This window comes from Ruditapes philippinarum, unplaced genomic scaffold, assembly GCF_026571515.1.
Source record: "Ruditapes philippinarum isolate M1 unplaced genomic scaffold, ASM2657151v2 ctg4914_1_1_1_1, whole genome shotgun sequence".
In the NCBI taxonomy this organism is placed as follows: Eukaryota; Metazoa; Mollusca; class Bivalvia; order Venerida; family Veneridae; genus Ruditapes; species Ruditapes philippinarum.
Genome location: NW_026859763.1, coordinates 29,747 through 156,132, shown reverse-complemented (window position 1 = coordinate 156,132; position 126,386 = coordinate 29,747). Strand labels below are relative to the sequence as shown.

Below are 126,386 nucleotides of genomic sequence, written 5' to 3'. Positions count from 1 at the left end.
TTTGAGCTGTCTAATGTCAGATTTATCTGTCTTATGTCAGACTTAGATCTATCAAAATGTTAAGCACAAAGTGATGCTGTCGTGTTGCTATGACAGTGTATAGAATAGTCGTGTAAAATTGTCATCTTTGTCCAAAGATGGGGGTACAATATAAAAGAGTCGAGTTAAGTAGTTTTTGTTTAATGAGGGTCATTCCATCAGTAGGACACAAAAAAGCTTTCGCAGTCGTGTACATACCCCGGGCATGTCATTAGTCATGCCATGAAAGAATTAATTTTGAAGCACAAATTTATGAAAATTTACCTCCTTGCCTATAATATTCACAAGGTATTAGCAAAATATTAGTCTGGATTACCTGCCCTTTTTTTCTCTCCCTTCAATAGAACGGAGAGAAAAGGGCAGGTAATCCAGACTACTTAATATATAGTTACTCGAAACAATATGAAAAGGTGAGGCAGTCCTGAGCAAGGACTTGCCTTTCGAACCTTTATTGCGTACTAGGGACGCACCCTAGTATTCTTCCTCATCGTCCCCGCTTGCTTTACACGGACACTCCCTCGATCGGCTTCAGATTTTATAACTTTGGCAGCTAAGCCACAGCAATTTACAAGTTTAAATCTTTGCTTATTTTCGCCGTTCATCAAATCTTCCGCCGATGATGCTCTGTGCTTCTGCGCGACAAGCACATGCCAATGGGCAAGAGAGAAGAAAGAAAACACCAGGAATCTTTATATACGAGTACAGATAGGGTGGATCAAAATTTACATAGGCACACTACATGTATCAAAGTGCTGTGACACCCCATTTGATTCGGACTATTTCCATAGCTTAATAATTTTGCAAGTTGTAAAAACAACTCAACTGGGGTGACCTAATTAATATGCAAAAATTCATTTTACAGTCTTGTCACCGGTAAGTATACGCAATGCACGTATTACTGGGATCAAGTCAGGACAATTTAAATACAGTCAGTATTAATTTTATTCAATGCCGGAAAAATTGTATAACTGATAACATGTAAGCTACATTGTATGTTCATAATTATTTTTAACAGCACAAAAGGCATCGATGGCAGACCGCAAAACTGCAGTATCTTGTGCATGAATTAAAAAAGGACTTACATCAGTTTTGCGGTCAACTCTCGATAATAATTGAATATTATTAACATACATATTCTTATATAAGATATTTAAGAACGATATATATTTTTAATTGAAAGATATGGTTAAAGACATGATTTATGACAATTTCAAATTCGGATTGGTGCTAACCCTAAAACTTTAAGAATAATCATTCGAAGGAGGTTTATATGACAGATATTATTTTTCTTGCATATCAGACTGGCGTTTCCGTTAGTTTTACCCATCCCGGAAAATTCATCTGGCATAGGGGTGCCAGAGAAGTCGCGTGCTATACAATGGCGTTTTTTAGAGCATTTTATCAATAAACCGCTAAACCGCGTTAAAATGACCTTATTTTGGCGTAATTATATGAGTGAAGTTTTAATTTCATACGCTGTTGTAAGATTTTAGTTACGGGTGTAATGGAATAAATTTCAATGAAAAATTGTCTTATTAAGATAAAGAATTTAAAATATGATGGAATATGGTAGAATATTCAAGAAATAATATCTAACATATGATTGCAGATGAATGTGTTTTACTTGTGGGTGTGTTTGTGTTTGTGCACCGATCATTGTTACCCATGTGACTTTGCGTCGGGGGGGGGGGGGGGGTATCGTTCACACCCGGGTTGTTACAGTTAACAAATGCATTGTTGCGTGTTAAATCAGCTCATTAAAAAAGTTCAACAGATCAACAGGTTTACCGTATAGTTGGAGGCCTTGTGTCAATTAGTACTTTACTTTATTGTACTGTGAACATTCAGGTTTTGAACAGGTTTTGAGAGGAACAAACAAGGAGTGCTTCCCTACTAGGCTACTAAGATGTTAAAATGGTAGCAGAGGAGATAACTGATTACTGTAAATTCACGTAATTTAGTGGTCATGAAGTATCGTGGTTTTATTAAAAAGGACATTTTCGTAAATTCTTCAATTTGTTGATCAATTTTGCAAAAAGTTTAAATGCAAATAATGTAATGGAAACAAAATAAATTTTCGTTGGATATTATTTGGCTTGACATATCCCCGTAAATCACAAAAAGTATTGCCCCACGAATGTTTATGATTTTGTAGTACATTCATACAGACTATTTACCTAAAGAGTGATAACTCAATTCTTAAAACAATGTATAACATGCTTAAAAAAGATGCAGATAATGAACTATCATACAGAGAAAGAAACTGAGCGTATCAAATAAAAGATAAACTGAATCAAATAGGTATGTCTAACGTCTGGCTACAACAAAATATTTTAAATATAAATGTATGTGTCATAAAACAAAGAATTTTAGATATCTACAAACAAATTTGGTATTTATGCAAACATTAATAATTCCAACAGATTCCTCTTACAGTCATTTTTAACACGAATTTCAGTGTAAAAAGTATTTAAACGTTATACATAAAGATAGCCATAGGATTATTTTCACCAAATTTAGACTGTCAGCTCAAAATCTGGAAATAGAAAAAGGAAGGCACGATAATATTCCAAGAGAAAACAGAAAATGTCGAAATTGTCCGAAACAGAATATCATTTCATATTAATATGCCCAAAATATTACAACTTACGTAGATGGCCTACAATGCAGAAATTCGAAACACTAATGATAAGCACAAATATCAAAACAATAATCTGGCAAGTTATCTGTATTATGCATTTAAAGAAAGGATTAACCTTTTAATATCCAATAATACTCTTTTTTTTTCCTTATGATTACTGGTAAAAGGGAGATGACTACGACAACCATGCTTTGTACACATATAACGGTTATGTCATCTTAGAAATATTATAATTGCCGTTTGATTTGTGGATAGTGATATAATGTAACTTTAACAAATAACTTTCTACTTTGTTTCTTTGTCTCTTAAATATATATATTTTATAAGTATTTTTATGCGAACTCTTGACCTTTGTTTATACTTGACAACAACTTGTTTAAGTATTGTTTCTTATATGTATTTTATGCAAACTTTGTTAGATACGTCATAGCAATTGTTAATACTCGCCAACAATACTTCTCGACTAACTGTAACTTATAACACTTTACACCTCACAGTATCTGAATGACTATTAATTGTATGTCTACAATTTTATGTTGAATAAAATATATGTTATGTTATGGTCGTGTTGCCAGGGGCGTAACTGAGCTATTTTGATATGTACTCCTTAACTAGGGGGGTTCGGGGGCATGCACCCCCGAGAAAATTTTTGAAAAAGGAAGCGATATCTTGGCATTTCGTGACTATCTAGAGGCTATATTGACAACATATTGGTGATGATTTCAAGCTCTTTTTATTAATTTTAAAATATGTAAAATGAACAAGTACGTTATATATCTACCATAAAACTTTTTTTATATTTATATTTGATTTTTTTGCAGCACATATTTGTTATTTTGCGTCCTTCAAACTGATGTTTAGCAACAAATCTCCCGTATTCAGTAAATTATTTTAAATTAAAAAAAAATCAGAAAGAAAAAAAAACAAATGCCAGACGTCTGTTTCGTTGGTATGCAAAGTTGTCTACTTGGCTTTTCTACCCTATCTTTAAAAATATTTATGAGACTTAGACCAGACATACGCTCTGTCTCCAACGTACGTACGTGTACGTTTTAGTTCAGTTGTTGCCGAGAACTGGCATGATCACTAAAAGGGTCAAACAGTGCTTCACGTTGGGGTACAGAGCCTTGCATCCTTTAGAAAAGCCGGGGCCGTTGGACGGCAATTGTCAAGTTTACGTTAGTCCACCACATACGCCACAGCTAACACTGATATTCTCGGACAAAGATGGGTTTATTCACATTTAAGCTTGCGTTTAAAATGCGAGATACAATGCACCAATGCTCTCTCAGGAAATACCGCCATTTTGCACCTTCATAAATAGCAACTGTTGTAACAATATATTAATTACGACTGATAATAGTGCGAAAATTGTGACTAAGTTCAGTGAATGTTTTGGCCTGATAAATATTTCATTACATTATAATATATAAAAAAATACCGCGTTAAATAACATGCAAAGATATTTTAAAATTTCCTTTCAGAAACGTTAGTAAATTAATTAAAAATCTTTGCATATAACATAGATTATGTGGAGTTACATTTAGAACTCACGTGAATACTTTAGGAATTATTTAAGATATTTTGTGAAAATATAAATTCATTAACAGATATACGACTAAAATAATTACGTATGGAGTGTGTTTGATGACTCATCGCAATGTTTTGCTGATCACAAGGAATACTTATCTCAACAACTTATACAAGACTCTGGCGATTCTTTTAAATAAATGCATACAATTGAGATGGAATTGTACACTCTGTCTTTTTCTGCCTTTTCGGCACGGCCAAGTACTTCTCTGCAACAATCAATTGATTAATGAGAACTTTGCATGTCTTTCAACGATCTTTAAGAAATTTCACCAATTTGTTACTTCTTTTCTGGTTAAAAGATGAGAACAAAAATCAAACATCAAAAAGGCGACGTTGGACAGAACGTAGCCCCACACACAATCCACGCACACCAGCAGGGTACCCAGATGGCACCCAACCAAAACCAAAAGAGGACGCAAAAGGGCCAATATGGGAAATAAAGGGCAAAATGTTTTGGAAATAAATTACTGCTGGCGACCTGTTCGCCGAATAAGAAGCATGGTGCGCAAAACATATGCCTCCAATGCTCGACAAGAATCGGTGCTGAACCAGGCATGCACCTGAGGCTTTTTGTAACTTTCCTCCGCTGAATATGTACAAGATATCGCAATATAGACCATTTTAAAAGATATTAATTAGATCTAATACATGTGTACTGTATATGTTTTGAATTTTTATATAATGATAAAAAATATAGTAAGCCTATATAAATATTTGTTGCCCCGACCACACTACCACCCCTCTGTTTTTATTACTTTTTCAGAACTTTTAGTGCATGTGATTTTTCAGAATACAGAATTGATTTGTACGCACGGACGTACAGGAGTACGCCTAGTTACGCCCCTGGTTGCACTGCGAAATGGAAACAGATTAATGGTACTTAATACACTTGTTACTATATATAGTAACAAAATTGCCTATGATTTCAACAGATTATGAGTGTCACGTGACCTATTATGTGTTTGCGGCCCGGGGCCGAGAACTAGTTATCAGCCCGCAGAACATGTGCACGTGCACAAACTGAAACAATGACGTCACTTTTAACGTCATCAAACAGTTAACCGTAAAAGTGAAAGTAGGTTGTCAGCACGAATCGCTTTATTTTTATTATGAGACCTTAAGCGTATTTAGTACAAACACATTTTTGTTACTATTGAAATTTGAAGAAATAATACGACATATTCATTCCGAAAAAAAAAGAAAATAAAACTTGCTTCTTGGTTCTACTGCTTTGAACACACAAACAGAAAACATCTCTGTACTGTACAGAACAGTAGAAGAGTAGACAAGAATTTCAACGAAAGAACTTCAAAGTCTATTTGTTTTGATTATGTTTTTGGTTTTTTTTTAAAATGCTACTATTAGATCTACCAAGTGTATTAAAGACATTAATACACGTCAGCGTAGGGCCGGAAGGTGATAATCGGCCCGCAAAATGAATAATGGACCCGAGGGCTTTCACTGGTATAGTGATGTTTTATAATACTGCACGTTTGTAACGTCGTTTTTCATTAGATAATTGTTTATATTGTTTTTCTATAATACTGCACGCTTGTAGCGTCGCTTTTCATTGGATAATCGTGACATTTAACACGGCTGCAAGATATCTAACTTTTTCTAAATAAAATGATGCTTGCTGTATTATAAATTCGTTATAAAATAGATAAATACAGAATCCCTAAAGAAAGCCCAACACGGCAAAATTGAAAATGTTGCAGGCTCGGTTTGATTGAGCCTGTTCATGGACGGTACTGGAAAGTGCAAGTTACCGTCCACGCCCCCTAGCACCGGCTTAAGCAGAATTCAACATTTAAACATGAAATAGTAAAATTTTGAATTTAGAAACATCCGCAGATGTGTTCATACGGCGGTTACCATGGAACCTTCAATGTGACACTTCCGTGCCATTCCATGAAAAGCGGCGTATGGTCCCCAAGTAATAAAAAGCGTGTGCCCTAAACGAGAAAACAATGGGCGGGACTAAATAAAATGGAATTTTGAAAGGGATCAGAGGTTATGAAGCCTGCGTATCACAGATAAGACGTCAAAAGACAAATTTAAAAAGCAGGCAACATATCCTAAGGGTGATTCAACATTATTCAAGTAGGAATATTGGAACCACCTAACTAGAAAATGCCGAAAAGTTGAAACTTAAAATACCACAAGCACAACAATCATGTCGTGCTGAACGATCTTCAAGGATCGAAAATATAACATCATTGATTAAATGTACGGGGAGACTTTTTACAGCCGCCACACGGCACAAATAACCTAGCCGGGTTATATTTACGAACAGCCGTTTATATAGGGCCATATAACCTGTCAACAATCTTTATAAATAATAATATAACCTGTCAAAAATCGTTATAACTAAAAATGTAAATACCATCCATGCCCCCCCCTCCTTCCCTCTATCCCATAGCACAGTCTTAAACAAAATCAAATGTATGTATCTAGAAGGCAAATTCTTACACTATGATAGAAAACTTACTGTGATAGTGATTATACAGTCATACAACTTACCGTCACACTATCATTTGTAGGTTTCCCCATGGCCGTAAAATCCTAATGACATGAAACCGTATACTAAGGTACTTTATAATCTTGTAAACAATTGTAAAAAATTGATATATTTGAATATAAAAGATAATAAAAAACTAAAAGTGAAATAGATATTTTTTTTATTGAAAATAAGTCATGGGCTAGTAATAAAGTTGTCGAAGTGTTATACCCATTTAAAGAAAGGAACTAATATATAAACATTTTTATTAGCTCAATAGGTAGAGCGTTAGACTGTGTGTTTGTTTCACGGACGGTGCTGGTCACTTTTGTTATGATTGATCATGATCACTCGCACCATAACTCTGCTCTGACATGTATGGAAGTTATAGTGAATGCATCTAGTACTGGTGAACTGCTTGACAGCTTCCCAGGAACAATGCGGTGGCTGATATATGCTTTGGTAAATTCAATGCAGCTTACTGCCGTGATCCGGAGGCAAATCTACCAGCACCAAGACCATGACACTGAGACGACAGCTACATAGCCACATGTCATCGCACACAGTATTCCTATTAATGAGGAACTCTCAGTGTGTACAAATCACTACTTTGAATATAACTTTCACCATTCACTTGTTACTTTAACCATTTACTATACTCACCTTGAGCATAACTCAGTCAGTCCTACTGACCTTGAACGTACCTGTCTCAGTCTTACTCAGCTTGAAAATACCTTACTCATTCTTACTCACCTTGAACATACCTCTCTCGGTCCTTCTAACCTTGAACATACCACACTTACAACTTTCTCGTACTTCTCGTTGTAAAATCGCTCTCAGAGTAATATTCACCATTAACATATCTCACTCCATTCTACAGAACATCGCTCAATCATTAACTTTATAATTTGGACAATTATGACATTTTATTATCTGTAAACTGGCAATGTACGAGCATTTCCAAAAATGCCATGAATCACCGATCAACAAGGTATTCGATTTGTTTTTTCGTGAAAAAGACTCCTTTGAGAAATATTCCGAATATTGTTTACCCGGCAGAAGCCCACACACTGGTTTCGAGCTTCGTAAATGAAAATAGTTTTTTAATTCTATATAACGGTAACAAAAACATGGCAGGTGGCGTACCCCGTTAGCGCAAATTGTTTTTTTTTTCCATGTGGTATTATTATTATTATTTCACCATTCTGACTGGCTTCGGTCAGGCGGTGTTCGGGAGGAAATGGTCAAATCTTGTTAATTGTATATGTCGCCGTCCAGGAACTGCAACAAGTGCAATGCTTCCATTAATCATAACTGCTACCCATTCATTAACAGGAAAGTAGCCCCACATGTGCAACGGTATACTGAAGCAGTTATTTTTGCGACATTCAAAGTAATTCAAGGCTCTACCATGTTTTATTGTCTTCTTTTCTGGTAGTACAAAGCAACATTTAACTAGATTTCTTTTATTCATGCATTGAGATGATTTGGTTGTTAAACTTTTAACTTAGATTTTAATGACAATACATAAATATATGTAGTGTATTGAACAATGTTAAATTTTGTTGAGTTTTAAGTCAAGACGGCCAAAACTAAGTCACGACGATTTTTCATCTTTGACTGCGGATGGAGACAATATAGGTGTCCCTTCTTACACGAACAGGGCACCTAAGTACAACCACAATCATTTTGTAAGGAAATAGGTTCCTCACATGTAACAATCCACATCCATGAAGGCAATCGAACACACAGCGGTGAGGGGCAAGTAATTGAATGTCAGTGAATTTAACTACCCGACCACTTGGGTCCCTATGAACAAAGTAAGTTCTTTCAATATATTTTTTTTCTTTCGGTTTATATACTGTTGCAAGTGCCGCCTTACGAATCCTTTTATTTTCGTAGGTTGCAGTGAAGAACTCCGTTACATAGGACCACGGGTTATAATGTTTTATACGAGAGACCATATAAGTGATATAATTGGTGAAGCGGTCCTGCGACTTCTGGATTACTAGTCCAGCACGTAATCACTGGAATTAGGATATGTTTCAATTACATGTAGTTATATTACTGTGTTTGGCCAGGTCCTTAAATACAGCGCTGAAAGGAGTTTAGTTATATTACTCTCCATGTCATCTCTTGTATATTGTCTTTACTCATACAGGTCTAATATTTGTTTAGAAATCTTAGACAGTTATGCATCAAGACAAAAACGATGGTTAAAATTGATACCAATGACAATACAACATTCAAACACTAATTTATATATCATGTATATATCTTTATTTTTTGTTCTAAAAAATACGGCAATTTTATAAATATCTCATTAATTTATAATATGTTTCGTTAACAATTCTCCTGTAGATTTTTATACGTAGTCTTCATGCACTATGCATTGTTAGTATTTAACAGAAACAGATATAAAAATGATGCATTTTTATTTATCGAACATTTATCCTTTAGGGAAATTTCCATTCTAAGTACAGACCCGTTGCTTGTATCTACGTTCTTTTGTATGATTCTTATAAAAATACCATTTAAAATAGAATGTTGTAGATTAAAACCCTTTGATCTTACTATTTTTATCTACACGCATATAAGCAATGTTACGGCATACTTAACACATTTAGTGAAAACGTTGCTGAAAAGATAATATAGAAAAAATAGAAACCTTAAAAAAACTCAACAACTATAAATCTGAAAATGTTGCAGTCAGGCTCTGTTTGATTTGCCTGTTCGTAGATAGCAATAGTAAAATGCAATATACCGTCCACGCACCCTAGCACCGACAGAACGCAACATTTTAAACGGTGTGGTGTGTAAGGGCAAGTCTGGAATAATTCCTGACGTCGTACGTTGTACCACAATCCACGAAGCAAAATAATGATAAATGAAATTATCATTACGGAAATGATAATGTTCATGGCAGTACAAATTATGACATTGAAAGTGATGAAAAATAACATATGTATAATGAATGTAAACAAAATGGTAACTGGGTACCAGTCGTTGTGAGTAAATAACCGGGTACCAACAGCTATCATAATCTTAAAGAAACCCATCTTAAACTATGTGTTTCTATCGACAAGGATATGAAACTTAGCCATAGATAAGATATGTTGTAACACAAAATGGATGTATTTTTCCATTAAAACTAAACAAATGGCGTCTCAAAATGTTCTATAGAAGCCCCATCTTCGGATAGGCAGCCTTCGTCTCCTGAACATGCCTCCACTATTTGCACGTCCGTTCCTGAACCCTGAGCCTCCAGATCCCAGTCCATTGAAAAACCGATCGAGTTCACGTCCATGCCCGCCCATGTCTGTCTGTCCGTCTGGACCAACGCGATAACTGATTCTGTGAAAGCTAGGGTTTCGAGACATAGGTACTTGACCTAAATTTGATAAAAAGGAATTTATTTAATTCAAATAAACTTAAACTTGACTAACAATATCTTTTTAGCGTTATTGCAACCTTTTTTCTTTCTTTTTTCAGATTTACTAGATAATCCTAGGTAATGCATGATTGGGAAACTAAACAAAATATTTCATAAAGTATAAATTGCAGATATTAAGATAAGTCTATAAATAAATTATGATTTAAAGATAATACTAGTGTGGTACTTACTCTGTATACGAGTAAGAAATTGAACATGCGGAAATCACATTAGAAATTCTATTATAATGTAGACAGCACATAAACAATCTAAATGTTGAAAGCATAATTACATACAATGTTTATTTATTTCTTTTCGTTAAGTTTACAAATAAGAATATTTCTAAATGTTAAAATCTTAGAATCTAAATAATCAAAGCCTATTAAAAATTATCTACATGTTTAAACAACATTAAATCACTTTTCAGTTTAAAACACGAATAAAGTATGCATTTAAGTATATAAAATAATGCTAAAAATGTACAATGAACTTTCGAAAAAGCAAAAACTTTAATTTAAAAAAATGCCATAGAAAAACACTTACCATTTGAACATCTCAGAAGCACCATCAAAACTTGAGCAATCAGTACAAGCAATTTCACCGGGTTCATTTTTACGCAAGTCCTTGTGCGAGCTAGCTTCTTTAACAAAGAGTCAAATGCAGGTTTGATTGACAATTCCGCACGAAGCCATTTTTATAGCATTTTGAGGGAGAAGTTACGTAAGTGAGGGAATGCATGAGTAACGCGCCTGTATCAAAGCGAGGCCCGTCATGATATCTTAGCGAAAAAGAAACAAATACAGGAGAAAAGAGGACAATAATGCAAAATGAATTTAAATGGCGAGATTTTTATGACAAATCTTTAGTTAATAACAAAAATATTAGCCAAACAGTAGTCTTGATATTTGTTGAAAGACTATCTAAAATGACCTAAAGGTATATATTGCCAATTTTCTTCTCAAACTTCAACGTTCAATTGTACAGAAACACTTATTTCCTGCTTTACAACTCCCTACCCTTAACGTCATTCATCGGTTAAAACAGTAAGCGAGAATGTATTTGGCTGTAAATATGAAAATTATAATTATATCAGAAGTCATAGTACAATGTGTAAACAATTTTAATACGAACATCGAACATTCTAAAACGTTTCTTAACATTTTAGATGTAACTCTCTAAGTAGATCTATAATAGAAATATATTTGTGTATCAAACAAATATGTTATGCATATATAAGAACCTATATAATTCGAGAAACTTTATCACCAAAATACTTTGATATAGAGAAACTTGTTCTGAATTACTATTTTTAGAGAATTAGCGCAAAATCATTTACACACATGACGGCCTTCTATGCTAACATTCTGAACACCTTACCGATTATCCGAAAGTTGACTGTAAAGATCGGAACTATTTTTACTCTGGGAGCCATATTTTATATTTTGCATATTTTCACTTCGAAATTTAAACACTGCATGTTTGGCCTCATTTCTTTAACCCTTTGTTTCATTTCCTTTTCTCTTTTGTTTCATTTCATTTACCTTTAATTTGTTTAATTTCATTCATTCATCTTTATCTCACTTCATTTAAACAAAGAAGAAAAAAAGAGGAACACCACAAGTAATGACGGGCCTTACCATAGATATCTAAGTAAGCATTTTGGACCAGTGTGTCAGTTGGTTTGGGCTTGGCCTAATTACTAGTATGGCAGGATGTTGTAGAGCAAGAAAGCTGTCATGAAGTGATTGTAACATCGATTAACCTACAAAACAATAGAAAAATGACACAGAATGACCCCGTGTTAGAGTATCCAAAAACACACAATTTAATGAACGAACGAACATTTATCCTGGTTCATTTATTACAAGCGCAGTAAGGTCGTTGTGTTCATTTCCTTATTGAATTTGCGCATTTCTTTTCGCTCTATAACTTTTAAAGCACACACAACTTGAGGACGCAATGCAAATAAATTTCGAATGTATTTGATTGAAATTATCAATGCTTTTGAGAATTGTTCTGTTTTCCATTATTCCAATCTGTTACATGCAGCAGTGGTCGGAGAAATCCGATTAGTTTCGGACGGTTTAGCTGAGAGCAATCGTCAACAAGACTTATTGTCCGTTGCATTTAAGGGCATGAATTTATTACGTCACAGCGTGTGCGTTCATGTCCCTTATTTATTTATTTATTTATTTATTTATTTACTTATTTATTTATTTATTTATTTATTATAAGAATACAATTTACTCATATTATTCTATCTAATGCTGGAATATAAAGGGACATGTAAGTATATAAAATGGCTGCAATAATGAGCATACACAGATATCGTCTGTTTTATAAAACGTAATCATTCAATCAATCAATCAATCAATCAATTAATTAATCAATAAAGCAATTATATGAGCATAGGCCTATGTAACTTAACTATAGATTGATGATTAGGTTATTCGGTATAGAAGTTACCTATTTTCAATGACCTAATAACATAGATTTAAGATGAACTACTTTTTAATATTCATACATTTTACATTAAATTTACATGTTCACATGCGACAGCGTGATTAAACCGCAACACCACTTCGATTTGTGTGTGTTTTTTTACCAATATATTTTTTTTCTAAATGAAATGTTAAGTTGAATCTGATGTATTTTAAGTCAAACTTGATGTTAAATTAGATGGCAACGATTTTTACATTATTATATGACATGTTATTCGTGTTTTTCAATAAAAGCAAGACGGAAAATTAGTGACGTTTAATATTCTTTTCCTTGTATAAAAACACACGTAGCCCACCTGCATGGTTTGAAGAAGATGACATAGTTTTCCGTGTTGTACCTTGTACCTAATCCTGGAATTCAACAAATGGCATTGACAAAGATTGTTTGCTATTTACACCATTATTTTGTAGCATTAAATTTGACTACTTTTATTGAAATTACACCCCCCACACACACACACAAGATTAATATTATAGACAAGAGCATTTAAAATAAAAAAAAGTTTGGTTGGTTTCATCTTATCTTCCTTTATCATATAAGTATATAAATAAAACACTAATACATAAATAAATGAATGAATGAATGAATGAATGAATGAATGAATAAATGAATGAATGAATGAATGAATGAATGAATAAATGAATGAATTAATTAATTCGAGTCATCGATTGCTTGACTTTTTGATTGTTTCAGTAAGTGATTCTCAAGTTAGTGTATTTCCTGAAACTGATTCTCTCTGTACGAAGGTTCTTAACATTAGCCGGTGCTAGGGGGCGTGGAAAAGGACAATTAAGCGTGTTGGACGACCTTTTATTTTCCTTTTTAATACATTCTGTTGTTATTTTAATATATATTTCTATCGTATATTTTTCTTTTCATTTTTAACTTTGCTATATAGCGTCTATCTTCTAATGAAATGCACCACAAATAATAATAACAATGCCTGGTAAAAATGAGAACGTAATGCAAGTTTTAACTTATAGTAACGTTGATGTTTTTGGGTTGTTTTCTTCCGTTCAGGCTTAATACGGATAATATATTTTCATTACTTTCCCAAATAAGATTATATGTTTTATCTATATTGATATTAAACCTTAAAACTTATCCTGTGTTGATTGTTTGTTACACTTTTATTGTTTTTGTGAATAAAACAGCAAGTTATTGTTTGTGATATAAAGCATATACACACACACTTTTCTATTTTGCTTGCATGGCAAACTAAAACCCAGTCATGATAATATTTTCATTCACAATTTGTGTCGTGTGGTCTACCGCAATAATTGTTCTACACACCTATTGGTCAGTAGGTACATCAAGTGACCTGCCAATTACCTGTAACGAACAATGTTAGACATATGTAGTAATCATGTTTATGAATGAATGTTCGTGTATCAAATAAGAAGACATTTCTTTATTTATATTTTACATGAAGCTGACCTTCCCAACTTGACATATCTTGTACAGGTTGACTATAAACTAGTGCATTCGCACTTAAATAGTATAACAAATGCAAAAATGGTTAGCGCGTCGGACTGTTAATCTAGGATTGCTGGCCACATGAGTTCAAATCCCATTGGGGGCAAGACTTTGTTTCCTTGACGAGAAACTTTACATTTATTGTAAAGTATTGGTTGTTTCCAGTAACGGATTCGAGAGTGTTTCAATAAGCTTTAAGCTTCCAACGCAATCGAACTAAACAAAATTCGTATCATAAACTAAGAATTGCAACGTTTAATGCTCTAAATTCAATACATCAAATCATTACGTAACACTTTTTACCTTAAATAAGGAAGAAACATTGTACTCATTTCTGAAGATTAAAGTGCTTTTGAAAACACACACAAAAAATAGAACAAAGAGATCAACACCGAAACTATAAATATATTGTTTAATTAACTGGAGAAACTATACAACTCCTATATTTTGACATTTTATGTTATATTAATAAAATATGATATTTTAAAAATCAAATGCTAAGGAAACTATTAAAAAGATAATGTTTGACAACAAGACTTTTCTATCATAAACATATTAAAAACGACTTGAGTAAACGTGAATTTCTGTTTGACCGAATAAGACATTCGGAACACTTCGCCATCGGATATTAAAATCATCTCGGAGTGAATACGGATTTAAAATGTTTCTACCACGTGACCTGTGATGTAAACGGAAGCTGATGTTATGTTCGTTTAAATTAATAAGTAATGAATGTATTTATTTGACGTCTGCTGAAAAAGTCTATTTTGATAATATTAATAACAGAAAAAATAATTCTGACAACTAAAATCAGTTTTACAATACTGACAGACAAATTTTATTCTTGTCATACATTTCACATGTATACACACACATGTATTTGTCAAGTGATCAAATTCCACATATATAAATAAAGAGATTTCGTGGAGGATGAATCAGCAACTAATATTTTCTTGTTAAGAAGACAAATTTGATGTTTCACATGCATTTACATATAAATGCGTTTTATATGAATTTCGCCAGATTTACAACATAATATTGCTGAAATGTTTTAATAAAAGATGAATTTACGTAATAGTTGTATCTATGGGGATTTTGTTTTTGTTTTAATATATAAAGTATATATAAAATCAATTTCATAGTAACGCGCTTGACAGAATTGATTCATAATTTTACTCAATAAATAAAAGCGCGTTATAGACTTCAAGTGTTATCATAAACTTCAGTTACTCTGGTACATTATGCCGGAATTTATATACATGTATATTGAGGCAAGAAACAAGTAATTCTGTTTTATAAATCAATTTCTATAGTAAGATCAGTATGTTTTAGCATTTTTTTTTGCTAAATCCGATATGAGATCTTTAGGAATTTTTTAATTCAATACAATGTAAAATAAGGTAACACTGTAACATGTCAAAAATTTATAGTATGGATTATTCCCCTTTCTTTAGTTTCTTAATATATTGATATACAAGATGTTGTATTATATTGAGAAATGCTTTATTTGTAAAATGAAAACGTTTCTTTAAATGTACATTGTGAAATGTTATTATGTAACTAGAACTGTATTGATATACATGCATGTTGTTTTCACATTGTATATTCTCTTAACTAGAAGTATTTCGGTACATACAGTGTCAATTGTTTTTTTACGGAGAAGTAACACAGTGTACTTTGAATTCTCTTAATGAATTATTTTGGCACGCAATATCTATTTTTTTCTTACCTGAGAAAGATCGCGAAGTTCATTCTGTGAGCGTATTGTATTTTTGTTCTTTTTTCTCAATAAGTGAATAATTATTTTCATCTCAAATTAAAACTGAACATTTTTGTAAGCCTAGTTCATACCATATATCTACTTACGCATATCTGTTTCATGTCAGTATGCACTATGTACATATCTTTTTTTGTTTTCTTTTTCTGTAAACTTATAAATCAACATCATCTATACTCATCATATTTTTAATAGCTTCTTTTTGTAACATTCGGATTGGTTTACATGGCATTTATGTTACTTTTTTCACCTTTGTATATGTATGCATGATCGTGTTTTACATGTTCTTGCTATCATTGTCAACAGTTTCATAGATATTTTCAAACTCCCCTATACGATCGTGCATACTCTTCTTTCGTGTTCATGGATCAAACTTTCACAAACATATTTCACCCTACCACATATCAAAATATCCTTTTATAAGGTAGTTAATATATTTTTTCTACTTATACTATTGTTAATTGCCGGTGATGTTCATCCAAATCCTGGCCCAGCAACAAATTCAGACAGCTCATTTGCATCTATTTCTTCTACTAGTACAACTACACTATCAGAATTAATGAAAACTTCAAGTTGTCTCTCTTTTTTACACTACAATGTACAAAGCCTCATAAGTAAAATTGATATCTTGGAAGCAGAATTTGGTATGTTTGATATTCTGGCGTTCACTGAAACATGGTTAAACTCTAACATTTCACAAACTGAAACAAACATTCAATCCTTTCATACTCCAGAAAGAAAAGATAGGTTTGAAAACAACTACGGAGGTGTAATTTTGTATGTGAAGGAAAACCTTCACTATAAACGGAGGTTAGACCTCGAACCCAGAGGACTAGAATGTATTTGGATTGAAATCATGCCGTCTCATTCAAAACGTATCCTATTTGCTGTCTTTTACCGTCCCCCCAACTCAGATACTTCTTATACTAATCTAATTGAAGAATCTATCGGCCTAGCCCTTGATACTGGTATATCAGACATTATTGTAACTGGCGACTTTAATTTTAATGAAACGAATCCACAAATGACCCGAACATTAAACTCTATCTGTCAGCAATTTAATCTTGAGCAAATTATTTCTGAGCCTACGCACTATACAGAGTCATCTTCTTCTATACTTGACCTCATCTTAGTATCTTGTAGTCAAATGTATTAAAATCTGGGGTAGGTGAACCAGTTCTAGACCAGAATTTAAGGTTTCATTGTCCTATTTATGCCTTTCTTAAGTTTTCAAAACCTTGTGTTATGTCTTTCAAGCGTCTTGTATGGCTATATGACAAAGGTGACTATAATTTACTTAGAGATAAAATTTCTGCTACAGATTGGGATTAATTTAAGGACAACGATATCAACAACTACGCTTCCTTATTTACAAACAATATACTTAAACTTGCAAAGCAATGTATTCCAACACGAAACATAAATGTAAAACCAAATGATAAACCATGGATATCGTCACACATTAAAAAGAAAATTACTAAACGCAAAAAAATATTACCATAGAGCCAAATTAACACAAAATCCCATTCACTGGCATAAATTTAAAACATTAAGAAATGAGGTCGTATCTCTGATTCGCACTGCAAAACAAAACTATTTTCAATCATCGGCCGATTCACTAAAATCAGAAACTCTAACATCAAAAGACTGGTGGAAACTCCTTAAAAATTTCATCTCTCCGGCTGATAAACAAACTATCCCACCTCTATTCAATCCTGTTACATGTGAACTTGTTTTTGATTCATTTTCAAAAGCAAATATTCTGAATGAATTCTTTTCTGCACAAGCTTCAATAATCAACCAAAACACTGAATTTCCTAGACACCTTTGCCAATCTCCAAGAAATAAACTAGAAATGTGTTGCATATCCCCTCAAGATGTAGAAGACGCTCTAAGATCTTTAAAAACAAACAAAGCTTCTGGACCAGATGGAATAAATAACAGAATACTACGAGAAACTGCATCTGTTCTTAAACACCCTCTTTGTTCTCTATTCAAACAATCACTTCTATGCAGTACGGTGCCCCTTATGTGGAAAGATGCAAATGTATGTGCAGTTTTTAAGAAAGGTGGCCCCTCATTACCGAACAATTATCGACCAATATCTTTACTTTGTTGTATAGAAAAGGTACTTGAGCGTATTATATTCAAATAATTTTTTAACTTTTTTCGTGATAACAAATTTCTTTCTTCTGTACAGTCTGGCTTTACACCAGGAGACTCAACAGTTAATCAGCTTACTTATTTATACAACACCTTTTGTAAGGCTCTCGACGATGGATTAGAAGTAAGAACAGTATTCTTTGATATAAGTAAAGCTTTCGACAAGGTATGGCATGATGGTCTTCTCTATAAATTAAAAAATGCTGGATTAAATGGAAAATTGCTGAACTGGTTCTCTGATTATCTTTCTAACAGACGTCAATGTGTCGTTCTTCCAGGAGCTCATTCTAATTGGTCAACTGTAAATGCAGGAGTTCCTCAAGGATCTATTCTTGGGCCTCTGTTGTTCCTGGTATACATTAATGATATTGTTGACGATTTAAACTCAAGTATACACCTCTTTGCCGATGATACTAGTTTGCACATAATAGTTGACTATCCAATAGCTGCCGCGACAACTCTTCAATCTGATATTGATAAAATTTCAAGTTGGGCTGATAAATGGCTTGTAACATTCAACCCTTCTAAAATCGGAAACTATGATCATGTCACGCAAAACAAATAAGCCTTATCATCCGCCACTTCTAATGCATGATCAGCCTATCTCCTCAGTAAATAGTCATAAACATCTTGGTCTTTACTTTTCTGATGATTGCTCTTGGCATGTACATATTAATTCTATCAAAGAGAAGGCTTGGAAAAGAATTCATATCATGAGAAAACTTAAATTTACACTAGACAGAAGATCACTAGAAGTTATATATCTATCATTCATAAGACCTCTCATTGAATATGCAGATGTAGTCTGGATCAACTGTACACAATATGAAAACTTGAACTTGATAAAATTCAACATGAAGCCGCCCCGTATAGTCTCAGGGGCCACTAAACTTGTATCTCTTCAGGAACTTCAAAGAGAAGTTCTTTGGGAATCGCTCGAAAGCCGTAGACAGAATCACAAACTTATTTTGTTTTTACAAAATGAAAAAACGGTCTCACACCAGATTATTTATCGTCCTTAGTTCCACCATCAGTTGGAGAAACGTCTATGTACAATTTACGAAATGCTTCTGACATGCAAACAATACGTACAAGAACTTCTCTTTACCATAATGCATTTCTGCCATCTACTTTGAGAGATTGGAAACTTACTATCAACAGAGGTACAAAACTCAATATCTTTGTCCTCTTTTAAAACGCAACTTAAAGGTAATATAAAAAAATGCCCCAAATACTATTATATAGGTGAAAGAAAATGGCAAGTCATGCATACACGGCTCCGAACAGAATGTAGCTCTTTAAACCATCACTTATTCAGAAAAAAATGTGTCCCCCTCACCAAATTGTCAATGTGGTCTCCTGGAAAGTAACCACCACTTCTTCTTTGAGTGTCACTTCTATAATGATATCAGACTCAGACTATTTGATGCTGTTTCTAATATTTGTACTATAACACTTCATACCTTACTAAACGGAGACCAGAATCTTAGCCATGACATTAATTCTAAAATTGTTCAAGCAGTTCATGTATATATACGTGAAAGCAACCGATTTTCATGAACAAATAATATGCCAACTTGACCTATCCGAATGAATCTTCTTTACCTTCTTTCTTATTCTTTTCAATTATTTATATTCTTTAAAAAAAGATCTTTTGAACAATAGCTAAAATCTTCGATTTTTTTCGTTTCAAATATGTTAAAAATTAACTTCATTGTTTCAAACAATATTGCAAACACTGTCATAATTTAACTGCATTGTGCAAATATGTAGGAGAAGACCTTTATAAGCTTTATAGCTTTCGGCTCTAATCCTTTTTCATTCGTGTATCTAATTATTGTAAACGTATTAACAACATGTACTTGTATCATTGTTTGAAATAAACTATGTTTAAACCAATACATCAAATCATTACGTAACACTTTTTACCTTAAATAAGGAAGAAACATTGTACTCATTTCTGAAGATTAAAGTGCTTTTGAAAACACACACAAAAAATAGAACAAAGAGATCAACACCGAAACTATAAATATATTGTTTAATTAACTGGAGAAACTATACAACTCCTATATTTTGACATTTTATGTTATATAATAAAATATGATATTTTTAAAAAAATCAAATGCTAAGGAAACTATTAAAAAGATAATGTTTGACAACAAGACTTTTCTATCATAAACATATTAAAAACGACTTGAGTAAACGTGAATTTCTGTTTGACCGAATAAGACATTCGGAACACTTCGCCATCGGATATTAAAATCATCTCGGAGTGAATACGGATTTAAAATGGTTCTACCACGTGACCTGTGATGTAAACGGAAGCTGATGTTATGTTCGTTTAAATTAATAAGTAATGAATGTATTTATTTGACGTCTGCTGAAAAAGTCTATTTTGATAATATTAATAACAGAAAAAATAATTCTGACAACTAAAATCAGTTTTACAATACTGACAGACAAATTTTATTCTTGTCATACATTTCACATGTATACACACACATGTATTTGTCAAGTGATCAAATTCCACATATATAAATAAAGAGATTTCGTGGAGGATGAATCAGCAACTTACATTTTCTTGTTAAGAAGACAAATTTGATGTTTCACATGCATTTACACATAAATGCGTTTTATATGAATTTCGCCAGATTTACAACAGTAACACAAGAGCTGTATAAACTGCATTAGATTTGGTCTTCTGTAAAAATATGCTTTAATGAAATGTTTCCTTATATTTGCGTTGTTTCCAGTAACGGAAATGAGCTTTAGGCTTCCAACGCAATCGAACTAAACAAAGTTCGTATCATAAACTAAGAATTGCAACGTTAAATGCTCTAAAATCAATACATGTATCAAATCATTACGTAACACTTTTTTTACCTTTATTGAAGAAGAAACATTGTACGTTCTCGTTTCTGAAGATTAAAGTGCTTTTGAAAACACACACAAAAAATAGAACAAAGAGAATAACACCGAAACTATAAATTATTGTTTAATTAACTGGAGAAACTATACAACTCCTATATTTTTACATTTTATATTATATAATAAAATATGATCTTTTAAAAAAAATCAAATGCTAAGGAAACTATTGAAAAGATAATGTTTGACAACAACACTTTTCTATCATAAACATATTAAAAAGGACTTGAGTAAACGTGAATTTCCGTGTGACCGAATTAAACGCCACCGGTTACGGAGTGAAATGTTCAACCACGTGACCTGTGATGTAAACGGAAGCTGTTATGTTCGTTTAAATTAATAAGTAATGAATGTATTTATTTGACGTCTGCTGAAAAAGTCTATTTTGATAATATTTATAACAGAAAAAATAAGTCTGGCAACTAAAATCAGTTTTACAATACTGACAGACAGAACATTTTATTCTTGTCATACATTTCACTTGTATACATACACATATATTTGTCAAGTGATCAAATTCCACATATATAAATAAAAAGATTTCGTGGAGGTGAATCAGCAACTTACATTTTCGTGTTAAGAAGACAAATTTTATGTTTCACATGCAATTACAGTGAAGATTTTCTTAACATAAATGCGTTATACATGCATTTCGCCAGATTTACAACAGTAACACAATTATCACATTTCAAGAGCTGTATAAAATTCATTAGATTTGGTCTTCTGTAAAAATATGCTTTAATGAAATGTTTCCTTATATTTGCGTACCTCTGACATACCACTTTACTAATTTAGATATAGAGAGCGGAGAGGTACATAAGAGGTATCGTGGGGTTTCCTTATCGTTTATGTATTTCATCGTTGGCAAATTTCATTTTCCGCCTTAATTCTTTTATTTACCCTTTAGAAAAACTGAAGGTCGCTTTAACTCAGTTTTAACTTTTTTCTATCCCTTTTAATGTCAGCTATTATTCACACAAACTTCCTTTCATTTCTTTGCTTTAGCCACAATAACATCAACATTTACTTTTTCAATTTGCACTGATTTCATATCGACTTCATAGAAACTGTTTCTCGCAAGAGAAGTCATATATTGTTCAGGGTCAATATTCCATCCCTGGATAAGGTCGTATCTTTTCGATCAACTTCTATCTTTGCAGAGGGAACAAACCAGTAAAAATACCACATTTACCAGTCGGTTTATAGGATTTTCTTCTTTTTTTAACTAAAATTATGGACGGAATGAAGCTCATAGACCATTGGATGTTCGCCCGGACAGATGGACGGAAGGACGGACGGACGGATGGACGCACAAGGGTAAATCTAAATGCCCCCTATAGTGGGGGCATAAAAATTACTTGTTGTCATTACCGTGTACTTTAAGGACTAGCCTCTTCCTCTTCAGAACAGGGAACCATATGCTTCAAGTTAAGGTAGGGCGCTGGAGACAGTCTTATGTTGCCCACGAGCAGCGGATTTGCAATCTGTGTTCACTCCAGGAAACTGGTAGTGAACTGCATTAACTTTTAAAATGTCCATATTTTAATGAGGATAGACATAAGTACATTCCAAGCCATCTATTCCATCACCCAACTATACTGAAATATAAAGAGTTAATGACCTGTAACGATTTAACACGTCTCTATAATCTATGTCATTTTATTCAGCATATCATGAAAAAGTTTAGCTAAAAAATTTATATCTTTAAATATACGTGTGTAACTGCATAATGAAAAATGTTTAAATTCGCGTTTAAACAAAGGGTTTCCACTACATATTAAACTACGTTACTACCCAAATGAAAAATATTTATGTTTTTACATCATAAAGTAGGTTACCTTTCATCGTGTTTCAAGTTCGCTTGTCTCGCTCGTTTTACAAGTGCTGCTCGGCTTCAAATCCCGTTAACACGGGGGTAGTACCCCATATGTATCTCAAAAATGAGCATCGGTAAAAATTATATGTGAAGCAGATGTTAAGCATAACACCAGATGTGACTGTAAAAATAGGTCAATCGCAGGGTAAGTGTTCATCTTTTTAAACATTTATATAAAATTCAATCCCTTTTTTAAGAAAATCGAAAGGTGATTCTACCCTCCTGACTCTCCTCTATATAACCCATTTTTGTTTTGGATTTCTATGCAGTCTTCATCGAGATATTCTTTCCGTCGTGGGTTCTGGTGTGTCCAAAACATGCAATGTGGATGAAGAAAATGTCACTCAACGGACTCAAAAAACAGAGATTTTACGAAATCTCACTACAGACCGATGCTTAACATTCAGACAAACCCTGATTTATACATTTGTTGAGATTTGGCTACAAAGGAAGGGATAAGCTGCTCAAAATTGCATTTGAGCTCCATATGTGCTGAAGAGATCCATATGTGCATAATATAATAAATTAGCAACATAATTACGCAACACTTTCATAAAGCAATCTATAATTTATTCTTTTGTGTATCATTCTATAATAAAAACTATTGTCCGAAACAGACACATTTTCACGAGATGAGCTTGAATAACATAGTATCCACATAGAGAGTGATAAAGGACGTTCTGCATAAAATACGTAGATATAGTGGAGTGGCCTTGCTTATTTTGATTTATTGACGTCGAGTATTCGGCAATCATTCCCTTTTTTATGCCGTCATTATTTAAAATCACAAACGCATCTTATAAATCTTATAAAGTGTGCCCTCGTTCTTTACTGTTTTTTTAACATATGTAAACAAGTATAAACTTATATTCATTATATGTGTTAGCTTAAGAAATCCGTTTTAACATTGTTTCTTTCTCTGTTGTTAGTATTTGTGTTCGTGTTACAACCTGTTAATCTGCTTTACTTTTTAAAAATTAAAAAATGTAGTTCAATCACTTCCCCTCCATACTTAAATCATTAGTTTTGTAAAATGTTTTTGACAAGATTATATTTTTTGTTACGTGTACTACTGCTTCTAACTTGATGATTGTATATGTTCACATGTTTTTACATATTGTAAACTGTGACTCTGACAATAAAGTGTTGAATTTGAATTCTAAATAAAATGAAATAAAATGGCCGCCATTTTTTCTCTCGATTCATTCTTATTTTCGAAGTTCACCCTGCAATAGCGCATCACCGGAGTAACAATGACACCCATAAAATTAAGTTGTTTGCACCCTGGAGTGCTTTTCGCGTATAAAATAACTTTTCGTTGAATAATCAAAATGTAAACATCCGTTTTCAACGAAAGTAATTGCAATGTCAAACTGGAACATGCAGACGATTAAAGCCAAACTCCTCACAGCGGTTACGTCACGCTTTGCTACTTTACTGTACAGATCAGGGGAAGTAACCGCTGCGAGGAGTTTGGATTAAAGCATGCAACAAAGGATTATTTAACAAATCTAATCAGTGACATGTTACAGAACAGAACAACACTTTAATATGAAAAAGGCAAAGCCTCAAAGCGAGCTCGATGTACTTTTTACGTGAAATAGTATGAAATAATCGCTCATTTTTATTTCAAATGCAGTAACGAGTGCGTGTGACGTCACACGTACTGTGTTAAATATGGCCCCGCCCCTGTCGTGAAATGAATAACGAGTTTTGAAAACTTTGATAAAACTTTGTTTATTTTATTTCACTCTATAATTTTTCAAGCGAAATAAAGATTATTTAAAGTGAAATAAATGTAAAACTTAAAACGTTTGCGACATTCAAATAGCGTACTTGATTTGTTTGTTTTGCACGTACTGTTTGGCGCTACATTGTGACGTCACGTAAACAATACTTTAAACGTCTGTACAGCGTTAACGACTGAATAAAAGATATTGGTGTTCGGATTCATTTTCTTAGTTAGACCATTTTCTTTCATTCTAGATAGTTTTCACAACAAAATTCGACAAAAAATTGTTTTTTTTTATCAGATTTCAAACAAAATGGCGCCTTCGATTTTCATTTTTTATACACAGCTTCCGTTATTCTGGTTCCCTGTCCAATAATGGTTCCCATAGACGTGCGCGGGTGACCAGTCTACACATCCGTTTTCAGTCAGAATTCCTCGATCAGTTTTTATCGTTATCATTAAATTCGAAAAGTTGCGATGTGTCCAATTCGGTACTTTGGACGAAAGTTTTCAAAACCATCACTTAGCAGGTACTCGCGTTGCCGTAAAGCTCGCTTTGCGAGCAGGCCCTTCGGGCCAGCTCGTCGAGCTCGCTATTAACTCTAGTTACATATAGCAACACAAGAGTGTACAATACATGGTATATCAATATATAATATAATAAGTGACATGGCAACTGAGCATCTGAAAAAGGTACCATCGATATTTTTATTATTTGAATCTAGGGTAGATGTCAATATATGTTGGAGAATGTTTAACATTATTGGTCAATTTTGAAACAGATTATATATGTATAGAGGCGTGGGCGGATCGGTGATGTTTGTAAATAAACTCCCGGTATCGTCACGCTATGTTGGTCACAGTAAAGCGAATGCGGTAACATTTGTAAATAAAATAGTAAGGTAATAGCTGATAAAAAATGCTGAAAAAGAAATGGACGGAATGTGAATATATTGATTAATTCAGGTATCATCAGTATTTCAATACTTATATATTCATTATAACAATATTGATAGTACCTTACACAAATAATTAATTATACATGTACAATATATATAACCATTTTCACTGTATAGAATTTATCAATGTAGTTATAAATTTACATGTTTTCTTAAGTTGTATGACTGAATTACATGTGAGTAACTGCCTGAACTTTAAGATATTAGATACAGATACGGTTACAGATATGGTGGACATATGATATCTTCGTGATTTTGTAAATGCACTTTGTCAAAAACCATGCAAAGAGAGTAATTCTGGATATAGAAGGATTAGGTTTCACAGATCATAACTGTATAAATGGGTTAGTGTTTTGTTTTTATAAATAAAACACAGCTTACTGTATGTTTATGACTGGTAGATATCATCACTTGCTTGAATAAAAGAAAAAAAAACCTTAGCAAGTAGGCGCTACAGTGCACTTAAAAGCAGTTTCGTTATTGTTACTCTTGGTTTATTCGTGTTACAGTTAGATTTAGTTGACAATTTCAGTTCATGACAGTATTTGTTCGGGGTAATAAAATAAATAACACATGGGTTTGTGAGTAACAGTAATCTTCAGCTACGCCTCGGGTAACAGTATTTTACTCGGGATGATATTTTTACTGTTACCCACAAACCCATGTGTTATGTAATAGAAAGAGCACCGAAACACGTGTACGAGGGGGCGTAGCCCCCGAGTATAAATCAGATTGCCGAGTGTTTTGGTGTTCTTTCTCTTTTGTATCATAGTCAAACATAAAAACACGTTCCCTGTTGTCACAGTATGAAACCCCAGAAAAAAGTTACCAATGAACGGGCATCTGAATATGATATTTCTGCCGCTTTCCCTTTCTCTGTCGTCACAATAAGTATACCCCAACAAAAATGAGCCAATCAACGGGCATGCTCTGGAGTGCGGGTAACTGATACCTGCACTCCAGTTACCGCACTGTGCATGTATATGTATACGATTTAACTGAAACACTTTTTCAACAGAAAGGTCCCCAAACTATGATACAATTATATAATATTAGTATAATGTGTTGAATAATTTGTGTGTTTACGTTTGTTTACCCTCGCCACCGAAAAGATACCATATGGGCGATCATATATACTTCATTTAAATTATAACCTAAAAATAGGGGATCTGTTGCTTGTTTACTAATTGTTATATCGGTACATGTGTTATGTGCATACCATATCCCCCATGACAGGGTTGTCTCTACGTACGACCTCTGCCATGGGAGGAAGATAGGATAATCCCATTCTAAGTTTATAGATTCTAAAATTAATTATTAAAAGGTACTTATTTTAAAATGGCAAAGACGTTTATAGATAGTACCGTCTTTTTTACAGGTCACATATTAAGAAAATAGTTTCAATAGTTACATATAAAAGTTACACAATTGGCATACTTACATGCGATAAAGGCATGTCAGGGACGTTTCTTTACCAATTCAAAGCGGGCTCTCCGTGTTTTTTTTTATGCGTTTATTTAAGGTCGCCGCCGGAAAGCCCATATGGGCGACCGTACACTCAAGTCGGGTCATCCTAGAGCGTCCCGCCGAGATTTTTCGTCGATTTTTTCCAGCTTTATTGGTGGAGGAAGACCCCAGGTGCCCCACCGGGCATTATTTCAGGCACGAGCGTGTTGAATAAAATAATATTTTGAATTTATATTAGTATTGCAAGCCCCGCTGTACTTGAGTGAGTAATTTTAATAACCAATCAGAATAGAGATAAAACCAAGGTTGAAGATAACTAAATCACAATAATGAATAGGGCTTAGACCACTAAAAAAGATGCAATTAGTAAATTACTTTCTTTGTTAACTTAACAACACCTTACTGTTAAATACAATTCCAAAATTTTCATGAAAATAAGCATTCATTAGTCTGGAAGCATGCCGCTTTAAAGTGACAAGCAAAAAGGAAAACCACTACACTTTTAAAAGTTGTTTTTTTTTCCAGTAGAAAGTATATTTCCATGTTTGGTACTAGCCACTAATCTTGACAACACATTTTAACTCACATGAAATAACCTACTCTGATTTAGTCCACATTATCCTCATCATCATCATCATGTGTCCATCATCATCCCGCTGCGGAAATGACCTCTCGTGTTTCCTAGATTCCTATTGTCCTTTTGAGAATCCTTGACAAAGGTGTGACCCCTTTTAGCTTTCTGAAGTTTCACTCTTAGTGAATAAAGTATCAATAAAGATACAAGACACACGAAGATTTATTTTATGTGGTATACAAACTAGCTTATGTGCTATTTTCAGACAAACATATGTAAATGGATTAACAACGGTAAGGCAGCTAAAAAGTTAAAAGCATAAGCACATCTACGTGACAGTACATGTATTTAAGATATTATAGCATGTTTAAAAGTAAAAAGAATTACAAGCAAGATAATACAAAGAGTAAGATATACATATATATGTACATTCTTGTAAAAAAATTACAGAATAGCTAAAAAAACAGACATGTATATAAAAACCAAAGAAACTGCGTGGGGCAATTACATAATGCAAATAAAAAGTAAACACTAATCATTTTATAGGCATAAAATTGCAACATTGAAAAGACTATAATGTAACCACATACAAGCGCATACGACAACCCATTATCGTATCATAGTTTGGGGACCTTTCTGTTGAAAAAGTGTTTCAGTTAAATCGTATACATATACATGCACAGTGCGGTAACTGGAGTGCAGGTATCAGTTACCCGCACTCCAGAGCATGCCCGTTGATTAGCTCATTTTTGTTGGGGTATACTTATTGTGACGGCAGAGAAAGGGAAAGCGGCAGAAATATCATATTCAGATGCTCGTTCATTGGTAACTTTTTTCTGGGGTTTAATATTGTGACAACAGGGAACGTGTTTTTATGTTTGACTATGATACAAAAGAGAAAGAACACCAAAACACTCGGCAATCTGATTTATACTCGGGGGCTACGCCCCCTCGTACCAATCAGAGAGCCTCGTGTTTCGGTACATAATATTGGAATACAACAAAAAAATCAAACAATAAAAAACCCAAAAACATACATATACTGCAAACAAAAATGCAGGACATGTTATAATTATAAACAAACATGCACAGCCTGACTCACAGGAAGTTAAAAAAATATGTTTAACAAATTAAAGGATACACCCGGGCAGCCTCAAAACGAAAGGAGTTCTGTCCATACGTGGTGCATGGGTTGTACTGTAGGCACTTCTAGAATATGATCATACCTGCAATTGCAAACAGAGGTCTTAAACTTGGCCAAGTTTTTAATGTATTTAGGTAATATATTGTTTAAGCATTTGAAAGTCTCGATGTCATTTGCTTTTAACCTACTTAAATGGAGTGTGGGTAGTTTAATCTTTTATCAAGAAGACAGCCACGAGTGAAATATGATAATTTTCATATCACAAGAAGAAAATAAATCCTGTATTTGTAAAAAGAACTTGGATTTTCAGTTTATTATATACATTTTTATCATTAAAATTTTAAATACTTCCCCATATACAAATTTTGTGTATAGGCTTAATTTAGAAGAAAGTAGCCCGCTAGACACTAGTGAAAATAAGGAAAATATGTTTTACTGCCGTGAAATATATATGTTTATAGTGAAAATACAGAAAATGTAAATACCTATTTTATTTCATCAATATTTCCCAATATTTCATTCACAAGTATAAAATAAATACATTTATCTATTTAAAGTTTCTTTTATATATTAATGTTAAGATCTTCGTAATTTGTTTCAACATTCGGAATTCTTAATCGTTTATTATTACGGAAACGACCGAAACGTTCCGATTGTACTTCCTATTTGGTTTTCATATACGCCTATGTAACAAGGTGTATTTTACGGGTAATTGGTGTTTTGAGATGTTCCCCAGCTTTTTTTTTTGTTTTTATCCATATTGTTTCTGTTAGAGTTGTTTCCCCTTGACTTTGGCGGGATTTGTACATGTCACGTGAATCTCGTTTTCATTCCGTTCAGGGCGTTGGTTGGTAGTAAAGTGGCTACTACTTTTAACTTTTTATTCTAATTATTCTATCTTTTACTTATCTGACTAATTTGCATGTATATAATAATTGATGCATTGTTCTTCACAGCAGCACTCGGTGAGATTCATTTGTGTGGATGATGGCGTATATCTTAATTGTGTAAAAGGGCTAAAGATCCTACAGATCTGTAAGTTGATGTTTAATTATCTATGAAAGTAATGTTTTACATATAAGGTACTTTGATGAATTATTGAATTTTAATAACTTTTGCATTGTTATAAATAAATGTAAGCACAGGGACCACTGTATCATTGAGTAATGGACTGCTATGATTAAGAACTACGAACTTAGCTATGAACTATGTTATTGATATAATTGGAGATGTATAAATAGCTGTGGATATGAACCATGAGTTCGTTTGGGTATTTTACCTCCTCCAGGTAAAATGTATATTTTTTATGAATGATATAAAAGAGAGATCACTCTTTATATGACTTATAAGAATCTCCATCATTTGGTAAGGATTGTTACTATTTATTATTTAAGTGCCTACCATGCTCACATGCTTACATGATTACGTGAATGTACAATGTAGTACTGTAGACTGATGGTTTACAAGATGTACCGGTATACTTTGTGAATATGATGAACCGTAAATAATGTAAACATTTGTCAATAAACTACATATTATCGGACCTGAAGAGAAAATTTTGTATAATTATATTGATACCCCTGAAGAGATACCCAAAATTACACCTATATCAAACAATTAAGATTTCATATGATTAGAACGTTAACAATTGCACAAGTGACTACTAAAGTACAATAACCAAAAGTTTGAGGCTGCAGTGTAAGTTTGGGGATACCATCTATTGTGATGAACATATTATTGTGAATAGTTTTATACTACTGGAGAAAGATTTTTTCGTTTGTTTAGATTACGTCGAACGTTATACTGTCAACTATGATGGGTTTGGTAGCCAAAGATCACGTGACAGCCGAACCGTGTGACGACACAGCGGTCGCAGCACATAAGCATTATGCAATGTACGTTTGGACTACCGGGTTCGATCATAACGTTCCCGGCTGTGACAAAGACAAGTTCTTAGAATGGAATACGAAAGGTCCCTGCTTTACCCATGTTTGGAACACGAAAGCAAAACGTGACTGGTTGTGGGCCACATGTAACCTGCACGGAAGGGAGGTAGATACCATATTTGTAAGTGATGTGCATCATAATCTGAAAAAAGCATACGACACAGGGGATTGTACTTCAGCGGCGATAGCTACCGTTAAGGACATGCTGGTAGAGGGTCATACAAATGTAATTGTATTTGAACTACGAAAATGTTACATTTCGTTTATTCAATGAAGTAAATTTCAATTACGGAAACCTAAGTATAAAATTAAAAATTGATTGAGACTAGTTTAGTGATTAAGAGGGGTGTTAAGAAAAACTGTATTTTGTGTTATTAGAATGGTCTACAATTTCAAGAAATCATATTTCTTTTAAATGAATGTAAAATATGAAGAACGTGCATGGCATATAACGGTAACAAAACATCTAAGTAAACTTATGGTCTTGAATTTATAAATAATTACTTTTAATTTTACTCTACCATCTTGTCATCGTACCATCGCATTTACATCACTGTACCATCGTGGATCGCGGGCTAAGGTAAAAAGGGAGCGGAACATCGTATACAAAAAAAAAACATTAAGAAAAAGAATTTAATTAAATGTCTTAGTAAATTGACCTTCCTGTACTAGTTAGCATTGCTCTTTTTAATTGTGATAGGTGTCAAATCTCAAGATATACGGACTGTATGCTGTTAGTGACATCGATGTCTCGGAAAAGGATTTAGTCAAATATATTGTATATTACAACGATATATGTGCAAGTAAGAGAAGTTCTTTCGATTCTAGCCTAAACACATGGTAAAATGATATCAGTTATCGAAAAAATGCCATGCTAATTTTGTATAATAGATGAGCCATGTTTGTGATATATTAGTAATACGTGTGTAGAGTGAGATTCACAAGATGCATATCTAACATACGCAATAGATCTAAGTACAGTCTTGTGTTCCTTACCGCTTTCACAAAATCCACGCCACAACGGTACGTAATCTTTAACATTTTTTTAAAATGTGTCCCTTATTAATATATGTGAGAAATTTTGAAATCAAAATTTATGCAGCCTCTACAGTAAAGTTAAGATTTGTACCATATACTAGCTAAATCCCAGGGTCGGGGTCATGAAAACCTCGCCCATCTGAATCCCCGTATAAGATTTTATATTCTACAACAGCGTCAGATATTGAAAGATTTGACGGCATTGCAACAAATAACGAAGCGTACGCAACAATAAAATGTGGAAATATGAACGAGCGACTCAAGTACTTGGACAATCTTCAAGCTATTGTGACGGAAGCGAGGAAACAGAAGCATGGGGTACTACTGACACATTATTCAGTCAGCTGGCACTGGGGAATCTGTCATGGCGTCGTCAGTAATATGACGTGGAATGGTAAAACCTCTGACGTCACGCATCACATGATTGATATTTTCGACAGCATTGACGTTCAGGTATATATTACTTGACTACCGGTGAGATCGCTTCAAATTTGAATAGCTGTAACACGTTATTCAAAAAGGGCTATACAAAGTATCTTAATCGTTAGATAAAGCTGTAGTTCAACTGAATTATTTAGTATCAGGCCAACAATGCGCATTCGTGAATGACTTTGAAACAGACCCATTCCTCCTTTCTGACGGGGATATGGTTGAATTTCTTGAGACAAAAAGGCTAAGATTTGTGTCACATAAATAAGAGCTGAAATTCATTATGAAACTGCCGCTGAATTAATGGTTTGTTTCTTGAAACTGAGAAGCACGCAACATTCTTAGAAACAGTCATAGTTATATTGTTTTCGGCACGTGACTCAGTCATGTCAGCATCATAGGAAGCACCGCTCAGAAAACAAACTTCGCACGCGCCAAATACTTGACGCCAAACGCTAGGCGAAGTTTTAAAAAAAGTGAACGTTCAATCAGTTTCTTCACTCCTACCGTTCACATTCTTAAATATTGTTTAAATTTGATTTTAAAATGTTTTACATTGTACATAATTCTCACGTATAGTTGTAAAATATAATGTGCATTTCCTACGTTCCATTTACACTTTCTATAGTTCTACTTCTCAGTTAAATATTAAAAAAAATCTTGTTCTTTAAATTATTTCCAGATCAGATTTTTACCCTGACACATTTGTATAATATTCCTGTAATAAATTGAATTGATGTTTTCCAGGTAGGGTGTATAAACTACCCAGCAATTTCGGACAGAATGAAAATTGCAGGTTATGACTATGCCATGTCCATAAACAAACCAATTTTTACAACTTTGTACACGAATAAAGTAAGTATAATCATTACTTTTCTTAACAAAGAAAATGTCATTATTTATGAAGAAACATTGATTAAAAAGGTACATGAAATGTTAAGTACACAATAAGTGTCATGTTAGTAACGAGTAACGTTGAAGGGGCTGCGTTAATAAGGCCAATGCCTACGAATCACTTGTCACATAACGGACATATGTTCGAATTATATCCGACACTATAACTTCTTTCAATTGCTATGAAGAATACCTAAGGAAAGTTGGCGGATCTATTTGTGTCTAAATGTAGACCAGAAAGCCTCATTAAATCTCCATACTTACCCCACCCTCCCCATACACACACAACAGAAAGGAAAGAGTAATGATAATAATATTGATGATGATGATGATAATGACGACGATAACAATGATGACGACGACGAGGATGATGATGATAATGATGTTGTTGTTGTTAATGATCATGGTGTTGATGATCATGATGATGATTATAATGATGATGACGATGATAATGTTATACTTTTCCAGAGTATGGCGAAAAGGCTAGAAAAATTGTGATTACATTTTTTTCTATCAGTAGATCAATAGTAGTCGTTTTACCATAAGTATAAAAAGTAAGAAACAACTGAATTATTCAGCATCATTTTTTACAGGATTCACCATGCCAAATAACTTTCTTCCCAGATGATTCTTGTCGTATTAAGGACCACAACGAGACAGCGATGTTTTCAATATTTGACGGGTTTCCTGCCAACGATATAAGCTATGCCCGTCCATGTATACATTATTTCAGGGGCATTTACTCTACAGGTGGATATCCAGGCTGGCCAGTACATGATGGCTCTGGTAAGACTTGTAATTGATACATCATTATGTTCGTAAAATATCCGATGGTGAATTACAGTGATGTGCACATAAAACTTGATTAAATGTTAGCAAATCTTTGAATCATTAGGTATGCAAGATGAAGAAAAACTCCCTGTCTAGCAAATTCACATTAATTATTTTTTAAGCCGAAGCCGGTAGAAATTAAATTTAAACATACCGTTGATGGTGTGTTGTCTATCTCTCTAAGATTTTGAATTTTGAAAAAACTGTAGTTCTTTTATTTTTGGACTTTAACTTGGCTTCGTTTGTAATTTGCACTAAAATTGCTATTGTCTGGTTTGCATATTTGTTGTTTACATTACAGATCCTTCACCAATTGTTGGAAAATAAACACTTGTGTAAGTTTATTACAGAAGAGACAACGATAATATTTACTGCTAAAGAGACATTTGTATGTTTGTTTGCTTATTTGTTTAATACAAGGGTTTCAATGGTTTATTTCAAAATACATCCGGGAAATATGCGCATGCGTACACAGTACGTATAACAAATGAGCATATACTACAGTCAAATGGTCAATGTCAATACTTTATAAAACATACAATGTATATCATTACGTTACACAGTATTTTAGCAATAAGAAAATGTTAACTAAGAAAATAATTTACTATCACCAAATGACACAGGTATCAACCCGGGATGTCTCGAATTATATTGATATTACTGATAAACAAATACTTAGTACAAATACCATCCTATATCAATAAGGGTGTTTTTAAAACACAAAACATGTACTTACAATCGCAAATCAAAATTTAATGCATGCCTTGTGTTTTGTTTTAATAAACATCTAAATAATTATAAAAATGTTTTTTTTTAGTTATATACACTATCCTTTAAGCCCCATTTACACAGTCCCGGTTTGGCGTCCCGGTTTGCCACGGTTAAGTCCACCGGCACCAACCGTGTTTAACCGGCGTAGGGCCGTAGCGATTCCGTGAAGTACCGAAAAACCGTGGTGCACCAGGACAAACAGGGAGATCGCCACGATTGTATTAAAATGTTTAACACAATCGGAGCTCACCGGGAAGGAAGACCGGGAATCGCCGGGAAACCACCGTCTATATACCGTGTCAAACCGTAGTAAACCGGGATGCGTGTTAATCAAGCCCCATTTACACAGTCCCGGTGTGTTACATGTAAGTGAAGGAACCCGAGCATGGATTATTAGTTAAATGAGAGTAGGAAAAGTCTTCAGCTGATGCATTGTAAGCTTCTTGTACCTCAATCTCTGTAGGCGTTGTAAGCACAGTTTTTCCAACTTTCTTTCCTTTGACTGGCATCTCTGCTGTGTTTTTACCCGATGACTGATGTCAACCTGGTCAGACAGTTTTTTTTCATAAACTTGAACCGGGAAGCAAAGAGCTAGAGCTAAGATATTAAGCATGAAACATCTTCTAGTGAGTGTCTACCAAGTTTGTTCAAATAAAAGCCCTGGGGTCAAAATTGGCCCCGCCCCAGGGGGTCATTGGTTTTCCCTATATGCATATAGTAAAAACTTAAAAAAAATTCTTTTAAAGAACCCAAAGAGCTAGAGCTAAGATATTTAGCATGAAACATCTTCTAATGGGTGTCTACCAAGTTTGTTCAAATAAAAGCCCTTGGGTTCAAAATTGGCCCGCCCCAGGGGGTCATTGATTTTCCCTATATGCATATAGTAAAAACTTAAAAAAATCTTCTTTTAAAGAACCCAAAGAGCTAGAGCTAAGATATTAACCATGAAACATCTTCTAATGAGTGTCTACCAAGTTTGTTCAAATAAAAGCCCTGGGGTCAAAATTGGCCCCGCCCCAGGGGGTCATTGATTTTCCCTATATGCATATAGTAAAAACTTAAAAAATCTTCTTCTAAAAAACCCAAAGAGCTAGATCTTAGATATTTGGCATGAAACATGTTCTAATAGATGTCTACCAAGTTTGTTCTAATAATAGCCCTGGGGTCAAAATTGGCCCGCCCCAGGGGGTCATTGATTTTCCCTATATGCATATAGTAAAAACTTAAAAAAATCTTCTGTTAAAGAACCCAAAGAGCTAGAGCTAAGATATTTAGCATGAAACATCTTCTAATGAGTGTCTACCAAGATTGTTCAAATAAAAGCCCTGGGGTCAAAATTGGCCCCGCCCCAGGGGGTCATTGATTTTCCCTATATGCATATAGTAAAAACTTAAAAAAAATTCTTTTAAAGAACCCAAAGAGCTAGACCTAAGATATTTAGCATGAAACATCTTCTAATAGGTGTCTCCCAAGTTTGTTCTAATAAAAGCCCTGGGGTCAAAATTGGCCCGCCCCAGGGGGTCATTGATTTTCCCTATATGCATATAGTAAAAACTTAAAAAAATCTTCTGTTAAAGAACCCAAAGAGCTAGAGCTAAGATATTTAGCGTGAAACATCTTCTAATGAGTGTCTACCAAGATTGTTCAAATAAAAGCCCTGGGGTCAAAATTGGCCCCGCCCCAGGGGGGTCATTGATTTTCCCTATATGCATATAGTAAAAACTTAAAAAATCTTCTTCTAAAAAACCCAAAGAGCTAGAGCTTAGATATTTGGCATGAAACATGTTATAATGGATGTCTACCAAGTTTGTTCAAATAAAAGCCCTGGGGTCAAAATTGGCCCCGCCCGGGCTGACATTGATTTTCCTTATATGTGTATAACAAAAACTTAAAAGTCTTCTTTGAAAAAACCCGAATAGCTAGAGTTTAGATATTCAGCATGAAACATTTTCTACTAAGTGTCTACAAAGATTGTTCAAATAAAAGCCCTTGGATCAAAACTGGCCCTGCCCCAGGTGTGTCATTGTTTTTAACTATATGTGTAAAGAAAAAAACTTGACCAGCTAGACCTTAGATGTTAAGCATGAAATATCTTCTAATGGGTGTCTACCAAGTTTATTCAAATAAAAGCCCTGGGGTTTAAACTGGCCCCGCTCCAAGTGAGCGACTTCAGGGCCATCATGGCCCTCTTGTTTGTGTATTCTATCTGTGATTTTTTTTTATTTGTTTTATAAACGCGCTGTACTTTTAATTAATTAACAAATAAAACATGGCCTTGAGGGCAATATGCAAGTTTACGGACTGGTTGGTCAGACTGTGAGTATATGACCCGAAGCGCGGAGCTCTGAGGGCCATACACCTTCCGAGGTCTGACCAACCAGTCCGTAAACTTGCATTTGGCCGAAAGGCCATATGTTTTATTTGTTATATTATACCGAATCTAAATACTTTCATACCTTTTGTTGCTGTCATTTTTAGCTCGACTTTTCTATGAAAAGGGGAGCTATCCTACTCGCCCCGGCGTCGGCGTCGGCGTCGGCGTCACACCTTGGTTAAGTTTTTCGTACCACCCCACTTTATTTCAGAAGTATTACAAGTATGGCTTTGAAACTTACCATACTTGTTCACCATCATAACCTCCATCTACAGACAAGAGTACATAACTCTGTCAAGGTTTTTGACAGAATTATGGCCCTTTTTTGACTTAGAAAGTGTATTGAGCTTGGTTAAGTTTTTTGTACCACCTCACTTTATTTCAAAACCATTGGAGGTATTGCTTTGAAACTGACCATACTTGTTTACCATCACGACCTTCATCAACAGACAAGAGGACATAACTCTGTCAAGGTTTTTGACAGAATTATGCCCCTTTTTGACTTAGAAAATACATTGAATATGGGTAAAATCCACTTATTGCCTTAACCCTTTGAGATATTGCTTTGAAACTTTTAATGCTATTTCACATCATTACCCCCATCTGTACGCAAGAGAAGGTAACTCTGTCAAGGATTTGTTTTAAAAATTAAGGCCTTTTATCGACTTAGAATCTTGGTTAAGTTTTTAGTACCAGTCCACTTTTTGACTGAACTGTTTGAGATATTAATTTGAAAGTTGGAATACTTGTTTACAATCATGATTCCCAAACATGTCCAGGAGAAGGTAATTCTGTCAAAGATTTTATTTGAATTATGGCCCTTAACTGTCAATGTTTTGTATTATAGGCAAGCACTAAAAAACTTAAAAAATCTAAAAAAATTCATTCCTATCCACTTGTTCACTTTACCATAAATTATGTCATATAAACATTGCTGTAATATTCAAGGGTATCAAACAACTAGTTTTTTTTTCTTTCTTACCAGCCCTCTTTTGACTTAAACATTTCAAACTTTGCTGCAGTGTTCAAGGGTATCACACAATTCAGTAAAATAATTCTTCACTAAATATCTTAATGCTCATGGCCATTGTTCACTTTAAAAATACAGAGATTCTTGTATTGCCTTTTACTGCAAAAACTTTTTTTATTGGCAAGCAATAAAAAAGTCGAGCGCGCTGTCTTACGGACAGCTCTTGTTACTATAATTTGCTATTAAATAATATTTTTATTTGTTCAGTGTGTCAAATATCTCAAACCCTAGTCGGATTTTTTTTATCATTTTCGAGCGATGCAGCAAAAAATCATGCTTTTCTTTTAATATTCCATTTTTGTTAATCAAATTAAATATTTACTTTAAGAATTTCACAAACTTTATAAATAAAATTTATAATTAAATAAAAGACAAATCATGACTTTTGATCAACATGTAATAAATTTATGTGAAACATAACAATAAATTCAGTAGAAAGAATCATTTATCACACACCCGTGCCGATTTTGCGACTCCGGTAAATAAGGTATTGCACGGCCGTGCATATATTTTGACGTGACGTCATTAGCGTTATACAAACATAGTGTAAAGACGCGCTAAATGTTAGCGTTATTCTATAGCCGCGTCAATGAAAAATGACTCTTATTTCACTTTAAACGGTCTTTATTTTGTGTATGTGATAAATAGAATATTAAATTCGTGTAAGTTCATTACTGAATTTATTGCACTCGTTGAATAAAATAATATTATGCTCGCCAGAGACTCGCATAATGTAATTTTATTCAACTTGTGCAATAAATTCAGTATTGAACTTACACTCATTCAATATCCTCTATTTATTATAAAAGTTACACGAATTACAAGCAAGATAATAGAAAGAGTTAGACATACATATACACTGAATGTACATTCCTGTAAAAAAAATATAGAGTATCAACAAACAGACATGTATATAAAAAAACAAAAGAACTGTATGGGACTATCATATAATACAAATAAAAGTTAACAGGCATAACGTTGCAACATTGAAAAGACTATACATGGAACCACGTATACACGCACATAATTAAGACACCCATGTAAACACCCTATCAATTTTTGGAATTCAAAATAACAAAACAAACATACATACGCTGAAAACAAATATACAAGACATATTATAAAAATTATAAACATAGACATGCACCGCCTGACTCACATGAAGTTCAAAACAAATTGTGTTTTTAACAAAAGGATACACCCAGGCAGTCTCAAAACGAAAGGATTTCCCAAAATCCATCCCCTTGGGGGTTTTGTATTTGTGGGCACTTCCCCTAGAAAAATGACCTTTTACCTCCCCAATTTTTAAACAAGGTTTTACACTTGGCCAAGTTTTGAATGTATTTTGGTAATATATTATGTAAGCATTTAAAAGCCTCGATGACAATTGTTTTTTTTTCACCTACTTAAATGGAGTGTGGGGAGTTTAACCATATCAAGAGGACTTTTTTTGTTGACGTGAAGTCACTGAAAACAATGCGTAAGACCCTGTATTGGACTTTTTCAAGTCTGTCAGTGTAGTTTTCTGTCAGTTAATCATAAAATCAACTCATTTAACAGACCGATAAGAAAACAACATAAACAACAACAAAAAACACACAAACACCGCGAACAAATACCCACATGATCGATCTTTTTTTGTATAATTTTAATGTTAGTCAACATAGTAAATATTCATTCAATCTTGTTTAAGTAGAGGATATTTAAGTTTTTTTCTATAAATACATGATTTATTTTCATCATTTATGAAAATAAATAGTTCATAAATAGTTCACAAGAAGAAAATAAATCCTGTATTTATAAAAAGAACTTGGATTTTCTGTTTACTATATACATTTTTATCATTAACATTTTAAATACTTCTCCATATACAAATTTTGTGTATAGGCTGAATTTAGAAGAAAGTAGTCCGCTAGACACTAGTGAAAATATGGAAAATATGTTTCACTGCCGTGAAAAATATATTTTTATAGTGAAAATACAGAAAATGTAAATACCTATTTTATTTCATCAATATTTCTCAATATTTTATCTACACGTATATAATAAATACATTTATCTATTTAAAGTTTCTTTTATATATTAATGTAAACGGACATTGATGTAAAACTATCTGAATAATTTTCTTTATTCTTTCGTTTCAACATTCGGAATTCTTAATCGTTAAATATTACGGAAACGACCGAAACGTTCCGATTGGACTTCCTTATCAAATTGACATTTGGTTTTCATATATATCCATTGTCTCAGATTAAATCAATACGGATGTCACGTTCGCTTATATAAAACAATTAAGATTTCATATGATTAGAACGTTAACAATTGCACAAGTGACTACTAAAGTAAAATAAACAAAAGTTTTAGGCTACAAAGTAAATTTGGTGACACCATCGTGATAAACATGTTTTTGTGAATAGTTTTAAACTATATCGTTTGTTAAGATTACGTCAAGATGAAAATGCTTAACGTTATACTGTTAACTATTGCATCGGTGCAGATGGGTTTGGTAGCCAATGATCACGTGACAGCCGAACCATGTGACGTCAGAGCGGTCGCAGCACGTAAACATTACGCAATGTACGTTTGGACTACAGGTTTCGATCATAACGTTCCCGGCTGTGACAAAGCCAAGTTCTTAGAATGGAATACGAAAGGTCCATGCTTCACCCATGTTTGGAACACGAAAGCAAAACGTGACTGGTTGTGGGCCACATGTAACCTGCACGGAAGGGAGGTGGATACCATATTTGTAAGTGACGTACATCATAATCTGAAAAAAGCATACGACACTGGGGATTGCACTTCAGCGGCGATAGCTACCGTTAAGGACATGCTAGTAGAGGGTCATACAAAGGTAATTGTATTTGAACTACGAAAATGTTACATTGCGTTTATTCAATGAAGTAAATTTCAATAACGGAAGTATAAAATTAAAAATTGAGTGAGACTTGTTTAGTGACTAAGAAGAAACTTCTAGTGTGGGGTGTTAAGAAAAACTGTATTTTGTGTTATTCGAATGGCCTACAATTTCAAGAAAAATTAATGTAAAATATGGAGTACGTGCATGGCATATAACCGTAAAAAAACATCTAAGTAAACTTAAGGTCTTGAATTTATAAATAATTATTTTCATTTTACTCTACCATCTTGTCATCGTGCATTTACATCATTGTAACATCGTGCATCGCGGGGGTTAAAAAGGGAGCGGAACATCGTATACAGAAAGAAGCATTAAGAAAAAGAATTTAATTAAATGTCTCAGTAAATTGACCCTCCTGTACTAGTAATCATTGCACTTTTTAATCGTGATAGGTGTCAGCTCTCAAGATATACGGACTGTATGCTGTAAGTGACATCGATGTCTCGGAAAAGGATTTAGTCAAATATATTGTATATTACAACGATGTATGCGCAAGTAAGAGAAGTTTCTCGACTCTATTCTATAAATTGATATCAGTTATCAACAAATACCATGCTAATTTCGTACAATAAAAATTTTTCCCTGGGGGGGAACTTTTTAAATGATATAAAAGATTTTTAATTTAACTTTTTTTAAACTTTGTTTTGGGGGAAATAAATAACTTTTTATCGGGAATAAGTAACAAAAAATGATCAATAAAAGAAAAAGGTTTGGAAACGGGGGCCCCGGTTGAAGACCGGTAAAAAGGCCCGGGGAAAGATAAAAAAATTTTTTTCTTTTTTTAAAAAAAGGGTTAAATAGCCTACCTTTTTAAATGAAAAATTTCCCGAGCAAAAAAAAAAAAGTAAACACACAAGTTTACGCAGAAAATATCTCTATTTATTATGGCAGATGCCACTACGAAATATTTTAATTTTGTAGATTTTCAGTATTTGTAAAATTTGAGATAGATTTTAAAAGAAACATTGATAACATATCATTCAAGTTTTTCCAAACTAAACGGTAAAATAATTATAGAAAATTAGAAATATCACGTAATAGTTTTTTGTTCTTAATAAGTTGTAATTCGGACTAATACCCTAGAGGTGAATCCGTAACGTATCGGCAAACGGTATTTAGCTAGGTTTTCGAAAAGGTCAATTAACCAATCATGTACGGTTTACAGATCACATGCTCCTCCATGTACCGAAAAACAGGTCACGTGCTCCTCCATGCCTCAAAAGTTAAACGCGTACCAATACCCTGCGGTCTCCAGACCGCAGGGAATAATGGATACACTTGTTTTTTGAGATGTTAGTTATACGTGTGTAGCGTGAGATTCACCAGATGCTTGAAATGCATCTTGTAGATCTACAATTAGTTTTATGTTCCTTGCGGCTCTTACAAAATTCACGCCACACCGGATGTGTGTAATTTTTTAACCCTTTAAAAAATGGTGAAATCCTGCGTGTCCCTTAAAAATACATGTAAGAGATTTTGAAATCAAAATTTTATTCAGCCTCTACAGTATAGTTCAGATTTGTACCATATACTAGCTAAATCCCAGGGTCGGGTCATGAAAACCCTGCCCTCTGAATCCACTTATAAGATATTATATTTTCTATAAACAGGGTCAGATATTGAAAGATTTGACGGCATTGCAACAAATAACGAAGCGTACGCAACAATAAAATGTGGAAATATGAACGAGCGACTCAAGTACTTGGACAATCTCAAGCTTATTGTGACGGAAGCGAGGAAACAGAAGCATGGGGTACTACTGACAACATTATTCAGTCAGCTGGCACTGGGGGAATCTGTCATGGCGTCGTCAGTAATATGAACGTGGAATGGTAAACTTCTGACGTCACGCATCCCATGATTGATATATTCGAACAGCATTGACGTTCAGGTAGGATTTAGCTCAATACAGGATTGGACAGCAGTACCTCTTAGACGCTTGCAGAAATAATGATCACAAAATAGACAAATATCGTTTTTTTCGCCGAATTTTACATTTTTTCCTTGATTTTCGTATTTGATTTTGGTGTGAAAAGATGAATTTAGACCTGTTAAAGTTCATTCCGTTGGGTAAAAAAACAAGATTTTAGCATTTTATCATTCAAGCGCCTTGTCCGGTATATACCGGAATACGGTATTTAGTGTGGTGCTCCAATCCTTTTTTTAGTCACAGCCGTTCAGGTAGGCCTACATATTACAAGAGCTAGCTGATTTGACAATTGCTTTAAATTTGAATAGCTGTAACACGTTATTCAAAAAGGGCTATAGGTCTACAAAGTATCTTACTTGTTAAATAAAGCTGTAGTTAAACTGAATTATTCAGTATCCAGGCAATACTAGTAATGCGCGTTCTTGAACAGACATATTCCTCCATTCTGACGGGCATAGTTTTGAAGTTCTTGGGGAAAAAATCTAAGATTTGTGTCACATAAATAAGAAAAGCTTTTGGTAGCTAAAATTCATAATGAAACTGTCGCTGAAATAATTTGAGTGGATTGTTTCTTAAACTGAGAGGCACGCAACAATTTTAAAAATAGTCATAGTTATGTTGATTTCGGCACGCACCTCAGTTAGCCCAGAATACAAACTTCTCACGACCAAATACTTGACTCAAAAAGGTAGGGAAATAAATCATCAGTCGAAATTTAAACAGTCAGTCGCTTAGCCCCTACCCTTCAATTTTTTGTAATATTGTATAAATTTGATTTAAAGATGTTTCATCACATATTATTATCACGTATAATATAAAATATAATGTACATCACCTTCGTTCAATTTACACTTACTATAGTCCTACTTCGAAGTTAATGATTTTAAAAAAATGGTAGTTATTCTATAAACTATTTCCAGATCAGATTTTTACCCTGACACATATGAACAATATTCCTGATATAAAATACATTTATGTTTTCCAGGTAGGGTATATTATCTACCCAGCAATTTCGGACAGAATGAAAATCGCAGGTTATGACTATGCCATGTCCATAAACAAACCAATTTTTACAACTTCGTACACGAATAAAGTAAGTATAATCATTACTTTTCTGAAAAAAGAAAATGTTACTGTAACTTCTTTCAATGGCTATGAAGAATACCTAAGGAAAGTTAGCGGATCTATTCATGCCTGAATGTAGACCAGAAAGCCTCATAAACTTCCATCCCTTTAAAAAACCCCCCCCCCCCCATCACACAAAAACCCAAAAATAAAGAGAAATTTAAATAATAAATTTGATGATGATATAATAAACGCCCCAAATAACCCGACGCGGGGAGGCTGCCCCTTTTGTGTGTGTGTTGTTTAAAACAAAGATATGAAAGGAAAATTAAAATAAAAAAATTTTGGATGATAATGATAAATGATGGCGACGATAACAATGATGACGACGATGATGATGATAATGATGTTGTTGTTGTTGATGATGATGATGATGATGAAGAGTAATTATAATAATATTGAGGATAATGATGATGATGGCGACGATAACGTTATACTTCTTCAGAGTATGGCGAAAAGGCTAGACAAATTGTTATTACATGTTTTTTTTTCAGTAGATCAATATATAGTTGTCGTTTTACCATAACAAGTATAAAAAGTAAGAAAGAACTAAATTATTCAGCATCACTTTTTTACAGGATTCACCATGCCAAATAACTTTCTTCCCAGATGATTCTTGTCGTATTAAGGGTCACAACGAAACAGCGATGTTTTCAATATTTTGACGGGTTTCCTGCCAATGGTATAAGCTATGCCCGTCCATGTATACATTATTTCAGGGGCATTTACTCTACAGGTGGATATCCAGGCTGGCCAGTACATGATGGCTCTGGTAAGACTTGTAATTGATACATCATTATGTTCGTAAAATATCCGATTGTGAATTACATTGCACATAAAACTTTATTAAATGCTAGCAAATCTTTGAATCATAAGGTATGCAAGATGAAGAAGATAAACTCGATGTCAGTATGTCTAGCAAATACACATTAATTATTTTAGAAGCCGAAGCAGGTAGAAATTTACATTAAACAGACCAGTGATAGTGTGTTGTTTATCTCCCTTACATTTTGAATTTATTTGAAGAACTGTAGTTCTTTTATTTTGGCTGCATTTGTAATTTGCACTAAAATTGCTATTGTCTGGTTTGCATATTTGTTGTTTACATTACAGATCCTTCACCAATTGTTGGAAAATAGACACTTGTGTTTGGTTATTACAGAAGAGACAAAAATAATATTTACTGCTAAAGAGACATTTATATGTTTGTTTGCTTATTTGTTTTAATGCAAGGGTTTCAAGAGTTTATTTCAAAATACATACAGACAATATGCCTATGCGCACACAGTACCATACAATACAGTCAGATGGTCAATGTCAATACATTATAAAACAAATATCATTATGTTGCACAGTTTTTTAACCCAATAAAAATTTAGTAAACCAAATACAAAGGGCCTTAAATTTATAGTAAATTTTAACTGGTAAATAATACGTGTACGGGATATACCCCTTCAATAAGGATGAAAAAAAAAAAATTATGTAAATTTTACAATTGCCCAATCAAAAATTTAATCGGCAATTTGTTTTTGTTTTATTAACTCAAAATCATTTTTAAAAAATTTGGAAAGTTTTTTTACATTTTTCTTTTAAGGAAAAATCGGGTTTTGTAAGAAAATTCATTACGAAAAAAAATTTTTAGCGCTTTAAAAATTAGTGTTTGAATTTAAACAAAAGACATCGGGGTTTTACTGTAAAACCCTTTAAAAAAATTCCCGTTGTAAATTTTCCCCGTTTTTTAAACACCATATTAAAAAGTCGAAATTGAAAGCTTGAAAAAAGAATAAAATAATATATAACGGTTCGCAATTTCGGGCAACGAAATAGGATGAGTATTATCTAAACATACGGTTATCACATATGCACGAGGGCGCTTAGCCACCCCTCCCCCTTCCCGGCAGCGATTTTAATTCAGATTGGTTCTCTTTTGTATCATAGGCAAAAATAAAAATACATTCCCTATCTTAAATTAAGATCGTCACAATAATTAAACCTCATAAAAATGTAGCCAATCAACGAACATGATCTATTTTCATCCCCGAATAACAGTGCGGCTTGAGTGCGGGTTACTGTAACCTGCCCGTTGGGTATACGATTTAACTCTGGCACATTTTAAATAGAAATTCTCCAAACTATGATAAAACATATAGATTCATGACAACTGTAGGTACAGCAAAATTAATCTTACGTGAATAATACCGATTTTACAGTATTTAACCTTATTGGTCAATGCGTGTGAACAAATTTGATTGCCGTATAAAGCAAGTTCTCAAAATTTATTTCAATCATCACCGAGTTCACATTATAAGAAACATGGTCGTGAACTGGAGAATCACTCGAACTAATGAACCCTGGATTAAGAGGAACGAAGACATCTTTATATAGGCCAGTCGGTTTACCAAAAATATCCTTAACATAGAACTAATTGCCACACTTCTTAATTTTGTGTTCACAACAAGGCACAATTAGTGTACTTACTCTAATAAAATGTCCCAGTATGTTGCACTTGCCGTTTGGATAAAAAAATTAGTTTGATCAAGTTTGGTATTAGAATATAACTAGCGAAGACGCTGACACTGCATGTACCATCTAAATACATTTTATACTTGAGAAATTTAACTTATAAATGTTTATTTGATTTGCTATATATTAAAATGATAATCCTTGGTATTTCCATTCTCTAAATAGGTTAATGAAGAATCTTATTTATAAACCTTTATACAAAAAGAGCATTTAAAACATTACCCCACCTACTTTGTTATAACAACGATATACATTTAATAAGGGTTTTAAGATAAAGATTTTTTTTTAACCTAAAAAATGTCTCAGGCTCATGTTTACTGCCTTGATAAATGAAAAGATAAGATTCATAAGTAACACACCACTTAAGAGTCTAAAATAAATCACTGAAAGTGAGTACATGTCACTTCTGTGATATTCATGCAAATCTGCCAACATTTAAGAGTTGAAACAGGAAAGACCTTTGCAATTTAAAATCCACCAGAACATTCTAGTCTATGTTTCCGACAAGTACATTTTCTTCGTCAGGAATCAAAACTGCGTCGTGTCCTAAGAACATACCAACATTGAGTTAAATAGAAGCTGTTGACAAAGAATGGCACGTATATTTCGAAATATTCTTAAAACTTTGGACCCCATTACCTTTTTTTGCTGCAATTTGGTTCAAATAATAGTTTGATATTCATTTCCTACATAGTATTTTGGTTGCAATGCAAAATAAAAAAAAAATAAAAAAGGTAAATAAATAAAAAATAAATATATATATATATATTTTTTTTTGTAATTTCTTGATTTCTGTTTTATATAAATTCCTGCTGGAATCGTATGTTAAAATAAACCTCCGTTATTACTTATATTAGTTACTGCTACGATTTTATTGTACTTGAGCTGCGTCACGACAAAACCAACATAATGGGTTTGCGACCAGCATGGATCCAGACCAGAGCTGCATCAGTACTAACGGTGTAGTACTTAAGTACCAGTACCAGTACTTGGCAAATTTTGCAGTACCATTACCAGTACCAGTACTAGATTTTAGCTCGGTACTGCAGTACCAGTACTTTTTTTGGTGAAGTAATTAAGTATCAGTACCATTACTTTTATATATTCATCAAAGTTTGAATAAATACAGTGTCAAACAAATAATTGCATATATTATTCAGCAAAGAAATAAAATCATAATTTACTTTAAAGTTAACATAACATATTTACAACTTTATTGTTTTAACATACTTTTTACAAACAATATTTACAACATATATTCATGTCATAATTATCTAATTGTCTATTAACCAGTCAACTGTATAAATACAATGCAAACATCTTTCATTTAAAACACAACAGTCTTTTGTTGCCTTTCACACCTTCACACCTCTGTTCAATTTATACCAAAGTATATAACAACTTTTTATGTTGCTAACAATACCACTTTTTTTCACTTGAAATGAGATTAATTAGAATAGAAGAAATTAATTAGTGTTTATTTTGCTCTTTTACTAGTAATTACAAAGTAATAAAAGATTTTAATAAGGATATTTTAGGGTAAAGAGTTATTGAGTCTGTTTATCTTAATTTAATTTTTACTTAAAGTCTTTGGTGCTTTTTATGATGAATACTTTGAAGGAATATTGCAGCAAATTATCTTTAGATTTGATAACTTACTTTTTCACAAAAATAAAATATAGTTAATGTAATTTACAGCTTTATTTTATGAGAAAAATTGATACTATTTTTAATTTTTATCAAAACCAAAAGTACTGGGTAATGCAGTAGCAGTACCACTTTTTAAGACAGTAATGCAGTACCAGTACCAGTAGTAGCAAAATTTTGTAAGAGTAATTCAGTAACAGTACCAGTACTTGCAAAATCGCTGCAGTACGTACTGCAGTACCAGTACCAGTACCAGTAATGCAGCTCTGATCCAGACCAGCCTGCGTATCCGCGCAGTCTGATCAGGATCCATGCTGTTCGCTTACAAACCCTATAGCAAGTAGAGAAATTGATAGCGAACAGCATGGATCCTGATTAGACTGCGCGGACGCGCAGGCTGGTCTGGATCCATGCTGGTCGCAATCGCATTATGTTGGTTTTGTCGTGACGCGGCTCATTTATTTTTTAATAATCATTGAGAACAGATGAAACTAAAGTCGGAATTAGTGGCATATTCCTCCGCGAAAAATGTGCAGTCGGACCGGAAATGAAGTATTAGTATCATTCCTCTCTAAAATTAACTTTCATTTTTTAAGGAAAACACAAAATAAAGTATGGCATAAAGTCTTGCACACCTTATATCAGAAGAGTAAAGATACATATATCTCCACGTCAGCTCCTTTTCGAAGCGTTAATAAAACAATCGGTGCAAACTGCAACAAGTACATGTAAAATATGACAATAAGCTGGATTAGTTTGATATCATCTCAGTACTCTATAGCTCTAAATAAAACCTCATTAGATATTATGATTGTCACAGGGTGTGACAAATGTTCAGCCTGACTGGGACTGGATCTAGGGACACTCGGAATACCATTCCGCGGCTTTACCGACTGAGCTTTCCGGCAACTTACACATCTTCTCCCCTAAATAGTTAATAGTTCTGAACCTTAAACATATTACTCAAACATAAAAGTCAAGCCGACCGTTTAAAGACGAATTTGAGTAAGAATTATATTTAAACATATTGATCACAGTACAAAACTTTGACATAATTCTGGCTAATACAAATACATGTACTAAAACAACTAATAATCTGGCATGTTAGTTGTACATGTATTAAGAAATGACTTGATTTATGGTACTAGTACATTACCCCTGTAGCCAGTGACGTCTGATCATGGTCTACACTTTTCGCTATTCCGTCAGTACATATTTCCCCCAAAAAATGATGAGTATTGACTGATGGACAAGTCAGCTACATTTGACATGCGTATCGGTAAATGGGAGATAACCCCTATAACAAATATGCATAGTGCATACACTGGTTATGTTATCATAGTAATGCTTTATAAATGTTAGATTATCATGTAAGTATACATGTGCTAAGGTGAGATAACAACGGTAGCTGTTTTATGAATTTTATACAAGAACTTCTATTGCTTTATATTTATCGGCTAAAAGTTGTATATCTTTATATTTTGGTTATACTTGTAAATATTATGTAAATTTGGTTACGAACAAGTACGCTCATACAATCATGTTAAAATTATGAAAACAAATAAAATCTCCGAACATCTTATTTGTATTACTACTGCACCTAGTTCCCCCGTTCTTCACTTCAGTGCTGTTATATTTTTCTGGTCCTTCGGGGATCATTGGTTCCAACACTTTATAGTGTTAAAAATTGAGTACCACCCAAGCCGGTGCTAGAGGCATGAGGGATGTTGCACTTTTTCATTAGCCCTCATGTGCAGACCAAATCAAACCGAGTCTGTCATTTTCATGTAATTGTGTTGTGATTAATGCTTTTGAAGGATCACACTTCCCCAGATGTTTACACCATTTACCATAAATTGTATGCAATTAATAAGTAATGTTATTTTTTTATTCATTTTACGTTACGTTGTGTTATATCGTATCATGTTCCGTTATTTTATTTACACAGAATTATGCTATAAATGTTCATCAAATGACTGTCTATATTCAGGAATATACTGCTAACTAAATCTGTGATTAAATAAAATGAAAGTTGAAAATCATTTAATTGAACATACATAGATTAATCAATTATTATATGGTAATATATTATATATTTTTCAAGCTATTTTGATTCAACATAATATCAATTTGTCAAATAAAAGACAATAAATTGTTGATGTTCCCATTGTCTTCTTTTATCGGACTAATTGTTGGGTGACGCAACAAAGCACCATGACCTCGAGTCCACGCACAGATACTTTTATTCTATTGTTTTCCCCCCAAATTTACCATTCTATACGCAAAGCCGAAACTACATCGAAATGTTGTTGGACAATGCAATGTTTGTGTTCTGGAAAAAAAACACAAAAAAACAAGAGGGCCATGATGGCCCTGGATTACTGACGTACAGTGCTAGGAAAGGTGTTTTTTTTCAATATTAGAGTCAGTAATGAGGTCACAATGGGTTTGTCATTTTTTTTTATTTAAGCTTCGTAAATTTTAAAATATTTGTAGATGTCTGCTACAAAATGCTTCTTGACAAATATTTAAGCTCCGGGCATTGCACTTGCTGATTCCAGAAACAAACCCAAACAACTTACTGCCTTTAGGAGGCATCAGATATAGGCTATCAAAACTTGATAGTGAATTATCCTGGGCAAGAAAAACAGATTTGTTACAACAAAAAAAACAAAGTAAGCTTTTAAGTCAAATTTATTTACAAATAAATATTAATTACTGCCTTAAACAACTAGCTTAAATAGGGTAATAAGCACATCATAATAAGTCATATATACCTGCGAGAGATAAAATAAATCAAATATAGCACATTAAATGAAAACATATAATAAAACACATATAGCATAATGTAATGCAGTAGTTACATAATATACGCCATAGATATCATATATCCAGTACTATTTATCACATATCATCTTAAGAAAAGTAAAAAAAAAACAGTATTGTATTGTACATTTTCAATATTGTACTCCTACAATATTGTACATCTACAATAATGTACACATACCATTTTGAACAATAACAATACTGTAAAACATGATATTGTAAATGTACAATTTTGTACGTCTACAATATTGTACATGACCGTTTGTACACTAGGATTTTTCACATTAACAATATTGTACACATGCAATATTGTACAAGTGCAGTATTATAATATTATAGTACCATATTCTACACATACTTTTTTAAATTACAAAGAAATACAATGCTTCATCCCAAGTAACCTCAGGACATAGACAACTTCTAAAAATTTGACTATAAAGGTCAAGGTCATTCAGAGGTCAAAAGTCATAAAGATTAAAAGTTATAATTTCATGTGTCAACAAGTGTTTTTCTCTCTAATGTTCTTCTATTAAAATGCTACACAATCTTTTTGCTCTAAAATAATCTTATCAAATAATGTTATCAATTTATTTATTATATAAATTACAATGAATGAACATTGAATATATAAAGTTATAAATCATTACTAAGTAATTCAATTTCTAAAAACATAATTATAATGAAACAACTGTCAATATCTTAAGATATATACTAGTACATGTATATTATAATGAAGAAACCTTCACTATATAAAGATATACATTATATCTAAGCAATTTTCAAAGAACTTACATTAATGAAGAAGAAACATTCATTTTATGGAGATATACATAAATATAAATGAACATTCAGTAAGAAATGATACAAATTAATTATGAAGGAACCTTCAATATCTATGATCACAAAATTATTGAAGGAACCTTCAATATACATGTATGATGGTAAGCATGAAAGTAGGCATTATGATGAAAGTATCCTTGAATATGTAAAAATATGACCAAGCAAAAATGAAGGCTGAATGCAACAAAGTCACAACTTGAAGAACAATTATATATTTTACACTAGTTCTAAGACAAACTCAGAATGTTTTGTGATACACATGTAAGTAATATATGATGAAAATGAATTTTATCACATTTGAGGGTGAGATATGAGATTATATTAAACATTTGGCCTTTAAAAACTTCTTTTTCTTTATATTCTGATACAGGAAAAGAATTTCATACTTAAAAAGAACCTTGTTTGACTTTCAGATTCCCATCTTACTAAACTAGTACAATTCTATCTAAATATTTTCAACAATTAAAAAAAAAGAAAAAGAAAAGTTGATGTAGGCTTAGTCTGCAATTTTTATGTAATTTGTTGTGATTAATGCTTCCAAGGGATCACTCTTTCTCCAGATTTTAATATATATAACACAGAAGCAAAAATATGCCACTCTATAATAATAATATTATACTTTCATGAAAACTTCCATTGGCTTAAGCAGCATTTGTTTATTATATCTTTCCACTCAAACTGAAACAATACAAAACACTACAGATCAAATCATGAAGTCTAGTTATAAAAACAAATTTATTGGAAGCAATGCATTGATAATGTGTGTATGAGGGATGATCCAATATTATTTAGACTTTTTTCCTGTTGCTTACACACAAGGGGTTAAAATTTAGCGCAATATATATTGAAATAAATTGAAATATCTAATTAATGACAAAGGCTTATCATCTCCCCTACCTTATATTTTGTAGGGATATAACGGACATAATTCTTGTTCATGTTATTTTGTTACCATAACCGCCCATTAATGTAACAAGAGGGCCATGATGGCCTGAGGTCGCTCACCTGTATATAGCCTCCCCCCCGGGCCAATTTTAACCCAAGGGCATTTATTTGTTTATTTGAACAAACTTGGTAGACACCCTTAAGAAAATGTTTCATGCTTAATATCTAAGTTCTAGCTCATTGGGTTTTTTTAAAGAAGATTTTTTAAAGTTTTTACTATACACATATAGTTAAAAACAATGACACCCCTGGGGCAGGGCCAGTTTCGACCCCCGGGCATTTATTTGAACAAACTTTGTATATATTTACTAAAAGATGTTTCATGCTTTATATCTTAACTCTAGCTATTTGGGTTTTTTCAAAGAAGATTTTTAAGTTTTTGCTATACACAAAAAATCAATGACCCCCGGGGCAGGGCCAATTTTGACCCCGGGGCTATTATTTGAACATACTTTGTAGACACTGATTAGAAGATGTTTCATGCTTAATATCTAAACTCTAGCTATATGGGTTTTTTCAAAGAAGATTTTTTAAGTTTTTGCCATACACATATAAGGAAAATCAATGACCCCCTGGGGCGGGGCCAATTTTGACCCCAGGGCTTTTATTTGAACAAATTTGGTAGTCACCCATTAGAACATGTTTCATGCTAAATATCTTAGCTCTAGCTCTTTGAGTTCTTTAAAAGAAGGTTTTTTAAGTTTTTACTATATGCATATAGGGAAGATCAATGACCCCCTGGGGCAGGGCCAATTTTGACCCTAGGGCTTTTATTTGAACAAACTTGGTAGACACTCACTAGAAGATGTTTCATGCCAAATATCTTAGCTCTAGCTCTTTGGGTTCTTTAAAAGAAGATTTTTTAAGTTTTTACTAAATGCATATAGGGAAAATCAATGACCCCCTTGACCACAGGGCCTTTATTTGAACAAACTTTGTAGACACTCACTAGAAGATGTTTCATGCCAAATATCTTAGCTCTAGCTCTTTGGGTTCTATAAAAGAAGATTTTTTAAGTTTTTACTATATGCATATAGGGAAAATCAATGACCCCCTGGGGCGGGGCCAATTTTGACCCCAGGGCTTTTATTTGAACAAACTTGGTAGACACTCACTAGAAGATGTTTCATGCCAAATATCTAAGCTCTAGCTCTTAGGGTTGTTTAAAAGAAGATATTTACAGATTTTTCTTTCGGTTGCCATGGCAACCAGAGTTCTGCATGGAATTAAATTCTTTGAAAAATTTTGAAGGTGACCACCAAAGGAACATTCCTGTGAAGTTTGGATGAAATTGGCTCTGTGGTTTATGAGGAGATGTCATTTAAAGCAAAAGTTTACGGACGGACGGACGACGGACGAAAAGCGATCACAAAAGCTCACCCTGTCACTTTGTGACAGGTGAGCTAAAAAGGAGAGCCCCTGATTCATAGTCCAGGGGTGGCTGGTATAATCCTCGAGCAAGATAAAGTTTCTCCATGACAATTTATCTCAGGGAGTGAGTTATGCTTATTTGTATATCACTGTGGATTGAGATATCATGTGGGGAGATACTTGCCAGTCAAAATCAGTGTTTAAAAATCAACTCTAAAAACAAATGACAGCAAAAACATATGTTAATGTGGATCAACCCTCATCAATACACTATAATCTGAACAGCTGATCTTTATCTATGTGCATTGTCAAGTCTTTGGTGGCAAGCTAGCACTACAAAGAGTAAAAACAGTTGAGATTTCTAGAAAACGTAAAAATGCAAACTGTATCATTGTATGAAATATGACTGTAAAATGTACAAATATTATCACATAAATGACAACTAAAGATGCTTTCAGAAAAAGCAACAATGTACTGAATAAGTTGTTGCAAAAAACACAAACAAAATAAACAGAATTTAAACCAAACAAAAAAAGTAACAAAAATTGTAAAAAAATATGTAACAAAAATATACAAAATGGACAAAAAAGGTAACAATGCAAAAACAGAACATCAATAAGCACAAGGTAAGGCCATTTACACATAACATAGAGATATTCTGATACCTGTTACACAGTTCCTGGAACCATCATACAGACGTTTTTCAAGAAACTCTGTCATAAATATGAGTGAAAATATAACAAGTTACCAGAAAAATCCCAGCCTTTTGTGTTCCGACCCCAGTGATCAGTACAACATAAGTTTGAACAATCTTTATAAAATCTGCAGCAGTAAAGTTATCTCATACAACCAGAAGCTTATTAAATAATATCACAGCAAACTAAATAAATATCAAACATCTCAGTGATACAGATGAACCATTCCCCTGCTGTGTAATAGACTTGCCCAGATTTGATTCTGGAACAGTTCATTACCAGTTTTAGGGATTGTGTAATAAAATTACCTAATTACAGCCTGGTCAGATATCGCAATGTGTAGGTTGACAGAACAGTCCGGGCTTTTTTTTTTACATAGTATTATTTTTAAAGGGGAAGAAGAAAAACCAACCTGTTGTAAATTAAATTTCAACCTGTTGTAAATTAAATTTCTGGAGTGCGTGCATGGCATATGACGTTAACAAAACATCTAAGTAAACTTAAGGTCTTGAATTGTAAATAATTACTTTTCATTTTACTCTACCATCTTGTCATCGTGCCATCGCATTTACATCATTGTAACATCGTGCATCGCGGGTTAGGGTAAAAAGGGAGCGGAACATCGTATACAGAAAGAAGCATTAAGAAAAAGAATTTAATTAAATGTCTCGGTAAACTGACCCTCCTGTACTAGTAATCATTGCACTTTTTAATTGTGATAGGTGTCAAATCTCAAGATATACGGACTGTATGCTGTAAGTGACATCGCTGTCTCGGAAAAGGATTTAGTCAAATATATTGTACATTACAACGATGTATGCGCAAGTAAGAGAAGTTTCTCGATTATATTCTATAAATTGATATCAGTTATCAAAACATACCATGCTAATTTCGTATAATGGATTACACTTGTTTTTGAGATGTTAGTTATACGTGTGTAGCGTGAGATTCACCAGATGCTTGAAATGCATCTTGTAGATCTACACTTGGTGGCTCTTACTTTATTCACGCCACACCGGATGTGTGTAATTTTTAACCCTTTTAAATGGAGAAATCCTGCGTGTCCCTTATTAATACATGTGAGAGATTTTGAAATCAAAATTTATGCAGCCTCTATAGTATAGTTCAGATTTGTACCATATATTTAGGTCATGAAAACCTCGCCCTCTGAATCCACGTATAAGATATTATATTTTCTTTAACAGCATCAGATATTGAACGATTTGACGGCATTGCAACAAATAACGAAGCTTACGCAACAATAAAATGTGGAAATATGAACGAGAGACTCAAGTACTTGAACAATCTTCAAGCTATTGTGACGGAAGCGAGGAAACAGAAGCATGGGGTACTACTGACACATTATTCAGTCAGCTGGCACTGGGGAATCTGTCATGGCGTCGTCAGTAATATGACGTGGAATGGTAAAACTTCTGACGTCACGCATCACATGATTGATATATTCGACAGCATTGACGTTCAGGTATATATTACAAGAGCTAGCTGATTTGACAATTGCTTCAAATTTGAATAGCTGTAACACGTTATTCAAAAAGGGCTATAGGTCTACAAAGTATCTTACTTGTTAAATAAAGCTGTAGTTAAACTGAATTATTCAGTATCCAGGCAATACTAGTAATGCGCGTTCTTGAACAGACCTATTCCTCCATTCTGACGGGCATAGTTTTGAAGTTCTTGGGGAAAAATCTAAGATTTGTGTCACATAAATAAGAAAAGCTTTTGGTAGCTAAAATTCATAATGAAACTGTCGCTGAAATAATTTGAGTGGATTGTTTCTTAAACTGAGAGGCACGCAACAATTTTAAAAATAGTCATAGTTATGTTGATTTCGGCACGCACCTCAGTTAGCCCAGAATACAAACTTCTCACGACCAAATACTTGACTCAAAAAGGTAGGGAAATAAATCATCAGTCGAAATTTAAACAGTCAGTCGCTTAGCCCCTATACCCTTCATTTTTTTTAAAGATGTTTCATCACATATTATTATCACGTATAATATAAAATATAATGTACATCACCTTCGTTCAATTTACACTTACTATAGTCCTACTTCGAAGTTAATGATTTAAAAAAAATGGTACTTATTCTATAAACTATTTCCAGATCAGATTTTTACCCTGACACTATTAACAAGTATTTTCCCCGATCATTGAGAATACATTTATGGTTTTCGCAGGTAGGGTATATTATTCTACCAGCAATTTACGTGAGGCGGTACAGAGATGGAAGTATACGAACTATAATCCAATGAGTCCATTGTGGAAGACAAAACGGCGAAGTTTGTGCTGAGCTTTTTATACACTTCGGTACACGAAATAAAAGTAAGTATATATCATTATCTTTTCTGAAAAATAAAAGAAAAATGTTAGCTGTAACTTCTTTCAATGGCTATGAAGAATACCTAAGGAAAGTTAGCGGATCTATTCATGCCTGAATGTAGACCAGAAAGCCTCATGAAATCTTCCATACTTACCCCACCCTCCCCATACACACACAACAGAAAATAAAGAGTAATTATAATAATATTGATGATAATGATGATGATGGCGACGATAACAATGATGACGATGATGATGATAATGATGTTGTTGTTGTTGATGAAGATGATGATGATGAAGAGTAATTATAATAATATTGATGATAATGATGATGATGGCGACGATAACAATGATGATGATGATAATAATGTTGTTGTTGTTGATGAAGATGATGATGATGAAGAAGAGTAATTATAATAATATTGATGATAATGATGATGATGGGTGACGATAACAATGATGACGACGATGATGATGATAATGATGTTGTTGTTGTTGATGAAGATGATGATGATGAAGAGTAATTATAATAATATTGATGATAATGATGATGATGACGACGATAACGTTATACTTCTTCAGAGTATGGCGAAAAGGCTAGACAAATTGTTATTACATGTTTTTCTTTCAGTAGATCAATAGTTGTCGTTTTACCATAACAAGTATAAAAAGTAAGAAAGAACTAAATTATTCAGCATCACTTTTTACAGGATTCACCATGCCAAATAACTTTCTTCCCAGATGATTCTTGTCGTATTAAGGGCCACAACGAAACAGCTATGTTTTCAATATTTGACGGGTTTCCTGCCAATGGTATAAGCTATGCCCGTCCATGTATACATTATTTCAGGGGCATTTACTCTACAGGTGGATATCCAGGCTGGCCAGTACATGATGGCTCTGGTAAGACTTGTAATTGATACATCATTATGTTCGTAAAATATCCGATTGTGAATTACATTGCACATAAAACTTTATTAAATGTTAGCAAATCTTTGAATCATTAGGTATGCAAGATGAAGAAGATAAACTCGATGTCAGTATGTCTAGCAAATACACATTAATTATTTTAGAAGCCGAAGCAGGTAGAAATTAACATTAAACAGACCAGTGATAGTATGTTGTTTATATTCCTTACATTTTGAATTTATTTGGAGAACTGTAGTTCTTTTATTTTGGCCTTTAACTTGGCTTCATTTGTAATTTGAACAAAATTTGCTATTGTCTGGTTTGCATATTTGTTGTTTATATTACAGATCATTCACCAATTGTTGGAAAATAGACACTTGTGTAGTTATTACAGTTTAATTGATGGACATTTTTTTTTTTTTGTTTTTTTTTTTTTTTTTTTTTTTTTTAATTAAAAACCAAAATATATTTTGTGGTTGTTGGATGTTTATGGTTTTGGGCTCTGTTTTAAACATTATTCAATTTTAACTGGGGCAAAGGGTAGTTAATGTATGTACAGGAAAAGATGATCAAAGAGTTTGTTCAGCATTTGGGATAAAACTTTTTATACAGTCTAATAAGTATAAAAACGTTTAAATAGAAATAATAAAATCTTCTGGTTTCCTGGAATTTAAGAAAGAAATTACATTATAAACAAATCTCCGGAACATTATTTGCCCGGGTTATGACCCATCTTAAAACTAAATAACTCCACATTTATATATTAATACATAGCATGTTTGTGGTATTGAGGCACATCGTTGTGGTAACAAAAAACGTTCTTTTATCACATGTTGAAAATTGTAAAAAGGTGATAATTATTAATTTTTAGAAACATCGCTATCAATCAGCTATATCTTATAAAGCCTAATCAAATAAAATGAAAATGATCCTATCTCTTATCTTATTCAAAGTTATGGTATTATGCCTTAAAATCAAATCTAATGGTTTATGAAAAAATAAAAAACTCAAATATGAATACACTATGTAATAATGTAGTAGATAACTGTTAACAATCAAAAACATGCGTGAATAAAGGGAGTAAATTACATACCTTATATCATTGACAATAAAGCTGTCGAGATTTTTGGGACGGGTGTAATGCTAAGATTGGTTTAATGATTGAAAATAACAGTAGCATGTTCGAAAAAATACTTGCTTTAATCACATTTTGAAAATCGTTAAAAAGGGAGATCAATATGAATTATGAATAATGTAATTATATGAATGTAAACATCACAAAAATAAATGACATAACAATTGAATTCTGAGTATTTTTTTCAATCTTTTGTTGTATTTTTCAGTTTAAAGTGTTAAAGTTTTATCGTTGTTTAGATAAAAAATCAAAATAAATGATAAAAGGCTTTTGGACCTCAGAAGAACGATTTTATTATTTCATATTGATCATTGTTTTTTATTAATTCCCTCTTGTGTATCATCACATTATGGTGTGATATTGACAATTTTGATTATATATAATATAAATTGAACATTTGTTTTGATCGGTTAGTTTATTTTGCGGGGTATCATTCCGTTTATGACGACCAACTTTGATGGCACGATGGCAGTGATTTTGACGATATTAACGCTTCAATTTGCAAGTAAGAAATATTTCTTTTAAATTATACCATACCAATCATATAATCCTTTAAGATTTAATACGAAATAAATAATTTTTTATACATAATTAATTGCATATTGATTGTAAATTTTGTGTTTGTGTGTGTGTGTGGGGGGTAAGAATTAAAAAAAGACGGTTTATCTTGAAAATGAAACAATGTTACTTACCTATTGGGTTCATAGTTTTTTTTGTTTCTCTTTTTTGTAAGCGGGGGTGGGGGCGGGTAGGGGGATTTTTTAAAATTTTCACAGAAAAAAAATAATTCAGATAAATGTTTCAGTCTGAACTGTAACTTACATTCTTGTATGCAAAAGTAGATTCAAATGAAATTTAATTTTATGCTTTGGCATCTTTTGCCATTCTTAAACTTTCGTAACAACTTAAAGGTCAAATCAATTATTTAATCAAGTGCTATGTAGGGATAGATGTCGGTGTTTTTCTATAGATTTTACAATAAATTTTTATAACACTTTACTTTTGAACAAACAAAGACTATGTGATATTTTTATTTGATAGCTGCATAATATAAAGATTTAGATTATATCTTGTAAATGATATATTGAGAAATAATTGATGAAGATAAAATGCGTATTTTTTTTCCGTATTTTTCACTTCACGTGATATTGTCCGATATCACTGGTCACGGTCTGACTTTCTTGCTAAATAAGCTAATAAACAAAATTAAAAGGGGATTCTTTCTTATTTATAAAGTTAAAAAGGAAAAAATAAAATAAAGCAGAACATTCAAGTTTTTTCTAATAAATACAAGATTATTTTCATGGTGTGTGGTAACGAAAAATTATCATACTTCACTCATAGGGCTACTGCCGACCTTTTAATATTTAATTTTCAATTCCTCTCGATGAAAATAAATCAGTATTTATAGAAGAAACTTTAATATCATCTATTTTATTTAATTTTACCCCCAAGAAATGTGGTGCTATATAGTCAAATATATTTCATATTTTTTTTTAAATAAATATGAAGTATAAATATGAAAAGTGAACGGAGTCAAAACTCACATTTATTTTTAAAGGACTTATTTCGCTTTTTGTTGAAAAAATCTGATAAATACAAAACAACTTTTGTTGAATTATTTTTTGAAAACTATCTAGAATGATAGAAAATGGTCTAACTAAGAAATAAATCAAACATCAATATGGTAAAGCCTAGGTCACAAATAAGAAATGCCGCCCGGCGGCGTCTGTTTCTCCAAAAAAACGCAATATCGGCCGGCGTCCGTCCGCGGCAGTGACTATCGGACGGCAGCAGCTGAAATTTTGCTCATCGGCGGGCGCCCTTCGAGTTTTAAGTAATGCTCTAAAAGCTTACGGCGGCCGGACGATAATTTTTGGGGTCACTGAGTAATAACTATCATCGAGCGGACATCGGGTGATTTTTGTTCTACATAAAACAGCGTCCGATTTTTAAAGGCGTCCGGGCGGACATCGGCGCCGGGCCCCGCCCGGTGCCTGAATAGAGCTAAGTAGTCAAACGATTATCGCCCGGTACCCGGACGATTCATGTACAGGGCACCGGGCGGGTCATCGTTTGTCATCCGGCGACCGGGCTGCTTGTGTTTTTTGTAATTTCAGCTTGAAGAAGTTGTAAATTGCCCCTCAAAAATATCTTTGTGAATTTCTTTTGAATACTAGTAAACATAAATTTTTTCTTCAATGTCCATGCGAATGTCTGATTGATTTTCGCCTTCTACGGCCTCGATAACTGGTCGTTGGTGACTCGTTGTCAAACAACACGGACCAACTCCTTGGCCCTTCCCCTTGGGTTTGGCAGCTGACTTCTTTGCTGGCATAATTTACAACAGGCTGATTTATCTAGGATGTCATTAAATGTAAAGTCATTGTCGCCCGACACCCGCGCGGCAACCGTCCGATTCACTTTTTAAATCGCACAGGCGACGTATGGACATCGGCGGCGACCGCCTGATCCGTTCAATTCTTTCTGTAAAATCCACTCAGCGACTGTTTCATTCGTGACCACGCAAGGTATCAAATTTAAAATCGCCCGGCGTCCACGACAATCAAAAAATCTGCCGATTTTATAAAAAAATCGTTTAATCGGACTGCGCCCGTTTTATTGTGACCTAGGCATGAACAAGATCAACAAGGAAAGGCGGCGTTCAATGAACGCAATATCTTTTATACAGTTATTAACGCTGTAATGACGTTTAAAGAGTTGTTTTACGTGACGTCACAATGTAGCGCCAAATATCGCGTGCAAACCAAGACGCAATAAATATATTACTGCTCGCTGTACAAATGCAGTTGCGTGGCAAGCAATGGGTTTCGTAACCATTTTTCTTTGATAATTAAATAAAATAAAAAGGTTTTTTTTCGTTTTTCGTGAAATTTCGGCTCGTGAAAATATGTGGGCATTTTATCATGTTTTCGTGAAAATTTATTCCATATTTCACTCTAACTAAAAAATATCCTCTTAATATTTTCTATTCCTCCCAAGTATTATCTGCAAAAATTTGTTGCATTATGAATAAGTTTACAACCTATTCCGGATTTCTTTTATAACCCTTTAACTTTTTGAAGTTTTGAACTTTTTAAAGGCCAATTTAACCCTAAAAATGCTCATATTTGTATTATTCAAAGCCTTTTATTTTTGGATTAAAAAAAGTCACTTATTTTGGCCATATACCTGAACGTTTTTTTAGTCGTTTTTTTTTGCGTGTTATGAAGTAATTACATTAACAGTGATTTAGTATGTTGTACGAAAGTCAAAATACTACTTTGTTTTAACCATCTTGCTCCCTTAATCGCAAATTATATCACATTCAGTAATATGTAATTAAAGTTATCATCATCGCACATGTTTTGAATAAATTGTTGCAATAAGTAAGCATATAAGATTCATATTTGTCCTTTCTACAGAAAGAAATTTTTTTGAAGCTTAATTTACCTTTAAAAGGACATGCCAAGTGTTCTTTTTTTGAATCAGTTAATTATCAATCATAGGGATATCAAGATGAATTGATTTTAATTAAGTTAACGTGAAAGTATATAGCCAGGTCAGACAGCATGAATGTGTATGCTCGCCTGAATCATATAGATTACATACGCTGGCGTCAAAGGCCCGACATTTGCTCTCCTCGCAGTTGGAAGGCCCATTATGCCCAGAAAAAAGACTTTATTTCTATTTATAACAAGTTTTATTTCTGGTGTGCTTTAATTTATAGTTTCCAAAAAGATACACATTGACCATTACCAGACCTTTTTAACGTTTTCTTCTGTAGGCTTTTGGCAATTAGTCCTGCCTAGTTACAGTGAGTTGGTACATTGTATGGAAGTCAAAATAATACAGTGTTTACATATTGCTTCTTTTGTGGCAATAAATTCACAATAAAAAGAAAAGCGTATCAAACGTGAACACCGCCGGAATGGTTTACTGATGAGATAAAATATCTTATACATGAACGCGATTACTATCATAAAGTAGGGAAACATGAACAATACAAATTGCTCAAGAAATAAAATAACATCAATGATTAAAAAAGTAAAAGAGATTTCTTTAACAATGCTATTAAAAATAACAAAGACCCGGCATTTTATGGAAAAATTTAAAGGACGTTTCAAATCTAAATAAAAAAGGTTGTATTACAATGCCAGACAGACTAGTGACAGGTAAATAAAGAAATTTACGGAACTGTCAATATCTCGAATGTCATACATAAAACAAAGTTTTCAAATACAAATTTTTTCAAAATTAAAAGAAACTTTAGACCAAAAGCTAATATATCATGAATTTAATATTGAATTAATTACATCGTTTGAAGTAAAACTTATAATTGAAAAAACTGAATATCAAAAATTCTACAGGACTAGATGGAATTGGACCAAACATCAAATATTGTGGAGATTATATTACACCAATAATTGCATCAATTATCAATAATAGTATTAAATCTAATATTTTCCCAGATGATTTAAAAAAAGCTCGAGTTATAACTATTTTTAAACCGGGGGATAAGAATGAAGCAAACAACCATCGACCGATATCAATTTTGTCAACTATATCCAAAATATTTGAGCGCCATATTGCCAAACAAATACACTCATTCTTTGAAAAAACGGACATAATTCATAATAAACAATCAGGATTTCGTAAAATTCATTTATGTAATACTACACTCATTAGTTTAATAGATACTTGGTTAAAAGATGTTGACAGTGGTAAAATTATCGGGACTGTATTCTTAGACTTAAAGAAAGCCTTTGATTTGGTTGACCATGAAATACTTTTGCATAAACTTAAACTTTATCATTTTTCTGAAAATGCCATTAAGTTTTTTTAAGTCATATCTTTCTAACAGAATACAACTGGTTAAGATAGGTAATATTCAATCTCAGCCAATGAAAATAATTTCCGGTGTTCCACAAGGCTCAATATTAGGACCTTATTTCTAATATACATAAATGACATAGCTTTCATAGGTAATGATATAAAAAATTGATTTATACGCAGATGATTCTACTCTTTATGAGTCCGGAGAAAATATATCAAAAGTAGAAATAAAACTTCAAGATCATTTAAATAACATTGACAAATGGTGCAAAATAAATAATATGGCCTTAAATCCAGATAAATCAAAATGTATGGTAATAGGAACAAGACAAAAAGTAAATATTATGAGAAAATTAATTCTTAAGATAAATGAAATAGCTCTTGAAAATGTAACTGATCAAAAAGTCTTGGGTATTTGCATAGATAACAACTTAAAATGGCACTTTGCAATTTGACAATGTTTGTAAAAAAACTTAACGGGGAAAATTGCCTTATTGAAAAAAATATCGTATTTTTTGCACTTCGATATGAAATTATTGTTTTACAATGCATATATATTGCCCATTATGGACTATTGTTGTATTATATGGGGTAAAGGAAACACAAACTACATAAATAATGTTTGTAAGTTACAAAAACGAATTGCTAAAATCATTTTACAGCAACCTCAAAGATCTCCGTCAATAAATCTATTCGAAACTCTTAATTGGTTACCGTTCCTTGACAGATGTAAATACCACACGGCGGTGCTTGTTTTTAAAACTTTAAATAACATGGCACCGACTTATATGACAGAACTGATGACTTTATCCGACAACAAAATATATAACTTAAGATCTAGGTCACGAAAAGATATTGTATTATGGACAAGACCTAAAACAAATTATATTAAAGACACATTTTCTTATTATGGCATGAACATTTGGAACAATATACCTTTAAATATTCGTAATGTTAATAACCTTAAATGTTTTAAAGAAAAATACAAAGCATATCTTGATATTCATATGAGTGAATGAATGAGTGATTGAATGAATGAATAAATATATGAACGAACGAATGATGCAATATACGTATATGTTTAAACAAATTGTTGAGTGTCTGTCGAAAGTATATGAGTTGTATTATTCGAAAAATTACATATTATACATTCATTTTTCTACCTATGCATATCCTGTTGTTGTTGTTGTTGTTGTTTTCTATTTCAGAAGGCCACATTGGAAATAAGATATATATGATTGTTATTGTATGTTCTTAATGTGTAACCTTCTTTAAATAAAGATATTATTATTATTATTATTATTATTATTATTATTATTAGTATTATTATCTAACATCCTTTAATAAAATTATCTAAATATTGTAATACGAGGGCTGTCCGGAAAGTTCGTAGATTATTATAAGCAGTCATATCAATATGATGGTTGAACATTTTGCTAAAGTTTTTATCTGCTACATATTTCTTAATTAAAAAACATGATAAAAGATCTATTCGCAAAGCGCCAATCACCATGGCAACATGATCATCGAATCACGGAGCACTTTGATTTCATGACGTTAGCTACTCGAATAATAAATTGCTAAAAGTTGTAATTTTAGCGCAAACTCTCGTTATAATTTGGTGACTTCATGAGATACTATTACATGCTGTTTAGTGAATATTATGACGTCATACGCAAATAACTACGATTATAGGCAATGAAGGTGCATACATTTTGTGTTGCAAAAATGACATCAAATTCAAGGACGGAGCAACTTAATGATATTTAACTTAATCGCAACGCTAATTTATAATATGGTACCAACTGAAATTTTAATCTTTACTTTAAAAACAAAACCAACCAAAAAATGTTAAAGGCAACTTGTGTTTAAATGTCAAACAAAATTAAGAAGCGGCAATGACAGTATATCGTATCAGAAGCGCTCCAGACGACCAAAGGTAGCATTGCCGAAATATCGTATATTGCGTTACAACAACTTTGAAAAAGACAGACATCTCTTGTACTGTATAGGAACCAGTGACATTTTTGTTTTTAAATAACAATTTTAAATATGAATATCATAAAGTAAAAGCAACATAACATGTATTAAGTATACGCCTGACAGGTACCATGGCTTTTGAAATCGGCAGAAATTAAATAGCAGGTAAACATGAAGTTATTAATTTGACGCCGTTGACGTTGTCAAAGTGCTCCATGATGATGTATTTATGTTGTATGTAATTACCGTTAAAATACAAATGTAAATAATTCTGGAAATAAAGTGATCACTCGGAAGCATTAATCACAACAAAATAACATAAGAATTGCAGACTCGGTTTGATTGAGTCTGTACATGAGAGATAATGAATAAGTGCAACATCTCTCACGCCCCCTAGCACCGGCTTGAGCGGTACTCAATTCTCAACACTTAATAGTGCTTAATAGTATGTGTAAGTCACAGTTCAGTAATTTTAATTGATGTGTTCGTTAGATATGTATATTTTTGCTAACAAAATTTGTACAACGTATGTATTGTTATAAAATAAAAAATGAAGAAGTATATGAACTTTCCGGACATCCCTCGTACTCGTGTTTGACTTTCTAAAGATATAAATTTTCTTCGTTTCTGAGGAATAATGTGCCATAAAAGGTTAAATTATGCATTTCAATTCGAATGTTAGGTACAGTATACCATGCACAATGAGTAGTCGCTTTGAAACATTGTTCTGCTGTCCATTACTGAACAGATGTATAATTTAGATTCAAGAAAAAAAATCCGTACTTCACTTTAGTATCGTTATATTTTCCTGTCCTCTGGGACCATTGAACCCAACACTTTAGTGTTGATGAGTTAATTCCAGGGTTAGGTAGTAAGAAATGGTGTATTTTCACATTGCCTTAAGATCAAGAATATACTCAATTAAACCGATTCTGCAATTTTCAATTCAATAGTCACCGCGGCGGCTGGTATATATTCAGCAATGAGGAAAACTTTATTTTGCTTTTGTGAATTTTTGTTATGTTTAATCAAAATAACACTCATTTTCTAATAAAAAATAGCTTTTCTGATGAACATGTCACTGAGCTTTAAGGAATCAAAATAAAAGTTTAACTGAAGTAATAGTGCAATAATTGAATATCAAATCTGTCATCATTATCATTATCTTATTTCATATACCTAATTAATAACGTGTCATTGAGCCAGTCTATATTCTAATGACGGGAACCAAATTCGGACGTACAGGGAAAAAGGGGTATGATACCCCTTTTTCACTGTCCGAATTTGGTTCCCGTCATTGCTATGACTAAGATACGCAGCGGTGATTTTCTTGCACTACTGGTACAATTCAAAACAGGCAAACGTATGGTTATTCATGAAAATAATTAACACTTAAGTTATAAAACAGATTAACTGAGTGAAAAAGCAAGTTTGTTTTAAAATGTATCACAATTATTTGCAATAAACTCCAGGCAATCTTTTGTTTAATTATTTTAATGTTTTATAAATAAGTAAACAATACGTTACTAAGAATTTGTGATATTTAACATTTTTTTCATTACTATTATTTGATGTTACACACATATTTTTTTACAAAACAATTGGTCCTCAAAATCATTCGAACTTTAAGCAATTCGGACCGATATCTAAATGGACATATTATTGGTGCATCTGACATATTTTGGTTACCCCTGTCTTTGTCTTGAATTTATTTTAAGAATACAAATCATTTCATTTTTACTTATTATCCGATTTATTTTTCTTCGACCAGACCTTTCAATCTTTGTCGCAACATACAAACATTTCAGAATTTCAGACATGGCATTTCTTTGTGAATTTATGCATAATGTTATACGTAAAAAATATGCAACTTAATTATTAAACAACGAGCACATACAAAGAACATGAAGAAAAAATGATTACTGCTTCGGATATTCAACTACAATAGAGAACAATTGTCACGGCTCATTATGTACATTACCTGTGAGTGTTCTAATCATTTTGCTCCTTCTTTGATGTGCTGCATTGTCGGACCGTATATGTCACGGAACGTAAATGTCACACATGTGAGACAAATTCGGCCGAATTAATCACAGCTGTGTTTATGTGCCATATACGTTTCTGCAATTTGGAAGTAAATGCCTGACCGTATATGTCACATTTACACAGTTCTGTTCTGTAAACTAACATTTTTGTCCCTGTGTTAATCTACGTTCATCAACGTTAATAATACTTCATCATCAACAAAAAAACAAAAAAAACAAAAAACAAACACACACACACACACACAAAAACAAAAAAACACAACAAAATATCAACATCATTACCATTATCATCAATGATACATCACCTTCGTCATCGTAAATCAGTATCATAGTTGTCAAAATCCACGCCGCCTTGCAGTAAGATGACACTGTGTCAATACAAAGTGACTGGCTTTGCCGAAAATATCTGCTTAATATTTTGGACATTAATATGTATTGATTGAAGATAACATATCGACTTTTCATGCCCAAACTCTGACGGGGGGAGGGGGTGGGTGGAGATTAAACATTTTACTTGTCCCTGCGCCTGTGCCCGTGTTCGTGCACCTGTGCGTCCCGGAATCGTTAGTGATGCTCCATAAATACTTTAGTTTGGGGTTATGAAATTTTACATGTACTTTACAAATGACGATATACCACTATTTAAAATTAATTATTTAATTTTACCAATGAAATATGGTGCTTTATCAGTCAAATATATTTCATATTTTTTAAAATAAATGAAATATAAATATGAAAGTTGGCGGAGTCAAAACTCATAATTATTTTAAGGGACTTCTTTGGCCATTTTCTGATAAATACAAAACAACTTTTTGAAAACTATCTAGAATGATAGAAAATGGATGAACTAAGAAAATTAATCCGGACACCAATATCTTAAATTCAGTCATGAACGCTGTAAAGACGTTAAAAAGATTTGTTTACGTGACGTCACAATGTAGCGCCAAATGCCGCGTGCAAGGCAAGACGCATTAATTAATAGTATATTACTGCGCGCTGTACAATTGCAGTTGCGTAGAAAGCAGCGGGGTTCGTAACCATTTTTCTTTGATATTGAAATTTAATAAAAAGGTTATTTTTTTCGTTTTTCGTGAAATATGGTATATTTTTTCACTCAACATGATAAAATGTCATATATTTTCACTCGCCGTGCCGGCTCGTGGAAAATATGTGACATTTTATCATGTTTCGTGAAAATATATTACATAGTTCACTCTAACGAAAAAAATATCCTCTTATTACTGTAAAACACTTATTATTCGCGAGAAATTTATTTTCGCTAGTATTCGCGAGTTTTCTAAGACGCGAATTCATATTTCTCGCGAATATTTCACTTTGTCTATACACTTGTCCGAAAATGAACACTATCCGAAAATGCGTACACATGAATTTATATCTGCGGGAAAGTATCGAAGCCAGTTCTAGTTACATCACGTAGCTATTCAAGTGTTTCAGAATAACTGTTTTGGTATTTGGTACAAATGCTTTAGCACCTGCGAGTTGTTTGTATTATTTCTATGTATTGTACATAGTTTAAGCCGGAGGGTAAACATAATTGTTTACTACAGGTTAGGCAAATTATAGTACCGTTTAATTGATTTTCGTCTGCTTGCCTTTGAATGGCTAATCAGTGAAACTTTAACACTTTGCATTATTAGTAACAATGCTAGAGGCACGGAGTATAATCAGGGACAATACATGACAAACACAGTGAACACATATCTAATAATTATCAAACTTTGTTGACATATTTTTAGACAGAAGGTTTCACTTAACAAGAAGATTAGCAAGCTATCAGAAAAATCGATATGGATATAAATGCATCGTCGCACAATAAACGACGCAAAGTTATTGAACGGACAGGACAGAAATTATCCGAATCACATCGGGTTTCCGGTTTCACATTTTTCGGGAAGACGCGAATTCATGTTGACGCGAAATAATTATTTTGGGCATTTTTCCTCAAATTCGCGAAATAAGGTTCTCGCGAAAAATAAATGTTTTACAGTATTTTACGCGGTGACTTAGATGAAAGTAAAGTCAAAACTTTTTTAATCACGAAAAAAAAACGAGTTTTGAACATTTTCATAAATCATTGTCTTCACGCTGCAAACCAGATGTATAATTTTACAGTGGTGCACACGACAGGAGGTACTATGAATTGCGTTCTGTTCACTTCTCATTTATAACTTGCTTCTTTAACGATATGCTATGCTTAAAACATCATTGTTATTTTCGAAATGACGAGTGAATGCGTTGAAGTTGTTCCAAGCAAATTGTTTGACAGACTTTAACATGCACCCTATGTTTGCTTTTTGCATGGTATGTAAGATATAAAGATCGAGCAAGATGTGATTTTTTTGTCCTGATGAATCACAAAGTATGGATGATACATGTAAAATAATAAGAGGTAGTTGTAACTCAATGACTAAGATGTTTGCCTCTCAATCTCAGAACTGTGGGTTCGAGCCCCAACTCTGGTCACGACTTTGTTTCCTCATTTGATACCAGTACTGGTTAGTTCCAGACTCCAAAATGAAAGAACATGTATCGCAATCCTGCATAAACATGTTTAAACTAATAGCTTGTAGATTTATTTAATTAGGGCATTGGAATCATTTTTAGGTCAATCAGCTAGAAGTGAAATAAAAAAAACATAATTTAGTGCAAGACGAATATATTATGTTCTTGTTAACAGGGATATTGAAGTACGATACTTACAAAATACCTGCTTATTTGGTGAAATATTTGTTTATTATATACTTTTAAAACACGCGATAAAATATTTGTTTATCATACATTTTTCGAAAATTCGGTGAATATTTGTTAATTATACACATGTGATGATAATGATAATGATGTTGATGATATGATGATGATGACGGTTGTGGTATTTACGATTTCATCATGAGGTTATTTCTTTTTCTTTTTTTTCTTTCTTTTTTTTTTTGATAATCGATATTGCGTAAAAGGAACTTATTTAAGTACAAAATCGACATGTGACGTACACGTTCGTATTTTCATTTTTATGCGCAATTTTGGTAAGAGACAAATACGTTTTGGTGGGCATAGAAAAAGTCGAGCCAACCGAATATGGCACATTTTATATTCCATTTTTACGAAACATGATAAAATTCCAAATATTTTCTGAAATATTATCATGTTGAGTAAAATATATATCATATGTCATGAAAAACGAAAAAATAACCTTTTTATTTAATTTCATTATCAAAGAAAAATGGTTACGAATCCCCTTGATTGATTTGCAACTGCAATTGTACAGCGCGCAGTAATATATCGACCTTGTTTTAACGCGATGTTTGACGCTACACTGTGACGTCATGTAAACATATTCTTTAAACGTCATTACAGCGTTAATAACTGAATTAAAGATATTGGTGTTCGGATTTATTTTCTTAGTTAGACCATTTTCTATCATTCTAGATAGTTTTCAAAACCAAATTCAAACAAAATTGTTTTTTATTTAACAGATTTTTAAAACAAAATGGTGAAAGAAGTCCCTTATAATAAATATGAGTTTTGACTCCGTTTACTTTCATATTTAGTTTTTACAAATATGAAATATATTTGACTGATATAGCACCATATTGTATGGGTAAAGGACTATTCTACTTGCAAATTACTTATCTTATTTATAAAAGAGAATTCGTGATATTTCATAGATTTAGAAAATTAATAGAAAGAAATCCCAGTTTTTGCATTCCATGATACATATTTCAAACAGATCAAAAGAGACGATTAAATGAATATTTAAGTAATTTCCCCATATCAGTAGAATAATATAAAAACCTCTGGCTATATCCACCAAAAACCTAATGACACCGTATATTTTCAGAATTCAGTTGGGTTTTTTATCATAACTTCAGTACGTTTTTTAATTCACTTCAATCGTGACAATTACGATGTAAAGCGTAGATTACAAAAGTCATTATACCAAGCAATTAAGACCAACTAAGATAGGAATTGAATTCTAGTTTTAATATGATTAAACAATAAACTAATTTATCGCATGATATATGTATCTGATTATAAATTCCCTCATGGTTATATGTCACAAAATGAAAATAAATCTTGTATTTATAGATTTTTTTTTCTGTTTTCTGTTTTTTATACATTTTTTGTCGCACTATATTTTAAAAGACTTCCCCTTAAATTTTGTGTTTTGCCTAAATTTAGAAGAAATTAAATTTAGTCCGGTAAGACACCTCTGAAAATAAGGAAAGAATTTTTACCGTAGTGCAATTTTTTTTATAGCCAGAAAAGAATATATATGTCTCAATATAACATTTATAAGAATATAATAATAAAAGTATTTATGGCCATACAGTTACAATGACAGGTATGAATATCGCGAAAATAATATACTAGTAATCTAAAATCGCATATTTTACCAGAACCTATTTCTTTGCAAATGTTCTGTGTAACTTTTCACGCTTATAAGTAAAATATATTAAGAAAAAAATGTTTACATATTTTTTCGTTTGATTTATTAAATGGAATATATTTTCACAGAACATTATTATCCTAGAAGTTAAGCAGGAGAACTCTACAAAAAGCTATGTATAGATTTATTTATTCATCAGACTAACTTTTTTCACTTAACACCATCAAAATACACAAAAATCAAGATCCCCATTTTCTATCAGAATATCCTTAGATATCATTATAAGCTTTATGAAGGGATACAAATTGTAACTTGATTGGTAGATTATGATTTGATTGGATCCCATATCATCATGTGGTGCGAGATGAAGTTCTTATGTTCTGTTTTGAATTTCCTTGCTGTTTATTTTTTTCAGTAAGCGTCTCAGGGATAACAACTATAAACGATTTTAAATATACACAATTTATATGGGACAATGTTTATGGCGGCGGTATGACTTCAAACAAGTTCGACATGCTTCCAGGTAATGATTTACTTGTATCTATTGTATTCTGATCACATTAGCGTTTGGAGGCTATAAAAATTGACCCTTCACCAGAGATGATGCATTTTCGATCCTAAAATATTCTGGTATTTTTTTTCTTGTTGATCTTTTTTATAGGGCGATTTAATGTTTTTACTAATTTGATATATTGTGAACCTTAAAATGTTGCTTGCATTATATATATATATATGTCCGGCTTCATATCATCTTATTCCTTTTCAACATTTTTTCTTTATTTTGTTCCCTCCACCGTGATCTTGTTTAGGACACACTCATTCTTTTACTTTATGCAACCACAAATATTTTCGTGGAATGATGCGAAAGTGTAACATTGGAGGTTTCATATTCACCGTTATATGAACAAATCCCCAGATGTTTGTTATATTTTCACCATTGATACGAGTAATGTTGAATACTGCTTACCGTAACGCCTTTGCGTACGTGGACACATACAATCTCATATGCAGTGAACTCCCCTCATCAGTACAGAAATATCTGCTACCACACATGGATTTTATTTTTAACAATAGTTTGTTAAAACTATTTATTAGCTTTTGTATTTATTTTTCATTATTTTGTATATTTTTTTGTCAAAAATAAAAAAGATGGCGAAAATGACGTTAGATTGACTATGTTTATTTGTTTGTTTGTTAAATTGGGTTTTACGTCAAACCGACACAATATTGGTCATATGGCGACGTTCCAGCTTTACTGATGGAGGAAGACCTCAGATGCCGTTCCGTGCATTATTTCAGTAGAACCACCGACGTTCCGTAAGCTAGGTGGACATCTTCCTCACATGAAAGAATCCAATGTTTATGTTGGGATTCGAACCCACAGCAGTGAGGGGCAAATGGTTTCAAGTCAACAACCTTAACCACTCGGCCACAGGCGCCCCAATTTTCTATGTAACGGTTGATATTTACATTTGAATTTCGACGTTACGTCATGCGTATTTCATTATCATGTGACATCTGTAAAGGCAGCGATTACAATCCGCCAAGGGAGGTCATCACTGTGTTTAGTTTAGTTAAGTTTATTTATTTAATCATGGCATATTGCATGCATGTGATTTTAACTACAAAGAATATATAAAAGATAAACAAAAGCATGATGAAAGGTGCACAAGTACATACAAACACTTATCGAACAATGTGAAACATATGTACAGATTCCCTGAGTAAAAACATCTATATTGTAATATGTTGTCTAACTTTGGAGACTGAGTTTTTATTTAATACTTTGTAATAAAAGCTTACAAAGTGAAGCAAGTTTAATAAGTTTATTTTAATTTTTATGATTTCTAAGTATCTTTGAATATATTTCTTTTTATCAGTAGATCACTGCATTCAAAAAGATAATGAAATTCGTCTCCAAGACAATGTTTTTTACATAAGTTACAGATTCTATAAGCACGTTCAATATTAAAATATCGATCTTTCTCTACAGGAAAATTATGATTCATAGTTCTAAACTTTCACATATAAATAGCAAGATTTATAGGAAGTAATCAAGATATTCCTCAAAACTATGTTCTGTCTTATAAATTTTATTCATTTAACATTTTATCTCCCCTTTTAAGAGTACTGAAATAAACAACAAATACTGCCAACTGAATTAAAACTGAGGGTCATGGGTTCCAACCCAAGTAAGGTCAACGTTACTCTTTCTTTATTTCTTTTAACATTATTTAGGTATCATTCAGATCGCTTTTTATTATGCAATTAGTAATTAACATATGTATATATTGGCTAAATAATGCTAGATTCAATTATGAATTTGGTACCTTATATTTTCAAAGCCTAATGAAATTAAAACTACACGCTCAAATTATTCAAAATTTGACAAAATCAACCAGTATACATCTAAACAATTTAGATTAAGGCTGAAAACAGCCCCTTTGATTCGGAAAAGTGTCCATTACTCGTGAACCGTATGGTAAATTTTGTTTAAACTTGTTTTGGTGTCCTTTGAGACATGTAACTAACCTATGTTGTTAATTGTTCAGTTTTTATATTACCTTTTAGGGTGGTCATATTGGTACACAATTTATATTTTGCTGCTTTTAGCGTTCTTTAGGGATTCCGTTTTTGTTTATTTTGATATTTTTGTCATAGGAACTCGGGAACGGGACCGTAGATTGCGGCGCATATTTTCAATCGTGTATTTTAAAAAAAAATTCTCCTACATCTCGATATTGTTTTAGTATTAACTAAGTGTATGGCCTCTATTATTAAATGAAAACAATCTGTTAGTTTTAAAATTGATTGGTCAAATTTAAGGGTATCATAAACAAAATGTAAAGCCAGTACGGATTCGAATTTATGCGCCGCAATATGCGGTTCTGTGATAAGTGTAAAGAATAAATTTGAATGTGTATTGCTGAAGAAATACAACTAGCTACTGATAGCTTAGCATTATTTTTTTATTATTTTTACAATCACGAAGGACATTTAGCTATCAAAAGCATGTATATGGCCATGCCACGTGACTTTTCGAGTACGGTATATGCAGATTTTTCACCTATTCAAGTATGTTTTTTATTCATAAACAGATTACTTTTTTGTGAACATTTGAGTACAGTGTTGTTTATAGCCGGTACAGAGCGGAACGGTACGCACTCATTTTTCACAACAAGGAAGTCGTCCGTTCTTTTTCACTGTTTTAAAGAAACATGAATGTTAAATCTTACATTTTTACTATGTTTGATGTATCTAGTGAATACAGTGGTGTTTATAAAGTTATGTTGGAACAGTACAGAACACACCGCTATTGTAAAAGGTACAGTACATACACATTTTAAGTCTAACTGAAATAAATCTGAAAAATATATGAAAATTTGCCTGTACTTATAATGCGTGTCTTTTTTCAAATTTACATATTTTATTTAATCTTACGTGGACCCGTTTTGCAAGGAATCATCATGCTTACAGGTTGATATCAACAGGATTATTTAAAAAAAAAGAAGAAAATTTTCTTTCGTTCGGATGCACAACCATCATATTACTCAGGCTATCCCCTCGTGATATAATTCCGTGCATCTGAACTCAAAACAGTGATTTTGTTTAGCGATAAAATCACCCTTTGGGATATTATATTATTTCTTAAGTAAAACATCAAAAAAAATAATTATATAGGCATCACTTCTTTCAGTACTAACTATATACTTAAAAGACAAGTAACCACTTGCCCCTCACCGCTGTGGGTTCGAATCCCGAAAGAAACTTTGGATTCGTTTATGTGAGGAAGCTACCCAGCTAGCTTACGGAACGTCGGTCGTTCTACTAAGGTGCCCGTCAGTGCCTGAAATAATGCAAGGAGAGACACCTGAGGTCTCCCTCCACCAGTAAAGCTGGAATGTCGCGATATGACATATACTGTGTCGATGTGACGTAAAACCCAAACAAACAAACAAACAAAAGTGAATTAATTTTGACATTTTTTATTATTTTGTGTATTTTCTTTTTTTGATGTTTTGGCGAGTCATACTTGTAATCATGTTGTTTTAGTATTTCATATGGAAGTAAAAAAAGTGACATTTTTTGTGACATTTTGTGTATATTTTGCTTTTTGTGTGACAAATGATATCACATTCAGCGCTATTATTTTCATTACATGTTCTTACTTCAATATAAAAAAATTATCATGCTTGTAGTTTCCTTTTTATCAGAAAGAAAAGTTGATTCATTTCTGAGGCATAACTTGTATTTAAGATATAAAAACTATTCGTGTTTGATACTTCTTATTTTAATGTCAGACGAAACGCATGCTGAAAGCAATTTGCCTCCTGGGCCATATGCTATGTTGATGCCAACAACCGGCTGTCCTGAGTCAATAAATCAAGGCTGGAAAACCGGTTACATATATCTTGTTTGGCAGAATACAGTCAAAATCGTAACCTCGGTACCGATGGCCAAACCTGGTTGCAAACAAGTTTCAGAAAATAACAACGTAGGTGATATTGAAAATAAAACGGCAAAATGGTTTTACGATATAACAGAGGACAGCTGGCCAGAAACGTGTAGCAACTTGCTAGGGCCTTTTAATAGATTTTCATTCAAGCTGAACTTATGTGTTAAGGATGGAGATGAAAGTAGCCCGAATACTGAAACAGATAACTGGCCGGATGGTAACTACGCTATTGTGGCATCAGGGAGATGCCCACAAGGTACTGATCTTTCAAAATTATCATTTTGTTTTTCTATTAACCCGTTTCTAAATTGTTTGACAGTCAGCAAACAATATAAACATTTTGTTTTAAGTATTTTGTTCTTATGTTTAAGTCCATTGTGAATTGTTAATAAACTAACACTGGTTTTGCCTCTTTTTCACAGTTGGCAGTTGATATAATTTAAGTGAATTTATATTTTGTATGGAAGTCAAATTATAATGTATTTACATTTTGCTGCCTTTATGGCCTATCACTGCACAACTAGTGCTATTTCTGCAGTTTTTAGACATCTTATATGCTCTAAATCCATTTTAAACAGTATTCAAAACACATGTTTGACATTTCAATAGAACTAATATGGATTCCTGGGGCAAAATGTGCCCTTTAGTAAAACGTCGTTAATTTCACTTCTTCCATGCTTTCATTAAACGATTGTTTTACATACCAATAAATTTGTGTTACTATTTCAGGTATTTATATTGTCCTATCTATTCACAGGTTTTTACAGCAAGAAACAGTCAATCACAGTCCCAAAAATCATGTCTTGGACCAAGAGTGGGATTCTTCCAAATGTCACTGTCCTTAAAACTCCAAACGCAAGTAAGTACGTAAGCGAATCTTTATATATACGGTTATCATAAGTTTTATGTAGTTATTTATCGAATGGCAATTGATCCGAGTAAAGCTTGGCAGTCTGCCAATGTGTGCGTGTTCGAATATTGTACTTAGTTTTATCGTGGTTCATCCACAGGTGCTAGTTGCATTGATTTGACCTAAAATGTGTTTGACCTTGTTATTTATACAATAAAATATCAATATATTAAAAAAAAAAAATTAAAATTTTTTTTCACTGTTATATTATTATTGACAAGGTATGCAACATTCAGGTACGAAAATTATGGGTACGCCGGTTATCTGTGTTAAAATTTTTTCACCGGGCGGTAATATCGTCGGATTTTTGCATGGAATCAATGTACAATATATTTTTCTATTACAATTTTCTATTTACAGATCCCCAATTAACCGCTAGTTAATGTTATAAAGCCCGAAAGTAAGAAATCACCCAGGTCCGAAAGATGAGACCGTCATGACATGTACATTGTAAGCTGGTATTTACGCTTGAAATACATCAACAAAGAGATCAAACGGGTCGAACTCACATGCAAACAACTGGATTTTACATACTGGTCTTTTCCTCCACGAGTCGAACTTAGTCCTATGAGCCTGTATTTAAAGAAATATCCTACATGTAGACGATATTTTTAGAAGGTAATTCCCACCGGAAGTATTCTCTGGCTTCCGTTTCACATACATTGAAAAAGAGCGGAACAGGGAACCAAGCACGTGTTGCGGAGAACACTTCCGATTTAGGAATTACCTTATACATGTAGAATATTTCTTAAAATACGGGCACATAGGACTTAGTGCCACTCGTGGAGGATAAAACCATTTAAAAGTATGTAAAATCCAGTTGTTTGCATGTGTGTTCGACCCGTTTGATCTCTTTGTTGATGTATTTCAAGCGTAAATACCAGCTTACAATGTACATGTCATGACGGTCTCATCTTTCGGACATGGGTGATTTCTTACTTTCGGGCTTTATAACATTACCTAGCGGTTAATTGGGGATCTGGAAATAGTAAATTGTAATAGAAAAATATATTGTGCATTGATTCCATGCAAAAATCCGACGATATTACCGCCCGGTGAAAAATTTTAACACAGATAACCGGCGTACCCATAATTTTCGTACCTGAATGTTGCATACCTTGTCAATAATAATATATTAACTTACAGTGAAAAAAAAAAATTTTTTTTTTTAATATATTGATATTTTATTGTATAAATAACAAGGTCAAACACATTTTAGGTCAAATCAATGCAACTAGCACCTGTGGGTTCATCAGAAAAAATCTAAATAAATGAATATTACGCAAGACTCTTTTTTTCATAATAAACATTCATGAAGTATGCTTGCATTATGTGTTCAACTTCCAAATTTTGTAATACTTTACTTTTTTTAAAAATTTCATTCATGTTGTTTTGTTTACATTAAATTACGTTTCGTACAATTGGACTTTATTGAGTTACTTTTTTACATGAAAATTGGAACATTGGAAATTAATTCTTTCGATTGGTTACTCTTGTGCAAGTTTTCAGATAATTCGCTTATCCGTTTATTCAAAGTAGCCATGACCTAAAATGACAAAAAAGGGTGAAAGGTGTTTCATCGTTATAACTGATGTCGGACTAAACAATCACAACAAAAATCGATATTCAATTTAATTCTGAGTATATCTCTTATTCTAACACGACCCGCATTTTTCCCTATTGAACATAGAAGAACCGAAAGTGTGTGTTATTATGCAATAGAGTCACTGTTTGGCGCTCTATATTTAGACATGTGACGTAATCATTATACATGTGACGTAACCACTATAAAATCCGACGCGCTGACAATAGGGCCCGTAAGTCTCGTTTACTTTCACTTTCGATTTACCACTTCCGGGTACATCGGCAGACTTATTTACCGTTACGCATATAGGTAACCCGAAGAACTCGAGGGATATAGAAGTTAAATTTGTTTCGGTCCTCTTCAGATTTGAAGGAATGGATAGCACGGGTCAAAAAATGCAGGTAGGTCAATTATCTGACGGAAAAACGAGGGATTTATAGAGTTTAATAAAACTAGTTTATTTTCGGATAGTGACAATTGTTTCGGATGTTTTGTTAAGGTAGTGAATTCTAGTTGTTTAGCTTTTAGTATTGTTTTAAAACTACTGATGTGAGAAATTAATTCAAACCATTTTAACTTATTGAAATAAACAATGGAGAAACACTTTAATTCTAGTTTATATTAAAGTTATACAAAATTCGGACATTGCACAGTAATTCGGATATTTTTTCCATTCCATTTTATTCTTGTTCCTTTTTCAATTATATATACATGTTAATATGGTACCTATCAAATTATGATTGAATTAAAAAATAATTATAATATTTGGTTAAACCATTTCAGATGTATAGACAAGGAGGTATATGACAAGTATAGAATATGCAGTTGTTCAATATGGACCATTAATCAACTGTTTGCACTGCCTATGATCCTGAAATATCTATACATCAAAGGTAAATACATGTAAAATAATTGATTAATTTTTAGTTGAGATCGGAAAGATAAACAATAATCAAAATATATTAATAACTTTTGGATTTCACTGCATGATAATTGATAAGTAAATAAAACATTAAAAATAGTCATGTTTCACATTCAAGAAGATCAATATTTTTTACTGTTATATATTATGTGTTGTTGTTTATCTTTAATGTTTATTTACTTCAAATATGAAATTTTTCTGTCAATCATGACCAGTTTATTAAATGTAATGTAAATATCATTTCTAGTGTCTTACACTTTTAACAACATATTTATTGATTTTTCATTCTGCAGATAAAAAGGGAAAAGATGAAGGAGGATTTGTCCATGAAGACCTTTATTGCAACTACCATCTTCCAGTTCCATAATTTGAGAATGATATCAGAGAACACAAAGTTACAGTGAAATATTAGTTAATATAAGCCACTGAGAATAGTCAAATGTACTTTCCTGAAGAAGATCAATGACATCCAGAACAAAAATATTAATGTATAAAGAGTATGATTTTATGGTGTTTGACACTATGATCTTGTTAACATGTTAATGTCACAATGATAGAAACAGAGTAAAATATCCACATTTCATTGCAGTTTTAAGTATTATAACTAGATACTCTATATATACCAAAGCTGATAACACACCAGAGATAAGGTTTTTCATGGAATCACAGTATAGTCATATGACATTATGGACATTAAATGACTATGAAGTAAAGATTAGCAAAAATATTATATATCATCTACTACTAATATTGTGAGGTAATCATTGATAAGCTCACAAATTTGCATTCAAAGCTTTGATATCAAGCTGAACATTTTTCAATTAGAATATGATTTATAACTCTATGATAATTTGTTCATGTTAATTTTCAAAGTCTTTACATTTGTAAAAGGAAATATTCTTATTCTTGTATCAGTAGACATTCACAGTGTAAAGTTACATTGTCCAAATAACTAATAATAATTCCAAGTGCTTTCCTGAAGTTTTTCTTCCACTGGAAAATCAGTGTGATATATATGCTAAGCAGTGCACTATAAATTGTGTAAAAATAAAAGTTTATTAAACTTATGAACTGTTTTTTGTTTCTACTATTTGGCATATATTTATAGCAGTGCTTAATCATAAAAGTTCATCTGCAAAATAAGTGTCACTGTGCACTTTAATTCTCTAACAACAATGGCTAGATTGCTTGAATATGCAAGCATTGACTATATTAAATACTATGCATGTCATTTGAATTTTGTCTGTCCTGAAATCGAAACAGACACTATCTAAATAATATTGATGAAAAGTTCTTGACAGCTCTTCAATGACTACATTTACACATATGTACATGGACAGAAGTTAAAAGCATTGTGTGGTGTTTTTTTTTTTGTTTTTTTTTGAAACATTGACAATTTTGAAACAGTTCCAATGGGTATATTAATGTATAAGTGATGTAATTGTTTTGTATCAAGTGCAAACCCTAAGTTTTGCATGTATTGTATAGATAATTCACTTTTGGTCAAATGTCAACAGGTTCAATACATTATAAAACAGGTAATTTGAAACCCAAAGAATTATATGGTATGTAATAACTACCCCTCTGATACTAAAATCTTCAAGGAATGCAGAATTGCAAGTCTTCTCCAATTAAGAGAGAGACTTGGGCTTACAAGGGCTAGCAAGCTAGTGTTTTGCTACAGAATACTCAACACAGATGGATTGCATTAATATTGTTTACTCTGGTATTACTACCTGCCATGTACAATGCAAATCATGGCTTTTCTAAGAGCAGTGAAAGGCTATAACTGGAAGAATTTTTACACATCTTGCCTCAGAAACAAGTTTTTCTTTGATATGATTTTTATGATATTTAAATAATGGTTAAAAATTACATTACTTTTACAATTGCAGTGATCATGGTGATAATATGAAATGAAACTCAATCAAGATAGAAACATTTTAATGCTGAACATTAATCTTTTTACCATTCCTGTTACTTTACAAGTCTATTTATAACAAATTTATCTTAACTGTTTTGAAACTACATGATGCCTGGTTGAAACTGTTTTGGGCAGCCATTTGCAGAAGATAAATTATCTTTGAATAATTAAGTTAATACAAAGTTACAAATGAAAGGTTATTTATTTATAACAAAGACAGGTTATTTATTTCTTACAAAGACAGATATTTTGTTTAACATTTTTACACTGACATATATCTTTGAAGTGTCTTCAACCTTAGTTTTTATTAGAATACAAACATTCAGTCAGACAGTTTACACAAGACATGGAGCTTTAAGAAGCTTTAATTGAATAATTCAGTCAAAATCTGTAATGGACTGCCATGTCTCTACCACTATGTACTCCAAGACTGTGTATGGACATTTCCTTTCAACTATGCCTGGTGGTATCACTATTTGATTTCTAATCTGATGGTGAACACTCCAAAATAAATCAAGAGCCATGACAAGTACTCAAGATCCAACCATGAAATCACATACCTGTATATAAAGAAAATTTATCATGAGTTGAAAGCAATAATAATTGGTCAGCTATAAATTTCAATCATTTTCATATTGTCATGAATAGAAAATAATGTTGAAAAGGAAGAAACACTTCTTGGTGTCCTAGTTTTTGTAGATTTGCTTTGACAACTGATCTTTAAAAAATGTGATAGTGACTAAGTTCTTTTAACCATTTACTGAACATGATTTAACTAAAAAATATGACCCACTTACTTGAGAAAAATACTTTAAACAGTATTTAACATGAATTAACTACATATGCCACACTGTTTGTTTATTTAGCTACACTGTAATTATTTACAAAAACGAGAACATTATATGTTATACAATAATATTTATTTTTCATTAATGTAGTTTAAGTAGCTTTAAGTATATATTTCTTACCAAAACGATTTTACAGCAGAACATGCATGTGTATTTACATAGGATACCAGTTGACGTCTTTCATCTCACCACTTTCCTCAGTCTAAATATCTACAGGAGCAAAATATTTCATTGAATTTTATGACAATTTAAATTGGTTAAATACAGCTTGACTGTTTGTGCTTTATAAAGATTATAATTACAAATAAATAATATTTTCAGTTGGAAGAAAATATATTCAACTAAAACACACTGATAATCATATTGAAACGTTTATCCGAAATATGCGCTGTCCGAAATTTCTAAACATTATATACTTCTGAGAGATACTCAGGTAGCGCTATAGAAAATTGATAAAATCAAATCCACCAGTCTGGTGTCAGATGCGAATGATGTTGTATCAAAAAACAACTTTATTAGATTTACATGGAAATGAAAATATTACAACATTTATTGGGATAAACTGAATTTGAAATGACACACCCACCTGAAGATTATACGAAGTTGTCTTTCATTGATACTTGTTCACAAGATGAGACCATTTGCATTTCGTTACAAAACAAAAAACTCTGCCAATTTCCACATATCATTTGCTTTTCCATGTAAGTTTTACTTTCCTACCGGCATACAAGTATTACCCAGTATAGATAAGCAATGTTGTTGATATTTGTTTGTACCCGGAAGTGCAAAATATCGTGAAATCTCGCAAGTCACATGACGAGACTTACATACCCTATTAGTACGGAAACAAACCAGGCGCAATTTTGCGTAATAGCAGGTACGGCAGCATTTTTTTGTTTATGTCGTGTTAGAATCGAAATAATATATCCAAATCGGTGATTTTATCGCTGGATAACATCACTGTTTGTCGTTCGGATGCGTATCATTATATCACTCGGGCTACGCCCTAGTGATATAATTCCTCGCATCCGAACTCCAAACAGTGATGTTATTGAGCGATAAAATCACAGTTTGGGATATATTATTTCTTAACTAGCATTCGCGTATTTCTTCCGTTTTGCTGTATTCTAGTATATCTATGTTAGAATTCCACATTTTAGGCCTTTAATTCGACCTTAATGGAGCACATTTTTTTCAATCGGAACATCTCGGGCTATTATTCATAATTGAAGATTGACGGAAAGGGTCGCAAATGTTGCAATTGCCTATTTCTTATTTTGTTATGAGTCGGAATATTAGACTTCCCTTTTCAATTTTACAATGTATTTTGATCATAAGATGACGATAAAACTGAACCGATTTCATAACTGAGTTATTGTATTTTCAAAAAATAAAACATCAGATTAAACGGATGTAAATAACTTTCGCAAATATGTATTGCTAGCCATTTATATGTCCGTCAGTCATTCTAAATGTTCCCGATGAATTTCGATCATAGTCTGTATAAATAACATTTATTCTATGTCTCTATTTTGTTTGAATATTTAACTTTTCATCTTAATTTCCCAAGTGGACATGATAAAGTTTAGAAACCGTTTATCCTTTGTATCTTACATATTTGCATTTAGATGAGAAAAAAAAAATCAAGTGCATCGATTTGCCAAACTATATTTACCAATTAATTTGACATTGTTTCGATAAATTAAATAATGTTTATTGATTCTTATGTGTATATTATTATGATTTTTTTAATAAACATAATAATATATTTTGAAATATTATGTAATTGTTTATAACTTCACTTTAAACCACTTTTTAAATAAAAAAATGTATTTGTTTTTTTTAAACCATTTCAGCTGCTTTTTAGTAAAGTTGTATTGATCTAACTAATATTAATTTTAAAAAGTAGAAATATTTTTTTTAAATACAAATGTTAAAAGATGTTGTATACAAATTACCTTAGATATCATTTTTAAGTTATTCATGATAATAAATCTACTCTCTAAATGTTTTAGTTTAACGTTTTCCTACTGCAATTCCATTTTTTTTCCATTTAAATAAACTATAACAATCGAATAAGTGAATTAGTAATTACAACATAACATTTTTCAACTCTATTATGTAGCACTAATAGGTTATAATCTTCAAAACTCTTGGACAAAATTAATAAGTACTAATTCCTATTCTAATGTAATAAGTTGGCGGACATGCCAGGCAAAATCAAATACAAAGGTTATAAAAAGGGTGTTAATCACTAAATTGCAAAATTTGTATATAAGTCAACCAAAACTTTTGATAATCAACATTCGCTATCAAATAATTTCCATTAATTTATTAAGTAAAAATAAAGATGTGCTTAAATTAAAACTCTAAATTTATAAATGTTATTCTTAAAAGCAGTTACATTTACCAGCAAAGATTATTAAAGTCAAATTATATTGTTGATGACTTGATGTCTTACTTATGACAAGCCCATCAAATAAGGTACTCAGAGTCTTCGCCGCACATTCATACAAAATAGTAAATTCACAGTATGCAAATCAATGTCTGAAGATAGCCATTGCTAACCTATTATATAAAAACTTTCATTATAGTTTATCCTATTTACGATCAGAACAATCATTTAGTGATATTTTTCAGGCATAATTGAGATTGATTTGTGCGTACATGAAAACAACACCGAAATACAAACCAAATCTGATCACACCGTATTTATAGATTATGAGTTTCTCCTTATTAAGGTATCGTATGCATGTTTTTATTCCTTCGGGCTTTGGTTGTATACAGCCAACTCCAATACATATTAAGGCTGCTCTATGGTGGCTGATTTGTGCCAGTCGTGTTTTGGCCCCGCGACCCCGCCAAGTGAAAAGTTAGATAAATAAAACTTCGCTCCATGCCCCCCGTTTTATTTTTGAAATCTCGCTCCGCGCCCCGATTGTCGAATCTTTCTTTTTTTATCATATTTCGCCCACCCCCTCCGCCGTTCTATCGTTTCGCTTGGCTTGGAAAACACGAATGGCACAAATCAGCCACCATACTGCTCCAATGAATCTAGGTTGTAATTTTTTTCAGCCATACTTTATTGCTGTTCTATGTTGTCTGTGGTCTTCTGCAGGCCAACACAAATGATTAATACTGCTTCCATGAACGTTATGCTGCTATCTTCTACAGTTATCTCTACCTATAATAATGCTACTATAAAAGCATTATGTGACCTTATTTCTGCTTTATTTTACTTAATATGAAATTTTGCAAAGCCTAATATAGGGGAAGTCGGTTAAAACACGATTAATGTTTCCGTTTTGAAGGTGTCATTCGGTATTTCATGAACTGCTTCCGTTTTCACTCGGAACACTCGACAATTATTGTAAATTCGAAAAGATGCGATCGCTCGTTATCATAATATCCCGCTTATTATCATCGAGCTACATTAAAATGGGGTGTCCGACTAGAACTGACACTGAAAATTCCATTGATATGTATAGAATTAAACGGGGAAGTCAAAGGCCGGGCCGCGAAGTGGGCTTTGGCTTGCCCGGCCATGGACTAAACGTATATATCTAAAAGGAATTTAAATAATAATAAAAAATATAGAATTCTATATATGAAATTTTCAGTATCATTTCATGTTGGGCGCAGTAACGCATTGATAAACGGCTAGAATTCCGATAAAAGAGCAATCGCAAGTTTTCGACTTTTATGATAACAATAATAGCCAAGGTATTCTGATTGAAAACGGAAGCGTAATTTAGTTCCCTGCCCTATTATTGATCCCATCCAAGATGAAGTGCGCTGGGGACAAGTACGCGGAAGCGGCATATAAAATACCAAATTACTTTTTTGAGAACAGAAAAATGGAAAATAAAAAGAAATGAACGAATATTTTTATTTTAATTTCCCTTTTATAGGCTTTGTCTACTTTCATAGTAGGGAAATGTAATTTTCTAAGTTTCAGTGTAATGAATAAGTAGAATTTTTATTTTTTTGTCCAAAATATTATGCCTAAATTTTGATAAAATGCTTTTATTGCAGAAATGTGTTGATATATAGTACATTCTTACTGAATGTGTCTGATTTGGATAAGAGAATGCACAAACTATGTTTGGGATTTGAAGATGCACTGATCAAGCTAATTTTGTTCTTTCTTAAAAAAAAAAACAAACTATCAGCGTTTTAATGACACTATGTAATCAAAACGTGTTCACGTATAGTGTGTAGAGTTTATAACATAAAATGAATTCCCTGTATGTACTCAAAAATATTTATTTAACATTTGAAAAGGAGATCATACTGTTACGTGTATAGATCTAGTAATTATCAGTATTTTCGAAAATCAAATTTGAAGCATATTAATCTTTAAAGAATCTGATATCAAAATTTTTGCATTATGAACAATTTCTAATAAGTGATAAATCGTGTTAAACAGTTAAGATTATATATAAGTATGTGCATGTTATTTATTTAGTAATAAGCTTTGCTCTTGATAAAAGCTTTATTTTATAATAAAACGATAATTGCTATTTTACAATGCGTGTAGGTTGAGAATAAAGCCTGCATTAACTTGGAAGGAATGGAAATGGTAAACGAAACGTTTTTCATTGGCCTAGATCAGGGAGTACTGCAAGAACTGGAAGAAAGTTTTCAAATCTGTCATTATAAACCAGTTCCGTGGACCAAAAGTAAGTCGCCATTATTAATATTCGTGTGTCCTTAAAATCTGAGTAATATCAGTTTGTTGTAGAATTAATGTGTTGACTGGAATATATTTATAATAAGTAATAGATATATAATAGATAGACTATATTTAACGTACTAGTACATACATGGAGCAAGTTCGAAACAATACCGTGTAAACTGTATGTTAGCTTTGAAAATTTAATAGACGTCCACTTATGTATTCATCTTTATATCCCTCAGGCATGTATGTATTTTTTCATATTTATTATCAGACGAAAGGTTTGAAAGCAAATAAAGGACTTATATATGTCAAACAAGTTGCTCATGGGATAACTGGGAAAATTAACATCCTTAGAAATATATCCAATTTTGAAGATATTCTCATAAATACTAGTTTCCAAAGATATATTATGATTAGAAAAGTTATTTACTCAAATTTACTTTTAAAGATATAGTTTTTTATGACAGAAACCTTGTTTATATTATACAGAAAGTGACTTGTACCTGTATAACCGAAACATAGAGTTTAAAGGTAAGCATTAACATAAAATAAAACTAAGTTTATCAGTAATAAACTCCTGATGATTTATCAGCAAAAACTCCTGATGTTTTATCAGCACATAACTCCTGGTGTTTATCAGTTATAAACTACTGATAACTTATAGGTACTAAACTACTGACATTTTACCATTTTTAAACTCCTTATGTTTCTATAAGTAATAAACTCCTGGTGTTTTGTCAGTGTAAAACTACAGAAACTGATGTTTTATCAGCAATACTAGTTAACTACTGATGATTTATAGATAATAAACTGTTGCTGTTTTATCAGTAATAAACTCCTGATGTTTCGTCATTAATAAACTCCGGATGCTTTATCAGTGATCATCTCTTGATGTTTGATGAGTAATAAACTCCTAATGTTTCATCAGAAATAAACGCCGGATTTTTTATAAGTAGTACACGACTGATGTTTTATCAGTAATAAACTCCTGATGTTTCGTCATTAATAAACTCCGGATGCTTTATCAGTGATCATCTCTTGATGTTTGATGAGTAATAAACTCCTAATGTTTCATCAGAAATAAACGCCGGATTTTTTATAAGTAATACACGACTGATGTTTTATCAATAATAAACTCCTCCTGTTTTAACAGTTATCAACTACTGATGTTTTTTCAGTAATAAACTACTGATATTTTATCAGTCATAATCTCCTGTTGTTTTATCAGTTACAAACTTCTGATGTTTTATCAAAATCAAACTCCTGATGTTTTAACAGTAATACACTCGTAATGTTTATGTTCTGATAGTAATAAATTCCTGATGATTTATCAGTAATAAACCACTGATATTTTATCAGTTATAAACTCCTGATGTTTTATAAGTAAAAATCCATTGATGTTTTCTCAATAATAAACTCCAGATGTTTTTATTGTTATAAGTTAATGATGGTTCATCAGTAATAAACTTCTGATGTTTTAACAGTAATAAACAACTTATGTTTTATAAGTAATAAACTCCTAGTGTTTAATAATAATTCACACTGTAATGTTATCAACATTAAGCTACTGATTTTTTAAAAGTTATAAACCACTGATTTATATTAGTAATAAATTCCTGATAATTTATCAGTAATAAACTACTGATGTTTGGTCAATATTTAACTCCTGATATTTTATCTGTAATAAACTACTGATATTTTAACTGTTATAAACTCCTGATGTTTTATCTGTAATAAACTACTGATATTTTAACAGTTAGTAACTACTGATGTTTTATCTGTAATAAACTACTGATGTTTTTACTGTTATCAACTCCTAATGTTTAATAGTAATAAACCCCTGATGTTTAATCAGTTATAGATAACTGATGTTTAGTAGTAATAAATTCCATATGATTTGTAAGTAGTGAACTCCTGATGTTTTATCAGTAATAAACTCCTGAATAATCTCCTGATATCTAATCTGTAATAAAATCCTGATGTCTTATCTGTAATAAAATCCTGATATTTTATCTGTAATAAAATCCTGATATTTAAGCATTAATAAAATACTGATGTTTAATCAGTAATAAACTTCTGATGTTTTATCAATAATAAACTCTTGATGTTTTAACAGTAATAAGCTACTGATGTTTTATTAGTAATAAACTCCTGATGTTTTACAAGTAAAAATCCATTGATATTTTATCAATAATAAACTCCCGATGCTTTAACAATAATAAGCTACTGATGTTTTATTAGTAATAAACTCCTGATGTTTTATCAGTCAGAAACTCCTGATGCTTTATCAGTAATAAACTTTTGATGTTTTAACGGTAATAAACCCCTGATGTTTTATCAATAATAGATAACTGATGTTTATTTGTTATAAATTCAATATGATTTGTAAATAGTAAACTACTGATGTTTTATCAGTCAGAAACTCCTGATGCTTTATCAGTAATAAACTCTTGATGTTTTAAAGGTAATAAACCCCTGATTTTTTTATCAGTAATAGATAACTGATGTTTATTAGTTATAAATTCAATATGATTTGTAAATAGTAAACTACTGATGTTTCATCAGTTATAAACTCCTGAATGATCTCCTAACATTTTATCTGTAATAATATCCTGACATTTTATATGTTATTCAATCCTGATATTTAAGCATTAATAAACTACTTATGTTTTATCAGTAATAGATAACTTATGTTTATTAGTAATAAATTCCATATGATTTGTAAGTCTTTTTGTGTGACGTTTTAACAGTAATAAACTACTGATGTTTTATCATAAATAAATTCCTGATGTTTTATCAATAATAATCTCCTGATGTTTTATCATTAATAAACTCCTGATGTTTTATTAGTAATAAACTCCCGATATTTGATAAGTAATAAACTCCCGATTTGTTTTATCATTTTTCAACTACTAATGTTTTATCAGGTATAAACTGCTGATGTTTTATCAGTAATTAACTCCTGCTAATTTATCATAAATAATATCCTGATATGTATTTGTAGTAAAAAAGCCTGATATTTTATCATTAATAAATTACTGATGTTTTATCAGTAATAAACTCATGATGCTTCATTGGTAATAAACTGCTGATGTTTTATCAATTACAAATACTTATTAATACTGATGCTGTATCTGTAACTAACTCCTGATGCTTCATTAGTAATTAAAAACTCCGCATGTCTTCTCAGTGATCAATTTCTAATGTTTGAACACCAAGAAACACATGATATTTTATCAGTAATAATCTTCTGATGTTTTATCAATAATAAACTCCAGATTTTAATAAGTAATAAATTCGTAATGATTTATCAGAAATAAACCACTGATATTCTATCAGTTATAAACTCCTGATGTTTTATTAGTAATAAACTCCTGATGTTTTACAAGTAAAAATCCACTGATATTTTATCAATAATAAACTCCTGATGTTTTAACAAGAATAAGCTACTGATGTTTTATTAGTAATAAACTCCTGATGTTTTATCAGTAAGAAACTCCTGATGCTTTATCAGTAATAAACTCTTGATGTTCTAACGGTAATAAACCCCTGATGTTTTATCAGTAATAGATAACTGATGTTTATTAGTTATAAATTCAATATGATTTGTAAATAGTAAACTACTGATGTTTCATCAGTTATAAACTCCTGAATGATCTCCTAATATTTTATCTGTAATAATATCCTGACATTTTATATGTAATTCAATCCTGATATTTAAGCATTAATAAACTACTGATGTTTTATCAGTAATAGATAACTTATGTTTATTAGTAATAAATTCCATATGATTTGTAAGTCTTTTTGTGTGACGTTTTAACAGTAATAAACTCCTGATGTTTCGTCATTAATAAACTCCGGATGCTTTATCAGTGATCATCTCTTGATGTTTGATGAGTAATAAACTCCTAATGTTTCATCAGAAATAAACGCCGGATTTTTTATAAGTAGTACACGACTGATGTTTTATCAATAATAAACTCCTCCTGTTTTAACAGTTATCAACTACTGATGTTTTTTCAGTAATAAACTACTGATATTTTATCAGTCATAATCTCCTGTTGTTTTATCAGTAACAAACTTCTGATGTTTTATCAAAATTAAACTCCTGATGTTTTAACAGTAATACACTCCTAATGTTTATGTTCTGATAGTAATAAATTCCTGATGATTTATCAGTAATAAACCACTGATGTCTTATCAGTTATAAACTCCTGATGTTTTATAAGTAAAAATCCACTGATGTTTTCTCAATAATAAACTCCAAATGTTTTAATTGTTATAAGTTAATGATGGTTCATCAGTAATAAACTTCTGATGTTTTAACAGTAATAAACAACTTATGTTTTATAAGTAATAAACTCCTAGTGTTTAATAATAAATCACACTGTAATGTTTTCAATATTAAGCTACAGTAACTGATTTTTTAAAAGTTATAAACCACTGATTTATATTAGAAATAAATTCCTGATGATTTATCAGTAATAAACTACTGATGTTTGGTCAATATTTAACTCCTGATATTTTATCTGTAATAAACTACTGATATTTTAACAGTTAGTAACTACCGATGTTTTATCTGTAATAAATTACTGATGTTTTTACTGTTATAAACTCCTGATGTTTCATCAGTAATAAACACCTGATGTTTTATAAATTATAAATTCTCCTAATGTTTAATAGTAATAAACCCCTGATGTTTTATCAGTTATAGATAACTGATGTTTAGTAGTAATAAATTCCATATGATTTGCAAGTAGTAAACTACTGATGTTTTATCAGTAATAAACTCCTGAATAATCTCCTGATATCTTATCTGTAATAAAATCCTGATATCTTATCTGTAATAAAATCCTGATATTTTATCTGTAATAAAATCCTGTTATTTAATCATTAATAAAATACTGATGTTTAATCAGTAATAAACTTCTGATGTTTTATCAATAATAAACTCTTGATGTTTTAACAGTAATAAGCTACTGATGTTTTATTAGTAATAAACTCCTGATGTTTTACAAGTAAAAATCCACTGATATTTTATCAATAATAAACTCCCGATGTTTTAACAATAATAAGCTACTGATGTTTTATTAGTAATAAACTCCTGATGTTTTATCAGTCAGAAACTCCTGATGCTTTATCAGTAATAAACTCTTGATGTTTTAACGGTAATAAACCCCTGATGTTTTATCAGTAATAGATAACTGTTTATTAGTTATAAATTCAAAATGATTTGTAAATAGTAAACTACTGATGTTTTATCAGTTATAAACTCCTGAATGATCTCCTAATATTTTATCTGTAATAATATCCTGACATTTCATATGTAATTCAATCCTGATATTTAAGCATTAATAATCTACTTATGTTTTATCAGTGATAGATAACTTATGTTTATTAGTAATAAATTCCATATGATTTGTAAGTCTTTTTGTGTGACGTTTTAACAGTAATAAACTACTGATGTTTTATCATAAATAAATTCCTGATGTTTTATCAATAATAATCTCCTGATGTTTTATCATTAATAAACTCCTGATGTTTTATTAGTAATAAACTCCCGATATTTGATAAGTAATAAACTCCCGATTTGTTATATCATTTTTAAACTACTAATGTTTTATCAGGTATAAACTGCTGATGTTTTATCAGTAATAAACTCCTGCTAATTTATCATAAATAATATCCTGATATGTATTTTTAGTAAAAAAAGCCTGATATTTTATCATTAATAAATTACTGATGTTTTATCAGTAATAAACTCATGATGCTTCATTGGTAATAAACGGCTGATGCTTTATCAATTACAAATACTTATTAATACTGATGCTGTATCTGTAACTAACTCCTGATGCTTCATCAGTAATTAAAAACTCCGGATGTCTTCTCAGTGACCAATTTATAATGTTTGAACACCAAGAAACACCTGATATTTTATCAGTAATAATCTTCTGATGTTTTATCAATAATAAACTCCAGATTTTTATAAGTAATAAATTCGTGATGATTTATCAGAAATAAACCACTGATATTCTATCAGTTATAAACCACTGATATTCTATCAGTAATAAACTCCTGATGTTTTACAAGTAAAAATCCACTGATATTTTATCAATAATAAACTCCCGATGTTTTAACAATAATAAGCTACTGATGTTTCATTAGTAATACATTCCTGATGTTTTATCAGTCAGAAACTCCTGATGCTTTATCAGTAATAAACTCTTGATGTTCTAACGGTAATAAACCCCTGATGTTTTATCAAAAATAGATAACTGATGTTTATTAGTTATAAATTCAATATGGTTTGTAAATAGTAAACTACTGATGTTTTATCAGTCAGAAACTCCTGATGCTTTATCAGTAATAAACTCATGATGTTTTAACGGTAATAAACCCCTGATGTTTTATCAGTAATAGATAACTGATGTTTATTAGTTATAAATTCAATATGATTTGTAAATAGTAAACTACTGATGTTTCATCAGTTATAAACTCCTGAATGATCTCCTAATATTGTATCTGTAATAATATCCTGACATTTTATATGTAATTCAATCCTGATATTTAAGCATTAATAAACTACTTATGTTTTATCAGTAATCGATAACTTATGTTTATTAGTAATAAATTCAATAAGTATTTTAATAATATTTTATCAGTTATAATCTTCTGATGTTTTATCAATAATAAACTCCTTATGTTTTAACAGTAATCAACTACTGATGTTTTATCAATAATAAACTCCAGATTTTTATAAGTAATAAATTCGTGATGATTTATCAGAAATAAACTACTGATATTTTATCAGTTATAAACTCCTGATGTTTTATAAGTAATAAACTCCTGATTTTTTACAAGTAAAAATCCACTGATATTTTATCAATAATAAACTCCCAATGTTTTAACTGTAATAAACTGTAATAAAGAACTGATGAATCATCAGTTATAAACTACTGATGTTTTATCAGTATGAACTCCTGATGTTTTATAAGTAATAAACTTCTGATGTTTTATCAATAATAAACTCCTGAAGTTTTACCATTGATAAACTCCTGATGTTTTATCAGTTAAAAACTCCCGATGCTTTATCGGTAATAAACTCCTGATGTTTTTTCAAAAATTAACTCCTTATGTTTAAACAGTTATAAACTACTGATGTTTTATCAGTTATGTACTCCTGATGTTTTATTAGTAATCAATTCCTGATTATTTATCAGGTATAAACTACTTATGCTTCATCATTAGTAAACTCCTGATATTGACCAGTACTTAAGTACTGGCGTTTTATAAGTAAAAAACTACTGATGTTTTATAAGTAAAAAAAATCTTGATTTTTATTAGTAATAAATTCCTGATGATTTATCAGTAATAAACTACTGATATTGTATAAGTAATAAACTCCTGATGTTTATTCAGTAATAAACTACTGATGTTTTATCAGTAATAAACTACTGATGCTTTATCAGTAATAAAACTACTGATAATCATCATGCTATAAAAACATTAGACATACTTACTATATGGCACAATTTATTATTTTTGAATTCAATTTTATCAAGGAAAAAATGTTGACACATGTTTTATATTAAGAGTAATTTTTTACAGAAATTTGAACGATTGAACAACCGACGTATTTTGAATCAATAACAAACTTAAGCATATTTTGTAAATTTATAAGTTATTTTTGTCCCTGACGAGACCAGTTCAAACACATCTATATTTTATTTGTCGGTCTAAATGGTATTTTAATATGATAAAGTCTTGGTATTGCTTTGCTTTAAATTTACTTTTGTGAAATATGAATATATCGATAAAATGTATTTATAAACAATATGCATGTAACTGTTAATGACTTCTCCAATTCCTTTTCTCGACATTTATTCAAAAGTTTAAAATTTTAACATCAAATATTGAAAATAACTTTAAAGTCTGGTGCTCAAAGAAAATATTTTTCATTTTCCAATATAGGATTTGCAATGACAAATGTCGGTCTTTGTTATGGGAGCCAAAATGACTTTGCTCAGACCTTGATGCAGTATGGTAATGTTCATTTATTAAATCAATACAAACCCGGAAAACTAAATGCTTATTTAGTTTAACCATCATATTGAAATTTTATATTGTGCTCGTATATTTCCTTAATTAGCACGTTTGAGATCCCGCCCTGTGAGCCTGTTAAAAAAGCACACGTGCATGTCTTATAAATGTCTTCCTAGTAAATACATACGCTGAACAGTGTTAGCTAGATTTCACTCTAAGATAATATCTTATTACGTGATTGTTTTCACCTCCACTTGTCCTGAAAATCATATATTCGTACTTTTTTTGATCTTACGATCAATCAATATCTCATTTCAAATTAAAGTCTTATCAGGAAACACACTAATGGTTTGTATAAAAATTAAAAACGCATTTGAATAATTATCTAAATCGTTATCTGAATCATGCTATAAAGCTTTAGAGGTTATTTCAAATAATGATCGTGGCTAATGGGAATGACCTGTAATGATCGAAACTTGACGGTTATTATCAGCAATGTCCCCTCAGATATGCCTTTTTTTACTTGGCAGCAGTTATAAATTGCTATACCAAATACTTGATATAATAAACAACCTGATTTTTTTGTTCTTTTCTTTCTTTCTTTTTTCTTTGTTTTTTTTATTTCTTATTTTGTAATTAGTAAATTAATGATTATTTGAGATATTACAGAAAGCTGAAATACCAGTTTGTTCATATCATGTTTCTGTTGTTATAAACCACTTCTTATTCAGCACCGCCTGTGTTGGTGTTTTACACCTAAAATGCTCTTAATCTAATATTTAATAATATACATGATTTCACTTTCTTAAGAAGATAAAAAATGAATGTGTCTGCATTTTTTCATGTTATAACAACTTTAGATACCCTACCAAATCAGGAAATAAAAGACAAACAGATGAGTCATTGGCTTTTGCTGGATATGGGTGGAATTTTCTTTGTTGAAGGACTCAACTTCCCAAATTGTGAGTAAAAAGTAACTATTTTAATCGATGTAATAGTCGTAAATATCTTGTCAATGATTATTTAGATACGTACTTACAGTAATATTAGAAGATAAGATTATAATTGTTTAATGTTTTTTTCTACAAATTTGGGATACATTATCATCAGGTATTATAAAAAAAATATTTGTTAATATAGTTGTTGTAACCATGTGTTAGATATATACTTTTATTTCCTCCATATTTGGAGAGCAAAACATTTTTACACATTTTACATTGTCATATCAACTATATATACATATGCATAAACAAAATTGATTTTACTTCTATTAATAATGCATAAAGAAGCATTACTATATAAACGTTTCGATTATTAAGCCTTAATTAAGCATTTTAGAATGTAAATTATTCAATCAAAATGATGATAAGTAAAGAATTTCGTTCATTATTGTTATAAACAATGATACTGATTGTTCTCCAGTTAAATATGGGATATATTATCATCGGGTGTTTGAAAATAAATATTGCACGAGTTGTTGTAGCCACGAAACAGGATTATATTTATACCATGAGACGAAAATAAATCCTGATTTTATAGGAGTATATACTTTTTTATTTATACTTTTCTCCAATACGATTTGAACAACTTCTCTTTATTTGCTAAAGTTTTAATTAGAAGAAAGAAGTCCTGCAAGCCACTAGTGAAAATACGGAAAATATGTTTAAATGCAGTGAAAAATAACTTTTTTACGTAACAATACGGAAAATAAAATTTGTTTGGACTGGGGTATTTCCTTTATGTGATTCTGTTGTAAATATTTTAGATGACAGTAAATATAGTTGCTGAACCTGGTTAATTTAAGTCATTTCTGTGCGTGAACGACTTTTATTTTATTTTTGTGGGAAAGAGGGCGGGGTGCATATGGAAATTGTCTGCAAACATCAATCAATATGTAGGATCAGACTTTCAAAAAATAGTTATATTTTTGATGATTGACATACTACTTAAAAATAGGTTTCCGTTAACTTCATCAATATATTAATAGACCCTTTCATTTAAGCGATAAGCGTCGAGGAAGAGTTACTTTCTTACTGGATGTGACGTAAATAGCGGTTATACTACACAGACCGCGCTGAATGTTAGCATACTGAATATTTACTGCGTTAATACTGATAGTTCAATTTGGTTGATGATTACATGAAAAGAAATGACTTATACATACATAAATTTTATATCAAGACAATAAAAAATATACCAAAACAAAGATTAAGATTAATTCTTGCGACGGTGTAAAACAGCGGATTTTAAAAGTGAATAAATCTATCAGAGTTTCTCTAATACCAGGGCAAACAGCTAGTAACTAATCAAATTTTAATATTTTATGAACACCCATGAACACTGAAATTACCTTATATAAATCTAAATGGTCATTTTCTAGTTTCCTGTGTGATTTTCTGTCATTTTGAAAATTCCGGCATTTTTATGTGACTTGCAATTAATTATTACGCAGCGGGTTTTTTTTTTGAAGCTACAGAATACTTACATTTATGAAACACAAAATAGCTCTGGGTACTGTGTATAAGCAATTAAGTACGATTTAGCTGTCTGGTAAAACATGGTGCAACAATGTTCTTTATTAAGATTCAAACGAAAATTGTAACCATGATCAGTTACCCAGCCATGATCTTGTATTGAAACATGATCTGTCAAATATTTGAAAGAAATCGCTAACCTTATTATGGTAAACTTTTATTCATTTTGGCTATACTTTTTGTATAATATCTTATTCAATTACATAAAATTTGGCAATTTGGAATTCAGTCTGCCCATCTTACAATAGTAAGGAATCAGATCTTTAGATCCTTTTATTTATGCTCTTAATCGTATCGACAATTTCCACCGAATCCCCCAATGACGTCATCTAATAGAAGCACTTTGAATCCCGTCTTAAATGAAAGGGTTTATAGTTCAGATAGATTTGTGGAAATAGCTTGTACTTTTTGTAATCGTAGTCTCCTTTAATATCGGTTTCATAATCTTTGACGTTGTCCTCTACTTACAATGGAATAACATTTTACTTTAAAAAGATCATTTGGTACAAACATCGCTGGCGAGTTACAACGGTACTCTACACAGGACAATGAATGGAGAAACCTGTTTACGGTGGGATTCCGACCCATATGTTGTTAAAAACTACGAATTTCCAGTTGATGAAAATGTGTCTGCTGCTGAGAACTTCTGTAGATACCATGAACACATTGATGATACTTGCATCATTTGTTTCATTGCGCCTGCAAAGGACAGGTGTTGCATTTGGAAAGGTAAAATTAGTTGCTTTCTATTTAAATGGTAGTAACTTACTATCCATATTTGCTTGAAAATTGTGTATGAGAAATTTTTTTTAAACTTTTAATATGCTCTAGTATCGCATTGCAAACATGTAGATAAAATGAAATCAGTAACAACTTTAATGTTAAATTGCATGCTTGTACCTTTCTTCAAATGTCGGCAAACAATTTTTTTCGATATGTTATTTTCATTGTTTTTTTTTAAATATTTTCAGAACAAAAATGTATATGAGAACTCACATTTTAACCTTTCAATATGCCCTATATAGTATCGCATTGAAATAATGAAGGTAAAATTAAATATGTAACAGCTTTAATATCATATTGCATGATCGTACTTTTTTACCAATGCCGGCAACCAATTTTTCTTTCGATATCTTATTTTAATGTTTCCTAAAAGTCCACCACCCGACCAATATGACTAAACCAACTCAACTGATTAGAGTGCAAGGATGTGAAAACTTGCATATCTCGATCTCAGCAGGTTAAACAGAAAGTTCTAAGCTCTTACAAAATAGCTCCTGAATGAAATACCGTAGATATTAAGGCTTTTCAAGTAATATACGAAAGCCTGAACTATGTTAATTTTGATATTTAAGTTTACAGGATTGGTGGAAATGGAAGGGTGACATTTAAAAAAATCTTGATAGGAAATGACAGATATGAAATGTTTAGAACAGGATCAATTGAGGTTCAATATACACTTGATATCGCCAGCTTCGCCCTTTTTGAAGATTATTTAGGAGCTCATTTTCAAAAGTAAGTTACCGATATGATAGTATTTTTATTGTTCCGCTCTGGCAAGTCCATTAATGACTGGCATTACTTTTTTGGCTCAAAGTATGTTCAGAGTATTTTAAACTGTTGCAAATGCATCTTGTAAAAGGCACATCTTGGAAATACAGTACCGTCATATTAGCTCACATGATACAAAAGTCAACTACTTGTAAGGACTCACAGTAATATACTGTAACAGTTTTGCATGTGGCAATTGTTTAACTGTTTTTATATTGGATAATACTAAGTAACATGGTTCGCGTAAATCAACTTGAATAGTGCAAAATATTTATTGAACCTTAACTTTAAATTGCTGAACATGCTAAGTGAATAGACAATGCCATTATTTAGCTGAACATTACTTTAAATGTTTGGTGAACAATTGAAAAATAACACGAGTAAAACGTAGTAGTAAACCAAACTGAATTCCTGAAATGTATACCCCAGCTGTTGATTTGCTTGTTTTTTATTTGGTTTTACGTCACAACGACACAGTATAGATGGCGACATTGGAGGAATACCTCAGGTGCCATTCCGTGCATTATGTCAGGCACTAACGGGCACCTGACCATAGCTGTTAAGATGGCCATTGTTATTAAGTTGAAGGAATTTATAAATCAAAGTACAACAGCTGAGCTTTTTTGGTTTTATTAACCTGTCAGTTGCACTCAATGCACACAATATAGTAAAATTCTTTAAACTTACGGTAAATGTCGTGAGATGTACGCAGTAAGATGTTTTTAAATTTAATTTATTTCTATGAAATAGTTATACTGACCATTATAGCGAGAAAGGGTAAACTACGGGCTTTTAATTTCTAAATGTCATACGTGTTGTCAGATCGAGAGCGCGAATGTCTATATTTTTTTCTTATTAATAACTATTTTTAACATAATTGAAACTATGATTGTTTTTTAATGTTGTTCTTTTTGTTTTTAATATGTTCTGTACTAACTTTGGTAAAGTCTATACTCTTTTGAAATAAAATGTATTAAGAATTAATTCTTAAAATTCATTCGGATTCAAATAATTATATGTCATTTCAGTGCAGCAAAATACATTAAAAAACGAGACAAAACAGTTTTTCTAAGTTGCTTAATATCCATGTAGACCATTTACAAGCACTTGGTCATTTTCATTAAAATATACTTCAAAAATAAAAAATAGGTCTAAAACAATAGCAAAAGTAAGGATCGAACCATAGACCTCTGATATATTAGGTAATCACTTCACCGACTGTGCTATTGCGGATATGACGAGAGCAAATACATCGAGCTAGTGTTAGTTTTCAAAACATTAGTTATATACTCCATATTAACTCTCGTAAACTATACGGACAGAACCGAAGTAAGATCGAATATTTAAATGAGTGCTTTAATGTATTCATAATTGACAGATTCAATAAAATCAGACTATACTAAAAGCATTAGGCCTGGTTAGACTGCCCGAAACTACAAGCTTAGCTGGGTAGCAGTGGAAATTTGCTTCCGATTTCAGCGGGTAAGAGATTAAAATTATATGAAATATATGACATATTTATGTTTATACAGACACATGTACGGACGGTATATCCTATTGATAGCAACAGACAAGGATGGTTTCGAAGATCTGATAAACAGTACTTCCGGCATTCAAGTTGTAATTTCTAAAAATTCCTTATCGAGTAAGAAATTTATTTTTACACCCTTGTTAAATTATTAACTGATTTTTCTTTAACTGTGTTAAATTCCCTGGGATTATAGAATTCAGCTTTTGTCGGTGCTATGGGACGTGATGAATGTTGCAGCGACGTAGCCAAAACCGAGCCTGCATTTTTATACGCTTAAACAATTTTGGCTTATATTGTTGTCTCTCTATTCGTCCGTTCGCTTTCACAGGACATTAATAATGTGGCTAGAGGGACAGTAGATAACTGTTCTTTCTCTTTGATGTTATTATTTATGTAATGCTTTTATGTGGCTATTTTCTTTTGTGCGGCTAAAAAGATTAATAGAGATAAAAAATAGAGAAGCCACATAATTACTGTCCCGTTAGAACGTCTGTCTGTCCGTCCGTTTGTTAGCAGATTTTCTTGTCCGGTCTATATTTTTTTGAACCGGTGGAAGGAAATTCAAACTACTTCACAGAATGTTAACGCATAATGTAGACGTTAGGTGTGGCAGAGCGGAACAGTTATGAACGCTTCTCAGGAATCAAAGGTCAGTCTGCCCTCTCGCATGAGGCAGAATTCTATTTATTTTTTTTCAATGCCGGTCTAGTATCGTTTCGAAACGATTATAGGAAATTAGAACTTTTTTTCGGCAGAAATTCATCATCTGGATATATTATGGAGTGGGAACGGGTGTTGTAGGTCTCAAGTTTGGGACTAGCCCTATTCTAATGAAGGAACGCAGATTCCCACCATTTCCGGGGATTTTAAATTCTCATATAGACTTATATAAGCGGAGTTTTCGGTCCTGTAATCTTTTGAACCTATGTGGAGAAATATCAAATATACTCGGGACACAACTGTGGCAGAGAATGTTAATCAATTGAGAAGATCCTACAGCACATAAAATAAAATGTAACTCAATTGCACATCTATCTTCTAGTATTACAATTGCTTATTAGAACCAAACTGGTTTCTTGTAGCATCATCTTAGTGTAATGAGGTATCAGATTATAGATATATATACGACAATATCGTCCTCAGTATAACTACACATAATTATAAATATATATATATGAGGGTCATATGGGCGACCATTGCTAAAAATGCGATATCCTCATAGATAAACCAGCCTACTTAGATCACGCATATATATTTATACCTAGATATAGCATATCCTTAGTATAATCAGTATAGTATATATCTCAAATTATAGCTGTTTTACGCTTAATTCCATATATAAGTATTTTATTATATATATATATTCTTATATTTGTAATAGGGTGGATATTAAGAGATGTGCACATCAATAGCCAAAACCGAAGGAAATAAAGATGAGTACATGTAGATCTCAGTGATAACTTGAATAGTCTGATTTGCGTTTGCTTAGTATTTCAGGTAAGTCTTTGATGACTCATAAGTGAATATCATTTGTCAAGCATGTCTGGGTACCTCTCTACCGCTTAATAAGATTGTACATGAGATTATGTTGGCCTAACGAGAATTATGCAGAAACAATGTATATACCAGGCTTACTCTCACATATAATATGTTGTTTGGCCATCTTTTATAATTTAGATGAATATTTTCTATTATTATAGTCATTTGACTTGACCGGGCTCATTTATATTGGAATAAGCTGGATAAGATGGTAAAATATCAGCCACATTTTTCTAATGAACTACTCTAATATCAATTGAACTATAGAATTTAACAAGAAAAACAAAATGTTAAAGATTGGCTCACAACTCTACACAACTTCTTTGTTTAACATTATAAAGAGTTCATTGCTTCCGGAGTATGATTGTGTGACGATAAGACACAATGATTAATGAAGGCGTTCTTATTAGTAATGTTTCTCACCCACTGCACATATAATGGAAGAGTTTGAACATATCCAATACGGAATAATTTCTGTGTCAAAAGTAAATGTTAATAGCACGTTTATTTACTTTTTTTCGCAACATTTCAGCTCAGAAAGACATATGTAATAATGATCTTGGAATGCAGGACATGGGTATAAAGGACGCACAGATATCAGCATCATCTTGGTTTATTCAATTTCCACCTGAAGCAGCTAGACCGTTTCAATCTGGATGGTGTTCTGACATAAATGATGAAAATCCATATATAATGGTAACATCGTTTTGCTTTAATTTGTTTTAATGTATAAATAAGAATTGGACAGTTTTGTTTTGTTTCAGTATATGATAATATTTCCCCTTGGAATAATAATATCTGTCATATGTTGCGGTTCGGACCGGAATATCCGTCCCGAGGGGACCCGCCCATTGGGCGGTAACGAGGCTTGCCGAGTTACCGCCCATGGGCGGGTTCCCGAGGGACGGATATTCCGGTCCGAACCGCAAACATATGAAAGATATTTTTTCTTGCATATTCTGCCATATTATTTCATATTTAAAATGGTTTACCTCAATATGATATATGTTCATGGAAATTAAAGTCATTTCATCCATAACTATTTTCTTACAATAGCGTATGAACTTACAACTTAAATAACAACGGCGAAATGACGTCATCCTAAGCACATATTTCCCTTCTAAAATGACGTCATTTTAACGCGGTTCATTCATAAAATGCGCTAAAATGACGTTGTTGTTTGGCACGCGACTCATCTGGCACCCCCCATGCCAGATGAAATTTCCGGCATGGGTAAAACTCACGGAAACGCCAGTCTGCTATGCAAGAAACACCAAAATAGTACATTTAAAGCTTTGCTACCTCTGGAAAAAACAACATTTTTTATCTCGATGCTTACTCGATGAAACACTTTATGAACATTATACTACTCAAGTTGTTTGACTTTATAACAGGGATCTAATATTGTTAGATGAATGCAATAGTCATCAATAATGAATTCAAAAGCAAATTGTATCAGTCATGTTTCTGTTAACCTTTGGTGAAGTTCGAAACAATAGCTTTGGTCCTCCTTATGTGTTTTTCTCTATATTATCTGACATGTTGAAATCGGTATTCCTATATGTAAGCCATTACGAAGTCGTTCCATTTTCTGATGTGTGTTAGCTCTGACATAAACGTTAATCGAATAAACAAAATCAGAGGTAATAGCAGAATAATTAGAGTAAATTATTTATATCGAATTTCTTTGACATTAAGTCATTCGAGACTCGAAACGTTTTAGATGTGAACACAGATAACTAAATCAGTATTTACAATTATTGTGTGATTATTTTCATCTCTGTTTAGAATGCATGGTACACTTTATTCATATTGATGCTTTGTTCCTTTTATTGACTAAACCTTTAGCCAGATAACCATTCTTACCTTTTTAATGCAGATTGATTTGCTCAAAGATACAACAGTAGAAGGTATTGTGATTTGGAACTGGGAAAAACTGACAACATCTGTGAATAAGATGATCTTTAGTAAACGTTATTTACTGATGGGTGCAAGAACCTTTAGTATTTTTCACCGATCATCAAAGAACACAACCTGGACAGCAGAAAAAACTAGTGTAATTATGAAAAATTGTTTATCTAATGGACTTTATAAATTGCAATGTTTATCAGGACCGGGTTGTTTACAAATTGATAAATAGTTAACCAGTGGTTAAATTCATTATATTGTGGAAAAAGTGTGTCTGTTTTATAAATACTATTGCTCATATTTTGATTTGTTAGCATTGTATGATAAAAATCTGCTCACGTTTAGCGACTTAGAAGTTTTTAAATAGAACAATCATCAATCACGTTGACACCAAACTCCGTAAGCAATACCAGAATAAGCGTTGTAAACATAAATAGATAGCTAACGGTGTTTTTTCTATTATTAGTATTACTCATCTGATGAAAAACACCTGATATAATTCATATTCTTCATTCAATTGAAACAATGTTTTGCAAATTAATGTTATTTTGTTTGTTATTCATTTTCTTTTTAATTTTAGGAGATGTTTCAAATTGAATCTTTTCTTCCGACGGTTGATCCTCAAAAGATAATGTTTGAAGAGTCTCTCTATACACGATTTGTAAAAATTAACATCATTCAACCGTTGGCAGAGGGGTTCAAATGCCTGAAATTTGAACTGATTGGTTGTCGACATGATGGTAAGAAATAATAAAAAGTGCAATTTGAATCAAGTTTTGTTAATGTAAATATTTTTATAATTATTATTATCATAATTATTAATATTATTTTTGTTTTATTTTTAATTTCAGATGCGGCAAACTTTCCATTATTATTGAGTAAAGATCCACACGGTTATTATGTAGGAACATCTCTAACTAAATGGGTGTATCAGGAGACTGTGCTCACAAGTATTAACTACCCCATTTCCTATCAGCCAGGCTTAGTATATTCCTGGATAATAGATTTTCAACATGAAGCATTTGTAAAATTAGTATTCAAGCAAATTGCATTGAATGTTTATGAGGTAATATTTTTAATGATATCTTATGGTTAAACACGTACACACACACACGCACGCACACACACACATGCGCACGAACATACACAAGTACATACGCGTAAGTTTACTTATACGCGTATGTTAACGCTCAAGAAAATGCAATGACCCTATCTTAAAAGCTTTTGTCAACAAAAAATTAATTTTGTCGTTAAATGGAAATGTTTATATGTAAAATGATTCCTAGATAAAAAATGATACTAGTTATCTAACTAGATTAATGACCTCACAGCCTATAGTGAATTTGGTAATGAAACCGGATATAGTTTTTCTTTATTTGCACGTAAATATGAGATAATGAAATCGAAATTAATAAATAATTAAGAAAGTTTACTTTGATGGCGTTCATTGCAGTGTGATCATTATATCATCTACACCATTATGCATTATAATTCGGCACGGCGTTGCAATTAGTGACATAGATCTTTACATCTAAGGAGTCAGAGGTTTTTTTTAACATTTTAAACATGCTGTGTTTATTTGCTTTATCATGGACATTTGAGTTAGTTTAATTAAAATTTATAACAATAATTACGTGGATGATACAATATTGTCTTTGACACTTTGATGATTGGACTACTCAAACAAAATTGCTTTGGCATTGATTAGTTATAATATTGCTGGTATTTTAGTATAACTTTAGTGTCATTCTATATCGAAATTTTCTTTATGTCAGCACAATTCTAAACAAGTCATTGTTTTCTTCATCAACAGAATATCAATAACAACCCCGTTGCTTGTAAAGACAAAATACAGTTTTTTGATGGAACAACAACTTTTGCAAAGATTGACAATTTGTACAACAACCGCATATCGGTCTTTGAAACGAAATACAGTACAATATTGTTGACATTCACCTCGTGTCGGATGTTTTCTAAACTAGTAGCAAGGGGCTATGGATTCAGAGCTTTTATCTCCAAACAAGGTCTGGAAAATATACAAATCTAGCTATTTTTAATACTTGAATTTCTGTGTCGAGGTAAGGTGACACAGTATGAAAACCAAAATTTTCATATGTGTATTATTCGAGGTTTGAGCCAGGTGTCTTACCATAACAAAATATAGTTTAAATGAAATAATTATGTGTAAATAAATCAATCATAATCAAATTATATATTCAAATGTTTAACATTTTATTATATACTAGCAGTTGATTTAAATTTGAAATATAATGACAACATAATTCCAGTTGTCTCCACTAATTGTCTCTGTCAAGTTATTATTTCATTTAAATTCTGTTAAATATCTATCACACACCTGCAATAATAAGTGCACTCTTCTTTAAAACTGATAATTTACAGGATACCAATATGATATTATTTCGTTTAGTCTAACTCTTAGCAATCTTAACATCTAAAATGATTTTGGCCAACTTTCAATTAAACATAACCATCCATGGATTATTTAGCGGAAATTTTAAAAGTACTGACTGAATAGCGGACAGTGAAGATAATCACCAGGAGGCACAAATATGCCGTATTGCCTAGCTAGAATATATGGTGGCTTAATTGGTACACTTTGTGCGTTGTCACACAGTCGTCGTGCCGCCCGGTCGGTAGCGAAGCGCATTGTCGTGCAGTGCAATGTCGCGATGTTGCCTTGTCGCTTGGCTTATATACATGTATATATATAAAACAAGGGTGGTGGTATCGTCATAATGAATGTAAACTTTTATAAAAGGACAATTCTAGAAATGTTTAAAGATACTACAAATTAATACTTTAATTTATTAAAAGGGAACTTTTTAAAAAAAATAAAAGTACTGATCAGCGAAAATACAAACTTTACAACAAATGAGATTGATTTGCTTTTAAATTTTTAAACTAAACCAAGTTAATTTTACGGACTTCCAAAAAATCATGAAAGTAAATAATCCAAAATTTTGCAAATCAAAAATCTCTGAATATATTGAAATACTTAATTCGGAAAACTAATCATTTAGACATATAGTTGCTGGGCCACAATGTGAACTAGCCATTTAATCATATCTTGATAATTTATTAAAACCTTTTGTGGGTTAAGTTCAAAGTTATTTGAGAGATGCTATTAATTTTTCTGAATTACATACCAGAGAAAGTTGAAAAAATACAACTTTAGTTTCATTTGACATAGTTAATTTGTATAGAAATATACCCCATTAACTAGGTTTAGAAGCCATTTCATTTTGGTTAAAAAAGTGCCAAGAATTAATAACAGGTCGTTTTGAAAAGAGCTTTATATATTAAATGGCCTTGAAATAAGTGAACAAAATAATAATTTTTCATTTAACAATCAATATTACAATCAGGTAAAAGGTTACACATGGGGACAAAGGTTGCTCCAACATATGCAACACTTGTCCTGGGTTATTTGGAATAAACAATGTAATCAGAACTTAACAATTTGAAACAGAAAAGTGAAGATTTTGCTAAGTATATTAAGTTTAACTTGAAAAATTATTGGATGTTTGTTGGCAAAGATCTCTTCTTGATTTATTTCATTTATAAAGATATACAATTTAAGATACAATCAAGTCCAGACAAACTTCCTTTTTCTAGATGTAGTGGTTATTAAGTAAGGGGCTTCTATAATCACTGATATATATTTTAAAAGTACAGATTCTAAACAATACCTTAATTTTAAATCCTGTCATCCAAAACACATCAAAACTAATAACTACTAATACTTAACTCTTATGTATAATCGGTAGCGCTTTCAATGCTTTCTTCGCATTTCTTCAGCAGAAACTTTAATTAAGAAATAACATCGGTCCGAGAGGTGTATATCGGCTATTTAACACCGGTTGGGAGTTTTTGATGCGTATGAATTGACCACGAAGGCCGTAGGCCTGAGTGGTTAATTTTCTCGCATCAAAACGATAAAACCGGTGTTAAAAAGCCGATATACACCTCTCAGGCCGATGTTATTTCGATTCTAACACGATAAAATAAAGAAAATCACTAATGTTATTTTTCAAGCGGAAATAACTTCCGGTGCCGATTTTCGTATAACGCTGTTCGATTTTTGCACCCTACTGTTGCGAAGATATAGAAATTATTAAACAAAAGAAATAATAAGAAAAAAACGTTATTTTATCAAGTTTTCAACAATAAAAACTTACGTCGTGTTGTGTGTACGTCACTGCACCATTTATCATTCTTGTATGTATGAAATAACGTCAGCTTGTTTATGAATAAGTTGTTTACTTAGGATGACGTCATTACGCTGCTTATTCGGATTGGCGCCGTTTTGTCAAAATATTTATTAACTGATTTAGATCTAATATGTGGCGTTAGTGTATGTGATATATTATTCCGGTATTGTATGAAAAGAAAGCGTTATACGAACTGAAAATATGAATAAAAATGCTTTTTATTGTTGCTTTAGAATGCTTTGTAAACTATATAATCGAGGGTGAAAACATAACAGCGCATATACAAGTAGTCCCTAACCGGTGTTTATTGCCAGTTTAACACCATTTTTTTTCCATCGTTGTCTATAGTGACAAAATCACGAGGGGGTTAGAATAAACAATAAACTTATAAACAAATTACGTAACGTCATGAAAATAGCGGAACTTATTTCCAGGCAAACACAATATTGTAATTTCTACCGTAAAATTATTATTTACTGACATTTAGCATAATCCGTACAATTTTGCAGTAAATTAATGACATTTATTAAAGGGAGGTAATAAAGTTCACATGTAAATTATTTTATGGCCACAAATTGTATGGAAATTAACAACTTTTACTGAATAAATATTGTTTGATAAACGAACTGACTGAATGAAAACGAAAGCGTTTCTTTCATAAATAAAAATGAAGAGATTGTTATAAATATGATGTACTTAATATATTAATAACTTGTTAAACAGACATTATCATTGAGCTTTAAGCTGTGGTTTTAATAATTTGATTAGAAGCTTGTCTTTTTCTTCTCTTAAAATGTCACTTTCGTTTAATATTTTATACAGAAGGAAAGCATCAAAATTACCCCTATGACTAGCAACATTCTGAGTTATTCTGTGTTTGTTTGTTGCCTATGTAAAGTCATACGTTTACATAATTCATATTTTGTTTGGTCAATATAAAACTACGAGGGTTGTTAAAAAAGTAATAGGACTGAGACTCTTGCATATTCATATTTCATTCAATTGAGAATATTTTCATATGTAACGGAATCGTTAAATGTTTTCTACAATTTATGCATAAGTTTAGTAATTTATTGTAATGAATGCGCGTTTCCTGTGATATTGAATAACCATGGTAACACGCACCCAGCGCAGCACATAAAAATAGTTATTTGAGCTTAATTGTACTTCTAATTTATTAATGATTTATACCCTGTTTGTCCATATATTCCACCAACATATTTACTGACATTATATCTAAATTTGACGTCATTCGGGCATGAATTGGCATAATCATGTAGTTTTGAACAGCTGTGGTCATGACGTTAAATCTAGAAATACGGCACTCGGTAGCAATCACAAATTCGTTCCATCGTTAATTTGTGCCATTAAATATGCAACCATACTTTCAGATACATACACTGTGATAAAATTAAGAAACAAAGATTATTCTGCCATCAGGACACTCGTTTTCAGCTGGTACAATCAATTTAAAAACGGCGAATACAAAATCTCTAACAGGAAAGTGTAAGGATAAAAGCGGAAAATCGAGGGGACGTTAGTGACGTCAATTGCAAAATCGCTGTAAATGGATCGACAGTAAAACGGTACGCGGGCTGTCCGGCACTTATAATGTCTGCTTCGGGTCTACTTATTTAGTTGTCATCAAAGGATTGTATATAAGACGTTTCTATCAAACACTATTTTATTGTATCTCATTAGATATACTTGGTTTTAATAAATTAATATAATAATGATTAGCGTTAATAATTTGTAGTATTTTTCCCCCAATTTTGTTTTAATAAATTATACTTTTAAATTGATAAATATTGTTATTTTAATGTATTTAATCATATTGTTTAGGAAACGTACGATGACATACATGTGAAATTTAATAATAAAAATCGCTTTTGCATAAGCATTATAAGTCCATGCTTGTTGAATTCACAGTTTACTCAAAAGTTTCGAAAAACAGTGGAGAATGGCCGGCTATCAGGCATTTTTCTTGGATAGTTGAACAAAATTGTGATCTCTTTCTTTCTCGCGTAATCTCCACATATGAGACCTGATCATGGTCACATGATTCAGACACTTAGAGCACTAGGGAGAATACTTTCAGGATGGATGACACTTGTTATATATATCTTTAATATATCTATACTCGGTTTAGGAATAAAGGATATTATTCCTTGTCTTTGAAGTGTTGTTAATTTTGTAGTATAAAAAAGTAAGTAATTGATCGAAGCTAGATAATAGTCTGTTATGCTATTCCAAATAATTTATAGAATTCAACTGTTAAATCATCAGATACAGGACTTTTATTATATTTATGTCTGATAAAGCTATTTTACATTCATATTAATTAATTTTCCCTTCACATCTGATTTGTTCCTCTTCATTCTATAATTTTATATCTGTACTAAAAAAATTAATATTTGACTTTCAATAGTTGTATATCCTATATCTGTACAAACATTCATTAAAAGATTTTTGTTCTTTTAATATTTCTTTTATTTCTTGATTTGTACTTGTAATTTATGTACAACCTTTTTCTCTGCTTGTCGTTTTCTAAATTTGCAAAATATATACTATTTTGTTTTCGTTATGCTCTACACGAATTGCTCTTGCTCTTAAAATTCAGCCATTTACACGATATTCATAGATTTCATCAAGTTCTTTTTTTTCAAATAATTTATTTTTCTTACTTATTTTCATCGTCATTTTCTTTATATGAATCAATTGTTAGTACTTTTTCTTCTAATTGTTTTATTTCATTGATCAATTTTAACTCTTGTTCTTTTCTTTCTTTTTCTTAAAACTTGCATAACGTATTGTTTCATTTCTTATTGCATCTTTTATTATCTCCCACAAAGTATTTGGATTTGATGTTTTATTTATTTCTGCTGTTGAATATATAATTTCTTTAATTTGACTCTGATAATTGTCATCTTATAATAAAGCACTGTTCATTTTAAAGTATCCAGGTCCATTTCCATTGCATTATCATTTATTTTCAACGTCACTAGAGAATGATCTGTTTTAAAGCCACGTGGAATATTTCTATTTGAAATGATGTTTCTAAGCGGACAGATATAAGAAAGTAATCAAGTCTACAGTAAATGACTGGTTTTCCGTTAGAGTGCCATGTAAATTGGCTCTGTTCAGGGTCTTTAAAACGCCAAGCGTCAATGAGATTACATGTTTCAATTATGGTTTTTATCTTATCTCTACATTTTCTACTTGTATGAAGATTTACATTCTTTTTATCAAAAGATGTATTAATAACTGTATTGAAATCGCCACCAATAATAATGTTCTTGTCCTCATTTTCAAGAATTAACTTTAATTTCAAGTTTATCAAAAACATATATGTTATCATCAGTTGGTCCATAAATGTTATAACTGTGAAGTCTTTTTCATTTATTTTTACTTCAATCATTATTAATTTTCCTATAATCAATTATTTTTATTTAGAATTTTAATATTACAATCATATTTAATCAAAAATGCAACGCCTGCTTTGTTTGATTTATTTCCACTGAAAAAAAGTTGTGCCTTTCCATTCATTTTTCAAAGGTTCAAATTGATTTGTTAAGTGGGTTTCTTGTAACAAATATATGGAATATGGTTGATAATCCAGTCAATTAAATAGTTGTTTTCGTTTTTGACTTTTCTTAACCATCTAACATTTAAAGTAACTATTGTAGTTTCAATGAAGAGTAAACTTACAGCATACTCAAAAGTATAAAATCATAAAACACACAAAAAACACAGCTCATCTATTTAACTGAAAAAAAAAACAATTACAAAAAAACTGTTGATTGTTTTTTATTTACATGTTAAGTGATCCATATATTGTTAATCTAAAAAAATATACAAAGTAGACTTAAAAAAAACGAGACAGAATTATATATGCAATTTTATTAAACAATCATTGTATGTGTTATTTTGCTCACTCTATTTTTTAACTTTATATAGTATGCTTTTTTACTTAAATATAATAAACTTCATTAAATAATGCTTCCAGAAATAAAACAAAAAATATTCTTAATTTGATACATTTAAATGTAAACTCATGCTGACTTGTTATCTATTTTATAATTAACCATAGTGTATATTATTATTAAAGTTGTTTCTTATACTTTAGAAGTGTACATACAATTCCCATGTATATAAGTTCAGTATTTCACATTTTTCTTTTTGCTCCGGGGAATTGTACCGCAAAATTCGAAAGTTGTATTAAGAAACACCATTTGTGAAAAATATAATATCACCTTTTGAAACGTGTTCTAGTTATAATAGAAAACAATAACAACAAAAAAAACAAGAAAACAATCACTTGGTTATATGTCTTTTAAAGAAAAATGAAAAGTCGAAAAGAATATAAAAGACATACAAAATAGATTGTTAAAATAGTGGTATATGCAAAATGTGAAGCTTGAAGATAAAAAAACAACTATTTACCGACTTTCAAAGATGTTCGAGATTCAGATTATTTTACATTATTTTCATTGTTTTTTTATACAATTAACAATCACCATAAACACATGCACTCTCAAATATTGTGCTCCCTTTCAAATGTTTCTTATTGCTTATAGTTAAATCTCTTTTTATTCATGAAACAAATTTTACAATAATTTGCCTAGATCCAGAGAAAAGATAACAGAGATTGGCAACTTTCTAGCCAGTAAAATTATCACGCGTGCCTGCTAAAATTTAAACTTGTAGCAAGTAAAACTTATTAACCTGATATCAAATCAGTAAAATGATACATTTTCTGAAAGCTTATGCATTTGTCTATGACTGCAGGTAAAATATTTACAGTTCCCATTTAAATAAATGATACATGAATTTTAAATTTTGTTACAAAACTATTCATATGACGAAACAACAGGCTCAGTAGGTATGTTCTGCTATGTTTTTCTAAATGAAAGGTATGAAAAGTTACCAATATTTTAACATGTGTCAATAGATATAAGATTTACCTTTCAAATGGTATATAATATTAAAGGATCAAATGTACATCCATTAAGTTTTATTTGCTACAAAATGCCTATTTTTTCACTTTTTGATAGGCACGAGTGATATTTCAATGATGTATATTGGAGCTGCTTATCTCTGTTATCTGTGTCTCTGCTAGATCGTATAATTTCTATGGTTTCACTTTTTTCAATATTTCAGCCATCGTTTCATTTCCTTTGTTTTTTGTGGTTTCATCTTTCTTTAAACAATTTCTTGCTCTACCCTTCTTTTGACTAGCATTAACAACGAGCAATATCTATGTCATTTATCATAAGATTTAGGTTGGGGATCTTTTCACTTGATATGCTTATAACTTTTTGTGTTTTTTGCTGAGCCGTTTCTCCACAAATTTCCGGTATACCATGAATTCTAACGATATTTCTCCGGCTATATTGAGCCTGATCATTGTGTAGTTCACCATGCGATCTTGCTACCCTTTCAATCGTATTGATCCTGTATGTGTAATCATTATCCTTAGCTTCAACAGTTTTTGTTTTAAGTTCAACTTTTTGTGATTTTAACTGGACATTTTTCTTCACATAGTCAACATTTGGGTTTCCATAATTTCTAGCTTTTTCTCAATCGATGAAAAAATTCAGATCACGTCTCTAGTAAAATATCTTTAATTAGATTTTTTAAGAATGTATAATCTTTCGTAATTACATTTTCTAGCTTCTTGTTAATCTGTTTCAGCTGTTCTGCAGAATCACAGTTATTGCCTTCAACCATAGTTTCAATTGTTACGTCTAAATTTGTATTTTTTAATCTTCGAATGTAGTTATTGTCTTTTGTTTTTTTATATTAAAATTGTCTCTAAATCACTTATGCTACTATTACTCGACCTATTCCTATCTCTTTTATTTCATTTTTTACCCATTTCAGAAATATATTTTCCATACTTACTTTTAAATAATAAAATAACAAATCCCTGTGGTCTTTAACAGTTAATGCAAATACTGGTCACTACACCAATTCATTTCTTAACATCTATTGTTCCATTGTTTGTTTGGTTAAGCTATACAGTATACAGTACTATCACATTAGAAACATGTTAGCAGTACGTTCAGTATTGCTGTTTGTCTACCTTTGTGTGTAAAGCTATGGATCCATGCTTGACAAATAGTTTATATAGTCATTTTTCTCATTTTTTGTATAGGATATCGACCGAGTACGAGGTCTTTCTGTTTAGGAAAGACCTGGTCATGAATTTCATGTGACACCGAGAGCGCGTAGCGCTCGAGGTGTTTCATGAAATTCGTGACCAGGTCTTTCCTAAACAGAAAGATCGATGTACGAGGCCGATATCCAACTTACACACCATTTAACTATTGGCTTGAGCTGCATTTGATGTAATGCACAAAGATTACTTTTTACACAGCGCATATACAAGTAAGCTTTTATTAACGTTCTGTTTAAATATATAATTTGCATTTAACTCTGCTTTTCCCTTTGAAATGATAATAAAAAAGCTAAGTGTGTAATTAGTTAATAATAAAGTCAACAGGTCTGTAATGGAAAATATGTAAAAGAATGAATAATTATGTTGATAGTATTTCGTATCAGACATTTGTTTCTAGACAAATTTGCTGCCAGACAGTTGCCTCCTCGGACGTTTGCTTCCTTTTTTTTGCTATGGCGACTTGTCATATGTCAGAGGGCATCTTTTGTATAAATTTTAAGTATGTAATTTAACCATGGATGTTATTTTGTTTTCACAAATTTGCGCGAAAGTTTGTGTATTGAAGCACAATGGCATTTCGACAATAGGAGATGAAGTTTGGTAACAATTTAAAATGAAATATTTCAACTTTTTTGTTGGGGGGGGGGCAAATGAACCCCCTCCAATGATATGAAGGGGACAAATGTCCACCACAGCAAACTACCGAGGGGGCAAATGTCAGGATACCCAGGAGACTACGACAGACTTGCATATGAATATTGTTGGCAAGTTTGAGATACATTATCCGATATTATATTTTATATAGCAGATTATAAATTGTTATCGAATAAAACATGATCGTTCAGCATATTATAAATTTTTATACTAAATCAACTATTAACATTTCTTTTAATCAAGATATTTTTTAATAATACATTTTTACCGTTTCTATCGGTATTTGAAATTATAATAGGAGATGTGCCCATTGTAGACCAATCCACTTTAAGTACTTGTATATGCATGTCACTATATAGCAAAGTTTGGAGTATATTTATATAAAATTCTTTTAACGTTGTGGTGTAGCATTCTTTGAGACTAAGTTCTTGCTTCGACGGTTTTCAGGGCATATCTGTTTTGATTTTTCGCGGATTGAATAGAACGACATTGCTGCCAACTCAAATAGGGGGGAGGGGGATTTAACAATCTGAGTGATCCCGCAGGTGGGAATGTTACCAGGAATTTGAATTTGGAGCATCCATTTTTGTTATATTGTGAACTTAATGACAGAAGATCCGCTTACATTAATATTACTTTAAAAAACTTTGATACCCTGTCCATGATTTTATTCAAATATTTGATATAGGTATGTTGAAATAATTGCTAAGTGCATTCATTAAACATCCAGATTTTGTAAGTCTTAGACAGGAATGTTATGACAATCATATACATTTTATTTTCATTTTCATTTTCTATTGCATATCATGTTGTTTTTGCCTGCGCATAGGCAGGTCTATTTTTTCACGTGTTTTTCAAGACCGGGTCTGTCTAACTAGAGCAGACCTGTGCACGTGCAAAAGATAGACCTCATAACGGACTTTCTTTTGTTTAACAGGTCTATCCGAAAAATATAGACCTGTCACAAACAAAGAGGAGGTGTGTAATAATAAATATTGTTTGATTTTATTAACCTGTCAATTCCATATTGATTATACGGTCAATACACAGAATATATTAGTATTTTCGATAAATGTTCGGTAAATTCCGTGAGATGTGCACAGTAAGATGTGATTAAATTCATCTTGTTATTTTGAATTAATTACACTGACCGTTATAGTGCAATAGGGTAAACCATGGGTATATTTTATCTGAATGTTCAACGTGTTGTAGGATCGAGACAGAGTATGTCCAGTATCTTTTTTATTCATAACTATTTTCAACATGCTTTTTAAGTTATGGTTTTTCCGTTTTTAATATGTTTTTGCACCTTTTTGTAAATACTATACATTTCTTTATAACAATGTTTAAGAATTAATACTGAAAATTCATTCCGATTAAAATCAATAAATGTAATTATACAATATAAAATGCGACAATTCAGTGTTTCTTAGTTGGTTCATATCCGTGTAGCGCTTGACCATTTTCGTTAAAATATACTTAAAAATAAAGAAAGAATAAGTCTAAAAAGAATGTCAAAAAAGGGGATCGAACCTCGGACCTCTCATGCATTAGGTAATCACTTAACCGACTGTGGTATTGCGGATGTTACAAGAACCTACATTATTCTAGTGGGAGTTTTCCAAACGTAAGTGATACACTCCATATTAATTCTCGTAAAATAAACGGAAAAAACCGAAGTGGGATCGAATATGTAAATGAGTGCTATAATGTATTCATAACTGACAGGTCAATAAAATCAGACTATAGTAGCTATTAAAAATACCATTTATAACAGTCCAATTATAGTCCAAACTTTTTCCTCCAACAATATCCAAACATCTAAAAAAAAACAGTTATTCCAATTTTATTTCTATTTTTAACCCACTCACAAAAACATGCACATACATCAAGGGACATCACTCACATATTAAGGAAATTGATTTATTAATTAATTACTTGCCTGAAAATGTAGAAGAATTTTCCATTTAAGTTACGTTAGATGTCGTAAATTTGTATACAAACATTCCACATGGTCTGGGCTTACAGGCAATTCAACACTGGATAAGAACATTTTCCCGATGAATTAGATACTAGATTCCAACACCAATTTATACTGAAATCACTGCGACTTTTCTTAAAGAATAATGTTTTTTATCTCCATGGCAAATATTATATCCAGAATAAAGGTACATCTATTGGTACTAAAGTCGCCACAAACTTATCTTCTATGGTACTTCGATATCTAGAGAAAACATTTTAAGAAAGAATATCAACTATGCACGGAAACGAATTTTCAAACTACATTAAAATAAACTGGAAAAGATTTTTGGATGATTGTTGTTGTTTTTTACAGTCGGGTAATATTAACACAGATGATTTATTAAGAGAAATAAACAATTTACACGCCTGTATTCAATTAACGATTTATGAAAGTGAAACAAGCATGTCATTTTTATATGTACTAGTAATGAAATCTGGAACACATATAACAACAGATATCCACAGTAAATCGACGGACACATACAACGACCTCAACTTTAAATCGTGTCATCCGAAACATACAAAGTTAAACATTCCTTTCAACCTTGCGTCAAGAATCATAATTATAGTAAGAGGAGAAACACTGAAAGAAAAGCGACTCTCTGAACTAACTACAAGACTTAAAATAAAAATGAAATTACTACATACGGAATATCTAAAGTCAAATTGAAAAGTCCCGTCAAACCTGAAAAAAACAACAACAAAAACAGCTAACAAGTACAACGTAATTCAATGTGTAACAACATTTAATTTCAAAAATACCAAAATTTGCCAAGCAATTCGATCTTGTGAGAATGTGTTTCGTAAAAGTGAAAGGATGAACAGTGTTTTACAAAAAAAGCATATTATAAACAGTAAAAGACAAGCAAAAAATCTTCAACACATCTTAACCTCTTCAAAGTTCGACATGAAAAATAATACTGTAGCAACAGTTTCTAAATGCAACAGGAGTAGGTGTAAGACATGCCCGAAATGAAATACAATATTGTAACAGTAAGATATTTAAGATCAAACAAAGTATGAACTGTGTTTCAAAAAATGTGATATATTCAATAATTTGTGACAACTGTTAACAGTTTTATATTGGCAAAACAAAAAATGAATTATGTAAACGTATGACTTTACATAGGCAACAAACAACCACAGAAGAACTTAGAATGTTGCAAGTCATTCAACACATACATACATGTTCAGGAGGTAATTTTAATATTTTCCCTCTGTATAAAATATTAAACGAAAGTGACTTTTTTTAGCGAAGAAAAATAAAAATTTCTAATCAAATTATTAAAACTACATATAATTTTACGGAAGAAATTACCATATTGTGTTTGCCGGGAACTACGTTATCATTTAACGTTCCCGCTTTTTGTGTCGCCTCTACGGAGTAGTGGCGATATATAGGGATCACTTCTCCGTCGTCTGTCTGTCTGTCCGTCACAAAACTTGTCCAGACTACTCCTCATAAACTACTGGTGCAATTTCATCCAAACTTTACAGGAATGATCAGTACCAAGTCTAGTCGTGCATATTGTCAGCATTTTCCGGTTCAATGATTTTTTTAGAGTTATGGCCCTTTAAATAATTTTTATTTTTAAAGTTTGTCCGGACTATTTCTCTTATACCACTAATGCAATTTCGATGAAACTTTACAGGATTGATCTGTAGCTCAAGTCCTTTCAAGTTTTTCGGTTGAATGATTTTTGGCCTAGTTATGACCCTTTGATAAAAAGGTGTTTTTTTTTCTGTGTGTCGCCAGATACACAAAAGCTTGTCTGGACTACTCCTCATAAACTACTGGTGCAATTTTATCCAAACTTTACAGGAATGATCAGTACCAAGTCTAGTTGTGCACTGTCCGTCTGTCACAAAACTTGTCCCAACATGAAATTGGCCATCATGAGGCGACACGTGTGATCACTGATCGCTCTGTTTCATGATGTTACGTCATTTGTTTAAATGTTTATTGTTTATTAAACTTTCGGCTGAAGATATGCGAAGAAAGCATTGAAAGCGCTACCGAATATACATAGATTTTTTTTAAACATTATGTACGAGGGTTGTCCCAAAAGTCCGTGACAAATCGTATACTGTGAATATTTCCGGCGTCTATACAAAATAATTAGTAAATATAATAACAATTATAAGCATTATATGATTTAAAGGTATTTTAATGTTAATTCTTTACTTGATATAAAAATTATTTTGATTTAAAAGGTGCGTGGTGTTGTAATCCGGCGCACGTCAAAATTTCAATTTTTTAGACATTCCTGTAGCTGCTTCAATCCTTTTTTAAAAACTGATGACGTACGTTTTTTCGCCAAAACACTCGTGTTCGTCTTGCACAAACAATCTGAAGTCATCTGTTAAAAATCTGAACTAATGACGTTATTTCCGGTTGTTCAGCGACGTTAAACGTGCCAGTGGTTGTTAACAAAAACAAGTAAAAATAACGACGTTTGATGAACGTGCGGCGCAACGTACGGTAATCCAGTTTTGTGCGGACGCAGGAATGTCACCATTGGAAACTGTCAGGAAAATGCACAAGACAGACAGATTCAAGAATGTTTCGAGAGCACTTGTGTACAAGTGGCATGGACGATTTACATCATTTTAGCCTGCAGGAACGGAACTTTATGTGATGGGACGGCCAAAAATTATTACTGAAAAAATGATCATAGCGTTAGTAAAGAACTGTATAGATGCTGACCGCAGACAGATAGTGACTGCTGATGACTCATTACTTGATAGGACGATAACATGTGACGAAACATGGTTACACTATTTTGAATCAGAAGGCAAACGGCAATCAAGCGCCTGGAAGACCCCTGGCACTCCACCTCCCAAAAAGGCACGTGCTGTTAAATCGTTAGGAAAGACAATGTTCATTGTGTTTATTGACAGGAGCGGAGTTATTCTCGTTCATGCAGTTCCTCGTATATATTTCAACACTGCACAAGGAACGAAGGTGTACTCTTTTCACTGGGGCCAAGCTGTTTGGCGACAAGTACAGGTAATATTAATAGGCGTCATTAAGATAGCATAAAGTAGTTTGCCTTTAGAATAACTCTAAGTTAATTTGATAAATATATATCCTCTGGCGATATTATCTTCTGATACAAGCTTGAACAAAATATACTTATTAAATTATAGCTACCTTAATAATTTATGAATCCATTCCTTTGAAATGTACAACATTTCCATTTTATCAATTTCCCAAAATTTAGAAAAAAAACATGATTAAAAACATTTTTTGTTGGATAAACATTTTTTTCATTATTAACAGGTACTAAGTTTGGCCACGGAGTACAGTACATCCAGGATCGCGGCACGTACTCCACAGTCCGCATGTTGTTTTGCCTGCCCTTTCTGCCAGCAGAACATATTCAGGACGTGTTTTCCAATTTGGAGGATCTCAATTCATCCGACCAACTAGAGCCTTTGTTTTTGTATATCAGAAGGACCTGGCTCCAGTCAACTGTGTGGACTGTGGAGAACTGGTCTGTCTTCGGAGAGTCAGTTCGAACAAACAATGACTGCGAAGGTTAAGATTATAATTAATAGTTAAATCATTTCACTGTAATTTTTTATATAAATTTTACATAAATACAAAATTATACATAAATAAATAAATGTAATAAGCCAAAGGGTTAGGCAAAAAGTTCATAAACAATCCACCCTATCCTTTAGGTTGTTTAAATTTGTTGATTCAAATTTCATAGCTCTACATCAAAGGACAAGAAAGTAGGTCACATCATCAAAATCTAGGTCAAAGTTCAATTTTACAACTGAAACACAACTAAAACTGTGCACATGGTGAAAATGTCATTGCTGTACATCAAAGGACAAGAAAGTAGGTCACTGTCCCCTTGGGCAAGGCATAATTTTGACCCAAGGGTTTAATAACAATCTTGATACAGGTCCTGACCCCAAACAACATTTCAAGTCAAATATCTAAGCTATAGCTTTCTCCCATTCAGAAAACATTTGTGTTTTTTTCAGTTTTTACTATGTGTACTTATATAATCACTGCCCCCAATTTTTGACATTTGAACAACTTTGGTAGAGGACCTATAGATGATATTATTTATCAAACATCAAAGCTCTATGCCTTTAACCTTCAGACAATTTTTTTTCACTATATGTATACATAATGAAAATCAATGACCACCGGGGCGGAACCAGTTTTGACCCCAGGGCTATAATTTGAAAAATCTTGCTAGAGGCTCACTTCACAATGTTTCATGCAAAATATCTTAACTCTATCCTTTGTAAGTTTAGAGAAGATGCCGTTTTAAGTTTTTACTATATACATATAAGATAAACCTATGGCTCCCAGGGGCGGGGCTAATGGCAAGACTTGAACAACTTTGGTAGAGTTCCTTCAGATGATATTATTTAACAAAAATTAAAGCTCTAAGCCTTGTATCTTCAGACAATAAGATTTTTTTTTGAATTTTTACTATATTTATATATTGAAATCAATGACCCCCAGGACGGGGGCAATTTTGACCCCAGGGCAATAATTTGAACAATCTTGCTAGAGGATTACAACACAATGTTTCATGCAAAATTTTTACTATATGTACATATGGGGAAAATCAATGACCCTGGGGCGGGGCCAATTTTTACCCATGGGCTATAATTTGAACAATCTTGGTAAGGGTCTACCTGATGATGCCTTATGCAAAATATCTAAGCTTTAGGACTTTGAGGTTTTTACAAGAAGGTATTTTAAGTTTTTACTATATGTACATTGTGAAAATCAATGACCCCCGGGGTGGGGCCAATTTTGACCCAAGGGCTATAATTTGAACACTCTTGTTAGAGGTCTACGAGACAATGCCTTATGCAAAATATCTAAGCTCTAGGCCTTTTGGGTCTTTACAAGAAGATTTTTTAAATTTATTCTTATAATTCCTTTTGGTTGCCATGGCAACCAGATTACTTCATGGAATGCAATTCTTTGAACAACTTTGAAAGCCCTTTACCCAAGGAACAATCCTGCCAAGTTTGGTTGAAATTGGACTTGTGGTTTTTCACAAGAAGATTTTTTACGTTCACTATGTAATCTATATAACACACACACACACACACCAACACGCACACACGCACCAAAACACACACACACACACAGGTGAATCGCTATATGCCACCGCATCGCAGATGCTGCGGTGGCATAAAAATATATATTAAATAAATAAAACTTCACATATAAGGGCGTTTTGTGTTTTTTTTTTACTAAGAGTATAATGTAAGGAAATGCAAGTTATTATATGATGTTGAAATTTACGATAAGGTGAAAGTAATAGACACCACCATCTTCGGCCATTTGTATGTATATATACATAATACATATGTACGTATATGATTAATGTATGTATTATAAAACGTTCTCTCTTTTACAGGTTGGCATCGTCGCCTGAACACACGTGCAGGTGTCTCTCCTCCTTTCTACACTTGGGTGAGACATCTGCACAAAGAGGCACTTGAGGTTGAGGCTCAGATACGCCTAGTATCGGAAATGAAGTTACGAAGACTGCAGAGAGCAACGTATCGCTCAATGCAGTCGAAAATCTTCAGTGCCTTGGATAGGTAATACCTATTTTTTGTATGAGATAATACGACAATTTCATTTTTGAGTTTAATAAAAATGGTAATTTGAAGGTTCGAACATTAAATAAAGAAATTAACTTGAGTAATGTACCGTTACTTTGCTAATATTGGAAAGAAACATTAATAATTTATCGTTTAGCGTCAATTTAAACTAGTTAAACTGATAACTATCTATAACTTTTTGTTTTGTTTTATTTCACAGATATCGATCGAAAGAGCTATCCACAACCGCCCTGTTGAAGCTTGTGTCCACTATGTACAGACCGATACTAGGTAGAAGAGAGCAGAAGAAGACGACGACGAGTGAAGTGTTTGTATGTGATGAACATTTTAGGGGTGTGTCAGGAACATTGTTGAACTATATAATATACAAGTTGTTTGGTTGTTGATATTGATAGTTGATATTGATAGTTTTTATATAAAATAAATAATAAAAGATATCATCATTGAACTTTTGTTTTTGTTGTTAATTTTTATTTAATTTCTTGATAAGTGTTTACATCTTAAAGCAAAATAAATAATAAAAAAAATGGGGCCGGGTTGACCAGAAATAACATTGGTTTGGGGCCGGGTTGACCAATTTTGGGCCGGGATGACTTTGGGCCTGATTGACTTGGGGCCAGGTTGACTTGTACCATATATATATATACAAGGCGGGGCAACACGCCGCCCAACAACGCGCCGTTTGTCGTATATCGAGACGAACGTCTGACAACCCGCTGTTTGGCAACAGCACGACGTACAACAGTGTACCACACCAGCTACCATTAGAATTAGTTACCGCCAGGAATTTTAGAAAAATCATTTACATGTATTAAAGGGACTCCGCTAAGGTTTTTTGACGTGTCAGGCCTGGGAACATTTTCCCGCGATTTGTGTATAATTTGATGAAGGTCTGTACTAATAATTTGTATGCAGATTTTCAGTTCATTCCCTTATTCCGTTTTTCTAGAATAATTATTTTTATTGCGCAAAATGACAAGAAAATGAAAAGCGTTGTAATGCTTTTGATTAAAATTAAGCTAAGAATAACACAGAAAATCAATTTTCAAGTTCATGTCTTAGTATATTTCTATGTAATTCTTTGCAAAGTTTACCATTTTTAGTGTTCCACTTGATACTTTTAAGATTTTCAAACTTTTTTTTAGACCTTTTGACCTCAGTGGAGTTCCTTTTAACTGTCATATATCTGTTTTACACGTATAAAAGGGTTCTTTAAGAATGATGATACTTTACCCCGAGAAGACTTATTATAATCATTTTAAGTCTTCGAAGTTTCACAATAATTCTTTTCTACATGAAACTCTTTCGCAGTATCTATACTTTCCTTTTATTCTTCATTTCATTACAGCTACACCAACGTGCTTATCTATCACCAGCTATACTGGAAGTGGTTCAGTCAGGACAGAAGAATGCCAATTGCCGTCAATGTATTTGACATCTTTTTCAATCTTGAATTTTCAGTATCAAGGCTCATCTGAGAAATGGACTATACACATAAAGAGACACACTTTCTCATTACAGTTTTTAGACTTTTATATACCTTGTTTCGACAGTAAGTTACTCAAGTATGCATTTGTTTTAAAATTTAAATTTACAGGCAGATGAATAGGAATTACATGATTTTATTTTATTTATTGAAATAGCTTTCTAAAGTTTTAAAATGAAGTTTATAAAATTCCCAGCTTGTTTATCTATATAAAGAATATTTAAGGTTTTGAACGAATAAATATACACGTATTTAATAAAATAAAATGCAGAAGGATTTATCGAGTTAATTATTAAACATTATGCGAAGAGTAATCCTTTCAAATTAAATATTTAAATAGCGAGAAAAGTCTGAGATGTTCAATTGACGCGATAGGAAGCTTGAATAATAAATTTTCTAGCCAACAACAAGTAGGCCAAGATAGAAAAATACGTACTTTTTTAAGGTGAAAGTGGAACTTCTATATGTATTTATTTTGGGACAATAATGGATTATTTGATGAAAAATTTAGAAAGAAGAAATAAATATGTTGCCTGGTTGCCTTTACAGCCCTGTCAATGCATCTGATTTCACTGCTGTAATTTACATCCATTTGATAGGTTTTTGTACTCGCTGCCTTTAGCAATATATGGGACATATATGAATAACTTTCAAAATTTATGGGGTATCCAACGCCGAGTTTTTAATTAATATTGATTTTAAACCGCTTCCCTTACCGCTAAGGGTTAAAATTCTTCCTTGGTCCTTTGGACTTTTCAGCTCTGTATAGAGGAAGCTATCCAGCTAGCCTACGGAACGTCATTGTTCACTCAGTAGCCCGTTCGTGCCTTGTCAAATACACGAACTTCCCCTGACAGTAAAGCTGGAAATTCGCCATATGGCTTGTCACGTTTCAGAACTGTTCACTTATTAGGGGAAATAGTATATAAACGGCCGAATAGCTCATTCGGTATAGCCGCGGTACGGTATTTTCTAAGCGTTTAGGTTTGAGTCCCGGCCAGGCTGCACATTTTCTCACCAACTAAGAGGCTTATACTGTGTTGGTTGGGCGTAAAAGAAAACCGTTAAAATATCAAAGCAAACTATAAAAACTCTTAATAAAAGTAAACTGCATTATGTAAGCATAAGGCATAAATTATCAAGTAAATAAAATAGTTTAAGTTATCACATATATTAA

At 32.0% G+C, this 126,386-nt stretch overlaps 2 protein-coding genes and 3 long non-coding RNA genes across 6 annotated transcripts; 4 read left to right on the top strand and 1 right to left on the bottom strand.

The window, feature by feature from the left end:
- Nucleotides 1-25,500: 25,500 nt before the first annotated feature.
- Nucleotides 25,501-34,737, top strand: LOC132757853 (uncharacterized). Of its 2 annotated transcripts, XM_060749296.1 has the most exons (8): nt 25,584-25,623; nt 29,758-29,836; nt 30,587-30,973; nt 31,448-31,550; nt 31,961-32,238; nt 32,962-33,069; nt 33,702-33,894; nt 34,241-34,737. In XM_060749296.1, the coding sequence occupies exons 3-8, from the start codon at nt 30,614-30,616 to the stop codon at nt 34,264-34,266; spliced, it is 1,068 nt and encodes a 355-aa protein (XP_060605279.1). In that variant the 5' UTR covers nt 25,584-25,623; nt 29,758-29,836; nt 30,587-30,613; the 3' UTR covers nt 34,267-34,737. The 2 variants fall into 2 exon arrangements, with proteins under 2 accessions (XP_060605280.1, XP_060605279.1); XM_060749297.1 differs by lacking the exon at nt 29,758-29,836 and having other exon boundaries at nt 25,501-25,623.
- A 5,607-nt stretch (nt 34,738-40,344) lies between these two features.
- LOC132757857 (uncharacterized) lies at nt 40,345-58,579 on the top strand. The gene is made up of 6 exons (XM_060749302.1): nt 40,345-40,968; nt 55,659-55,761; nt 56,142-56,419; nt 57,135-57,164; nt 57,987-58,179; nt 58,533-58,579. The coding sequence occupies exons 1-6, from the start codon at nt 40,567-40,569 to the stop codon at nt 58,556-58,558; spliced, it is 1,032 nt and encodes a 343-aa protein (XP_060605285.1). The 5' UTR covers nt 40,345-40,566; the 3' UTR covers nt 58,559-58,579.
- On the top strand, nt 42,869-44,699 carry LOC132757854 (uncharacterized). Its single transcript, XR_009629508.1, has 3 exons — nt 42,869-42,925; nt 43,950-44,057; nt 44,668-44,699. It is a non-coding gene; the product is annotated as an uncharacterized LOC132757854 (long non-coding RNA).
- A 21,178-nt stretch (nt 58,580-79,757) lies between the features above and the next one.
- LOC132757850 (uncharacterized) lies at nt 79,758-81,526 on the top strand. The gene is made up of 3 exons (XR_009629506.1): nt 79,758-79,938; nt 80,321-80,430; nt 80,753-81,526. It is a non-coding gene; the product is annotated as an uncharacterized LOC132757850 (long non-coding RNA).
- A 1,063-nt stretch (nt 81,527-82,589) lies between these two features.
- On the bottom strand, nt 82,590-84,064 carry LOC132757851 (uncharacterized). Its single transcript, XR_009629507.1, has 3 exons — nt 83,818-84,064; nt 83,352-83,441; nt 82,590-82,943 (listed from the first exon to the last, which is right to left on the bottom strand). It is a non-coding gene; the product is annotated as an uncharacterized LOC132757851 (long non-coding RNA).
- Between the last annotated feature and the right edge of the window lie 42,322 nt (nt 84,065-126,386).

Coding starts and splice junctions, on each gene's coding strand:
- LOC132757857 (XM_060749302.1), top strand. CDS start 40,567: ATGAAAATGCTTAACGTTATACTGTTAACTATTGCATCGGTGCAGATG. Junction 40,969..55,658: donor TAGTAGAGGGTCATACAAAG/GTAATTGTATTT, acceptor TAATTGTGATAG/GTGTCAAATCTCAAGATATA. Junction 58,180..58,532: donor GCCAGTACATGATGGCTCTG/GTAAGACTTGTA, acceptor TTTATATTACAG/ATCATTCACCAATTGTTGGA.
- LOC132757853 (XM_060749297.1), top strand. CDS start 30,614: ATGATGGGTTTGGTAGCCAAAGATCACGTGACAGCCGAACCGTGTGAC. Junction 31,551..31,960: donor TTACAACGATATATGTGCAA/GTAAGAGAAGTT, acceptor ATTCTACAACAG/CGTCAGATATTGAAAGATTT. Junction 33,070..33,701: donor CAACTTTGTACACGAATAAA/GTAAGTATAATC, acceptor CATTTTTTACAG/GATTCACCATGCCAAATAAC.